The sequence below is a fragment of the Amblyomma mixtum genome, chromosome 1 (genome assembly GCF_055824585.1).
Source record: "Amblyomma mixtum isolate Tamu chromosome 1, ASM5582458v1, whole genome shotgun sequence".
Taxonomy (NCBI): domain Eukaryota; kingdom Metazoa; phylum Arthropoda; class Arachnida; order Ixodida; family Ixodidae; genus Amblyomma; species Amblyomma mixtum.
In genome coordinates, this window is record NC_143012.1 from 152,425,864 (window position 1) to 152,570,042 (window position 144,179).

General features: G+C 46.3%; 1 protein-coding gene across 3 annotated transcripts; it reads right to left on the reverse strand.

The window, feature by feature from the left end:
- Positions 1-1,284: 1,284 nt before the first annotated feature.
- Positions 1,285-70,773, reverse strand: LOC149368001 (putative 4-coumarate--CoA ligase 1). Of its 3 annotated transcripts, XM_089558120.1 has the most exons (11): positions 70,642-70,773; positions 63,008-63,160; positions 43,240-43,441; positions 34,530-34,633; positions 33,142-33,344; positions 27,925-28,093; positions 26,934-27,215; positions 25,652-25,681; positions 15,723-15,867; positions 12,818-13,087; positions 1,285-6,793 (listed from the first exon to the last, which is right to left on the reverse strand). In XM_089558120.1, exons 2-11 carry the CDS (start codon positions 63,128-63,130, stop codon positions 6,675-6,677), a joined length of 1,647 nt encoding a protein of 548 aa, XP_089414246.1. In that variant the 5' UTR covers positions 63,131-63,160; positions 70,642-70,773; the 3' UTR covers positions 1,285-6,674. The 3 variants fall into 3 exon arrangements, with proteins under 3 accessions (XP_089414246.1, XP_089414254.1, XP_089414264.1); XM_089558128.1 differs by lacking the exon at positions 25,652-25,681; XM_089558138.1 differs by lacking the exon at positions 63,008-63,160 and having other exon boundaries at positions 70,642-70,754.
- Positions 70,774-144,179: the final 73,406 nt, after the last annotated feature.

Here is a 144,179-nt window from a genome sequence, read left to right on the forward strand (position 1 = left end):
AGTTTACATATCTGCATAAATAAACAATGTGCATAACATATACAAGTAAAAGTCAATGAGTATTATGCTACTGGTACACGCGCAATCAGGCTGCATTCAAATCCTGAGATCCCTAGGCGACGAATATCCACAGCTGATAAATGTCCTATCAAAGGGTCACGCAGGTTTAAGCTGTCTATGGCTTTCGTTCACCCCAGAAGCAGGCACCGGAGCCCTAACGCAGGTATTTCCATGATGAGGAGCCGCTCTGTTGACAGAGGTGCCGAGACTGTCGCCGTCTCCCAGCTGTTCCGGTGGTAATGGAGATTCAACACCGTGGATAGCAGGCATAGCCTAGATAGCTCGTCCACAAAAATTAACGAGAAGTACCGCCTCCATCTAGGTGACCAACTTCGGACCCCGGCTTTTTGTGGAGATGCAAGTTGCTTGCAGCCGTCGTTATTCACTTTAGAGAAGAGTGGAGCTGGGTTTCCAAATGATAACTGTCTATGGATCACTGAGTTTCATGAGAAAGCTATGGTTCATTCCTTTCTTCGCCGCTTTTCCGCGAAGGGAAGAAGGTTTTTTCCCCTAACGACGCGATTAGCCCCTAGTGGTAACGCATCCTCACGTCGGTTCAGCAAGAACTACTGGCCGGGGAACCCATTTGCCCTCAAACAAAAGGAAGACCCTTCCGCGGTCGGTGCTGCCACCATTGCTGCACTCAGTGTGTTGACACCACGCTGACATTTCTTTTAAGACACGCCTATTAAGAGCTCACTGGAGTGCCGCGTGAAAATTCTTCTCTGGTTGTAGGTAATCGGTCTTAAAATAGGACACCGAGAGAAGGGAACGTTGTTTCCAATACTACAGACGTCAGATCCAAATGTTTTTTTTTTCTTTCTTGCGATTAGATGGCTGTAAATGCCAACTTTCGTCTAGGTGACTGTCAATGCCGCGAGAGAGCAAAGCGGAGATTGGAGGATGATTTGGCGGCCTTTGGTGCTTAGTCGACTTTATCGATTTGACGATGATCTACGAGCAAGATTATGCAGGAATTCATTTCGCTCTTGCAGTAGGAGAAATTAAAAACTGGTACCAAATTTGTTGGATGGCTGAGTTGCTGAGCATTCGGAGTAGACAAGAACATTGCACGAGTAAACTAGTATACGATTATACGAGTGAACTGTAGAACAAGTCAGGGTGAACTAAAAAAAATAATATATCTGTAGGAGAGAAGAACCGCAGACAGAAGTCGTTGTCGGGTCTCTGTTGTAATCATACGCCGAGTAACCAGTCGCCGGCCAGAGAACGGGAAAGCTTTATTACGAGGTGCTCACTAGCAGCCTCGAACCAACAACAACCGTGCATGTCGTCCGCATGGGGTTCAATATATTTGGTGAGCTGCCGGCGCATGCGCAGCAAGGCATGGCGAACGCGACAAGCCACGAGCAGACATCGCGATATGATACGACAGTCTCCACAAACATATTTGACAGGACCGGCTCAGCCAGAGAGGAGCAGGCCAGTGCGCAGCCGGCATTCTGTTGTGCAGCCACGAAAACAAATCTCGTCGCACTTCGCAGGCGTGTTAGGGCCTGTCATCATTTCTGCGACCGAACCACTATGGCACTCTACAGGCATATCATTTACTGATAAGAACATTGATGTGCATTCTCTAAGAAATCATGCAGGAAATAGTGAACATGGAGTTGAAAAATATTTTGACAAAGTGATATCCTGTTTAGCTATCGTACCTAGATTTATATGAATGGTGAGACGCATTAACTATGTTGTATAATAGTGAAGGAAAACGCATTTTTCTGAATGGCTTTCTTGACGAAAGTACACCGCCTTAAGAATCGCCTATCTGATAATAAATAATAAATGAATAATAAAAAGTAACGCGCTTCAGAACTAAGCATAAAGGTTCCGTTTACCTTACGGAACTAGGGCAGCGAACGTAGGGAAATCAAATAGAAATTATGTTACATATGATTGAAATGTGGTGTTTTTTAGATATTTCAGCTAGGTGTATGCGCGAGAGTACGGAGTGCAAACGTACAACTATGGCGCGATAGCAGCGATCTTTTCTTTAACGCGCTGGTCCAAGAGTGTGCCGAAATTTACGCTCTGCCAAAAGAAATAGCCACGCAAGGCTGGACAGAGCATATATGTTTTCCCGGCTTGAGCCTCTGTGTAAGAACTGCGTAGTAAATCCAGTGTCACCGCTGTCTAGCAATATAGGCCGTTAGAGCCAAGGACATGAAGCCGCTTTTTAACTGGGAACTCTGAAACATCAACTACAGCAAACGGTCAAACAGTTCCTTATCTCGAATAGTTTGATTTGCCTCCACTTCTGATTTTATTATCGCTGCATTTATTCATTGCCCATCGGTATCTGTTGTCTTTTGTGTTCTCTCTCATGCCATTACGCTTTGCCGTTTTATACCTTTGTTTTTTTAGTGTCCAAATTATGCCCGCAAACTTTTGTGTAATTTATTCATTGCCGAAAATTATACTAATCAGTTTTAAATTGATTTATACCTTTTTTGCAGCTCCTCTGCCAAACTAGAGTACTGATACGTACTTTGGATGGGAGATCCCCCCAGATAGTTTTACTTTGGGACCTCCTACTGTACGAACTTTTGTTTCACACTTGTAATTGATTTGTATTTCGTTTTAATAAGCCTTTAAACCTTTTAATTGAAGAAGAGGCTAAAATACACATCATTTAAGATGCACCACACGGAAACTTCGTAAGAAAAGCTGGGTGTCAAAAGGGACCAAACGGGGAATGAAAAGACTGGATAGGTTAGAGTCATGTGATACAAAATAAACCATTGTTGCCCGAAAAAAAGTTTTACACCCTAGAAAATTGTGTAAAAGGTAAGTATAGCAGCGCCACTACTCGCAGATTCGTACAACCGTAGCTGGTGACTTAATATGCGTTTCGTTCAGGACCGCTATTTAGCCCTTAATCTGCAATCGCGATCGAAAAACGATGAAAACAGGGCGGTGAGCCAAGCCAAGCATGTCTCTGGAGGATTACTCACACTGGCCACATGCCATCACGTGGCAGAATTCCCACAAGAGACCGGCACCGGACGGTGCCGCGTAGAGCTGGGATAAGAATTGTAAGCATCATTTGTAAATTATCATCGCTTTTCAGCCCCTCTACGCGGTATGAATGCTTAATGACCTTTATTTTCGACAATGTACAAATTTCATATCGACTTTCAAAACCACTTCAATCCCCGTTTTGAGAGTAATACCTGTCCTCCGTCCAGATATTTAAGCCGTGTATTATCTTTGTTAATACTAAATCGGCAATGACGAAGCGTTCCCTCTTCACTAAGTTTTCTGTCAGCCTATTCAAAGGTAGACGTCACCATCTTATGCTCCAGAACAATACATAGCGCCTTTAAATCCTATAATGTCGAGATAGCCGCACAAATATTAGGTCTGTTTCATTTCTGGTCACGTCGTTCAGGCTTTTCTATACACATTCCACGTTTACACGTTTGCGGACGAAGATACAGATAATTCTGGGATTATTTCTTCCCACAAATTCTAGCAACAGCTTCCGGCTATTATGCTTACTACATGTCATAGCTTCTTAATGCCTGTCTGTTTGCTGCCTTTCTTTGCGCTCAACTCACCCATCATAGCAGCGTACTGCGATTTTCAGGGCAAGCTCTTGGCGGAGGCCTCCCGCGAAACAACACGTACAGCCTCGTCGCATCCGCAGCCATTAGTCACAATGCTGTACACTGGAGGCGCTGCGTGCAGGACAAGTTCGCATGGCGCTGTGGGCTGCCGAGTCGTAAATGCTAGGGCAAGATAGAGGAGGGGCGTCTGCGCAAGCTTTCGCTCACTTTGACGATTTATGGAGTCAATCGAGAGGGTGAGGAAAAGTTTCGCACAGGCGAGCAGGTTATGCGCTTGCTTGATGCCACGCTTTCAGTGCGGAGGCTCTGGTGGAGGGGAGAGAGGTGGTTTGAACAGCGTACGCGCAAAAGCTCTGTGTACCAGTGAGCGGGCGCCTAGGTATCCATTTCATAATGACGTCTTAATGCGATACGTGTAAAGAGACCGAGTTTCCATAACCGCGTCTAGAGGCGCTAGTGTACGCTACGTTAAGCAGTGGAAGCAGCGTGGATATTGCAGATAGCGACTTCGCGACACTGGTATAAAGGGTGGTGTAAAGCATGGTATGCATCACGGGGCGCTGCGCGTTAAAGTTCTCTGTACCAAGCTTTCGCTAAGTGAAAAAAAATACCCAGGGTTAGCGTTAACGCAAGCATTGCGGGATTTTCCAAAACCATTTATTCCTGGTTCCACCCCTTCATACAGCTTTTCGGCGATCTTGTAATAGTTGATTGCCAGTACATATGCATGGGCTACCTTGCAATTTTACATCCTGTTATGATTAAATATGGTAACTGCCACCCGTTTATTAAAACTGATAACTAATTTTTATGGCGCAGTGCATCCGTGGCAAAAGAGCACCATTTAACAACTTGTTTTTCGGTTACTGATTGTGGAGTCAAGACATTTCTGAAGCATTTCGCCGCAAAGATGACGAGGAGCCAACCAGGGATGAGCTTGGACTCACTGTATCAGCGATGTGTACCGATCAAAAGTGGCGACTGAACCGCGCTCCTCGGGCTTGTGAGGCGGCTCATGATAATTCTGAAAGCTCGTCGACGTTGCTTCCAATAGTTGTTTGAGTAAAATCTTAACGCTTAGTTTCCGCCTTTTCGGTAAGTCGCGGTAGCAGAACAGGTTCCCACCCTTTGTGTACTGCGCACTTGGGATATCGTTACTCGGCAAGGTTTTTCCCTTTTAGCGTTGGCGGCGGGCCGTAATGTAGAGAAGGTAGTTCGTTTTTATTAAATATCGGAATAGGAACTCACGTCCCAATTATCACCTCGTCTCAACAACCAGCATCACTGGAAAAATCCTCCATCATGTCCTGTTCATATGCAAAGTAAAGTTTTTTAAGAAAACTCATTTTCTTACATTTCCCAGTATGGCTACCGCTTATTTTATGCACTCATAACTTACACGTTTTCCTATCTTGTCGTTCTATTGAGTATTGCGCAAGGTTTTTCACAGGCTTTCGAAAATGTGTGCAACAGCCTTTGGTTACTATGACTGAGCATGAAAGAGCTTGATGTCAACATACTACGATGGTTTGAGCGTTTTTTAGGACGTCAGCAGGTTGTAACTGCTAAATGGATCAACTCTCCTTTGCACTGCTTTCTTTCTGGAGTTATGAAATGCACTGTTCTCGGGCCTTTACTTTCATAACCTGCATTATTGTCCTGTAAATTGCGTTACCTCTTTAATTAACATGTATTTGCAGATTATTGTCATCTTTTCGTGAAACAACGAGCGCGCAACTCGAACTTCCCCTCTTCCCCCAGATCAGTTCCTGTCCCATGTTTCCGAGAAACAGGCTTTGCATCAGCGAACACGCGCTCTAATTCCTCCGTGTTCGTACCCTCTCCCCCGGAGTCTCACTCGGGAGGAGGAGGTATCTGTGCGCCGGATTCGGCCAGGAGCGGCTCCGACTCCTTCTGTGCGTCATCGGTGGCGTGACAAACGTTTCGAAGTGACTGACAAGTGTCCTCATTGTGGTGCTGACCAGTGTGACAAAAAACACTTGCTGTGGACTTGCCCGGCTACAGCTTCCGTGAGACGATGCTTCCTAAAGAAGGTAGGCCTGCAATGGGGCGTTGGTGGCGACTATCCCAAGTGGACTCGTGATAGTCGCTTTATCTTGAACTTTTGCCACTTTTTAAGCGAGGCTTGTTTGCACTCCTTCTTATAACTTTCTTTCCCTTCTACATTATGCCTAATGGCAAACATCTCGAATAAAAAGAAACAAACTGATATCAACAATACTTTTTTCTGGTGCCGAACACGGCAAATGTCACTAAACGTTAAAGAAAGAACCATAGCTGAAGTGATAATTCCCTTATTTTCTCAGACGACAGTGTATTATCAGATCTGGAATCCAAGCAGAAGCTTCATGTAGACGTCCCAAATAATCTTTGTCGATCCATTCCTAGCAGGCATCGTCTGCCGGGTGTAATCTCGGTGCATTCAGGTCGCCCTCACTTTGATGGCGTCTGCGCTCACCTGTTTTCGTAACCTTCGCTCAAGAGAGGAAGACGCGATGCAAACTGCTCAAGTGGTTAGTGTCGTGATTTAGAATGCTGAGCGGCGATAGACTTCGGGGAGGCATCAAGCGTTGTCAGAAGCCAGTCATTGATTACGATTATGCTCGAGCTTTGTCTCCTCATTAAGGTTCATCTATTCAAAATTACTGAATATTTTTGGAGAATGGCGGCCAATATTAGAGTCGTGGCAGTAAATATTTTTATTTGGTAGTTATTCCTTTCCCGTTTAGGTATTTATAAAGCAGTAAAAAGAGTAGCACTGCAGATACGACTGTCGCAAGGTAGTCGGAGTTTTAAGCTTTTCCTGTCCCAGCAAAATACCTAGTCACCTCAGTCCACCATATTTTATACTAGCCAATGATTAGCCTGTAGCATCTGACCCTTTCGCTTAAAACAACACCTAGCTGTGGAAGGTGGTCACACCTTGAAGCAGTGCCAGCTCTGCGCTGCTACAAATTTATGCACTTAGCAAATGAACTGTGTCGATCAGCTCGCCACGGCCTCTTAGGCTCGAACGAGAGAGCGGACCAGTGCAGGCCGGTTAATCTTGGAGGTCTCCGTCTTTGGTAGGGATTCCACAAAGAAGACGCCACCGTAGAGGTGCTTGTGGACAGCTAGGTTACCTGCAGAAACAAACAAAAAACTTGCTTTAAAAAGAAAAACGGTGCCGGAAGTAGCTTGTGTTCTCCATTCCCTTCCAGCACCACTGTAACCAGCATCGTCATGATCAGCATTGGACAAGGGCTTCTGGCAAGGATGTACGCATATTCTTTCTTTGCTTTAGCCCCTAAAATACCCCCTCGGCTTTGTATTCCACGTGGCTCTCAGCCACCTTGACTGCATTTCCCTGCTGTTCGTACCTGTTTGTTATTCATAATGGTTGCATGTTAGCTCTGTGTATTATATACGTACTGACTGCCTCCAGTGATTCTATTCTTTATTTCCTTGTGCAAAAAATGTGTTCGTTGTTTTCATTTCCCTCACGTAGTCTACTCTATGCGAGTCATGATGTTGAACTAATCTTTGTCTTTTCTACAGATCTTTGGTAGTTCTCAGCAACACTTGTAGTTTTTAACTGTTTCCTTAGTGCGGTAAACTGGCTAATTTTGAGAGAGGCAGCGTGCATAAGTATTTTAATAGCCCTAAATAAAAAAATGCTTAATTTCAGCAACCAAAGTGTCGCTAATAGTGTTCTCTCTTTCCACACAAAGACAAAAGCTTGTACGAGGGGGTACCCAAAAGAAACCGGATTAAATTTTTTGGTCGGCAAAGCTTCTGTGGTAACGCGTTTTGCCACTAGGAGCGCATAGAACGAACATTCCAGAGTCAGTTAGCCGAGTGCCGTCGTTGGAGGAGGTCAGACTAGTTTAGGCAGAGTTTTAGAGTGACGACTGTTTTGTGTGAATGTCGTTTTTGCAACGGCTGATTTTCGTGAACAGCGTGCGCCGGTGAAATTCTGATTTTTGCTCGGAAAAAGTTGAACGGAAGCTCTTGAAATATTATGAAAGACCTACAAGGACGATGCTATGGGGACAACTCAAGTGTTCCTGAATCGAATCCTGAATCAAAGCAACAATCATGCCAATGGAAAACTTCAAATTCACCTCGCCTCAAGAAAGCTCGTCAGGTGAAACCAAACCTCAAAACAATGGTGATTTCTTTTTTCGGCCTGAGAGGGGTCGTCCATTGAGAATTTGTTCCGCAGGGTCAGACAGTTAGCCAGGCTTTCTACTTGGATGTTTTCAAAAGATTGGGCAACAGTGTGCGGTGGAAGCGGCCAGATTTGTGGCGGTCGGGTGACTGGTTTTTCCATCATGGCAATGCCCCTGCTCACACAGCCCTGTCTCTACGACAATTTTGGACCAAAAATGGCATGACCCCTATTCCTCAACCCTCATACTCTCCCGACCTTGCCCCGTGCTACTTTCTTTGTTTCCTAGAATGAAAAAATAGGTGAATGGAAAGCGTTTCGCCGATGTTGCTGAGGTGAAGAAAAAAACGACGGAGGCACTGTCAAGCATAACAAAAGATGAATTTAAACAATGTTTTGAAAAAAGAAATGAAAGATTCGACAAGCGTATCATTGCAAGTGGGGAATACTTCGAAGGCGATTGAAGGTCTGTGCTTAAAATGTGAACAAATAAGTTCAAACAAAAATAAGTCCGGTTTCTTTTGGGTACCCCCTCGTATGTTTTGCTCAACAAGAAAAAAAAACTTCGATTGACAAACTTTTAGAGGCTCACATAAAAAGTGATGTAGTGCTCGTAATAAATATATACATTTCTGCGCTACTCTGCTTGAAACCAGTATTCACAATTAAATAACTCGTCATGCTAAACTTTTCCATTAGACAGGAAAAAAATTTCGGCATAGTCAGGTAACACTGCTTACGTGTAGGAAAGCGAAAGCATCACCGTCTCTAGGCGCACTGACACTCAGCCACACACACACACACACCATCCCGACACACGCAGGTGCGCATAACACTACCTTCAACGCAGCACGACGAACGGATGCATCACAGTTCTGATACGAAAGTCTGGGAAGGCATACAATTGGAGGTGCACTTCCCGTCGGCTCGAATCCTAGTCGCAAGCTAGCCTCCAATTTGATTAGCACTTGCAAGCTATATGTAACGCGGAATCGTACGTGTAACACCACCCGGAACCCTGTACGAGAAACGGTTGCATCACAGCATCGATACGAAAGTCCGAGAAGGCATGGATTCAAAGGTGCATGTGTCGTGGGTTCAAATCCTGTCGCAAGCTAGCCTCCAACTTGACTAGGGCATGTAATCTATATGCAACGATAAATCGTATGACACCACTCCCAGGGCTGCACTGCAGATGTTGCGTCAGAATTTTGGTATGAATATCGGGAAAACTGGCGCCACATGGAGGTTGGGCAGGGGCTAGTAAATATTCGCGAATCCTTGTAGTCTTTGTTTGTCCCTTCTTGAAAGCTGCCGGCACACCGCTTTATCTCTTTGCGATGCATGTTTGTTTGTGACGCATGCTTTGGTTGTGAGTCTACGTTGTTCCAAAATGTTCCAGTAAACTTTGCACGCTTTGTCTCGAAAGTTCGCTATCCGCTTGATATGAGCACAGCCGAAAGTGGCGGGCATTCTGTTCGACGACCGCCGAGCGCGCTTGTTGCTACGCCGTCGCCGACTTATTCAGTTCTTCGCGGGCGCAAGTCAGCCCAAATAAAGAGTTTTGCTTAGAGGCCATTTCTCTGTCCTCCTCCTCTGCGGGCTGCAGTCACCACTACGTGACAATATACAGAGGAACGACATGTATATGACAGTCTGAATTAGCGGGGCTCGGCCTGCTGTGTGCGCCCTACGGCAGCTTTATGACGTCAGCCTTTTTACTTGTCACACGCCTCCGGCTTTTCTTGTAATAGGACTAGTATTGCTATCCCATTAAAACGACTAATAATCGCGCGAAGCGCTTTGGGCTACTCATCAGTGCAGTGCCAAGGTTGACCCTGAGCTGCCGTAGACGAAACTCAATCTGCTGCGCAGATTCCGGCTGGGAATTGACCAGAACTTGACAGGCACCAACAGAGAGGCTCGAAAATCAGCGTATCCGTTCGGAAGCGGCTAAAAACGAAAGTTACTGACTTGCGCTTGTAGACAGCCGGGACAAAGAAAGAGCCGTCATCTCGGTACGAACTTAAGTCAGACGAATAGACCTCATTTTTCACACAATGCTGCCGCTTGCATTTACCTTGGTGTCTTCCAACTACCTTGGAGGCCATGCTCAACGCGATCGCTTTGTATTTGTAGGTTTCTCAGGAGGTTTAAATATCATCACTAGTGCTGGTGAAGAAAACAAGCGAAGTGAAAGTGAAGTAGAATAGGAATATAGTGAATCGCATTATTTTCCTAGAGCTCTGCCGCGGTTTCTTAGTGGGTACGGCGCTCGGCTGCTGACTCGAAAGACGCGGGTTCGATCCCGGCCGTGGCGGCCGAATTTCGATGGAGGCAAAATTCTAGAGGCCCGTGTACTGTGCGATGTCAGTGCAGGTTAGAGAACGCCAAGTGGTCGAAATTTCCGGAGCCCTTCACTACGGCGTCCTTCATAGCCTGGAGTCGCTTTGGGATGTTAAAACCCGATAAACCAATCAACCAACCTACTCTTCGAGAAGCGGCACGGATTAGACAGAATGGTTCATTCATGATCATCTGACTACACCCACTGCAGGGCAAAGGCCACTCCCATGTCTCATGTACTTCGTGTACTGGGTTTGAATCAGTGGTCCATTTCGTGCCAGTGTTGAGAATGAACAATTACAATAGGAGTTGTAAGGGAAGAATTAAGCCTACAAGTTTCGGCCCCGTTGGGCATTACAGAAAAGATGAGTTGGCCAGCTACCCTGCTCTTCAGGGAGGCATACTATCATTTGCTCAGTTTTTTTTTTAGTAAGCACTAAATGTGTTCCAACTACATCATCAACATCATCAGCCTGACTAAGCCCACTGCAGCAAAAAGGCCTCTCCCATAAGTCTCTAATCTTGTTCTTTTCCGGCTACGCCCCCCCCCCCCCCCCCCCCCTATCGCCGAAAGCTTCTTATTCTCATCGGTCCACTTCACTCTTTGCCGCCCCTGCTGAGCTTCCCTTCCCTAGGAATCCACTCCGTTACCCTTGAGGACCATCGGCTATCTTGCCTTCGCATTACATTCCCTGCCCAAGCCCATTTATTCATTTCATTTCGACTAGGATGTTATCATCCCGTTTGTTCCCTTACCCAATCTGCCCTTTTCCTGTCTCTTAACGTTACAGCTTTTTCATTTTCCTATGCCTGATTCCTATTCCCTTCTTTAATCTCTTCCAAGGTCTGCGTTTGAATGACCAACCATAACATCATTGTCGTTCTCTAACCACAGCGGTCTGCATTCGAGAACGAATAGAGAAAACTGCTTGCGCAGGCGCTCCTTTTTATCAGTGTTCTTTAAGTCCGCCAATCAGAACAAGCCAATTGTCACTCAATAGGCAAAGTAGAAGCATCCCAAAATCTTTCCGTTAGATCAAGATGTTGTGTAGCAAATGGTGCTTTCTTTTAGCTTATAATACACTTCCGTGACACAAGGGGCTAGGTAACAATATATAAGTAACACGGTAATTTTGTCAGATGACCTGACTGCAGCAACTTCGTGGAGCAATGCGCCTCATGAGGTGGCAAACAGATTGTCAGCTTCCTCGAGAAGATGCGCAAAAGTAGTCCACGCTTTTGCTTCACCGGTGGTGATGTGTAAGCTTCGATGGCCTATTCGGGTTTAATCTGGCACGAAAACATTTGTGTCCAGTCCAGAAAAGGTGCTTTTGTAAGCTCTCGGCTTTCATGCTTCACTTTTTTTCGTACTGAGTGCCTGCGCTTTTCCATCTCTTTGTGGCTTTTTGTCTCTACACAACCACGAATTAGCGCAACGCGTTTCATCAGTGTTATAGCGCTAGAATCTAAGAAAATATTCGCCAAAAATGGTTGCCAGGTTATTTTATTCAAGGCGATAAAGTCAGTTAGAACAAACAACGAAGGGCCTTCATTCATTGTTGGAGAAAATTCACAGGGGCGTGCAACAAACGCTAACTAGCCTTGGGCCCACACAACTGTTTATAGCGCTCACGATGTACGGCCCTACTGCCACGAAAACTCTAAAGTAATGAATATACAAAATGAGGGGCGGTCATTCCAGGCTTTCTTGATGTACCCTAACGACACCTTCTGCGCTGCGGAACGTAGTTGATGCGATAAAAAAAGTCATATATGCGTGCGAAGCCCTGACGGTCCAGTCGAAACCAACAAATAATCCATAGCGATAGTTTAAAATTTTTTGCCTGAGAACAAATACTCTCCAGGATGTGCGAATGGCATGTAGAGGCGGAATGTGCCAATGAATTTCTCATTTAGCATGAGCATGTTAGACAGGTCGAATTCGAATTTCGGGTCCAAAAACGCAGTGCTAAACCCCTGGTTTATAACAAAACTATGCGCTTCGGTTGTTCTACCCTCATGCTGGATGCTTCTTCCTTTGTAGTACAGGTCGCCTATTTGCATTCATAAGGAAAAAAGGCCATTGCAAGCTGCCTACTGCACGATGCTGCACTGGATGCAGCAGAGCGTCATAAGAAAACGTCGTAAGGTCGTGTGCTTCAAGCAATAAAATATTTCTGGTTTCATGCTACAAACAGCAGTGTGTTGAAATGGATTGAGATGAATAGAGGGTGGCAGTGGGTCAGTGGGCAGTCTTATCTAAGGGAGTTCGATCGGAAGGCGGCTGATGGATGGTATTTCTGGTGGGTTGCGGCTTCATTCTCCTAGGCCACAGACGCCCGCTTTTTGTTATCGTGACCCTACGGTTGCTTTCACAGTAAAATATTCGACACGAAAAAAAGCACGTTCGGAAATGAGTGGGATAATAACATATCGTGTAAGGTGGTGTTCCTATGAGCCTATCATTCTTCAAAAGTATAAAGGGTCAGTGGCTCGGATTTGTGCGTATAAACATGTCCACCCTACAAAAGGCTGCTTTGTGTGTAGGACAAGCACAAGTAGCAAGTAGCCTCGCCCTTGTAAGCGCTGCTTCGTGGCTGACTGTCGTGTCATACGTGGTGGGGGTCGGACTGGCGCATGGAGCACTCACGTTCCACAGTGCCCCTGATGCTCTCGGCGAGCTGGTGGCGGTCGCGCTGGCTGCCTTTTTCCGTGAGCACGACGGCCGCAGCGGGCGCCTCGCCCAACTCATTGTGCGGTAGGCCCACCACGGACACCTCGGCGATTTCGCTGGCGTGTTCGCGAAGCAGCAGCTCTTCTATCTCGGCCGGAACCACCTGGTTTGCCATGCACTTTATCATCTGCTTGAGTCGGTCGACGATGTAGAACCGCCCGTCTTCGTCGTAGTATCCGGCATCACCTGCAAGGAGCGAGTAGGGTGAACACAGAGAAGTGGGAGAGGGGGGCGCGTGGAGGCAGCAATTTAGAATAACTTCCTATAGGTCTATTTCGGCTAGCCACTAAGAAATCTACGCTAAGGATACACGATCAGCCGCAAATAACGAGAGTTATTCGCGCGTGCTTTCGTGTCTAACTTCCATGCGTCGCTGCACTGATGTGCCCACCATCCCACAGCGAATCCCGCATGAAGGTGACCAGCCTTTTAAGGCCTCGCTTAAAAGAGGCAGTCAGTTCAGCCGCGAACCGTAACGTAGCCCACCTTTGTGCCCTCGATCTCAGCGCCTCCATGCAGCGTTCTTTACATGCTATGATGCGTACACGCGGCGGTTTGCTCTGATTCTGAATAACCCTGCAAGTTTTATCCTTGAATAAAGCATCGTGCTATACGCATTCAGCATTTGCAGTTATGTTTCAAGCCTTTCAGTGCGATAGCACTGATCCAGTGGTTCTTACCTGAGCAAAATCGCATAAATTCCCCCCGTGGCAGCTCCTGCCATCTTACGCCGTGCTTTCGCATTCTACAGGAATGTTATAAACATTCTCTCATTTTCTATTTATCCAAAGGTAAAGAGAATTAAGCCACTTTGAGTTGAATACTTTGGCATTCTTTTTTATTTAAGATCAGCGACAATACAAACAGTTGTCTACAGTTTCGGGTGCGTTTTAAATCAAATAAGACTTAAAAAGTGCAGCCTAGCACAACCTGTTAAAGGCAGGTGCATATAAATTCATAAATATGGGAGGCACTTGATAACCGCTGGGAGAAAATCCCTTCTTTAACCATGCTTGTCTCGCATAGCCCCTGTCCACCTTAAGGGAAGAAGGACTTTTTTATAGCCCAAGTGACATGCGGTTTGCGAAAATAAAAACGGCCATATCGTTCGCGCTGCTGCATCACATCGCCTACATTGTGTTGTTATGACTGCCACCTCTCTCACTGCGTCCCTTTTTTAATGAGATGCTCTGAATGAAAAATCTCTATGACGGGATAAAGCTGACTGTTTGGTTACTCGTACACTTCAAACCAGCATCGTTTTAGCCTCTGATATAAATGGTATCTACAGACACCGAGCGCCCATGATCACTAGCAGAGGACGAGGCGTTCAAGAACACCACTAAGATCTGTTCATCCTTCTGTCTGGTTGAAAACGTTCTCAACTTGCAAGCAGTTGCTCAGAAGAAATATTGTTTCGCATGTGAGCATCCACGAGCCACTGCACTGTCTGTGAGTAGCACACAGGCAGAGCGTCCTTATGGGCACAGGTGTAGAACAGTCATCCTGTTCATGTACGTTTTCTTTTTGCAAAACTGCCGCTTAGAGTACGCTGTCAGCATGGAAAAACTCGTTGTTTCACGAAGAAAGCTTTTTCTCAGTGCACTGCATGCTCGCTGCTCTAATAACCGTGCATCAAGTAGTCTGCGTTTGTACTCTCGACTTTTCTAAAAATTTTTAATAGTTTAGTTTTTAGGATATGGTTGATACCGATTGTATTTGAAAATGCTGCAGTACCGAATGTCAGGGCCATTTTCCTGTCCAGAAAAATATTAGATTTTTCATGAAGCAAGAAATGAAAAGGTGCGCCAATAAAAAAAAAAAAAAAGAAAGTGGAGCTCGGTGCTGTCGCTTCTTGATTCTCCCTCGCGGTAAAAAGTTCTTTAAATAACATAGTACCTGATTTTTCTTTGCGGAAACAGATTCGGGTGATTAAGAAATTATTTATTGGGCATATATTCACTTGATAGAAGAATAAGGCTGCACTTCCGCGAACGTGAAAATACGCGGGATGCGTGAACTCCTAAAGTGTTTGAGCCTACATTGCTGCTTTCATGAAAGGGAAGAGGGGGGGGGGGGGGGGAGGTCCTAAAAACACACCAAACCAGATTTTTCTCAACAGTAGAATACAATGCGTGTCTAAAAGGGTTAAAATCGAATTACCCTTCCTGACAGGGGGAGTTCAGTTCTGCTTGGATAATTTTGCTAACGTTTCTAACGGGAAACACAAGCGAAACCAAGACATATCAAGCCGACTGATCTGATAGAAGGCTGCAGCTGTATGCTTTCCTGATGGCGCGTTGGAAAATATAAATCAATTTACTTGACAGGACATTTCATGCTTCGTGAAAGTTGCTTTTTTCGCAACCTGGGTGGCAGAGGAGTAAATAAACACCCGGACAATGTGTTATCACAATCTCAAATTTAAGCTTGAGCGGCTATGACATATATGATATTTTTATTCTTTTTGTGTTCACACTATTTCATAATTAGTACATAGCATTGGTAAGAGCTTAAACTTGTACACCAGGTTTTGTAAACACTTCGCCAAATCTTTCTACTTCATTGCCAAAGTTGTTTACTTTTATTCTCTTGAGTGATTTCTTTTGTTCATGCAAGTATTCTGGACGCTAGAACAACGCATTTTTATATTGTTTTGTTTGTGTAACCAAAGCTCATTATACCCTTTCTCTAAGCGTAAGAATAAAAACTGTGAGTAATGCACCTGTACCAGCATCGACAATTAGATCATCTGTTTTTGCAGCCACAGGTGCATTCAGTTCAAGAAAAAATTGAAATGAACATGCCAACAACTGCGTACCTGACTTAAACCACCCTTCCTTGTCGTAGAGCTCGGCAGATTCTTTGGGCCTCTTGTAGTAAGTCTTGACAGCAGATACATTCCGGTAGCAGATCTCTCCTGTTTGATATGGTCCAAGTTTCCGACCAGTGGCAACATCTACCACCTAGAATATAACGAAAAATGGCGTTAAATGCCGTGAAACCAAAAAGAAGAGCTTGATACGCGAAAATCAATGCGCAAGGACCAAGAAACACCTTTCAGCAAAGATTTGAAATGTGTTTATAAAGCTTTTTCTCGTTTATATACATATATACATACATAGCGAAGTATACGCTTCGTTAAAGGAAACATATTTATTCGACTCAACGTTTCGATCGGAAGACCGATCTTCTTCAGTAGTGATTTTACTTTGTTAATGCATCCCCTTTTATAGGGGTGAGCACAGAACAGGTAAGTCAGAAACACAAATCACTTAGCGGAAAATACACATAAAAAAAGAAATCAGAGGCAGTGCGACCCACACGAAAAAAAAATAAAAATAAAAGAATAGAGAGTGCGATCAATTTAATTTAATAACGACCACTCATACCCTCAATACCTCCCCAACCTCCCTCTTTCGAAACACATCCGCGAGAAAGGCCACGAGTTTGACAAACTTAAAGTAACAATACTACAGAGCTGCTTCAAAAACACTCGTGTGCGCGAGCAACGAGAATCATATTTTATTTTCGTTATTTTCATAATTACGTTTTCTTCTTTTATTTTTTTCTCTTCCCTGCTCTCTCTGTTGCGTAAAACCTCTATGTTCACGCCAGGAAAGACACAGACATAACCATTCACTTACGCCAATATTTTCTAAAGCAAAATCTCCTATGAATAGTTTTTTTTTTCGCATACTATACACGAATGGAATTCTATACCTGTCGCGGTATTGCAATCACAAAAATTTGCAGAAGAGCTGAAAAAACATCTTTCTTCTATAAACTAACTGAAACAAAAGCAGTGTTCGCAATCTACTATGTTTTCCTAACTTCTTCACTCTGTGATGCCTTGTTTTTTCCCCAAAACAGTCCTGTTGTTTCGAGTAAAAATTGCCCGCCTGCTTGTTATTTCACATGTGCGGCTCTTCATATTTTGTTGATTATTGTGCTGGTGCCAGAATGTACTTGATTGAGTAACACTGCTGCACCCAGCAATATTTTTAGCTTGTGTTTATTGTTGTTTTGCATTGTCACACCTTTTACTGTATTGCCCCTCCTGCTAGGACCGGTTTTATGGCCTACAGTACCAGTAAATAAATAAATAAATAAATTTTAAATTTAACACAGTGCAAAACGACTTTAATGAAACTTACGGCACTCTGACCTCTCTCCCGAGGTCAGAGGCCTACGAAATTAAACAATGCACCACTGACTCTTTCGCCTGAGGTCATACCCCTTTCTGCATGCCACATTTGTGCGGTTCTTTCTCCCCCTCCCCCCCCCCCCTCCTCCTTGGTCTACTCAGCTTGCGGTCCCGCGAACGCCACATAATTCTCCTTTTTTTTCTTTTTCCCTTTTTAGTTTTACTATGTAAGCTTATATTTTTTATATTCCTTCCGATACTTCCGCTCAACAGGGTGTGGGTGCGTTATTGCGGAGCACGAAGAAAAAGTACTGCTTTAAAGTTTTTTTTATTCTTTTCTTTCCTTTTTCACTTTTTTTCCTTTCTTCCGAGGTTCTTTCCCTGCTCTTTTCGTTTTCTCGTTTGTTTTTTTTTTCCCTGCTCTGTGTTGTGGGCTCAGTTATTCTTTTTTTTTCCTGCCCTCGCGGCCAGGAGAAGGGACAAGTTTTCGCATTTTTCCACGAAAGTTGCGGCACGGCCACGCACCCTGTCCAGCATCTCGGAGCTGGACACGCCCATCAATAAGAAAGCCTGTGGTACTTAACAAATCATAGGCCGCATCTGGACGTTGTATTTTCTTACTGAGTGCCTGTTCCTCGCACTCTCCCTTTTTTTTTCGTGTGGGTCGCACTCCTAATAATTTTTATGTGTATTTTTCTGCTATGTGCTTTGTATTTCTCACTTACCTGTTCTGTGCCCACCCCTATAAAATTGGATGCATCAATAACACACACACATATATATATATATATATATATATATATATATATATATATATATATATATATATATATATATATATATATATATATATATATATATATATATATATATATATATATATATATATATATATATTGGCGCGTGCTCATGGGAGCGCGCCGACGATGAAGACGAAGTGTGTGTGTGGTTCGGACAGCCATCTTGTGAGTTCTCTGCTGTGCGCTGAACTTCGCTTAAACTGTGATCTGTGCCGGTCCTGCCCTCGTTACATTTTTGGTGGAGGTGCGGGGTACTTTCCAACATCTACGTGTCCCGAAGGCTGTATATGAACACGGATTTGACTCCTATTCATCGCAGTTCGAGCCGCCGACTCCAAGGTCAGTCACCAGAGTTCGGCCCTTATCCGCTAAGACCAGGGCTCCAGCCGCGACGCGCAGGACTGACGCGGCACCTATGGCTAACAACGGAGACGCGGCAGCTATGGCTGACGACGGAAACTCAGCTGCTCATTTCCTGGTCCTCCAGCCGCGAACGCCGCCGACCTTCCATGGCGAAGTGTTTGAGGACGCGGAGGACTGGCTTGACCAGTTCGAGCGCGTGGCCAGGTACAACGGCTGGGATGCGGAGCGGCAGCTTCACAATGTTTAATTCGCTCTTGACGACTCGGCGCGGACGTGGTACGAGAACCACGAGACAACGTTTCCTTCTTAGGAACGGTTCCGTAGCCAGTTGCTGGCGACCTACGTCAACACCGACCGTCGGGAACGAGCTGAGTCGGCACTGCAGTCAAGGAACCAGCGACCCAATGAGAGCGTCGCAATGAATTATGAGGACATGACACGACTGTTCTGAAGGGCGGATCCAAACATGGCCGAGGACAAGAAAGTGCGCCACCTGATGCACGGGATAAACGAAGAACTGTTCGTTGGGCTTGTGCGAAACCCACCGAACACCACTTCGGAGTTTCTATCGGAGGCCACTACCGTCGAAAAGACCCTGCAACAACGCGCGGGAACTGTGCCACAACGGCAGTCTTCTCCGGGTCAGGACGAACTCCGTCAGCGCTTATCACGTGACCAAGAAAACTGAGTTCTTCGAAACCGAAGTGACATTTTTGTGGCTTTATCGTCGACTGTGCCGAACGGAGCGCCTGTAATACCATTCGCAGCCGGTTGAGGTGTTCCTCGAGGCTAGGAGCAAAAATGACAATATCATCAAGGTACACTAGGCATGTCTGCCATTTCAGCCCAGAAAGAACGGTGTCCATCATGCGTTGGAAGGTTGCTGGCGCAGAACAGAATCCAAAGGGTAGCACTTTGAATTCATAAAGGCCGTCAGGTGTCACGAACGCTGTCTTCTATCTGTCTCTTTCGTCCACTTCGATCGGCCAGTAGTCATTCCTAAGGTCGAGTGAAGAAAAATATTTAGCGTCACGCAGTCGATCCAAGGCGTCGTCGATACGTGGAAGGGGGTAAACGTCACGTTTCGTGACACGATTCAACTTACGATAATCGACGCAGAATCGCAAGGTGTTATTTTTTTTCTTCACCAATACCACAGGCGAAGCCCAGGGGCTCGTGGACGGCTGGACTACGTCGTCTGCAAGCATTTCTTGCACTTTGGATCGTATAGCCTCCCGTTCCATCGGCGACACTCTGTACGGGTGTTGGGATATGGGGCTAGTCTCCTCGTTCACGATGATGCGGTGTTTGGCTACCGGGGTGCGCCTATACCTTTGATGTCGTGGCGAAGCACTCTGCGAAATCGTGAAGGAGCTCTAACAAGCGCTGCTTCTGACCCACCGACAAGCCGGGATTAATGTCCATGGTAGGCAGAACGGCTGCTGCATCGCGTCCGCCCGGCGACGGTAACTCCAGAGCACATATTTCTGCGGGCTCAACGAAGTCGGTAACGTATGCGACGGCCGTTCCTTTCGCAATGGGCTGAAACTCGGTTCCGAAGTTGGTGATCAAGACTGTCGCAGAGCGATCGTAAGCGAACAAGCCCTCTTGCAGCGCAGATTCCTTTCTCGAGTAGAAGGCTGTCGTTTCTCTCTGTCATGACGTCTTGATTACCGGGCGAGTCACTTTGCACGGGGACCATCACGCTGCACCGCGGAGGCACCGTCACGTCATCAGCAGCAATACGCAGGGTGGGCACCCTGGAGTCGTCTGGGTCGGCTCTTTCAATTGCTTGCGTCGGCGAAAACGTCACGCGCGGCTCTTTTAAATTGATAACGGCGCCGTTAGCCTCTAAAAAGTCCAGACCGAGAATGACATCGCGCGAACAGTGAGGTAGAACAACAAAGTCACAAACGTAAACAAATCCGTCGATTGTGACTCTCCCCGTACACCAGCCAACAGGGGTGATTAGGTGCCCACCAGCTGTGCGAATCTGAGGCCCAGTCCACGCGGTTAAAACTTTCCTCAGTTCCTTTGCTAGCTCGTTGCTCATAACCGAATAGTCCGCTCCCGTATCAACCAATGCGGTAACTGCTAAATTGTAGATATCGACCGGTAAGTCCGAAGCTGCACATCCTTTGTGATCGTCACGTGTCCTCGTTTGATAGCCGTCGTCTGGTCGGGAACGCGATGGAGGATGTTCGGCTGTTCGCTTGTCAGCGGCCTTACCTCTGTAGGCCGCTGGGTCTAGTTTCCCCGGCAAGGACTCGGTGAGCGGCTGAAACGGCTTGTCGAAGGACGGGGACTCGGCGAACGATAGCGGGTAGAGGTTGGTGGGCGGCAGTCAGGGCGAGGAAAATCAGTGTGATCCCGGCGCGTTGACAGGTGCTCCTCAATTTCGCGGGGTCGTTCGCCATTGAGCGGACAGGGGACTCGCGGATGAAATCCACGAATTCCAGCTCGGCGATGACGGCACCACCGCAAGATATGGCCAGCCTCACCGCAGTGGTAACAAAGGGGCCGCTGGTCAGGTGCCCGCCACACGTCCGTCTTCCGCAGCCTCGCTTCGGCCAACACAGGGACAGGCCGGGGGCCGCGGCTGGAAAGCAGATGGGCTTGCGCTCCAAGGGGTGAGGTCGCAGTTCTGCCGGAGTACCGACGCGGGGGCGTCGGTGTAAGCGCAGCAGGGGCAACAGGTTCAGGGACCGCCTGCTGCACTTCCTCTCGGAAGTGCAGTTCGTGATTGGTTGGTATAGTGCTTGATATAATTAGATCCTTAGGGACCGCCTGCCTGCTGCACTTCCTCTCGGAAGTGCAGTGCGTGATTGGTTGGTATAGTGCCTGATATAATGCGCCTTGCATTTGTGTTGGACATAGTGTTTCCAGATTGTTTTCTGTTTCGTTGCAGCGATATTTTTGCGCATTTTTATTTGTTGCTTAGAGGTCAATTCCATTTTTTGATATGTTAAACCTTGGCACCGACTGGATGGTGCTGGTGTTTTGTTTGTCGTGTTCTGCCTTTCTAATCTGTACCTTGTATCACTCCTATCTTGGTCCTGACCGGACCGATAGTATCTCTAATAAATAAATAAATAAATAAATAAATAAATAAATAAATAAATTGTGCTAACGACGGACACTGCGGCTGCGACTGGGCAGAGAGGTGCATTTTGTGCAGCTCTTCTTTGACGATAGATCGAACCAGCTCCCGCAGGGTGTCAGCGGAGTCGCTGGAAGCTGGCGCGAAGTCGGCAGGAGATACGGTGTTCACGGCCCGATTGTAATAGCGGGCGCGTTGTTGCAATATAAATATATTGTATGCATGTATTGTATTGTGTGCACCAACGTGCGGGAAAACCCGAAGTGGTCCGAAGGAAGGTCGTCGTGGCACGCACGCAGAACGTCGTCACGAAGCGCCGCAGGTACTGAGAGCAGATAGACAGTGTCCGTTGGGCCGTAATTCTTTTTGTAGCGAACACCATCTCGCAAGCAATACGATGACAGTTCACGCCTGAAGAGTCGAGGAGGAGATAGAGCAGTTCCTTTGAAGTACTCGATGAGGGGAAGCAGTTCCGAGTCGGCCCTCTCAAACCCATACGCCGGTACGGGCAATTCCGTAGAATATGGCCGGGCTCCCCGCAGTGGTAGCAGAGCGAGTGATAGTTGGACCTACGCCACACGTGTTCTTCGCTGACAGGAGGGCACAGGTCGTGCTGCTGCTCGACGGGGCGCAGGTAACGGTTGGGTGGTCGTGGTCCGGCAACGGGGCGAAACGCTTGCGGCACGGGGGCAGGTCAGCGCAGGGCATCGCTGTAAGACATGACTTGCGGCTCCGGTAGTGGTGCTGGTGGTGGCTGCATCGCTCGCTGAATTTCGTCGCGGATGACGTTCCCTGTAGAAAGTATGCTTGGCGACGAAGCGTCCAAGCGGAGGTGTCGCAGTTCTTCGCGGACAATGCTCCGTACAAGCTCTCGCAGCGCCTCATCTCCTGGGCCTGGCAAGGGCGCCAAGTTGGGAGTGGCCGCTACATTTGCCTGACGGCCGTATTGGGCACTCCGCTCCTGCAATGAACGTTCCATGCTCATAGCTTCCTTGGCGGAGGCGGCGACGATTCGCGGAGGGTCGCGCATGAGGCCAGCAAACAGCTGCTCCTTCACCCTGCGCATAAGGTGCCGTATCTTTGTAGCTTCGGGCATGGCAGGGTCGCCCCGATTGAAGAGGCGTGCCATGTCTTCTATAAACACGGCCACGCTCTCATGGACTGCTCTGATATCGAGCTAAGGGCAATTTCAGCATTTGCCTATCGTTCGCTCGAGCTTAATGTGACGAGCAACTCACGGCGAAAAGCTACCAAGTTGGAGAAGGACGCCTCGTGGTTCTCAAACCAAGTTTTCGCCGAGTCGTTCAGTGCGAAATACACATTCATCAGCTTCCGCTCGCCGTCCCACTAGTTACACATGGTCAAAACTGGCCAACCAATCTTCTACATCCTCGAACCGGTCGCCGTGGAAGGATGATGGCGACCGAGGTGCGAGAAGGACGAACGGCTGGGCACTGCCTGAGTACTGACTTCTCTGGCCGCCAGTGGTGGACGTCATAGCTCTCACAGGCCTGGTCAGTGGTTCAAACTGGGGTTGCAAGCGTCGCAGGCAACGGATCGCTTTGTGGACGGGTGTGGCGCCCGCGCGTCGGGAAGAAGCGTCACGGCTGTAGTCTGGGTCAGTGTACATGGGATGGTACCACCACCACCACCACCTCCACCAAATGTCACCGACAAACGCAGCAGGAAGCGGGGAGCACAGTCGTTTTCTAGGGCAAGGCTCTCCGCACCACGGAACTCATCTGAGGCAAAAAAGACGTTCGGCCACGCGCTGGGAGACAAGGTTGGGCCACCAGGTGGCGCCGGCAGTGTGTCAGCAGTGTGGAAATATCGTGACCACACGCAGACGCAAAAGTACCCTTCTTAATGCCTGCCCGTAGAGTCTGTACCAAATACAACCAGGTCATCGTGTTCACGACAGTGAGCGGTGCTGTGGCGGGGCATTGACGCCGGGGTAGCCAGCCCTCCTCAAAGTGCAAGATAACCTGCGTCTCATGAATACTGCAGCATCGCCATCCTCTTCCGGATAACAAAGATGTCCCGATAGCATGAGAAGCGAGGAAGGAAGACTACAGGTTACTTCTGACAAAGGTGTTACGTATGAGGACTTGCTAAGCACAGTTTGAAAGTTCTGCAGTGAAATATCAGTATGACCAGCAACTAGCCGAGCGGCGAGGGTGACGAGTTTGCTGGGTGGTACTGACAGCGGCTTGTGCAAGACTGGAGCACGCAAGCATCACTGCGGAAACCGCTACCCTGTAATAAACACCATCTGAAAACGATGACTGTGGCTACTGGGTGTTGGTGAGTACCACATTTTGAGAATAATCTTGCGCCACTGAATGCGGCAATGACTGCGATGAGGAACATTTAGTCATCCCTTTCTCCCGGCCTCACAGCCCTGTCTATCTGCTTCCCAGGCTTATGTACCTTAGTAAAATTGAAGCAAACGCACTCAATCACTTACAAGACTTTTTTTCTTTTATACCGCTACCACTGTGCCCCCTCCTGCCCCATCTACCCTGAACACTACGACAAGCTTGCACTCTGCCTCTTGTACAGTCCTGTCTCTCTTCAGTCTTCATTCCTACCCCTAATTTATCATCAGCCCGCTCCTAGCCTACATGGCTGGTTTCTGGTTTCTCGTGGAGAATCAACTTGGCATGGTGTGGCAGCAGAAGCGCGTTTCGAGTGCTTGATTTTGTGTTCTAAAGTAGTGCTTCACTAATAGTTGTAGTGCATTGTTCGCTTTGCGTCGAGAAGAAAATTCTCATCTATGAAGGTTTGGGCATCTGCATACATTCGGTACTAGAAGCTACAAATGTAACCGAGCGGTAAAAAGGAGCTTGTAACATCCGGCAGTAGGACCGCCTTTTGTCACTTTATTCAAGAGCTCTTGAGAAACTGAAAGACCGGAGACACTACAGACCTCTTATATCACTGTCCTTGATTGGGCGCGAAAACGGACATAAGAATTATTAGGCCAACGCAGGACGCGAGACAACCCAGGCGAGGAGGGTATTTTAGTGCGAAAGCACTTACATGCTCACCAACATCGACCAAGAATCTTGTCGTCACCGCACGTACTACAGGGGACAAAAGTCTCCAGAACGCGGAACTGCTGATTTTGGAGCATAGGTGCAAATTTCCGCTGATTTTACTACCCCACATTAGAGAACCCAATAGAATCTTTCTCCGCCTCAAGTATGGTCTGCAACCACTAGTTGCTCATGTAGCTATATGTGTTGGTTGCCGCCCGCGTGTCTTGGGAACTTTTATCCCCGATAGTACGTTCGTTCTTGTGCCGCTTCTGAGCAACAGCAAACGCCACGGTAAGTGAAATTAAGCATAAAAAGCATAGATACCTCCAATTTGGTCCGGCCAACGCAGAATTTGACTCTGCCCTCCATAATGGCGAACAAAAATATCGCCCAGGCCGTTACTAAAATTAGTCACAGGCCACCTCCCAAAGTTTACCCTGGCAAATTTCTGCCAAAATTGATGTCCAACCATAACTGAGCTTGCCTGACACAATGGCGACCTTAAGATTTGGATCCGGTAATCTCGAAAATTCACCCCGGGCCAACCCCGAAATTTGACCTTGGTCAAATCGGACTAAATCAGGTAATGCCAAAAGGTAGTGCTTTCTCACTATAGTAGGTTTAACAAAGTGAAAACCATGACATTTTTTTCGAGTATAAACTTGCAAAAAAAAAAAACAGGGTGGAGCCCACCTAAGCTGCTCCTTTGGGCTTTGACGGGGTAGCGTTAATGTGCTTATGCCCATATATATGCGGAATTTGTCATTTCTACGTTGCATTCATAGAACGCCGATAGTCCTCATGCCACTCTGGAAAAGCGGTGCAGCTTTTAAGCCATGCGCACGGCCCCCGCCGGTGGCTGCTGCAAACACAGCACCGATGAGGCTTGTGAGACCCCGGTTTCTCTTCCCGAGCAACCTTTCGCGAACAATCATGAATTTAACTGCCACCTTTCACGGTGGGCAATTTCCTCAAAACCTGGGGGTTAGTTGCGTGAGGACGTGACAAAGTCAAGTGGACAAGGTGGCCCACCTGCCACCTAGGTTGCTTTTCTGGAAAATTTCGCTTACGCCATCGCCGCCAGCGATGACGACGAAGCCGGGTTTTTCGCGGAACGGGCCCTTTAACGCTGTAGCGTTAAAGCGTATTCACGTTACCAGCCACATTGTAGGTAAACGCAGAGAATACAATCTGTGTATTTCATATACATTTACATAGCTCTGTTGAAACAGCAGCCGTCTGTCACACTTTGCACAAATAAGTTGCATATAACTCGCACCTATAATCGTTAACATGTACCTGCGCTTCATGCTCAGTCCCTCCAATGATCTGCATGAAGAGAGAGCAAATATTTGTAAAAGACGTGTCAGGCCAGTAATATAATCTTTTAATTGTTATTCAGTGATTGCAGCAAGAAGTGTTTAGTGTCAAGTACAAGGAATTTCGGGTGTGGCAACTCAACAGGAATGACTCAGCATCCTCATGTTTTGCCACAATGTCGTCGTGAGATACTGCTCAGAATAATTACGTTAATGTCTCAGGATGTGAGCTTGGAAAGAGCAATCACAAATTATATTGGCAAAACAAAATAAACCGAAAACCTCTGTAATTGTTGGCAGTCCTTTAAAGAAAAACAATTCGATCTTGTTCGAAAGACACTGGAACTAATAGAAGCAAAAATTACCGAGCCTTAGTGATAATGCACTAAAGTTAAATGAGTATTGGGGGTAGAGTGAAAACGTTATGATGTTCACAGCGAAAGTGCGCATGAAATATTTACCACAGATGTCTCCTGTAAATATCACGTTTATTTATCATTAGTAATCTGTTCCGAATAACCAATGTAATGATGTCTTAGATTCTAATGCTAGCACAAAAGATTTCGATTTATTTATCTCCAAGTTTTGCACAGTCGGCCCCTTAGCCCTTTTCAAATTCTAAACTCTTTGCAGTTGCCTTTTAATAGCAAAACTGTTGGTAGATAGCGTATTAGACCATTGTCTTTTTGAGCATCCATCAACAGGTTAAATGCATGAATCTGTTCAAGGATTTCTCAAAATATTTGCTATGGAAGGATTGGCATCTTCAATATCTATAATAAAATAATATAAATATTATACAGTTAGAATAAAATAATAAAACTGTTATACGAAGATATTTTGTGGCTGTTTCTTTCTGTTTTTGAATTAACTCTACCACTGCACTCATGGAGAGCAACTGTGTTGTGGGCGTCTTTCTCTGTCCCTTGTCCCGTTTTGCGCTACCTCACATACCATGGATCACAGTTACCGGCTCGCCCAAGTTTCTAACCTTGTGGCTTTGAAGCTGCACTGACGTAGCTTTTTGTCCTGCGTCCATTCTGTTATGTTGTTAATGTAACCTTGACAAAGTTTATAAAAGACTTCATTTAAAATCTATGAGCAACCATTCATCTATGCTTTTTTCATCCGTCGGACAGACTCGTCAGAGAGGAAAGGATGCCCACAGAGGAATGTTAGTTAAGCTTCTAAACCAAGGTATGCTTCTTTTGTCGCAAAAAAGGCGCTTTATACCACGGTGTCGTTAAGTCATACGAACATACCTTGACCTCGACCATCGTTCCGGGCACACCAACATCAGTGCCGGTGTGCGGTTTCCCGGTTTTCGGCTGACCAGTAATGATTCCACAAGATTCCGTCATGGCGTACATGTTCAATAAATTCTCTATGCCGACGAAGGCCTTGCGAGCAGCCTCCGCCACGGACGCTGGGAGGATACTTCCTCCCACGGCAATGCCCCTCAGGCTGGGTAGACCCCGGCCTGTGCGCTGCATCTCGAGTAGCAGACCTTGCATCTGGGACGGAAACAGTAATGCCGCTGTGACCTGCGTAAGTGCAGAGATTCATAAAATATGCTTGGTGGTAAAGAAGCTCGCCTCGGGAAAAATTCACCTGAAAGTGCATGCAGTAGTTCGTGGACACAATGAGGATAAAAAAATTAGCAAATATACTTTTTGAAACTTTCGCCACGGCCGCAGTGCAGGATTGATATTTGAACACTCAGAAATTCAAATATAATCGCCATGAAGAACAGGCTAAGCGAAAATTCAAAATTTTCAAAAAATGAGTCGAATATTTTCATCTTTGTATCCTTCAACGAATAAAATAGGAGCGTTTTAAGTTATTCCAAAGCGGTTCAGTAAGGTTTCAAAGTATTCGAAAAAAATGGAATGACGGGACTAAAAAAATTAGCAGTTTAACCCGGGCTACACCTCGACCACCCCACTCTAGAAATGTATACATGCGGTTCAAAGTTTTCATCAATGCCATACACTAAGAACGACACAGGAAAAACTGTCACTAAAGAAAACTTCTTCATTCACTGGTTCCGTTAAGTAGTTTTTAAGCGCGCAGCGATAACTTAGCGTATATTATAATCTGCTTAGAATTCCGTTTTTGATTGAAAGTTTTAATGTGCAATGCCAAATGAGAGCGGTGTTACCAGTTATTTGCAAGCAAAATCGGCGCGTCAGCTTGGATAATGTGGCTCACAGCAGTTACGCGTTCAGAAAGTGGCAAGCTTCTCTTTGGTACCTTGTACTTATCTACAGCATCCATTATCTCCCGGGGGCTCGTCATGACGGGCGTCACAACACACGTGGCGCCGTCCAGGAGGGCAATCATTGTGTACAGCATCCCCGACATGTGCGTGATGGGGCACATTTCCAGTTTTACATCGTTTTCTCCCCAGGGAACATGTAGCCTGCATGGAAGTATGGCACGACATGGTGGAAAAATATAGTCAAGTAAAACTCTAGTTTGGGCGAGTTGGTTCATGTTGAACGAAAAAACTGGTAATGGCGCAAGAAACGGGGACACAGAAGGCACACAGAAATTTGCAAAGGGTGAAAAGAGAGGATTTCTTGAAGTGTTCTTCACTGCAAATACCCACAAGCCTGGATTCCCGCTGCGCAGCATCGTGTCAGAAAAAGGAACTTGGCAACGTCTCGTTAGCCGCTACCTCCAGACAAACCTTGGCACCCTGGTAACCGATGACCTTTTCCTTGTGCGCAGTTCAGCGGACGTTATTAAGCATTTGGAGGCTTTGCCCGCCCACAAGTGCACCGCGTTCTCTATTATCATAGAGGAATTGTACTATTCGGTTCCTCACCAAGGACTCCTTAGAGCGGTCAGGGATAAAACCCTGTCTACAGGAGAAGTTCGCTTCCAAAATGCCGCTGGAATAAGCACTGATAATTTCATTACGCTATTAGAATTCTACTTGAAATCCACCGCAATTTCCTACGAGGGAAAGTTCTACGTCCAGAAAAAAGGACTCTGCATCAGCTCTTCTGTTGCACCCGTCCTTTGCGACATCTTCCTTTCAGTGGTAGGAGCGGACATCAGCAGAAATATCAGTGACCCTCATGTAGTTTCCATACACAGGTATGTCGACGATTTCTTGGCCATTCTGAAGGACATTCCGGAACAGGATGTAGACGCTGCCGTCGCGAGGACTATGTCCGTTTTCTCAAGCCACGGCCAGGGTCTCACGTTTAACAAGAAGGTCCCTATGGACGGCCAACTCCAGTTTTTAGATATCAAGTTAATGTTTCCGGAAAAAGGTCTTTGCTGGCTGTACAACCCGCGTTCTAAGAAAGGCTTGATACCATTTGACAGCGCTCATTCAAAGCTTGTAAAACGCGCGATTGTTTCTAACTCCCTGCAATCGACCTTAAACAAATCTTGCCTCCACATGTTGTCAACAAGCTTTCGCACTCAAGTTGCAAGGCTCAAACAGGCAGGTTATCCGCCTTGTCTGATTTCGGCGGTTTGCGAAATGCTTTTTCAGAAACTCAAGCAACTCACTCGCATCACGGAGCCGGTATCGCATTCATCAGTAATAGTAATACCGTATATTCACAAGGTGTCGCATAACATTAAGAAAATAGCGAGCAGACATAATGTTCAAGTTGTATTGTCCGCGCCTTGTAAGTTTTCAAGACTTTGTGCCATGACCAACAGAGAAAAGCGGCCGGCTTGCACCATAAAACACCAAAAAACGTTCACGCAATGCAGGACACAAGTGATTTACGAGATACCGCTTAGCTGTGGCCTCGTTTACATCGGGCAAACAGGTCGTTGTTTTAATGAGCGTGCAAGTGAACATTCCCGAAACTTGCGCAACAACGAAAGGAGCTTCCTGGTTGACCACTGCAAAAGCTGTTCTAATTGCCGTCCCGAATTCGAGAAAACTAGATTTTTTAAGAGTGGAAAAGATAAAACTGAGAGAGAGATTGTTGAGGCATATTTCATCGAAAAAGCTGGAAACAAATGCATTAGCAGGCCTTCCATTATTCTTAGCAGCGCCGAGACGTCTTTTATAGAAGGTTTTTTGTAGTTCGCAGATTTCCCTTGGTTCTGTGCTCTTATTTCGTCCTTTCTTTCGGTGTTTTACAATATTTAGATTCTTAGACGCTAAGACGACTGTTCTTCAGGAATGATCTTCAGTTTTTATCACTTGACGCTAGGCGCTGTATCTTCAGACTTCATCCCTCCTTATTCTTATGGTTGGTCATGTTTTTTCCGGGTTATTGTTGGTCATCTTTTTTCACGTGGTTTTATCTATTAGTCGTTCGATTTTTGCTCTTTTTTGCCTTCATCACGCGTTTCATAATTCGTTAGTGTGGACTTGTCATGCCCCAGTGCCTTGTTTCTTTTTTCCTTTTGCCTTGGTTGATGTTGTTATTCTCTCTGCTGACCAGAAAATAAGTTGGCTTCCCAAGCTCTGTTTAGATTAGATTCTATAGTGATCAGCGTTACTTTATTGCCAGTGTTCGCATGAATTGCCGTTTGATATGTACAACGTTTCCGCATTTGTTGATATGGCTTGGTTGTCGTATAAAAAGCAGGCTTGGTGCAATAAACCGCAGTTGCAAGTTGGCGTCAGTCCTGTCTTTTGTGTGCCTTCTGTGCCCCCATTTCTTGCGCCATTACCAGTTTTTTCGTTCATCATGGTGGAAAAGCACCCCAACCTAGATGTACAAGGTAATGGCGACTACATCGCTCACACCCAAGTAACCAACCCATCTTTTCCTGACAAATAATTAACGTAGTCAGAAAGAGTGACAGGCAACATTTTTTACAAGAAACAAAAAATGGAAACAGAGTGAGAGAGAGAGAAACCCTGCAATGAAAAACAGAGAATTTACCTGGCATTTGGCCTGAGCGGCCCTTAAAAATAAGTAAGCTGTTTCTTTTGATACTTAAATTAATATTGTTGAAAGCCCTGAAGTGGGCGCCTGAGTTCAGGCTCAACAACTGTAAGACATACGACCGGAAAGGTCGTTGATTTGCCGAAAGTTTTGAATAACTTAAGAAAACTTTACTGCACGCTGGTACTCGCAGTATCTGCAATGAAGCCCAGCAAAATTGCTCATTCTACAGGAAAACTGAATGGACAATGGGCTCTTTAATCTAATATCGGATGATGAGGAACAGTCGTTTATGCAATAATCATGTGCAGTAAAGTAAGCGCACATCTTTCACAACATCCTATAGAGTAGAACTTCTCGGATATGCGAATGCAAGCGAGGAAAGTTCACGTTCCTAGGTAAGTGACGAAGAATGTGCGACATAACTTACTAAAAATTGACTGATGGAAAATGGTGCGCCTATGTGAATACCCAATCCTATTTTTAAAACTTTTTCAACAAAATCCCGAAGAGATTTCCTTTCGAGCAGTAAATAAATGTGTATATATCGCATGACAGCATCATGAAGAAGACCCGTAATGATTTCTGGAAATAACCCATTTTTGTTTTCATGATGCAGGGCTTTATTTTTTTACTTCAAGTAACCTGCCAAAGAGTCTCAAAAATTTACGCCACTCTTTTCGCATGCTTATGAACTAGCGAGCGTATATTCCAGTGCCGCGCACATAACCTTTCGTAATATAGTCCTGGACTATTCACCTACTACTCTAAAGTCGCTGACAGCGCGTTGCTGTTCAAAGCCGCTGCGTTTTGGCCGAAACCGAGCCGTGTGGAACTACTGCAGTTGATACCGAAGTCACTGCAGAAAGTTGTGACTTGTCCCTTCTTTTTGAAGAGGTCGGGAGGAAATATTATCAGATAACGTCGATACGAAGGCAAGCACTATGCCCCACCGCGCCGACAGCACGCTTCAGGGGTCTCGTAGTAAAGAGAAAGTTCTTCAATTGCTTAGCCTTTCAGGGAGTCATGCCTCCCTTACGCATGCAACTGTTCTCGGGCATCGTTTATGTAAGTGATCATGCTACGTTCTAGGCATCGAAAAATTCGGCGACACATTCGACTGTGATGCAGGTGAGCAGAGTGCCACATACTGCAAAAAAAAATGCAAGAGCGCCTTTTCGCTCTCAGAAGCAACGCCAAGTTTCCTGTGCGCCCGTTGAAGAGTACTGCCGTTTACGTATTGCATCGTGGATGTTGGTGTAGTTGACAGCGTCTGCTGAAGTTTAAAATGACCGTGAGGACAACTCCATCCAATTATTGTTCTCAAGAAACATTGCTTGTCTTACTCTACCTGGGAATGTTAACATTTCTCGGGCAGCAAAAAGCAAGCAAGCAAACAAACTTGTATTTTCGCTGTATTAGGGCTTGTATGTGTGGTTCTACAAATGTCACTTGCCTATATAAACGAATCTAGTATAACACCTTATGTGCTATAGCGTTCTTCGTTAATAAATGCATATATTGTAGTAGCTTGCAAGCAGCCAAAAAGTGGGGATGGTCGTCGATTGAAATGCGTCAGGCCAGCAGATCGCTTTGAGCCGCATGGGCGGTGGTTCGGACTAACCTCGGTGCGCTCGCATATAGTTTTTGTGTACGTGGCTTCTTTTCTTACAGAATTTTCTGTCTCTTCTGTCGCCAACTTAAAGTAGTTCATCAGGATGCGTTGTTGGGCAAGTTGGTTTATATTACATTAGCAATATGGGATGCGCACATGGAACAACCGCCCCGCCCCGGTGGCTGAGTGGTTACGGCACTCGACTGCTGGCCCGAAAGACACGGGTTCGATCCCAGCCGCAGCGGCCGAATTTCGATAGAGGCGAAATTCTAGAGGCCCGTGTACTGTGCGATGTCAGTGCACGTTAAAGAACCCCAGGTGGTCGAAATTTGCGGAGACCTTCACTACGGCATCCCTCATAGCCTAAGTTGCTTTGGGGCGTTAAACCCCAATAAATCAACCAAACATGGAACAACCACAAGAGAGAAGGATGCGCCCGTCCCGTCTTCTTCTCTCTTGTGATTGTTCCATGTGCGCATCCAATATTTCAAATGCAGCTTAAAGTAGTTTCGGGAGGATGTTCACCTCGATGCCCGCGAATGAGACGACAGAAGTTGATACTTAAAGCTGGATACAGGTTTCCTAACAAGCCGTCATGTGAGCCTTCACGGCGGAATTCCGTTGTTAAGGGTGTTTTCCATTCTTTATTTTAAGCAATCAATAAATCTACCTTAGACGTTACAACAAATTTGAATAGAAATCTACAGAGCAATTAATCAGCCATGCAACTATTACTAACTTTGACAATTTTCACGCAGCGCTTAGCTTCTTTGTCAGGTAACTTTGTAACTTCCGGTCTTCACTAGTGGTGCCCTAGGCGCATAAATGAAATAAAGACTGCTTAATAAGGAATCTATGAAAACATCAGAAAATTGCATGCTAATAAACATAATTTTGATGTTAGTTTGCGCGCAAGTAAGAGTCATTTCTGTTCCAGTGATTTTCTAGATGCAAGTGAGTGCCTACTCTGCGAGTTTTTACCTGGTAGTGTAAAAGCAGCAGACGTAGTTGTAGTGCGTGAACTCAGCGCCCTTGGGTAAGCCCGTGCTCCCCGACGTGTAGCACACAGCAAGGACAGTGTTCCGAGGATCGGTGACGGGGCTCTCCTGGAACTCTCGTTCGTCCAGCTCCGAAAACGTTGACGCTGAGACGAAGCCATCAGAGCGTCCCATGCAGAAGAGGCCCTGAGTAAGGAGACGGGAAAGACCTCGATTTCATTAAAGCGCGATGCGATGAAAACTCCGCAGCGGATCGGGTTACAGCGCCTATTCTAATGCTTGGAGCGCATTAAGCAAAGTGCTAAGAGCTAACAGCTGGCGATTAAGATATCGGGACCGAATTTTGTCCCTTGCGCAAAGCTGACCGTGGGGCTAGTTGTCTTCTTGGGCAATGTTCTCTCCCACTGCTGGCACCACGAACCCTCAAACACGTGCTGACTCCAAGACCCACCGCGCTTGACGATTAGTATCAGGTTCGAGTTTCTTTCTCATGCGCCCTTTCCCCCTGTGTATGTGAAGCGCGATCACATGGCTCGAAAGGACCGGATACAGCACTCGCCTTCTTCTCGGCGTCCGCTGCTTCACCTTTGCTTACCCTTGCTTAGTAGTGTGACTTTGTCCGAGCGCAGATTTTCAATGAAAAGTTCTGTTTTGTTCTAAGAACAAACAATTTCGTGCCAAGTTTTTCTTATTCTTGAAACCAAAGTGCACATGGCATGAGGCGTTTACAACAGGTGGTGCCACATGTCCACTTCGCGAGTATTTTGTTGGCAATTTTTAGCGATAGCCCCATGATGGAGCCGGCACATTGCTGCAAGGCTGTCTGTTAAGCACAAAGCGATTCCGTGATTAGAGGTGGCATAAGAGTAGAAGTGCAGGATTGGAAAGGTATTGGGGGAAAAAGGTGTAATTATAGACCAATGCATAGGACCGTTAAATAAGTACAACGAAAAGCCGAGCATGCTGGCCACTACCACCATCCCGTTTAAAAGGGGACACTCCTATCTTCCAACCATCCATCTATCCTGCGTGCGATCTGCTGTGTCGGCACCAATAAGCGCGTGCGAACTGGCGGTAGACGGGCCGTGCTACTCCGGTAACGGTAACCCTGTAGAAAGGTAGACGGTATGCTAAAGGTGTCTGTTATTTGCTCTTGTGTTGTGCACTTCGATCGTCGGTTGTATCCAGGTTCTCAAAGCTACCGACATAAAAGACGTCGCGCTTAGTACTAGAAAGGCGAACACTCCAAAAGCCTCATGTTTTACTCAAAACAATAGTCCGATCGACATAGCTACCTAGACCTATAATATCTCCTAATATATTTTACCTTTTCTCGCAACATCCAGTGGATTCTGTAGCGCTGCCACTTACCTTCATGGCCAGGTTGGAAACTGCTTTTCTGGCCTTCTCGGTGTACTGTTCGTCCGTAAGGATATACGTGCTATCACTGTCTTGTGCTTGGTAGCGGAGTTCGCCTGCACACGAACATGGCGTCACTTTTATGGAAGAGTTAAGGCAACGATCAATAAATGAGAATAATTCTTATCAAAAACATCGTAAAATGTATGGTAACAAGACCTGGGGAGGTGTGGCTACGAACACACAGCCCGCTGGTACAGCGAGAAAAAAAAAATTAAATTTTCGAAACTGCCAAGCTAACGACCGACCGCTGTCCTCTAATTGCGGCTACGCAGGCCACATCTTTCGTCATCTTATATATACAGGCGAATTGGACTTCGTGGTGCTTTCTATGACGTCCTAACAGACGATGTCCGGCGAACGGCCACGATAGACTACCAGCGTCGGAAGGACTGCGTGCCTAGTGGTCAGCCCCGGTCAACATCGCCATCAATCGCACGCTTCGCTTCGTCATGCCTCAGCTAAGCAGCAGCCGTCTGCAGAAGGTCTCTAAGCCACTGTAGGGAAAACTCAAGAAGGGACATTTGAAGGTGAGGTTGCTTTACGATGAAACGAAGAAGATCCTCCAACGCCGCCGATGAAACGCCACACCGCATGCACTGCGGTGACGCTGCGGACGAGTTTTAGCCCGACAGTGAGGGGGTGCAACTTACATGTGACAGCTCTGCTACTCCAAACGACAACCACTCGACCCAGCCGCTGTTACGACACCCGAGGAAGGCATGAATCAACACAGAGAGCCCGGTTCAGTTCGAGAGCAAAAACCTCGAACTTCGAAGTGGGTATCGACCGTCGTAAAATCACTGCTCTAGTTAAGTCTGGACAGGACTATTCCATGATCCGCAAAGCATGATCAATGAGTTAGGCAGCCAGAGCAGAACGGTGGGGCTAAAAATTAACATGCAGAAAAGCAAAGTAATGTTCAACAGCCTAGCAAGGGGACAGCAGTTCGCAATTGGTAGCCAGGTGCTGGAAGTAGTAAGAGAGTATGTCTACTTAGGGCAGGTAGTGACTGCTGATCCGGATCATGAGGGGGAAATAACTAGAAGAATAAGAATGGGGTGGAGCGCATATGGCATGGTCTCTAAGATCATGAATGATAGTTTACCAATATCCCTCAAGAGAAAAGCATACAAAAGCTGTATCTTACCGGTATTCACCTATGGGGCAGAAACGGGGGGGCTAACAAAGGGGGTTGGTCTTAAGTTAATAAGTGGGTGAGGGAACAAACGTGGGTTAATGACATCCTAGTTGAAATCAAGAGCATTTCTTCAATGAGCGGGAAAGGGCATGTAATGCGAAGGTAAGATGACCGCTGGTCCTTGAGGGTAACGGAGTGGATTCCAAGCGAAGGCAAGCGTAGCAGGGGGCGGCAGAAAGTTAGGTGGGCGGATGAAATTAAGAAGTTTGCGGGGATACAGTGGCCGCAACTGGCCAAGGACAGGGTTAATTGGAGAGACATGGGAGAAGTCTGCCCTGCAGTGGGTGTGGTCAGGCTGATGATGATGATGATGATGATGATTCCATTACAAGTGGACCCTTCGCAGCGCAGCTCAAGAAAGTTGCAGCCGCATAGGACGGCCGAAAATGCACGCCGTGGTAGAGTACACCTGACAACGCCATCGGGACGACACACCGAGAGTGGCTGCCAGCGGACCCACTCATCCAGCTTCGTAGATTTGCGCTATTCTTTCCGCAGCCTAATCTTAGACATCGATTTTTTTCACTGCACATTAAGTTGTCACCAGCCTATGTAACTTCATCCAACTATAGTCGGATGAAGCAATGCCTTCGAAGACATCCATGGTGCATCACGCGGCTCTGGTCGTCTTTGATGAAGGAGTAAGCGTCCTACCGCAGGGAAGCGCCCCGGTGTGTATCAGTAATGCCGAGAAACTTGAAGAGATCATCGATGGAAGCACGCTGTCGCTTTTAAAGCGAGGACTCGCAGTCGGAAGGACAATCTCATGTACTCGTGTCAAACCTTAGCGACGAATATCTACAACTGAGCAGAGGAACGACGATTGGTTTTCTGGGCGAACTGACCGACATTGAAGGTACTTTAGCTTTCCTCGACTAGCCAGCAGAAGTCTCGCCGCACTATTCCGAGACGCTGAGCTTCGACACTAATCTCAATTTCTCAGATTCAGTCCGCCTTCTCAGATTTCCGTCTCCGACCCATTTGTTGTAGTAGCACGATCACTTATCAACCCGGATTTCTTAATATGTGAGGGTATTTTTTCAATGCTCCTCAATCTGAAACCAAAATCATCGTGTGACGCTGATAGTATCCCCAAGTCTTTTCTACATCGTCATGCCGATTCACTTGCGCGGTTTCTTGTTCTTATATTTCATTTATCTTTTTCTAGTAGCGTCGTACTGCCTTACTGGAGGCTCGCGTGTGTTCTGCCTGTATTTAAGAAAGGGAGCCGCAATCAGTTAACCAACTTTAGTCCGATAACACTCTCCTGTACATCCTGCAAACTCAAGGACCACATGATTTCAACCTACATAGCCGATTTTCTAGACACAAAGAAGATTCTCTCTCTCTTCAAGCATGGGTTTCGCAAAGTCTTCTCGATAACCACATAACTAGTTTCAACAATTCATTCACTTTCGTCTGTTCTTGACGTTCCGGTCAAATTGACGTTATATTCCCCAATTTGAGCAGCGCTTTCGACAGGATCACATATTAAGGTCTATTATACTACTGTTTTCATGCAGACATTGCGGAATCAGGGTGTGGGAGAGTGCTATGTGAAAGTATTGGAAGATATTTATAACTATTGCACAGCTACTATAGTTCTCCATAAAGTCAGCAATAAAATTCCAATACGGAAAGGTGTCAGGCAGGGAGACACGATCTCGCCAATGCTCTTCACTGCCTGCTTACAGGAGGTATTCCGGGGACTGGAATGGGAACAGTTGGGGATAATAGTTAATGGAGAATACCTAAGTAATTTGCGATTCGCTGATGACATTGCCTTGCTAAGCCACTCAGGACAAGAACTGCAAAGCTTGATCAATCAGTTAGACAGGCAGAGTAGAACGGTGGCGCTAAGAACTAACATGCAGAAAACCAAAGTAATGTTGAATAGCCTAGCAAGGGAACAGTAGTTCGCAATTGGTAGCGAGGTGCTGGAAGTACTAAGAGATTATGTCTACTTAGGGCAGGTAGTGACCGCAGATCCGGATCATGAGAGGGAAATAACTAGAAGAATAAGAATGGGGTGGGGCGCATATGGCAGGTTCTCTCAGATTATGAATGGTAGCTTACCAATATCCCTGAAGAGAAAAGTATAGAACAGCTGTATCCTACCGCTACTCACCTATGGGGCAGAAACGTGGAGGCTAACAAAGAGGATTCAGCTTAAGTTAAGAACAACGCAGCGAGTTATGGAAAGGAAAATGATAGGTGTAGCGTTAATAGATCGGAAGAGGACGGAGTGGGTGAGGAAACAAACGCGGGTCAATGACATCTTAGTTGAAATCAAGAGGAAGAAATGGGCTTGGGCAGGGCACGTAATGCGAAGGCAAGATAACCGCTGGTCCTTAAGGGTAACGGAGTGGATTCCATCAGAAAGCAAACGTAGCAGGGGACAGCAGAAAGTTAGGCGGGCGGATGCGATTAGGAAGTTTGCTGCGATACATTGGCGGCAACTGACAAAGGACAGGGTTAATTGGAGAGGCCTCTGCCATGCAGTGGGCTGTCAGGCTCACTATCTAGCGGAGGCTCACAGGCCTCCGCTAGTCAGGCTGATGATGATGATGATGATACTAGCTTGGCGGGCTGGGCTTCCCTGTTACTGCAGTCAAGTGGATATCGTCAAATCTAGATATGCGCCAACAATTCGTTCATTGCGAAGGCCAGTTTTAGGCGTTTTCTTTGTAAACTCCGGTGTTCACCGCGGCAGTGTCCGAGGTCTTCCAGTTTTCTTAATTTACGTGAACGACTTGTCCACCTGCATTAATAAAAGTGTTGGTATTCGATTATTCGCAGATGACTGCTTGCTGCTGATGCTTGTGAATAACATAAATGATAAACTTGAGCTGCATGAAAGTCTTAAGGCTGTTTCTAATTGGTGTGATCTCCTGAATGTTAAACTTAATCTTGATAAAATTATTTAAACTTGATTAAACTTAAATCTTTATTAAACTTAATCTTGATAAATTAACAATGCGCGATAAAGCAGGCCCCGATATCTGAAACTGCCTGTTTCAAATATCTGGGCATAACAATTACGAACCACTTCAGATTGTCAAATAAAATTGCTAATATCTGTTATTCTGCACGCCGCAAGCTCGGTCAAGTCAGACACAGGCTCAAATACTGCCCCTCCGAAGTAAAGCTTCTGACCTATGACGTGTCAACCAGATCTCGGTTGCAATACGCCTGCGAAGTTTTGTATCGTTTAACTAAGAAAGACAATCGGAAGCTTGAACGAATACAAAAAACAGTAGTTTGCTTGATATGCAATCACTACTATTTCCAGGGTTTCACTTCTGGGTCAATAACAATCAATAACATCAAGTCCTTAGAATGCTCGACAAACCTAGCATGGTTAAAAGTTTTATTGACTCTCTATTATGGCCAGTTCCGCCTTAACCCTTCCACGTGCATGGACCCTTTATCATCTAAAGTCACAAGACATTACCGTACTCATAAGCTGACTCCGTTTTTCGCCCGCAGAAACATCTTTAAATATGCTTTCTTCTCTAGGACTATACCCAATTGGAATAATCTACCATCTCTTGTGTTTGCATCCGAAATGTGCTCTCTGCGATTGAACGAGCTTTTGAGTATTAACCTTTGCTGCTGATCAGGCTTAGTTTGTTTTCTGTATTTGCTCCGGTTCGTGCTTTTTAAATGCTGTGTACACATACCTACATTTAGCATTGTGTAATGATGGTCCACTGTAGTATTTTCCATTCTTGCTTGGGTCATTCTGGCATGCAGTACTCTACAGATATATATAAGCGAGCGCTGCAGCACCACTGACACGAACATCTCAGGGATCTCGTTCGAACTTAGAGCGGTGGTTTGTCTTCCTCTTCATAGACTCAAGGAACTTCTCTTTCCAGGCATCGAAGACATCCTCCCTCTCCGCAAACCCAGTACCGTGTGTCGATGCGCGCACGCTAAGCCATCCGGAACAAAGTGGAGGTACTGCTCCGCGACAGTGCCGTCAAGCTATCGAAGATCCCTTGGCTGCGCTTGTAATGCTCGTGAGAAAGAAGGACGGCATTCTCCGGTTCTGCGTCTACTACAACCGGCTAAACAGCGTCAGCAAGGAAGATGTCCGCCCCCTACAGCAGATCGAGGATACTCTATACCGCCTTTGCAATGCCAGGCATTTTACTTGCAGTGATCTAAAGAGGGGGCATTGGCAAATCGATATGGATGAGAGGGTTAGGCAGCTGATCTGCTCATGTTTATAGTAACGCCATTTGGACTATGTTCTGTGTCAGACACGTTACAGCGTGTAATGGACACACTACTGGCAGGACACAAGTGGCAGAGTTGTCTCCTGTACTTAATGACGTCGTTGTTTTCCCCACAAATTTTCACAAGCACCTTCAGCTTCAGAGATGGTTAAATGCAATCAAGTCATCAGGGCTCTGAAGCCAGAGAAGTGCTACCTCGCATAATAAGAGGTGCTCTTTCTTGACAACTTCGTAAGCAAAGATAGAGGACGATCGAACCATCATAAAACTGCTGCTGGAGCAAAATTTCTAAAGCCGTGGTTAAGAAAGCGCGCGCATATTTTTTGGACTGTGCACATATGATGGAATCTTAATACCTTTTCGCGAAGCGCCGAATCCTAGACCCAGCTAATGAAGTCGGATAAGCCATTTAAGGGCAAGCTGTACAACGGGAAGCGTTCTGATATCTTAAGCGCTGCTTACATTCGCCGCCGGTGCTTGGCCACTTTGTTTGACTCAAACGTAAAAACCGAGATTTATGCAGAAACAAGGAGCATGTGGCTATTTGATCCTTTTTTTGGCGGGATCAAATTTCCTTCCTTTGCTCAGGTGAACGCAGAAGTGTGGTGCTGGTGAACTCATCCATGCGGCCAGGGCTGACTCAACCATAACCTTTGCACAAAGTGCGTACAACAATGCCTTTTCGAAGGATCAGGTGAGCACAAAGGGAAAGTGGATGCGGGGACATCCAGAATCCGTTAGCCCGGCTGAATAAAATTCGTGCATGCATGAGAAGTTGCAGTTCTGCGGGCACGCATTCAGTGACCCAAAATCATACTGCAGGTTTACTCAGGATTTGGGAAGCGTGGAAAGACTACTGGGCAGGACACTATACTGAATAGAAAAAAAAATAAGCGGCAGACACGATTACACGCCGTGACCGTACAAATACGGGAAATTTAAAACACATGGGTGAAATTAATTCAGTGAATACAAAGGCGAATATGTCAGTTCTTCCACAGACGTTGATATTTATTTATTTATTTACGGGTTTATTTATTATGTATTTCATCATACTGCGGGACAAATGAAAGGCCGGAAGAGGAGTGCATAAATGGCGTCTCTCACTTGTTTTTTTCTTAAGACATGCATTACCTTCTCCTTTCGCGACAAATTTGAACATATCTATTAGCACATTTGCAAAAATCTATTTCCCAAAAATAATATAAATTGCTCATAAACTTTAATAATGCGAGCACGGCGCACACATCCACGCTCACGGAATTTCATGCCTATTAATTAAGAAGCAGACTTATGCCGAATAAATTATATTCTTTGTCACCCCAAGCAGCTTCCGCAGTTAAAGTGAGCCACAGTGTCCCTCAGTAAAATCCTTCATCGTGTGAGAGAATAAGAAAGTTATAGCTTCCGGTAGCCCTTCCTTGGCGCACGAAAGCACGCACACGTTCACCGTATCTTGTCCGTACTGTGGGCAAATTAACACAATCGCGTGGACGTAATGCTCGAGCGGGAACACACGGGAGGCAGAATTCCTTACCCCACAGCAATTTGAGAAAAACAGATGCTTTAAATAACAGCATGAATGAATAACGCATACGCAAGCACGATAAAGGACTGGAGTTGTTGGCGATTTGCACACCATAGAACACAGCAAGGATTATAGCTTTCAGTTAGCAGCCAACCTTGTTGCGCAAAAACACTGAGAAGAAGTAAAAAGAACAAATTTCATATAGCTGCACAGTGTACGCCAATGCATGTGCTATTACTTTCCTTATGTAAATTGGCCATAGTGCTTTAATAGAGCAGAGCAGGCAAGCTATTTTGCGCAGCCTTCCACAAGCACTAGCCAGATGACTATTCCAGGACATGTGGAATCAGATAAACACCAAGATAACTGATACTTGAAAGGTTTTGAATAGGAGAGCAGGCACAATTGTTACGTCGACGAGAATGAAGAAGCACTGGAATAGAGACAGGAACAACTTTCAGGGGTTGTCAAAAAAGGTCTAGTTTAGTTTTATCTTGGTTAATCGAAACTAAGTTATTAGTGTGCCAACTGAAGATATACACAGTGTCAATTAGTAATTCAGCCATGGATGATCATGATTACTTTGACGGGATACTAAAAGCGCGTCATCTGTGTCCTCATAGACCCGGCTATGAAGAATGGCCTGACTTAGGTTGTTAACTTACAAGCTGAACAAAGGGGGGCTCAGATCAGTCCCTGAGGAACTCCAGGGTCCAACTGACCAAGCTTGCTTTCAATATTTCTGATAACTACTACCTGGATTCGACCATGGAAATAATTCTCAGGGAGAGTTCAGAACGTCCTTCGGAAACCATAGCTATGGAGCTTACGAAGTAATATGACGGCTCACGGAGTGGAAAAATTTGGATATGTCTAAAAATAACCCACAAGCAAATTCACTGTTTTCGATAGTATTGTTAAGAAATTCATTTAATTAATCTTATAGTAACCTAGTGCAGAGTCTCCAATCAGCTGTAAATACAGCTCAAAAGCCTGCACCGACTTCATCTCTCGCAGTTTAAAATATAAAGATAGCAAAAAGTCATCCTCCGCACAGAATATTCAATGTTAATAGGCATCACCCCTTTTCCTACACTATTCAGCTATTCTATTCAAGTCATCCCGCAGTGCAACACAGTCATTTACATCGCCAATTACCCTTAATACAAAGTCATCCGCCAACGTGCGTACATTAGAGGTGATACCAGAGCAAAGGTCATTCGCAAAAAAAACACAAATGGGTCAAGCACTGATCCTTGAGGTACACCAGAAGAGTCAAAACATTCCCTTTATAACTTAGCAATGATTTTAATCGATTCGTTTCATACCTAAAATATTTAATTCCTGATCACAGCGGACACTCCGGTAGTAGAAAGCTGCAATTAGAGGTTACCTAAAGCAGCTACTGCGGACGCTTGAGTTTCTCGCACTCTCACAGTAATGTCCCCAGCCTCCTCGGGCTAATAGAGCGAAACATGACAAACTCCTTTGATACGAAATTACTTAAAATTGTACTTGGATATTCTTCGTCGATTAATACATCTTTCCAGATCGCCGCCTCCACGCTCACCGTACCACCACAACTGTGCACTGCACGATTGTTCCACGACCGACATCTTCCGCCCCTCTTCGTGGCAGTCTTTCCCTCTGAACGAGGTCTCACGGTTCCTGGCAATGGTGCGGTCTTACCTTCGGTGAGCGACGTTTTGGCGAGGATGATAGTCGCTCCCGCCAGAATACAGCCGTACATGGCGATAAGGTTCTCTGCAGTGTTCTTCAGGTGCACACAAACCCGGTCACCCGGGAGCACGCCATGTTGCTGGAACCCAATGGCGTACCGCTGCATGCGCGCTAGGACCTCCGCACGAGTGAGGCTGTTCACATCGTCTACCTGCAATCGGCGACAGAGGTGGTTTAAATTCGGAGGAAATACGAGGTTTTCGCTTGGTTCCTTTGAGATATAGAATAATCGGCCTTAAAAATAGTCGGCCTGAAAAAGCGTTCAACCGGTATTCAGCATCTCTCTCTTAGCGCTGCAGAAAAGGAAATGGGCAACGAATGTGAGTGCAGCAATTATTGCATGCGGCGGTAAAGGACATCATCTCAATCTAAGTTGCATCGAGAGTTGTCGATTATAAAGAATAAATTTTCAGGGCAACGAGAAAGCGCTTGTCTCCGTTTAACCGACAGTGCCAAGGGATGAAGATGAGTGCAATATTATCCCTGGGAACGAAACTAAAGACGTTGAGTTACCAACCATTCTTTATCCACGGCACCAGTAAGAGACGTCCACAAATTTTGGCATGAAACTGACATTAAAGCGAGCAATGGAAAAGGAATTTCGAGACGCAGTTATAAAAGAACTTTAGCAGACAAACGCTAATGCAGCCACGACTGGTACATACGAATGAGTTATCTCAGTGAAGACTTTTTCAAGGGAAGTGAACGGTGGTGTGCAAGCGATAAGTATGTGGGAAAATTTAAAGCTACTCACTTACGGCTTCCTTTCCTCCTCCACAAAGTGGGGGAGTTAAATCTACTTCGATGCTGTAGAAACTGCCACTGTACTAATTAATCAGCCTCCACAGTTGCAGATACGAAAAGCGGGCGTGACTGCTGACAATGCGGCCACAGTAACGTAGACGAAAACCGGTTAGCACAACCAATCCCGCATTTTCGCACAGATCTGGAACTGAGCCGACCCCCACATTGTTAAAAATCTTGGAAGTGTATCTAAATTCGGCCATGCTGAACTGCTTCTGGACAGGTTTCAGCCCCACTTTAATTACAACTAGCCATGTATTACTTTTTCATAAAGATAAGCAGCTATTCTGCCGTGCATATTAAGCCGTCTATTCCCCTACTTGAAAATAGAAGAATAGCAGCCAATAGGACCGTTAAAATCAATCATATTAGAGTGGCGTCAAGAAAACAAACTTCGCGCTTTCGAAAGGTGGTTGAAAAGTGGTTGAAAGAACGGGCCATTTAAGCCTATTTTGCCCAAGACATTTCAACGATTGGTGGGAGAGCTCGAATTGTAAAACCTCTAAGTTAGGAGTTTATTTCCTAATAAAAGTAGCCGCCACTCACAGAAACCAAACAGAGCCCACAGTGATGTATATTTTTAGATTTGTAGCGTTAGGAAAGTGGTGGGTTCTAAAGATGGTTGAGAGCGATGGGCCAGCATTTCGTACTCTTTTTTGCCAAGGCTTTGAGCAATATGTTATGCGGCATAGAATATTCTATTAATTTTATTTAGGGCAACTAGAACATCAACAGATGCCTTAGCACTACTACTTGTAGAAGTATGTTTTTCTGCTATGGTTTTCTTCAATAATGTGTGTACTTTCGAAAACTGGAAACGGCATGTTCTTAGCATATGCTATATTGTCCGCCTTTTTATCTCTATTAGTTGGCATACGATAGGCTATCAGGAGATCGACTGTGAAGGGGGAGTACCTCCCAATAAGTTAACGAACCTGCTCCTACGCTTTTTAGATCCCATTTAGCTGTTTCTGGATGACGCGCTACTTTGCCATAATTTTTTTCGCTTTCATCAGAATATAAGGCACATTCCTTCTCGCATTTTATTATTTTAAGATGTTCTCGTTTGTTCAGTATCTAAGAAATATATGGTTGGTATTATTTTGTAGTTATTTTGCTTCGATACACGTCAACAATATTTTGTGGTTCTGTCGCACGACCCTCGACACGCCGGGAATAGCTAGGCGCGTGGCAGCAGGGATACAAGTCGTGAATACTTTACTGACTTCGTCTATTGTTATACCTTCGGAAAATATTTCGCTAAAACTGGCTTCTCCTCTTAGCAGTGTCTGGTCAGCTATGTGAAGCGTCTAGCGTCTCGGATAGATGGACATGAGTGCGGGTGAGGATAAGCGGTATACGATTGACAGGTGATCGCTTCGATATGCATCGTCTAATCCGTTCCATTTGAAATCGGCAAACGCTGCCTGTGAACTAAAATATAAATTTTTGCATCTTTTTTCCTGAGCTCTGAGGGCTGCATGTTTGTTTGCCTGCATTCAACAGGCAGGCTTTGTTGCACACACTAAAATAGTCTCAAGTATGACCTCTAGCATCACTTTTTTATTATTTCCCCGGAAACAGTAGTGCATGTAAAAAACTACAACTACCACTTACGCCTTCGGTAGCGGCTATAAGACGTACTTTAGCCCATGCAGGTTCACTTTGAGCTGTGGCTCAAAATATGCAGAGCACGCTGTACTATTTTTTTATTCTATGTAGGGTCGCTGCTACAACTTCCAATCAGTGTGATTTTTCGAGCTGCGTTGCCACTTTGTACTATATGGTAACGCCATCCGACACCCAGCCTGCCGCTCTCAGCCGTGGCGGAAGACTATTTCTTGAGTACATTCGTGATCTGGGGACCCATATTTATTTCCGGCAAACACAAAACAACAAAGAAGAGCGATACTAAGTTGTTATTGATATCGGTGAACCTACTTGAAAGGACTCTAAAATTCCAATTGACTATGCATGCTATCTTATTCATCATCATCGACTACACCCACTGCTGGCCAAAGGCCTCTCCCATGTCTCTCCAAATGACATTTACGTTGGTCTTTGTAGGCCTGCTATTCGAGGCTGGTATTTTCTTTGACTATCCATGTAGTTCCTCCGTTCGTCAGTCGTAGACGGCGCAAATCTGTCTTGGTTATGTCCACTGCGTCTTCGGGTTGCTGGAGGATCCTGAAGAACTAACATCTACATTTAAATTTTACAACTTCTGGTTGGGTGAGGCTTTGAGATCCGCCGATCTCCGGGTTCACTTTAGAGGTTGTGGAGGCCGCCCAGGAGGCGACCGCGGCCACGTTTATTTCAGGGTTGCCGGAGAGGAGATAGCGGCAGAGCAGCGGCGGCAGCGTCCGGCCAAGGCCAAGGTCCCGAGAGTTCTCTGGAGCACGCACCCACAGCTTCGCCCTCTTCGACACGTTGCCGCTGTTGGCCGCACGGGTCGCTACAGCCCCCCCCCCCCCCCCCCTAGACGATTAGTCGGTACATGGAAGATGTATGTGCAGCAGTGATGCACAAAGGGATTTGAAGAAATTGCTTGCCAAGTCGTCAAAAGAGCCGGGTAGGGCGTCCGGGGTGCGAAGATTAGGCTCAGGCGGGCTACCCTAGCTGTGGCGTTGCGGCCGAGCTTTCGGAGGGTACCGAAAAACGCGTAGCGGCAGGTGAGGTATGCAGGAAGGCGTGGAGTGTGGACCAAGCGCCGGCGGTCGTAGTGCAGCAATGAACGGCTGGCGCATTATGGACGGCGCAGCAGAGGGGACGAGGCGTGCTGTGGGTCGTGAGATTCGCGCAACTGCTACCGGGCGGAGCTGCCCGGTACACAGGCGGGCCAGGATGAGAGGTGCAGCGAGGTGCGAGGCGGGGAAACATGACTGTGCTGGACTGCAGGTGGCGCCAGGGACAGGCGCACAGCAAGCCGTGAACTGATTGACGTAAACGGGATGTGCGGCTGCACGAGGGACGTCCTACGGAAGCCGCAAACGCAAGTAGCCTCGGCACCGTTGCAGCAACCGGGAGCACGTCCGTGGTCCTGGGAAGCCGAGGCGTCTTGCTAGACGGCGGCTGATGAAGCTGCGGCGTGCGTATAACTGGTATGTGCTGTGGACGACAGGTTATGTGCAGTGAGCGTCCGGTGAACTTGACGGAGGGCGGCGGCCGAGCAAGTGTTGTAAGGCGTCATTGATGATTCGAATACCGGTGTGGAGAAAGATGGGTCTGTAGCAGTGGCCTGGAATGGCCGTAGGGCAGGATGCCCTGGCTACAACGTCAGTGGAGCGCAAGGAGGCAGAGCCAAATGAGCGGTTAGGACAGGAGTGGGAGCACGACGTGAGGAAAAGCGCGTGCTGATCCCATTTGCTATATTGTCGAAAGGAATGGCTCAGCCGGAGACGCTGGGCAGGAGTGGCGGCGTGGCGGCGAGGGGCTGCTGAGGCGAGCCGGTTTTTAATGAAGGCTGCGCGAGCGCGAGCGATGCCTGTACAGGGCCAGAGGCTGGCGGCGGCGAAAGCGGGCCCGCCGCGCCGTACAGCGGCAGCGGAACATTGTAGGCGCCGAAGTCCACCAAGAAGGCCGCACGCAGCTCATCAAATGGCAGACAGCCCAAGGCAGAGCAGGAGGGTCGGCGCAGAAGGCCGGGCGGGAGGATATCGCAGAGGACTGCGTGTTTGAACGGCTGAATAGTGATGCCGCTCATTTACAGCGCAACCTCGAAGTGAGCGAACCACCCGCCAACACCTTGGCGCCGGAACGCTGGAAGCGGCGGGTCGAAACTTCGGTCCTGCCAGTACACCATCCTGGAAACGCCGCTGATAAAGAAGGGGTGGTTCGCCGGGTCACCACGATGTAGAGGTCGGTGTGGAGGTCGCCCAGGAGGCGACCGCAGCCACGTTTATTTGATGGCTGCCTAAGAGGAGCGGTAGAGCAGCGGGGCAGCGTCCGGCAGAGGCCGAGGTCCACTAAAAGCGTTCTCTTCTCCGCGTGCCCACCGCTTCGTCTCCTTTCGCGTGCCGAAACAGTAGCGCTACAAATGTAATTATTCTGAGTAGTACCTCACGACCGCATCGTGGGCAAACATGAGCATGCTGAGTCATTTCTGTTTAGTTGTGACAACCGAAATTCCCTGTACTTGCCACTGCAATTACTTCTTGTTGTCAAAAGGTCTGTCAAAAGAACTGGGTTGCAGGCTGATGTAGGTAAAGAATCACCTGGCGAGGATAGGTCACACACGGAAAAGAGGGATTTAATTAAGTGAATAGAAGTTCTTGTCGTGCGGGATTGATGTTAATCCTTTGTACGCGGAGCCCCAAACGCAATTTATATGAATGTAGTTGTCAGCTTACCACTTTACACCACAAAGGTGGGAATGTAGTGCCAGACAGCAGATTCTCAGCTCGTGGAGTTCGTCTCCTTGAGCCTATACAGGGTACCATGAGCGAAGGGATTGATCAGCATATTCATGAAAAGGATATGCTGCAAGACTCTGTATTTTAAATATGTGTTTCAAAGAAATCATGCCCTGAAGCACTTTTCTACGCTTGTGAAAGGGTAGATGAAGAAAAACGCGGTGGACCTGATGGAGTGGTGAAGCTATGCTACCGGCATTATTCGAATTGAATATATTTGGATAAGCGGCGTCCGTCTTCTGAACGACAAAAGGCAGAAGCGCGTAGCACTGAGTCCACAAGCTGCTGCAGAAGTGGCGACTGTGAAACAGACGTTTGCTGACATGTTCTTGGACTGCATGCTTTGGCTCGATCAAGCATTGATCGCCAGAAAAGGTTTGCATGTGAAGTGTGGATGCATACGGTTATTTGAGAAGGCAGACGATGTTTTGCCACGTTTTGTAATAAAAAACACATAATCGACTCCACTTGCACACAACGCAGAAAGCAACTCTCAATGTACTTGCTGTGGAAACAAATTGTCCCTTAATTCCCTTAATATGACGTTAAACAATGTTTGCTATTCTGTAACAAGCTCGTACTGCCAGCCCACCAACCTCGTTAGCAAATGTCAGTGCGCTAAAAAAGTTAAATTCAAAAACCTGAAATTTAAGATCTTTTTTTTCAATACTGCATGTGGAATTGGTCATTCTCTACATTCATAGATACCTGGGAGCCTTCATACCACCGCTGGCGCAGGGGTGCAGGGTAAAGTATTGAGCAACTGCCCTGCGATATCAGTTATTTCCATCAGTGGAGGTTGTGAGACCAGCGTTGCTCTTGCAGAGCAATCTCTCGAGGCCAATAACTAATTTACCTACCACCTTCAACGGTAGGCGGTTTTCTCAAAATCCAGTCGGTAGTTAGTAATGATGCAAGTTTACGTTCCACATTATGATGTGACCGCACGTGACTGGCCGAATTTAAAGCAATAGCGTTAAGGAGTTCGTACCGCAGAAAATCCGGCGTCATCGACGTCGTTGAGCGTGAGCGAAAACTCGACCGAAAATTCCTAAAGAAGCAACTTAGGAGGCAGGCGGGCCACTTAAGTCACGTCACCTGCTGGCACCATCACAACCTGCACCTCGGAAGTTTAGCAAACTGCACACCATTGCGCGTGCAAGTTAAATTAATGACTCATCGCTCGGGAAGAGCAACCTGGGTCGCACTATGCCCACCGGTGGGAGCAGCTGCCATCTCAGGGCAGTGACGCCTCGCTGAACCACTGCGCCAGGAGTAGTACGAAGACCAATTCTGCATATAAGGAAATTAACCCATTACGCTGTCCCCTCATACCCTCAAAGCAGAGCATAACTGTTCCCTGCAATTTTTTTTTCTTTTTTTACCATGGCGGGTTGCGCGAGACCGAGAATTTTTGCCCTAAGTTGGCCATAAGGTGGCGACCCTGGGTGGAGGGGCTGGCCGCCTGAGCGTCCGACCCCGGGCCACATTCGCCCCGAGCCCAGACGACGACTCAGTATTTTCTGCAGAAAGAGAGCCTGAACGCTGTCCTTTTTAAACGCAAGTGAGAGTACAGGAGAGTCGCGGAAAAGAAGGTAGGATTATGAAATTGGAGACACCGACAGGAAAAGGCAGCTGTAGCACCCACCTACGCTGCACCGCAGAGGCGCTGTGACCAGTGCTCACAGCCGGAGGCAAGGCACTGGCTATGAAGAATGAAATTTAAAGATCAGCACCGCGTACTGCGTACGCAAGCATGGCACGTGTTCCGTCTTGACAGCTCTCGAAAAATCGAGGGATACTCCTAAGAGCCATTCCCTTCAATTTTTTATTCCACCACATATTACAGGAGTACCATTTTACTGGGTCCCTGGGCATTGTGGCACTGCTTCTAATAAGTGGGCTTCATTTTTAGCCAAGTCCGCCCTTGGTGGACCTGTTGTGCCATTCGTCCCAAGTACTGTCTACTTGACTATAGCACGCTTTCAACGCCTGAAGCGTCTCCACTACGTGAGCCATGAGCCTCTCCTTGCTGCCGCGGATTTTCAACACCTGGCATTTCCTTGCAGAGTGCGGTTGTGCATTTGAAGGCAATGTGAGGTGCGCATGACCCTCCTGCGCTGCAGAATACCGCGGCTAAATCTTTACGTCGCTCGCGGCTACCTAAGACGAACCTATCTGAGTTTTGCCGCGAAATTGACTCCATAGGTCACTTTTTCCTCTTCTGCCGGCAGTTCGCTTTTCTCCGTAGATTTTGCTTCTAGGTCCACTTTGCTCGACTCGGGCTTCCTTTATCAATTCTGAATCTCCTCTCCTTCAGGGCAAGCGCCAAGGGATATGCCCTGAAACCTGTGTGCGATTACATTCATGACTATATAATTACATCAGGTAGATTCCCCTGCTAGACTTACAATTCGACCCTTTATTTCCTTTTTCATTTTTTTCCATCTTTTTGTACAAAATCTAGTCTAACACACAAAATTATCCAATTACTTTAATCCTTGTACTCGAGTTCATTTGAATCTGCTATGTGCCTTGGCCAGTACCCCGCCGTGGGTATGCGCCGTTAAACCTAAGGACATGACCCTTACTGCACGGGCAGTTCAGTTCGAAACGCCTGCGGCGCTGGTTCTCTTCTCTTGGCGCTCCACTGGATGATTTCTGGGGCAGTAAAATTCCAATGCCTTCTACATAGTTGCAAAGTAAAATTAAATACAAACTTCTCTTTTTTTAGAGGGAAAAGTTTCCACCGAAACGCTGGAGTGACATGATATGATGAAGACATTGAAAGGAGTTCACTCGAAAGTACCTCTATTCGGGATGGCTCGAGAACCGGCAGACAGCTCTTCAAGCAATTTGTGAGTACCTTGGTGCTCTGCTTCTGCGGTTTCGTATGTGAGGAGTTTTTGTTTTTCACCTAATAAGAATGCGTATCTTAGAAAATATCAGCAAAAACTGAGAAGCATTTCGATATTCTTGCATGAGATCCCACTGTGAGAACTTCAAAATAAAGATAAATCGCATGTGCACTTCACTACTGAATACAGTAAGCATTGTTTGATAGCTGAATGACGTATGAGAAAATAGCCAGGTTGCTGCACAACGTTCGGATCATCCCTGTGTAGCACGTTCAATTTTCGGGAAGTGGAGAATGAATCTAATGATTACATTAAAAATTTCTACAAAATGGCACAAACCGCAAGACTAGGAAGAAATAGCTGACGCAACGCACTGACTCGATTGACACCATGTGCATGAAGGACCTTAAGAGTTGCCTTTTATGTTGGACGAGAAGAAGGTTGCTCAGGATGGGGGCCAAAGACGAGCTAATCCAGATGCCTTCTTTTGCCTAGTACTCACTGCAGAACTCAATTTACAAGCAGCAAAGATGACAGCAGAGCATGGCCAGACTCTTGCGCTTCCCTCCGCAAGCAAGCTGGAAGCGCAGCTTTGCGAAATTTTTTATGCTTTCGCTCACAACATACATTGTTGCAGCACGTGGCGAGGAAAGGTACACATTCTTGATTTCATTGACAGTGCACTCACAGGCCCCTGTAACAGATCATGATACATCTACAGGGCATCTCATGAGGAAGGAATTCTCAAGCTTCAGAACTGATTGTGCTCTGTGCAGAAACTGTCCCAGGGTTTGTTGCCACTTGAACCTTTTCGAAATAATGGGCCCCAAAGGGGAGCATTCCTTATGTATTTTGTGAAAAAAGGCCTAAGACGTGAGTCGTTCTGCATTTCCATGTGTGCTGAAATGTTTGTCAGGGAGATGTTTTGCTGATATGGAACGGTTTTGCAAAAACGTAAGTAAGAGACTGTGAGGCTGTGCGAGGCAGCAGGGATGAAGAACGTTTCACAGCTGATGAAGAAGCATCTTAGGCCTTTTTTCGCACCAGACATATGAGGACACTTCATCTTTTAGGTCATTTCGAAAAGGTTTACATGGCAACGGCCTTCGGTTAAATTTCTGCAAAGATCCCTTTTCTGAAAACTAGAGAATACGTTCTCTGTAAGGCGCACTTATCGGAATACCTCAGTGAGCAGTGACCAGTATATATGACTGCGTTTTCATTTGACCTCAAGGTTCGGTACACTTTCTTTCACATGCTGAGATAATGGAAGCTTTGAACGAAAGCATAAGACTTGGGGGAAGTGCGATTCCACATTGCTTCTGGGCAAGTTTTCGGCCATAGTAAGATGTTGGCATTGTCCCTTGCTCACTAAGATTTGCAGTGAGTACTATGGAGAGCAAGAAGGCATCTGCATTGAATAGTTTTTGGCACCCATCCTAAGCTGTCTTCTTTTCAGCAGCTCAGGGCGTTCATGCACACAGTGTTGTCCGGCTAAGCGCATTCTGTCTGCTCCCTCCTGGTCCTGTGGTTTTTACTCTTTCTTGTAATAATAATACTCTCTTTCCTTTTCGTCATAATATGCTGTGCTACTCACGCTCCTTCCGTACCCATAATTTCTTCATTGTGTACATTGTCGACTTGGCCTATCACTGCATTTTGTGTTTGCTCCTAACCGAAATTTGTTTTTCTTTTGCGCAGATACTTGAATCTATTGCACATTTGTAACTATTGTCTTCATTATTCCTTGTTACTAGTTTCTGATCGGTGTTCGGTCTGTGTTCACTGCTGTTTTGCCTTTGAGGGGATAAGGCCTTAGTCAAGCTGCGTACGCAGATTTTTGCCTTATCTCCTCCATTATATTGACACGTATCATTGTAGTGTTTGTTCGTTCACGCTCAAGGCTGCAGGAAAGGGTTGTTATCACTTTGTTCGTGACGCGAGATGCGACCAGACTAATCTCGATTGATCGCAGCCAAGAAAGGCTGCATCTAGGTTTTTCTAGATTACTGTAGATGATCTTGTCATGTTATCTGGAAGTTTCCTTGCCGCCTTTAAATTGAGCGATGCCGCGAGCGGCGGCCATTAGTAGTTCGACGACCGACGAGCACGTTTGTTGCTTACGCCGCCGCCGAGTGATTCAGTTATTTTGCGGGCGCAAGTCAGCCCAAATAAAGAGCTTCGTTTGCAAGACTGGCTGGTGTTTTCCTGACCACCGGACTGCCGTGACTGCAACGTGACATCTGGTGGAGGTGCTCAGTAGCCTCCCATGTTCCGGACACCCCCTACAAGTCGTGACGCCAGTCCTTTGAGTTATCTACCGCAGGACCTGAGTCCAGTACATCGCGCAAGCCGACGCCTGCAAGGGGACGAACCTGAGTTCGGGATTCTGCCGGACCCTACCCGGAAGCGAAAGCCAGCAGCAACGTCTACCATGAGCTTGCCCCAGACGATGACTCCAATCATTCTCCAGAAGCCCCGGGTGCCATCAACCTTCGACGCTTCACCTGGCGCCGACCCCGAAGAATGGCTGGAGCAGTTCGCCCGTGTGGCTATCTTCAACAACTGGGACGATGCCACGAAACTTAGTTACGTGTTCTTCGCCTTGGAAGGACCAGCAAAAGTCTGGTTTGAGAATGAGGAAGCTAACCTCACGAACTGGGAAACCTTCAAGGAGCAGCTTCTAAAGACCTTCACGAACGTCGTGCGAAAGGAGAGAGCCCAGCAGCTGCTACAGTCTCGCATACAACACCCAAACGAGACCGTTGCTGTGTACACTGAGGAAATGAAGCGTCTCTTCCGGCGCACCGACGCAAACATGAAGGAAGAATTGAAAAAGTAAAGCTGCTCATGCGAGGAGTTAAAGAGCAGCTCTTTGCCGGCCTCGTCCGCAACCCACCGAAAACTGTCGCGGAATTTGTAGAAGAGGCATCCACGATAGAAAAAACTCTTGATGCCCGAGCCCGACAGTATGACCGCCAGCAGCGCGTTTTCTCAGCAAGCTGCCTGGACACCGCTAACAACAATGACCTGCGGGAGGTTATACGTCAAGTTGTGCGAGAGGAGCTCCGACGATTGCTGCCAACGGGAACGCAGCCGCAACCTTCATCGCTCACTGACGTCATCCGGGACGAGGTTCAACAGGCCTTGGGTGTGACGCCGACACCCATGCAGCCTCAGCAGCCTCTGCAGCCCCCAGCCATGACTTACGCCGCAGCTGTGCGCCGTCCTGCACCTCGACGACGGGACCCAAGCCCCTATCGCCCTCAGCCAGCTGCGTTGGACCGCCGCCCACTCGCCCCAACCCGCCCGTCCTACGAGCGACGCGCGCAGCCGAGGAAATGCGACGAGTGGAGAACTCCCGACCAGCGCCGCCCACTATGCTTCCACTGTGGCGAAGCCGGTCACGTCCTCCGGCACTGCCCATACAGAAGGATGGGCATCCGAGGGTTCTCTTACGACGCTCCACGATCCCAACCCGGCCAGCGACCAGCCGAAATCGAGGAGTTTTTGCGTCGGGAAGAATGCTCACCGCCCAGCCGCCTATCACGTTCCCCGTCCCCTTCGTCTCCGCGCTTTGTATCTCCTAGCCGAGGCTGCGCAGTGCGCGGACGCTCCCCCAGCCCCCGAAGGTTAAACTGAATAAAGCAGCCTCTGGAGGTGAGGTTGCTTCCGAGCGCAAGTACAAAGATTCTCCATCGACGAAAACCCAAGTCCATGCCTCAACTACGACGAAAACACCGACGACAACGCCGCTGACAACACCGACGACAGCACCGACAACTACGACGACAGCACCGACAACGACGACGACGACGCGGCCAGACTTGAAACTTTTACCGCTGCCCAGTGAAGTAACGTTGGAGTACGCACACCGCAGCCTCACTACTCGACGAAGCCGAGATCGGACACCGAAGACAACGTACAATACGAGAACGCGAACAAGTGACCTTGAAGTTACGTTCGACGGTCACGCGGTTACTGCCTTTATCGACACTAGAGCTGACTCCTCTGCCATGAGTGGCCCACTCGCTGTCCGGCTCAGGAAGGTAACAACAACTTGGGATGGCCCGCTGATCCGCACCGCCGGTGGTAACCTGATTACGCCGTCAGGACGCTGCACCGCGAGAGTTACTGTAAATGGAAGAACCTATGCGACAACCTTCCTGATCCTACAGCAATGCTCGCGAGACGTGATTTTGGGAATGGACTTCCCGAATGAACATCGAGCGATCATCGACCTTCGATCTACGTCGATCAAGCTTTCCACGGACAAAGTCATACCTGTTGCGACGAGCGCGACTCATAACGTTGCCTTAAACGTCCTCGACGAAGCATTGAGCGTGCCGCCCCGATCAAGTGTCCTCGCCTGCATAGGTACTGGAGACATCGAAAATGCCGAAGGCGTCATCGAGGGGAACACCCAGTTACTCCTGGATCGAGGATTGGGCGTCGCAAGGGGAGTCGATGAAATCCGAAATGACCAAGCCCAGGTGCTGCTAGCCAACTTCACCGAAGAATACCGGCATCTGAACAAAGGTGCGACGATTGCCTTTCTCGACGAGCTGCCAGACATCAGAGACATATTTGCCCTCCCCAACCAACCCGCAGAACCATCTGACCAAGGCCATCAACCCACGTTCAACATCAACCCGGCATTACCCCGGAGCAGACAAGACCAAATACGCAGTCTTCTTCAAAGGTACAGCGATTGCTTTTCATCAGCATCGAATGTGCGACAAATCCGGCTTGCCAAGCCCCGCATTGTAACAGACGAACACGCCCGACCACTGCGGCAAAGCCCCTACCGCGTGTCGCCGATAGAACGCCAAGCTATCCGCAAGCAAGTCGAGGAAATGCTACGTGACGACGTCATCCAGCCATCAAGAAGCCTCTGGGCAGCACCAGTTGTCCTTGTGAAAAAGAAAGACGGCACCCTTCGTTTCTGCGTCGATTACCGCCGCCTGAACAGCATTACGAAGAAGGATGTCTACCCCTTCCCCCGCATCGACGACACATTGGATCGGCTATGCAACGCTAAATACTTCTCATCGATGGACCTGAAGAGCGGCTGCTGGCAAATTGAAGTCGACGAAAGAGATCGCGAGAAGACTGCGTTCATCACACCAGACGGACTGTTCGAGTTCAAGGTAATGCCATTCGGCCTCTGCTCTGCCCCAGCGACGTTCCAGCGAGTAACGGATACGGTTCTCGCAGGCTTGAAGTGGCAAATTTGTCTAGTCTACTTAGATGACGTTGTTGTCTTCTCCTCAAGCTTTGAAGACCATCTGAGAAGGCTTCAGATAGTGCTGCAAACAATCAAGTCTTCAGGACTAACACTGAAACCAGAGAAGTGCCACTTTTCCTACGAGGAGCTCCTGTTCTTTGGTCACGTCGTAAGCAAGGATTGAGTTCGCCCAGACCCTCAGAAGACGGCTGCGATCGCAGAGTTTCCACAGCCTAATGACAAGAAAGCTATACGCAGATTCCTTGGATTGTGCGCTTATTACCGGCGATTCGTCAAGGACTTTTCGCGCATCGCTGAACCTTTGACCCAACTCACCAAGGCTGACGTGCCTTTTAAATGGGAAAGGCCGCAAGAGGAAGCTTTCAAAGAGCTGAAGCGCCGCTTACAGTCCCCTCCTGTGCTCGGGCACTTTGATGAAAACGCCGAAACTGAAATCCATACCGATGCAAGCAGAGTGGGCTTAGGAGCGATCCTCGTTCAGAAAAATGGAGGACAGGAGAAAGTTATCGCGTACGCTTGCCGTTCACTGTCGAAAGCCGAGGCCAACTATTCGACTACCGAGAAAGAATGTCTCGCCATTATTTGGGCCACGTCGAAATTTCGCCCCTACCTGTACGGACGACCATTCAAGGTTGTGAGCGATCACCATGCTCTGTGCTGGCTAGCCAATTTGAAAGATCCCTCCGGCCGCCTTGCTCGTTGGAGCCTGCGCCTTCAAGAATTCGACATAACTGTAGTCTACAAATCTGGCCGCAAGCATTCCGACGCAGTCTGCTTGTCGCGAGCCCCCGTCGACGCAGCACCGGAAGAGGAAGACGGCGACGCTTTCTTAGGACCGGTAAGCGCCAGCAGTTTCGCGCAGCAGCAGCGCTCGGATCCTGAGTTGCAAAGCGTAGTTGATTACCTGCAAGGCAAGACCGCATCGCCTCCCCGAGGGTTCAAGCGCCAACTTTCGTCCTTCGTCTTTCACAATAATGTCCTCCTGAAGAAGAACTTCGCGCCCAACAGGACAGTGCATCTTCTTGTCGTGCCCAAAAATCTCAGGCAAGAAATTATGCAGGCATGTCATGATGAACCGACTGCGGGCCATCTCGGGATTGCTCGCACGTTGTACCGCATCCAGGAGAAGTACTATTGGCCGCGGCTAGCTACCGACGTTTCCCATTAAGTGAAAACGTGCCGTGAGTGTCAGCGACGCAAAACGCCTCCGACTAGACCAGCCGGATTCCTGAACCCCATACCACCGCCAACTAAGCCCTTTCAGCAAATGGGGATGGGCCTCCTCGGCCCCTTTCCGACTTCGTCATCAGGTAACAAGTGGATCATTGTGGCCACCGACTACATGACCCGCTACGCCGAAGCAAAAGCGTTGCCTAGTGGTACCGCAACAGAAGTCGCAAAATTTTTTGTCGAACAAATTCTCCGGCGACACGGCGCCCCCGAAGTGCTCATTACAGACAGAGGAACGGCATTTACAGCGCAGCTGACGCAAGCCATTTTAAACTACAGCCAGACAAGCCATCGGAGGACAACTGCCTATCATCCACAAACCAACGGACTCACAGAGCGTCTGGACAAGACCATCGCAGACATGCTGTCCATGCACATCGACGCCGAACGCATTCTGCCCTACGTGATCTTCGCCTATAATACTGCCGTCCAGGAGACAACCAGGTTTACCCCATTCCAGCTGGTATACGGCAGGAAGCCCACGACAACACTCGACGCAGTGCTCCCGCACGTTTCCGACGAAGACAACCTCGATGTCGCCGCCTACCTTCATCGCGCCGAGGAAGCACGAAGACTTGCGCGGCTTCGCATTCAAGACCAGCAGCACACAGACGCCCGACGCTACAATCTGCGCCGACGAGACACGCATTACAAGCCAGGTGATCGTGTTTGGATATGGACGCCAGTTTGCCGCCGTGGATTGAGTGAAAAGTTGCTACGACGCTACTTTGGCCCGTACAGGGTTGTCCGTCGCATCGGTGACCTCGACTATGTAGTCATCCCCGACGGCACGACCGCATCTCAGCGACGCCGCACACGCCCGGAAGTCGTACATGTCGTACGCCTGAAGCCACATTATGAACGCTAAAGGACTCGAAGTTTTCATTCTCCGTGTTTATTTTCATTTTTAAGCATCGAGATGATGCTTCTTTGGAAGGGGGGTAATGCCACGTATCATTGTAGTGTTTGTTCGTTCACGCTCAAGGCTGCAGGAAAGGGTTGTTATCACTTTTGTTCGTCACGCGAGAAGCGACCAGACTAATCTTGATTGATCGCAGCCATGAAAGGCTGCATCTAGGTTTTTCTAGATTACTGTAGATGATCTTGTCCTGTTATCTGGAAGTTTCCTTGCCGCCTTTAAATTGAGCGATGCCGCGAGCGGCGGACATTCGTAGTTCGACGACCGACGAGCACGTTTGTTGCTTACGCTGCCGCCGAGTGATTCAGTTATTTTGCGGGCGCAAGTCAGCCCAAATAAAGAGCTTCGTTTGCAAGACTCGCTGGTGTTTTCCAGACCACTGGACTGCCGTCACTACAACGTGACAATATGTAATGAAAGACCAATAATGAAAACTGAATTTTTGTCAATGAAGCAGAATGGTTTGGTTCTCAGTAAATTGTTTTTGCAAGCTTCTACAAAATCCAGTTGGTCAATAGCGGATAGTTTAATGTGTTTGGGAAATTTATTTGCTAAGTGATGTCTTTTTTATGCTGTTTAGATGAATCTGACAGCAATGTGCAGAGGTACAATGTATGCAATTTGTCATGAAAATAAATCGTATGTGCCTGTAGTCCCTCAAACACTCTTTCATTCTAAGCCACAGGCTTTGTATGTATGCAATACACAACGTGCATAAAGAAAGAACCTGTATGTAATAAATAGTACTTCATTTCTTCAGCACCTGGACTGCTATTGTGCATCCTTGAGCGTGATTCTAGGCACACTGATCAGCCACACAAATTAAAAAGCTGGAAGTGGTTGGCAGCTTATATTCAACATACCACTCCACGTTATTATTCTGGCCACACCATGCATCAGCAGTTTCAGTATGACTGCAGAGGGCTTGCCAGTATGGTCGTCTGAGACCACGCACTGCTCCTTCGACGTTTTGTCCAAGCCATTGGCTACAAGCCGCATCACTTGAGCACACGGAGAAGGGTCCTAGAGAGTTTAAACGTAAAACTAGGGAAACCTATTTTTACGGTTGGCTTAGGTACGAGTACACGGAGAAGGGTCCGAGAGAGGTTAAACGTAAGAATACGTAATAAAACCTTTTTTTACGGTTGGCTTACGTACTAAGCTGTACGTAATTTCCGCACTGACTCCGTCTTAAGGACTTGCCGTGCTTCTCAAAGTTTCCATTTTATGAATTACGGGAAGTGCTCGGCAACGCATTGCCTCCAGGTTTCTACGTAAACTTGAGCAAATTTTTTTACAGTGTACATTGCGGCTACTGAATATTATTACAAGCCATATGACATGGTTTCCCTCATTGGACTTCATAGCCTGCGGAAAGCGCGCATCCAGGACCGCAACGCTGAACGTCTCGTTTCAGCCAGAAGCGATTTCAATCGAATGACGCTCCAACACGGGGACATTTATGATGAAAGAGAATTTCTACTGGATTGGTTTGCGCTGTTGACGCGGTATTTTTGCCGCCCTTTTTTGGTGTATTGTTTTCTGTCAAGCAAGTGCAACGCAGTCACTGTGTAAAAAGTCACTCTGTAAATAATTTGTATATTGCCCCTTTCTGTACATGCATACCCCCGTTTAGTAATGCAATATTGGAAAAAAATCTTTTTGGCCTATGCGTTCCGTGCCCGCCTGGCACGCAGATGGCCGCAGTTCGCACCTAATGCCGACTAACTTCTTTAATTAATTACTTCTGTATTCTGGAATAACCACATTACATGACCCTCCTCGCACTTCTGACTTCATATGGACCCTCTCCTGGTTCGTTAGTTTTGTTTGAAACTGCTGGGATTTTTTCCGACTTACGCAGGACGACGGACGATGGTGAACATGCTCCTTAAAAGCTATCGCCTAATAATTCGTCGTTGCTGCAGTGAACGCAGTCCATGCTCCGGTCTTACATCTCTACCATGCTTTACGCGTCGCGTTTCTTTCAATAAACGCATCGAGGGTTGCACTCGCACGCAAGCCACTGAGAAAAAAAATTCATCATGCAACCGCTTCCTCTGCGCTTCGCGGACTGGGCGCGCAAAATGGCCGCTAGCGACCTGCGTTTCGTTAAAACTTCCAAAGATCCGGCGCGTGGGAGCCTTTCACTACAACATATGCATTGGTGACGGCGTCATCTGTTATTAGCTGCAAACCTAACAAATATATTTAGAAACATTATGGGAGGCTGCAGCTCCAATTGGCCGTGGCAGCTGGACAAAGTCTGGAAAAGGTATCTTCTGAGAGCAAAGAAAACTATACGACGAGCAACGACTGGCGGCCCGCAGCCAATGCCAAAACCTTGTGTCGAGGAGAAACAGGAGCTGGTATGATGTACGTTTTCGTCCCTGTTTTGGTTGATTAGTGTGAATACGGGGCCAGAAATGTATTGCGTCTAACAATTCTATACCTACAAAAAGAAAATGGTGTGATTTCTCTGCATTTGAAAAGGCATATGTAGCCCTTCAGAAGTACATTAGCCTTAACATTGGTATTCTCCAATAAGCCACTCATCCAATCACTGACCTGTGCTCAGTAAGAAACTTGAGCCGTTTTGGCAGAAAAAGCAAATTTTAGATATGCACGGAAGACCAACCTATCGCATCTGGGATCAAACTGCATTCCAGCCGCACATGTGGCACCAGCTAAAAAGACGGACAGGCATGCAGAAATGCGAGCGGCAGAACGCTGTAGAAACAGCGGAGAGATTGATTTATGATTACAGATGCTTAGGATCTTTGCAGTAGTAATGGGGGAAGCTGATGTGCAAAGCTTACTGAACAGTCATCACCATCATCAGCAGCAGCAGCCTGACTATGCCCACTGCAGGGCAAAGGCCTGCCCCATGTCTCTGCAATTAACCAGGTCATTTGGCGGTTGCGGCCACCGTATCTTCACAAACTTGTTAATCCCGTACGCCCACCTAACTTTCTGCCGCCCCCTGCTTCGCTTGCCTTCTCTTGGAGTCCTCTCCGTTACCCTTAACGACCAGCGGTTATCTTGCCTTCGCATTACATGCCCTGCCCAAGCCCATTTCTTCCTCTTCCTTTCGACTGGGATGTCATCAACCAGCATTTGTTCCCTCACTCACTACGCCCGCTTCCAATCTCTTAATTTTATTTACACTTATCAATTTTCTTTCCATAGCTCGCCACGTTTTATTTAACTTAAGCTGAACCCTCTTCGTTATCACCCACGTTTCTGCTCCCTAGGTGAGTATCAGCAATATAAAGCTGTTGTATATTTTTCTCTTGATGGATATCCATAAACTGCCGTTCATCATCTGAGAGAACCTTCCATATGCGCTCCACCTCATTCTTATTCTTCCAGTTATTTCCCTCTCATGATCCGGATCAGCGGTCACTACCTACCCTAGGTATACATATTTCCCTGCTGCTAACAGCGCCTCGCTACCAATTGTGAACAGATGTTTTCTTGCTAGACTGTTGAACTTTGGCTTTGGCTCTCTGCATGTTTAATATTAGACTCGCAGTTCAGTTCTGCCTGTCTAACTTTGATCGTGCTTTGCAGTTCATGTCCTCAGTGACTTTGCAAGGCAATTTCATCAGCAAATCGCGGATTACTTAGTTATTCTCTATTAACCATTATCCCCACCTGTTCCCAATTCGGGCCACGGAATACCTCCTGTAAACAGGCGGTGAATACAGCATTGGTGTGACCGTGTCTCCCTGCCTGACACCCTTCCTTATTGGAATTTTATTGTGATTTTATGGAGGACTATGGTAGCTGAGCACTCGTTATAGATATCTTTCAATATTTGCACATAACACTCTCTTACACCCTGATGCCGCAATGCCTGCATGACAGCTGAGATTTCGACTGAGTCAAATGCTTTCTCCTAATCAATAAAGGCCACACACAGGAGATGGTTATATTCTGCGCATTTTTTTATCACCTGATTCATAGCGTGAATGTGTTCTATTGTCGAGTGTCCTTTACGAAAGCATGTTTGATTATTTGTTTGATTAAAGTCAAGGGTTGTCCTGACTCTATTAGTGGTTATCTTACTGAACAGTAAGGCTCCTGAAATAGAGCTCGTCTTTCTCACTGAGCGGATCTATACATAGCTGACTCACCAGCCACCGTTATGGCAAGCGCCATCTGGCCGCATTACAACGGCTTTCTGGCCACTCGATGACGGCACAAACCGATATTCATCATATAGCGAAATAAGCGTGCTCACCAGCGCTGTTTTGTCGGGATTTGTGAGCAGCTTCTCTCTGGCCAGGGCGTAGAAGGAGCACACGGGAATCTCGATGCTCGGATATGGCGAGTAGACGACGCCGTCTTCGATGCGAGCCTTCATCTCTCCCGAATTCGGAGTTGCTGGGAAGCTCTGTAACGCAGGCGTGGCATGCTACAGGTGGTCGCCATAGACAGGCGACTAACAATGCAGGCCATCTTACACGCATGACTAATTTTAGTTTTATAATGAGGAGTTACGTGATGCGCTGCATGTGAAGCAGAGGTGTAAGCGCATTTCAGTGTACACCTCACTAATGCATCAAAAACACAACCCATTTGACCGTCTAATAGCTAATAAAGAAAAGGCGTAATAAAATCGCAGTGATGCCGGTTGTATGTCCTGAGCAGCGATTGCAGTTTTATATAGCGGGTACATTTCAATGTTAAAAATTAGTTTCGTGCTAGTGAACGTGACATTAAAAGTGCCGACTTTTGCTAATATGAGATGATAGTCAAGAGAGATACCATTTCAGTTGTGATCCCAAATTAAAAAAAAAAGCTACTCTCGGTTGTCCATGATAGGAAGTATGAGAAATCGTCTTGCACAGGAATGCACGCCAATGACGCATTTACGGAATCAGACATCTGAAGACCTCCTTACACTGCCATAAGGATACTTCGCCGTTACTGCTAGATAGTGCGAAGCGATTCATTCAATAAAACAGCACGCATGTCGAAGAAGTCTCCAGTTCGGCCTTCTCTGACAAAGTGGCTTTGAGGAAAAAAATACGCAGTAACTGTCTAACTTTTCGATAGACATCTCAACGGAGCGGTGAGCAGTGTAGGAAAGAGAGAAAAGGGTGCCGTAGTGGAGGTCCTCAGAACTATTCCGACCACCAAGCCATCTATCGCGTGCACTGACATCGCACAGCACACGGGAGCCTTTTGGAGAACGTGGCAGCGGTGGTGGCTTGGCTGTAGCCAGTAGGCAGGCCCGTGCAATTTCCTTTTCATTCTTATCTCAGTCACAACAACAACAGCAGCAGCAAAAGCTTCACTACTTTGTTTCGCCAAGGCCACCGGCTAATTGATGACCGTGATCGGTAATGTCATTGTGTACTGATAATCGGTGAATTGCGAAAGAAAGGAAATTAAAAGAGAGAAAAAGGAGAAGGCGCATAAGCTACGCTTAAGGCGTAGCTTAAGCTTCCTTCTAGGGCTTTTTTTTACGCGATTGCCGGGGTTAAAGCCTTTTTTTAGGCCGGAATCGGTTCCCCTGCCACGGTCGTGCAGTACGGGGTAACAACTGTATCACCAACTGGCTCAGAGCCCTGTTTCATCACATCAGGCTCAGTGCCAGGTGAAATTACACGTTGCAGTACTGTACAGCGTGTTCGCGAAGTAGATGCAAGCTGTAGTTTCCCCGCGTGTACCAGGCTACCGCGCTCATGTGACCACGGGGACCGCCACCCCGATCTCGTCAGCTCATTTTGCAGTGCGCCATAGTTTCCGACTGCAAGGCCACATGCGACAAATAACGGCGGCCATACTGGCAGGAGCAGTGCATAATATAAATGCTCGATGACGGGCTTGCCTTAAACTCTTATTCAATTCCTGCAGTAGCGAAATCGAAGTGATAACTGCCATGGCATCTCGTTGCATTCGCATAATGGCGAGCAACTGCGGCGTTTAGCCTATGTGGGTACGAAGACTTCTCATTCGGTCGAACCCGACCGACCGATGTCGTTCACTCTGGTATGAATGAAGTGCGGGAGATGGAAATGGCACTGTGTGTGCGCAGTTTTACCAGCAACGGTACTGAAAACTCAGGGTGTTCAAGCAAAATCACCACTAAAGGCCCCGTGGTAATAAAAAATAATTTGTCATTATTAATGCATTTCCTTTGCAAAAAAAATGACGGCCTAAAGTGCGTAGAGGCTAAAGCGTTTTCCGCACCACTTTGACTGCCTCTGTGGCACTAGTGATGTCACTACTGGATGACGGCAAACATAATGACTAATTTCTAAGTAATGACTAATTAACGGCTAATTGCGGAATAATGGCTAATAACAATTAACTGCTCAATAATGACGCTTAAGCTTCGCCTTTAGAGTGCAACGCGACAGCGTGTTGTAGCGCTGCCAGGGATTCCACGGAACCGCCACCACCCGTTCAGCGCGATGCCTTCCCCTTTGAACGCAGCACTTTTTGAGGAAAGGAAATAGCGCAGTAATTCTCTGCCTTCTCGGTGGACACCTGAACCGCAGCGTACAGGAAGAGTGGAAGTGGGAGTGAAAGAAGAAAGAGAAAGAGGGGCCGTAATGAAGAAAATGAAAATTCTATTTGAGGAAAGGAAATTACGCAGTAACTGTCTCACATTTCCCGGTGGACACCCGTCAAAAGCGTGACACCTCTGCTGACAAGCTTCTGCTGACAATCTTCTGTCGACAACGATGAGGCTTTTGCCTTAAACTGGTTCCAAACATAGTTCTCCGCTTGTCTGTTTCTGACGAATACAGTCACAGCATCACGAGCTGACTTGACTTCAGCCTGTTGCAGGGCAAAGAGCTCTCCTTATCGCATCCACTTACTTTTATCTAATGTCAACGACAGTCTAGTTATCGGGAAGAATGAGATATTCCGCAGAAACCTTTTTGTTGAGCTACCTTACTCTAAGTCCCAGGTATGAGTACTGCAACGGATCAGCGGAACGGGGTGCTCAAACAGTAGGAGAAATTTCAGTACATGTATACCTGACACTTATGGCATGTAGCAACACCCCAGGTTAATCGGCGGAAAACCTACTCAATGTACTCATAGACACACGCTGGAGCTCAACGCAGCCACTGCACAGAAGCCGGTTTATGCCTTCCTAACCAAACGCTCCGCAAGGCGACGCGAGGATTTTAAAGGCATTCAAGACAGAAGCCATGACGTCTAAAGGTCACAGAAGCCCACTTAAAGAAGGACGACAACGTGCTTCAAGCAAAACCGAGACGCACCTCATGTTTAAAACCGATATTTCGGACGCGGTCTTATGTGACCGGAGAAACGCGGCTCGAGGAGCATAATAAATTCTGATGTGAACGTCCTCATGCTCTACGAGCAAGCACTGGGGGGGTGAGGAGCCCCGGGCAGGAACCTATCGTTTAATGTCCTGCACTCTGGCGTGCTTGTTTGTACAGCTCCAGCCACTCCCAGAGTGAAGTTGAACCCCTGGGGCTCATGCCAGCCGTTTTGGACGGCATGCACTGGGGCCGGAAAATTATATGCCATGTCTGACCGCGGCCAGTATTTTTTTATACTTTGGGGACGATAACTAAACCATGAAAAATTGTGCTATACTTGTATTCGTACGCCGTTTGCCTTAAATTACTGCAGTAGTTTTAATTATTAAAAGAAAAAAGTGGGGAGGCAGACATGTATGTGCTTTCGTTCTGCATGTGTCCACGCATTGTGAACGAATCTCTGAATGCAGCACGGCCGTGTATATGGTGTTTTTACGCAGCCGCTGAACAATTATAACAGCATGAAGCACTATACACGAGGGATGGCTGCGGCCGTTCTTCCGTGCCACCCTGTCCTAGACGTAGCGGTTTTGGCCAGATCATACTCATAATATACCCGCAACAGCTACCGAGGTCGGGGAACTTTCATTTACCCTTAGTCCTCGCTCGCCTCCGCTCGAATAGCAGCTCACACCCTACAGAAAAAGCCACGTGCCGAGGCCGGACATGCCAGGAATGCGTGTGTCTAGACGGCGAGTAGCGTACTGAAAATTGGTAAATTTTCCTTGCAAATAAGAATCAGCAAGTCAGTCGAGAAAATCAATTCTTTTTATTTTGCTGCAACTAAGTTATTAAAAGTTTTTTGTCAAATTAAAGCACTTTTTATCCCGCTAAAAAAGTGCCTTTTAGGTGTTTTTTTTGTTTTGAAATAACCCAGAAAATAATTTGCGGAACAATTGCGTCAATGCGAATTTTCGTCCAAATTTTCTCACAAGAATAGCAACAGTTATTTATCCTTGAATTGTCGATAGTATAAAACGTCGACACAAGCGTCGAAATCACATCAATATAGCACGTTTCCGGTGTAATTATGACAATAAGATTTATGAGAATAACCTTTCAATTATTGTTTCACGACGGACTCAACCTTTTCAACAGTATGCGCATTGTTTCAGACTAAATTATTTCCGCATTACTAAAGACTTTCATATAGCTTTTTTACACGTACACCTTCTCAAAGAGCTTACTGACAAACCAAATCATTAAAAGGCAAGCAAACAACATATCAAGAATGCCTATCCAGCCAATAAGCGGAAGATTTAATCAGCGTTTGGCGCTCCCAGAGTGAAATGTAAAAGTGATTATCAGCAAAACAAACATTCACGGGAGCGCCGGCTTCCCTGGGTGCCCAAAATACTTTAATGTCTGAAAGGCAGGAACGAGGAGCAAAACTTGTGTGCAGAGCTGGAGTTTTTTTATTGCGAAGCAATACTACATTCCCTACCACCTCAGCCCGTGCCGTGCCGCGGCCGCATAGCCACGCTTGACCTTTTGCGTGACCTCGCTGCGTGACGTCATACCATCTGTGTAAAAACGGGGCCCCATCTCACGCCGTCGCCTTGCGCGGCGCATAGCCACGGCCTGACTCCCGCTCCTCTCACCAGGGGCGTTGCGCGCTATGTGACGTCATACCATATGTGTAAAAACGGGGCCCCATCTCACACCGTCGCCTTGCGGGGCGCATAGCCACGGCCGTGGCCTGACTCCCGCTCCTCTCACCAGGGGCGCTGCGCGCTATGTGACGTCATACCATCTGCTTAAAAACGGGGCCCCAACTCACGCCGTTGCCTTGCACGGTGCATAGCCACGGCCGCGGCCTGACTGCGCTCTTCTCGTCTAGCCCATGACATGCCGCCTCCAGCCTATACGCTTCGGCAGGTTGCAAAGAGAAAGCATCAGCGAGCTACGGAGACAGAAGAAGAACGGCAGCAGAACCACGTATTGCTTCGCAATTACCAGGCTTAACCAAGCTAAGCCACAGCCAATTTTTTTTTTATGGTCTTGAACACGAATGGAGATGTGGGTGCCTGATTATGACGCCGGCTACTGCTTGCACATAATTGAAGAAAAACACTTGAACTGGTGACCTAGCACTCAACAAAGCACAGTTACAACACACAGAATCGACAAGACAAATAATACTATCGACACGCCCGAAATGCTATCATAAAATGGAGAAATAAACTTTAAGTAATGTTATAACCTGGTGACAAAAACAGATGAAGTACTGTAAGCAATAGCATGTACTAATCTTAGTAAAGGCCCCGCCACGGTGGCTCAGGGGTTACGGCGCTCGGCTGCTGACCCGGAAGACGCGGGTTCGATCCCGGCCGCGTCGGCTGAATTTCTTGAAGGCGAAATTCTAGAGGCCCGTGTGCTGTGCGATGTCAGTGCTTGTTCACGAACCCCAGGTGGTCCAAATTTCCGGAGCCCTTCACTACGGCGTCTCTCATAGCCTCAGTCGCTTTGGGACGTTAAACCCTAATAAACCAATAAACTAAACTAATCATAGTAAACGGTCTATAAACTGTAAATTCAATAAATACGAAATGAACGATGAGCTACCACAATAACGGTATGACATAGATCAGATACATAATAGAAACAGGAATAAAATTAATGATTGCCAGGGCATTAGAGAGCAGCAACAATAAAGATATCACATACATCATATTCATAATTGAAACACAAGCTGGCGTCTTCTTGGACGATGTCGGTGCGCTAGCGATCATTACGCGCATACGTCTCCCGCGACAAAACACTGTCGAAGTCGCCACCGTCATTGAGTTGGGGGTTAAGCTTATTAAGTGTAGTGCTCACAGCATACTGCACGATAGGTGTCTCCACACAAGGCGGACGGAGATCTCCACAGGTAAATGACACAGGCACTGCTCCCAGATATTTCCCTGAAGTAAGGCTGCGCCGATACATTGTACAGGAATATTGGGCGCAAAGGAAAACTCACTTCTAGGATACTGAGGCTGCGCACGTTGGCAGCTTGAAGTGGGAGCAAATTGAGTTATGCGAGTTCACAGAGCTCACTTTTTGTTCTCTAAAGAGCGCCAACTAAATATATCCTGTGCGATCCAACGAGTGGCTCGAAAGGCCATTTGTTGAAAGTGACTCTAAATTTGCCTTCGTGGCAGGGGTATAAGTCTCAGCGGTTCTGCGTTGCTAAATCCTTCTATCTGTTCTACGATGTTGTAAATGGTGCACGCTGAAAAGTTTATTTCGTGTTCAGACTGCCCATCTTAGTGTTTTTCAAATCTTCTTGCACTTTTCGCTTCTACAAAAGGCATTCATGAGTGTATGATTACTGTCTAAACAAAGTGTCCGCCCTGTTAGCTTCAGTCGCTGGAGTCGATACAGGATTTCTGAATGTTTTTTTTTTTCATTTGTCAATTTCGCCAGTGAGCCAGCCATAAAGGTAATGCATTGCGTCATTCGTTAATTATTTGCTTTATCCACATATACTGTGATATTCGACTTACTCCTAATTTTGATTCGATCTGGGTTTAATATGCAACCATTCACACGTACCGCTCAGCTGAGTTGTCTGCGGTGTCTGCTTCCCATTCGTTAGTGACGACGCATCTACGTTTCTCACTTTTACACCATTGATCAAAAATTTTACTTTATGTGTGTCTATCTTGTAGGCATTCCATTGATGAGTCAACATTTACAGGCGGATATCTTCTGAATATTCGCTGCTGTGGTTCAATCAGTGTGCACGTAAAGTGCGGTATGGTATAATATGTGTAGTTTAACCCCCCAAACCTCTATACAGGCTAATAAAGTCGCCGTATCGGAGGGCTCGGAATTAACTTCGACCACCTAGGCCTTTTTTTAAAGTGCACTGACATCGCACAGAAGCGCAGGCATTTTGGCGTTTCGCCTCCATAGAAATGTCACCACCGAGGTCGGGATACGATCCCACGCCCTTGCCCTCTGCAGCCGAAAGGCATAAACACTACTGAACTGTGGCGCACACTCTGTCCGCAGGGCAGAAGTGTTAGGCCTGTCAGGTTCAGTTCCTTATTGTAACCGGTCCGGACTTGGTCCAATTCAGCGTGCTTGCTCTAGGAGAACGGGACTAATAAGGCCGTTAACTTCTATCCCATCAACAGCGTCATCTCACAGTTATTACTAAGCTTAGAAATTGACTTTTAAAAATCCGTTTCTGCACACGTTGGTCCGTGGTACTCTTCTTTGGTAAGGTGGCCTCTACGGACACCGAAGGCTGGCATTCGTGTACACTGCGCCGCGTCTTTCATCTTGTTTGCCTAATCGGAAAACACAGTAAGTAACTTTATGTATCCGTTGCGAAACCAGGCCTGAAAAATCGTTAAGCGCAGAAAGCTGGGCTAGTTTGTTGCTAGTACACATTATGACACATTCCAGCGGCGAAAAAAGACATGTACAAAGGTAGAGGTTGGAGTCCGGCGTTCGCCCTGTCTCCTCTACCTTCGTCCGTGTCTTTTTTTCGCCGCTGGAATGTCTCACAATTGTACTGGAAAATTGGTTTTACGTAACATGTCAGAATACAATGCTATATAATACTCACAGAGCTCGATACTGGGCTCTCCTTGGTCAGCTGTCGGCCGATGGTAACCTTTGGTGTTTGACAGCAGCAGATCCGACCTTAGGAAACCCAACATACGACTTACTATGAGCAAGACAAAGCGAGTGACTGTTCCCAGGATCCTTTTATTGCTCTAGCGACCCCAGACAAAGGGGCGTTGATAGCGCAATATGACGAAGACACCATCAAAACACTGATAACGTTCGGGGATGTAGTTGAGGTGTCGTGCAATGATATGTGGTCTCTGAGAAACTCCGGCTTTTGGTCGGCTGCTTGACGCACTGAAAAAAAAAAACCGCCACTCACATTTCTTCCCAGAACACTCTATGCAAGCGCACTAAGGCGTGCTATCACCTCGGTGCTAGCTTTGGCCAAGAGACATTCACCATATCTGCGCTTCATGATGATAATGGGGGCGCAAACAAAACGGTGGCACAAAAATAAGACAACAGCACAAGAGCCTCGGCGTATTGTCTTCTTTCTGTGTCTCCGTTTTGTTTGCATTATCATCATGAACACCTCCCACTTGCCCAACTTTTCATACCTGCGCTTGCTGCTGTTCTTAAAACAACTGTGCCAGGAGTGAATATTCGGCACTATTCCTATTGCTGATGAGAAAAATGGTGAAAATGTTTATGTAATGCATATTAACGCGATGGCGCTAGAGGGCCTGTTGTCCAGCAATTCCGGCGTCGGCGTGTGAACTAAAAATCCCCGACATGGCTCTGGCAGGTGGAGCCCTAAAATCAACAGTTGAATACCTCACACTCAAATGTGACGGTATCCCTCCGGAAGTCGATGAAGGTATAGTCACTCTTCCGGAGGCCCTAGGGCTTAAAGACAACAATGGCCATGTAGTAAATGAATCTGCAGTGGAAGTTAACAAAAAGCGATTGAATAATTAGTGCCTGAAAAGCAGAGAGGCGACATCAAGTTAGAAGTGTAGGAAACCGTACTGAAAGAAGATGGCGAATCTTATTGAGAATTAACAACACAGTTGAAGAAAGGTAAGGAAACAAAACCTCAGCATAGTGGCAATTGCCACCACCCCGCTTTAAAGGGGGCGCTCCCATCCATCCATCCAAGAGACAGGTGCGTCACCTACGTCACGTGACCTTGCTGCGTCAGCACAGCTTGCCCATCGGAGAGAGAGCTGACTGCAGACCGTGGCATGTGGAAGTGAAATTAATGAATGGCCGCTTTGGAAGAGCAGCCACGGCCGTACAAGGGTCACCGCTGGGAGCACCAACCATTGTAGGACATCAACGCATCAATCAACTGCTGCACCACTTCGCCGAAAGGAGTACGAGGACTCCCAGGGATCTACGAATGTAGAGTAGAGAATGACTTGCCGCATATACGCATATACGTGAATTAACCCATTACGCTATCGTGTCATGCAGGCGGAGCATAAGAGTCCCCTCTCCACTTTTTTTCAGTCAGCCATAATATTTCATCAAAAGTATTATATAGCCGTGTACAGGCGCAGCCATAAGTAAACGGAGCACACTATTGTGTTCGATGTGCAATCACGATTTCTCCATTGTTAATGAAGAAGCGTTGTTTGTCTACAAGAAAGCCCACCAGCCTCCGCTACCAGCATGCGCGTACCACTGCTGGAAATTTCAAGTAGGCGACGCGTGAAAAATATTCGAAAGCATTTGCGTGCTCCGCTTACTTTTGTCCGCGCCTGTACAACTGAAGAATACTGCGGCGAATTCCCCGCAAAGGAAGTCCTCCAACCAATAGCGCTCTCCTGTTCTCATGGCGTTGTGGTTGTTAATCCCGTAGTGTTGGATCGCGGGTAGCTAGCAGGTACCTCCGCGAAATGGGATTAACCGCAAGATCATCAGAACCAGTCATCGCCATGGCTGGAGAACTTTTTCTGGGGGGAATTTGCCGCTGCGTTCTTGAGTTGTACCCGACGGCAATTACCGCAGTACAGGGCTAAAAAGAGATACATTGGAGAGGCATTGGCCCTGCAGAGAGTGTAGTCAGGCTGGTGACAATAACATTTTCGCTCTCTCTGACGTCAACACTGCAGTCAGGAGGCCATCAGCAGGGGATACATAAAATAGATAACATTGCAATGCACGGTAACCTGATGGAAGTCACTGGCTGATTATAAAGCAATGTAAAGGGTCAATAACGTTCTCTCTCACTCATGATACAAAACAATCACGTTTATTTATTTATTACACAACCCTGAATGCCCCAGGGGACCTTACAGACCTTAATAAAAACTGTAAACTCGCAGTGGGGCAAAAAAAGAAAAGACATCCAATATAGCAACAAAAAAGCTTAAGTTGATACAAAACTCGAGATCAAATGAGGTACTAAGGTAATTTAGTTAAATGCATAGTTTTCAGCGGTAGTTTTAAATAAACATGTGTCAGAGATATTGCCAAACAAAGTGGGAAGGTAGTTCAAATCACTGGCGGCCTTCTCTATAGATCAGTTAAAATATGCATTGGTCCGGCCCTACGAGATGCCTACGTTACGGCGAAGATTTTTGTGAGCTAATATAAATGATGGCTCAAAATTAAGATTCAATTTTACCTGGGGGTTGTGCTAACAAATGTTGTGAAAAGTAACCTTCCGCGAGAATTTCCTACGCAAATAAAGACTAGGAAGGTTCAAGCTACTTCTCACTGCAGTTACGCTAGCAGTACTGGAAACGTTCGCCAATATACGAGGGGGTACCCAAAAGAAACCGGACTTATTTTTGTTTGAACTTATTTGTTCACATTTTCAGCACAGACCTTCAATATTCTTCAAAGTACTCTCCACTTACAATGATACGTTTGTCGAATCTTTCATTCCATTTTTCAAAACATTGTTTAAATTCATCTTTTGTGATGCTTGACAGTCCCTCCGTCGTCTTTTTCTTCACCTCAGCAACATCAGCGAAACGCTTTCCATTCACCTGTCTTTTCATTCTACGAAACAAAGAAAGTAGCACGTGGCAAGGTCGGGTGAGTATGAGGGTTGAGGAACAGAGGTCATGCCATTTTTGGTCCGAATTTGTCGTAGAGACAGGGCTGTGTGAGCAGGGGCATTGCCATGGTGGAAAAACCAGTCACCCGTCTGCCACAAATCAGGCCGCTTCCACCGAACACTGTTGCCCAATCTTTTCAAGGTATCCATGCAGAAAGCCTGGTTAACTGTCGGACCTTGCGGAACCAATTCTGAATGGACGACTCCTCTCACGTGGAAAAAACAAATCAGCATTGTTTCGAGGTTTGGTTTCACCTGACGAGCTTTCTTGAGGCGAGGTGAATTTGAAGTTTTTCATTGGCATGACTGTTGCTTTGATTCAGGATTTAATCCAGGAACACTTGAGTTGTCCCCATAGCGTCGTCCTTGAACGCCTTTGTTAATATTTCAAGAGTCCTCGTTCCACTTTTTCCGAGAAAAAATCAGAATTTCACCGGCGCACGCTGTTCACGAAAATCAGCCATTGCAAAAACGACACTCACACAAAACAGTCGTCCCTCTAAAACTCTGCCTAGTCTGACCTCCTTCAACGACGGCACTCGGCTTACTGACTCTGAAATGTTCGTTCTATGCGCTCCTAGCAGCAAAACGCGGTAACACAGAAGCTGTGCCGATTCAAAAAATTAGTCTGGTTTCTTTTGGGTGCCCCCTCGTAAAACGCGTGCCGTAGATTTGGTACCAATTTTAATCGATTGATTGATGACAGAATTAAGAAGTTTGCGGGGATACGGTGGCCGCATCTGGCAAAGGACCGGGTTAATTGGAGAGATATGGGATAGGCCTTTGCCCTGCGGTGGGCGTAGTCAGGCTGATGATGGTGATGAATGGAGTGTCAAAGCCGATGTCCCGTCAGAGCTCACTTATTCTACGTTCTACCACGCTAGGGTTCTCTACACCAGTAATTTCATGAAGACGCCACCGTAAAAAGGTTAGGCCGCAAATAACAGAGCCTACGGTGAGCATTGTTGATCTTATAATCGGCATGCGACTGAAATTAAAGGCTGGGTGTTATATGTGCTTTTACATATTTAGACCTTGTTATATTCGAGTACAGATACTGAGATTTGCTACGAACAAATATTTCTATTAGCAGAGTGATGTGAAACACGCATAACCTTACATTTCTTAGTAATCAGTCTCATGAGCCAGGTGTTGCGAAAAGTAGAGACTTCGTTTAAGTAATATTCACTATGGATGGGTCTGAAATAGATGTTATTACTCAGTAAATAACGTAATCATCTGAGATAAGCCTAATTGTGAGTTGATATATTTTGGTACGTCATTAAATATATAATACGAACAATCATAACCTATTTCAAGAAATGCTTCGGCGCGGCAAACAAGGACAAAACGTACAATAACACCGCAGAGCGCCAACTAACAACTGATTTTATTGGAACCCGCGTCAACGTATATATGCTTTGCGCTCATCAATGACAACAGAAAAAAGATAACGTGCAGTGAAAACAGCATTAGGCAAAAAATGATCAGCACCCATGGCACGTGTGGCACACGCGTACATCGTCATGCCCCAAATCTAATCATTCTGATAGGAATTCTAATTCTCTCTTGAGAAGCGTCAGTGATGGATTGCTTACGGATGTGTTTGTCCCCGAACGAAGGATGACTGCTGCTTCAAAAATTTCTCTTTCAAGCTTGTCTTTTCTGCGGCCTAAAATAACTGTACCGCTGAAGAGCGGGAAACAGCCACATTCTTTGCAGTGCGCCGGCAGGTGCTCCTCAGTGCGGTTCTTCAGAGAGTTTGAGTGTTCTCTTAGTCTGTCATTTATGCACCTGCCGGTTTGTCCAACATAAAACTGACCACAGGTGAGCTTGATTTTGTAGATCACGCCTACTGCACATGGAATGAAAGGATTTTGGTGTTTTATGCCGCAGACTATTCTTTTTGATTGCACCCCGCCAACCATCGGGCATAGTGTTGACAGTTTACAAGGTGCCGTAAAAACCATGCTGACACCATGCTTCGTAGACACCTTTTTAAGGTTGTGTGAAACTTTGTGTATATATGGAACAACCTCAAATTTCTTTTCTCTTGAAGGTTCCTGTGATGTGGCCGCTCTGCCTGGGTTCTTCAACTTTTTGAATAATGATTCCGCGGCTCCCACCATCAGGGATGACTTGTAGCCGGCCATGCGAAGACGCTCTGTTTGAGTCTCTGTTTGAACTTTTTGAATAATGATAGTGGGAGCCGCGGAATCATTATTCAAAAAGTTGAAGAACCCAGGCAGAGCGGCCACATCACAGGAACCTTCAAGAGAAAAGAAATTTGAGGTTGTTCCATACATACACAAAGTTTCACACAACCTTAAAAAGGTGTCTACGAAGCATGGTGTCAGCATGGTTTTTACGGCACCTTGTAAACTGTCAACACTATGCCCGATGGTTGGCAGGGTGCAATCAAAAAGAATAGTCTGCGGCATAAAACATCAAAATCCTTTCATTCCATGTGCAGTAGGCGTGATCTCCAAAATCAAGTTCACCTGTGGTCAGTTTTATGTTGGACAAACCGGCAGGTGCATAAATGACAGACTAAGAGAACACTCAAACTCTTTCAAGAACCACACTGGGGAGCACCTGCCGGCGCACTGCAAAGAATGTGGCTGTTTCCCGCTCTTCAGCGGTAGAGTTATTTTAGGCCGCAGAAAAGACAAGCTTCAAAGAGAAATTTTTGAAGCAGCAGTCATCCTTCGTTCGGGGACAAACACATGCGTGAGCAATCCATCAGTGACGCTTCTCAAGAGAGAATTAGAATTCCTATCAGAATGATTAGATTTGGGGCATGACGATGTACGCGTGTGCCACACGTGCCATGGGTGCTGATCATTTTTTGCATAATGCTGTCTTCACTGCATGTTATCTTTTTTCTGTTGTCATTGATGAGCGCAAAGCATATATTCGTTGACGCGGGTTCCAATAAAATCATTTGTTAGTTGGCGCTCTGTGGTGTTATTCTACGTTTTGTCCTTGTCTGCCACGCCGAAGCTTTGCTTGAAATATGTATGACCAACTGGCCTACAAAACAACCCTTCTCAATCATAACCTAACCGCCGAACCTTGAGTAACGTCTGAGGTAACAGAAGATGGCTAACAATCAGCGTTATTAGCAGTAACGAATTGCGCCATATAGCGCAAAAAGCTCGATCTCTCGATCCATGAAAGATTATTAGTGTCAATGTTCAGTGTACGCACACTTAAACAAAATGGTTAGCGATTACGGCGGCCAAGCGCTACCTTAAAAGCAAACAATAAGCAGTCAAATGATCAGGCGCACCGTCGTAAGTGATACTACCAATCAGGTGATAGAGAAATGCGCAGAATATAACATACCCCTATACATAGGCTTTACAGATTACGAGAAGGAATTTCACTCAGTCGAAACATCAGCACTCATGCAGGCATTACGAAATCAGGGTGTAGACGAGCATTATGTAAAAATGCTAAAATATATCTATAGCTGCTGAACAGCTACCATAATCCTCCATAAAATCAGCAATAAAACTTCAGTTACAAATAGTATCAGGCAGGGAGACATGATCTCGCCAGTGCTATTCACCACCTGTTTACAGGAGCTATTGCGAGGCCTGTATTGGGAACAGTAAGGGTTTTTTATTTTTTTATTTATTCATACCGTTAACCCTCTGTATAAGGGTCATTACAGGGAGGGAAACATATACAGATACAAGCGCAATTCTCTTCGCTAAGAAACATTCAAATACACAGAATTACAGATTTGCACAGCAATCTTCCAGGAACGTGTTCACACCTATCACAAATTTGTCTACATCTGTTTGGTCCTCAACGTCACTTGATAGTTGATTCCAAATTTCTACAGCATCGGGAAAAAAGGAGTAGCGATAGACATTAGTACGTGTAATAATAGGTTGTAATACCTTACTGTGATTTTTCCGTGGGCAACACTTAAAGTTAATAGAGAAAAAGAGTTAACAGAGAATAACTTGGTAATCTGTGATTCGCGGATCACATTGCCTTGCTAAGTAACTCAGGAGAAGAACTACAAAGCATGATGAATGAAGCTGCATGTGGTAAGGGAACACGACTACTTGAATCAGGTAGTCACCGCAGATACGGATCACGAGAGTGAAATAACTACAAGAATAAGACTAGGATGGTGCAAACACGGTATGATCTCCCAGATCATGAACGAATAACCCTCAAAAGTAAAGTATATAACAGCTGTATCTAAGCGGTACTTGCCTATGGCGCGGAAATATTAAAGCTAATCAAAAGGGTTCACCTTAAGGACAGCGAAGCAAGCTATGGAAAGTAAAATGACAGGCGTAACATTAAGAGACAGGAAAAGGGCAGAGTGAGCCAGGGGTCAAAAACTAATCAAACACTAAGTGAAAGGGGGTTTCTGCACAAATGGTACAAGGCGTGGTGTTCACAGCGGGCGACACAAAGCGGCGAGCAGAACGGCGGGCCGCGCAGAAGACGGCCAGTCCAACCCAAGAGATCTCGTGCAGCGCGGCGGCACTTCGTCTTTCAGCGACGCTTCGTCGTCGTCGGCGCTCCGGCAGCGATCGGCCTAGGCGGTATCAGGCGCGGCCGTCGCGGTTCGCTACAATGGATATTTCTAGTCAAAGTCAAGAGAGAAAAATGGAATTCGGGCAGGGCATGTAATGCGAAGGCAAGATAACCATTGGTCTTAAAGGTAACAGAGTGGATTCCAAGAGAAGGCAAGCGTAGCAGGGGACGGCAGAATGTTAGGTGTGCTGATGAGATTAAGAAGTTTGCGGGGTTAGAGTGTCCGCATCTGGTACAGGAGAGGGCTAATTGGAGAGCTATTGAAGAGATATGGGAAGGTCTTTGTCCTACAGTGGGTGTAGTCAGTCTAATGTGCCACATAAGTCATGAATGAAAAAATGAAGGGCGCCTCGACGAAAAGATTTACGAACCCATGATGAAAGAGAAAACGAATTATTTTCAAGGAATTTAGCCAAATTATATTTAACATGCTCAAACATTTTACTTGGGACACTCGTAAATGATACGGGTGTGTAATTAATAGACGAATGAGCATGATTAGGAAATTGGTAGCACCTGCCCACCTTCTGGTTTCCAGATAACGGTCCTGGTATCTAGCGATTTCGAAAAGAGTGCACATAAGCAAATGGAAAAGAGAAAAGTACACAACCTTATATTTGATGTCGTTTATTCCTAAAGACGAAGAAAGCTTTCCATTACTAAATTTGCACATCAAGACAATCAGCCACAACTGGCTCCATTAATAGATTCCACTCCGAGTCGCAAAAGGGGAATAACAGAGATTATTCGTGAAGAAAAGCTTTAGAGAAGGCGTCATTGAGAACTTGAGGACTTTGCAATGAACGAACAGCTGCTCCACTGCTATCGTTTAGAGATATTGTTTTCTGCCATGGAGCAGCAGTGATGTCAGTTGTTGATACGCGGGTTCTCAGTTGCCGTCGGGACGCGGGTCCGCTGTCACCGACCGGCCGGAGCAATCAAGAGACGGGGGTTTGATAAAGAGCAGCGTGAAAAAAAGGTATATGTATTCACATATTTACAGGCAGCGAGAAGCACGATACACGGCACGATGTAACACAACAGGAAATGACACAGACAAAGGAGACGGGAGCCCTTAAATAGAGTCGGCACAGACTCCCACCCCTTCTCGTCCAATCAGGAGCGACCTGGTGGCTGATTGGCCTGGCGCCTTGAACGCCAACCCAGGTAGCGTTCCGGTAGCTGTCCGGCCCGAACGCACAACGCGCTCCACGATGACGACGCGCGGGCTCGGAGAGACGCAGGCTTGGACGCCGTCCTTGGGGAGCGTCTCTGTAGCTGACCGGCCGAACGCGCAACACTCTATACGAAGACGACGCGCAGGCTCGTTGAGACGCAGGCCTGGACGCCATCCTTGGTAGCGTTTCGGTTTGGAAATTCACGTTCACAACACACTGAACTTTTTATCTTTATCACAATAACAGTGGCTACAGCCTGCTGTGAAAAAATAAAAAATGTTTGGCCTGCTTTTCTATAACCTGAAAGCGATGTGAACAAAACAATAACTCATTTTGGCACTGCGAAACCACCTGGACCCCTTACTTTTTTAGTTACTAGACGCTTTAATTAGGTGGTGAACCTATGTAGAATGATTCTTGGATGTTATGATCCATAAGGCTACAACACGTAAAATAAAACGAATAAGGAGGGAGGAAGCTAGAAAAGCCCTACTGGAGTAGTGAGAAACTGTGGTATAAATTTCATAATTTAAACTTATACCATTAGCACTGACATTTCACAACGCGCGATTGTTTTTGCTGATCGCGTTCATTAAAAGACGGCTGCCGCGTCCGTGCTTCAGTCCAGAGATCTCATTCTGAACGCACTGTAACGCAGATGTCAGGCGTGGTTCTTAGCAACATCTGCTGCTTTTCTTACGGCAAGTCTTTTATACTGCACATTCATCGGTAGGGGGGATTCAACATACCGAACCGACGGAGGGCCTATGAGCGACACGGTAGCAAAGGGCTCCGCATTAATTACACACCACCTTCAGTTCTATAACATGCGCTGGCATCGCACAACACATGAGTGTTTTTGCATTTGTCTTCGGCCTAAATGCGACCGCTGCCCCTGTATTCGAACCCGCGACCCTCGGAAAAGCAGCCACACCACAAAGACAATTAACCGCCACGGCGTATTATTGCACCTGAAATAGCATTTTATGTAGATTACTGAAAATAAATCTCTAGAGATCAAAGGCTTCTGCTTAAAGCTCCGAGCCCTAATACATTTCTCGATGTTCGCCTATTCGATAAGGCAACTGTCACCGCGTATGATACGGAGGTGTTTGAACTTGGTCACCTGCGACTACCGCTTAGTACACAAGCTAGGACAACTTCAACAGTCTGCCGATCAACAGATGCGGTTGCCGCTTCTTTTCTCTTCCATCATGTAACAATAGCGCAAAAGAAGCGGGAGGAACGGAAAGAAACCGACGCAGACCAGCGCTTTTCTGTTCCAGTATGAAATTAGTGTGTTTTTCGCAATGGGTTTTACTGCGGACACTGTGCACTTGATGAATTTATTACATCTGCGCTGGAAGGTACTAGTCATCTATAGTTATTTAAAAATCAGCGTTACTAGGCGCTGGAAAAAAGAAGAAAATGGGTGTGTTGCTCGTGCCTATATCTTCGTCCTTTGCGCAGTTTTAACCATTCTGGGATAATGAACCAACTTGCCTGCAAGAATGTCCTGCAAAAGAAAATGACACACATGGTGCTGAGCTTACAACTGCATCATTAGAAAAATAAGGGTTCATTTTATAGTCCAACTTCTACCGTGAGTGTATGCGCTTTGTTGTAACGGCGCACTTGTCACACCTGAAATTCTCTCGTGGTCGCACGTGGTATTGCATGCGATCGCTCTTCTCTATTTGGCAAGCCCATTTCCTTTCATGAAAAGGCTATGGAATGCCGAGTAACACAGCTATTTGCTTTACTTGGAATGTAAAAAGCCTTGATGAAATTTGTGGGCGCGAACAAACAAAACACAGAGAAGAAACCACGGGACAAGCGCCTTTCCTGAGACAAGGCGCTTGTCCTGTGGTTTCTTCCCTCTGTTTTGTTTGTGCGCCCCCACAAATTTCATTATGAACAACCTACAACTAGCCCAGCTTTCAATTCTGTAAAAGGCTTCTGCAATTTCTAAACGGGGGAGAGCGATCGGCAATAGCCATACGTGTCGCCACGTGGAAATTCTAGGAATGAGAACCGCATCGTTATGACAGTGCACATGCGCGCAGGCTTTAGAATTGACTATTACATTGATGAGCATTTTTCCGATAATTCAAATTGTAAGTTTAGCGCCATGAGAACTTCTGCCGGCAGTGCTGATTTTTAAATTACTATAAAAAAACTGTCAACTCGCCCAATCTGCAGTTCTTATTCCGCGCTGGAGCAATGGTGGAATTTCTTGAACCACGTTGGATGAGCCACTGATATCACTAGAAAGTATAAGAACAAACGCAGGACACACTTGTAAAAGTTCGAATGCCAGAAAAGGGGAGCTGTGCAATCAAAAAATATTTTTTGTGTGTGTGTGAAAAAAAAAAACGCTTCATTCTTGAGACTTGCTTCACAGTGGAATAGCACACAAAAAAAAATTTCTTGTCGATCCTAGCTTTGAGGTCAAACGATATGAGTCGATCGTTCTTGAATGCGACCGCCGAAGTAGTAGTCGTCGTACAGGGGTTAACAAATAGCTTGCAACTAAAAAAGTAAAAGGAATACCGTTGTCATTTGTCAGCAACGTGTAGGTTATGTTTTATTATACCGAAACAGGCGAATGACAACCGAAATATGCACGCCTGGCTTTATCGCAGCCTACATAGTGTGCGAACTGGACAGCATACGCCCGTTTCCGCGCCGACGAAGCGGAAACAGCAGTGTAAAAAGAATGAAACATGCAAAATAAGCGACTAAAAACTGCTGAACCAGTGCGAGAAAAGAAAAGAGTACCCAGCGCCTGCGTCAGAAAAACTTCTTTGGTTCCTCTCTTTAGCAACTTTTCTTGCGCTGCAATCTAAAATTTTGAATAGCAGAGCTGTTGGTTCCCCAGGGCTAGTAACTGCGTTGACATTGTAGTATAAATATTTACTTTGGAGTGAATATGCGCGTTGGCCGCTCGGGAAGCTCCATGACTAAATATGGTGAGGGGTTTTTGTGGAAGAGCTCTGTATGGTGCAAGTCCAAATGGTCAATGAAAGCACAAGTAGAAGTACGCTCAGGACAACTTGGGCCACATTCGTAGCTCGCGAAATTACTTGGCGATGAGAGAACGACGACACGTGAAAGCGCTGAACTTCAACGTGGTTTCAGAAACTGCCGAACCGCTGCGTAAAAGCCCCTCGAGGAGCGCCCAGCAGGGTGGAGAGTCTGGCTCTACAGGCGGCCGAAGTGGGCCGACATACGTGAGAACTCGAAGCAAGAGAAATAGAACATTTGTGTGAGTCCTCAACGGCATGGTGAACAGGAAAACCAAAGCCCGCCTATCACGAAGAAAATGCAATGAAGGCGACCCATTGGCGTATTGCTGGCGATAAACGAAGCTCTGAAGCCGTGTCCCCGAAAGAGCGAGCAGGCAAATAAGCTAGACAGAGTTTCAGCAAGATCTTTTCATTTCTTCGCAATGAGAATGGTCCGAACAGGATGTTTACGCTTTGTGTCAACTTCGCGCAAACATTTGTGAGCCGGTATTACTTATTAGGTTCTTTTCTGACATAGCTCCTGCTGTGTTTATCACCACAAAATTTTTTCAAAAGCGCCAGATGGTGGGAATGCCTTATTTTGTATGTTTTTTTCTGTCTTTTCTGGCGTATAACAGCTCCGTTTCTGTTTAAACCAGTCTTTCTGTGATTAGAGCACTGTGATCTTTCACTAAAGACCAATATCAACTTGTACACTTTATTCCTTTAAAATCTGTGCCCCACTTTGTCTGTAGGAAGAGTGAGGAGAATGGACATAGCTTTCGTCTCATCCCACTTGCAGTTTTAGGTGGTTTATCTCACCCTAGGAAACTTCCGAACTTGTTCCGAAAAAGAATGTTCTACATGAAGCCGTCAACACTAGAAATCAGAGATTTCGTTTGTGCCGCACAAACATGTTTGTTCCAAAACATCGACAATTCACTTTCCAGGAATTATCAGGCAAATCTTGAAATATCTGTCATGTGAACTGCATTGAATTTAATAAAGCTTGACCATGACTCTTTCGTGGTAATCTGCTTGTCAGGCGAACTCACTGCCAGCAAGTTGGTAACCGCATTACCTTGACCGTGATCCACCGCTGCTAATCACGTCTCGCAAAGTTAGCTGACCGCGACAGCTCACATTTCCAGTTCGCGTAATCGGGGCAGGAAAGGCTCAATTGTTGTTTGTCGAAGTCTCGATCAGCCACTGGAGGACACAAAAGAACCGAGATGCTGAAAGGCTCAATTGTTTGTCGAAGGCTCGTTATCAGCCACTGGAGGACAGAAAAGAACCCAGATGCGGAAAGGTTCAATTGTTTGTTGAAGTCTCGTTATCAGCCACTGGAGGACACAAAAGAACCTGACGCGGAGATTGTACACGGAGCTTCCGAATGCGACTATACACGCTGTGCAAAGAGATGTCTATCCTAGGCTATTAAACGTGCCGGAGGGCTGAACATTGCCCAGAGCATGAGCTATGACGCCAAAACAATAGTTTTTTTGCTGTGAGTAGTAATTCATACTGCTGTGGCACCACAGGGACAGGGACAGAGACAGTCGTATGAATTCGTACCAACTCGCCCAATTCCCAACCCTTGTGACTAGTAAAGCAGAAAAATTAAAGCACCACCTCCTTTCGAAAATTCAAGCTCAATAGTCGACTAGACGTTATTCTCAGAGCCATTAACTTCGGCAGCTGCTTAGGTGGTACGCATGCTTTTTCCGATTATTTAATAATTTCTGTCAAAAGTCGGTAATATCTCTGATTTATTTATTACTTATTCAATAAACCCCTAAAGGCCCTCAATCGAGGGTATTACATAGGGGGGTGCACTGACACACAAGAACCCAAAGCAAGAATGAGCAAGCGCAAAGGTGCAATGCATAACTGCAGGAACAAAACAAAATAACGAAAAAGCTGAACGTAGCTTGTGCTACAACGAATTAGTAAAGCTAACAAGACATTTGGGTTAGAAGGTCCTGAAACTTGTTAACGTTTCTTTCTGAAGCGATGTGTGATGGTAGATTATTCATGTCGACTATAGTACGAGGTATGAAAGAGTTCGCAAAAGAGTGGCATGATATGCGTTTAACTTTCAGCGGGTGGTCGCGACGTGGAACAAAAGATTCAGGTGATTGAAAAAAATCGCCATGGAGCAGAACATGACGGTAAAGTTTATGGAAAAGAGTCAACCGTGATAGTGTGTAACGATGTGATAACGTATCAAGTTCGGCGCGAGCCTTTAGGGCGGTGACGCTAGTATGACGAGAATAACCCGAAAAGATGAATCTAACGGCAGTGTTTTGCAAATATTCGAAGTCATCTACAAGGTATGCTTGATCCGGGTCCCAGATGGCCGACGCATATTTGATTTTAGGCCGCATTAAGGTAACGTATGCTAGTTTTTTTAAGTGAAAGGCGCAATTGTTTAAGGTTACGTTTTAGAAGACCAAGACAGCGGTTAGCAGCTGCCAGAATTTGGCTAAGATGGTAATTCCATGTTTAATTAGACTGAAGGTGTAGTCCCAAATATTTGTAGGAAGTGGAAAGTTAAACCGGGTTACTAAGGAGAGTGTAAGAAGTCGGGATGCGGCAAGACTTGCGAGTGAGAGAGACAAGTTTAGTTTTAGAGAAATTAAGGGACATTAACCAAGAAGAGCACCAGTTGCAAATGGAATCTAAATCAGTTTGCAAAGATTGGCGGTCAGAGTCGTTAGAGATGTTACGGTATATAACACAGTCATCAGCGAATAATCTGATTTTGGATGATACGCAGGCAGGTAAGTCATTTATGAAGATTAGAAAAAGTAAAGGTATCAAAACGCTTCCCTGGGGAACACCGGACGAAACAGGTGAGGAGGACGAAAGATGATTATTGACAGAAATTAACTGAGATCGACATGCAAGAAAAGCAATAACATCGGAATGAATGTTCAAGTGGGTTAGCTTGAGCAAACGTCTGTGATGGGCGACCCGGTCTAATGCTTTAGAGAAGTCAAGGAATAGCGCATCAACTTGCTTGCCTGCGTCCGCTGATGAAAAAAAGGTCGTGAGTGAATCCGGAAAGTTGAGTGTCACATGAGAAACACTTTCGAAATCCATGCTGGTATTTGAACACGATGTTGTGGTGCTCAAGATAGCTGATAATATTAGTGTAAACAACATGTTCCATGAGCTTAGATATGGAGCTAGTTAAGGATATTGAACGATAGTTTAGAGAATTAGAGTGGTCACCAGATTTGAATACGGGTATTACTTCAGCTACGCGCCAGACATCGCTCGACGGACCAGCATAATCAGCACGTATGCGATATAAGACAAAGATCTCTTGTGGCCTCGGACAAAAAGACACTCATGGCAGCCCTTAGCTCACGAGCTTGGCAGCAAATCAAATAACTACGAAGGGGGAAGCAGGGAAAAGAAAATATGCGTCGACACCTGTCCAAGTGATTTTCGGTCATCTGTACTCGTGCAAATACATAACAGGTCTTTCTGACAGCTTTAATCATTGCAGAAGCCAGCCGCCTCTAGAAGGTGACTCACTGCTAATGCGAACGTAACTATTTTCTGCGCGAAAGGCATTAAATGTTTTCTGACATTTGCGCATTGCGCTTGAGCGGGTGGGAATAGAAATCAAGTAGAATCACTGCAAAAAAACTGTCGACCGTCTACTCGTCATGAAGGAAAATAGGACCGAGGAGGATTCCTTTTTCAGCAGGACAAAGATGAACAACTGCAGCATTTTGAGAAAGTTATCTCCAAAGACATCCTTGAAAATGCACTGGAGATATCTGACGGGCCTAAACGGATTATTTCTCCGAAGATATTCTGCAATTTTTAAATATAGGCTTTCTTTAGTTACAAGAGTGTTTTGGGGGGCAAAGCATTTTATCATCGGTGAAATACATCAGAGTCAAGTAATATTCATCAGTTTTTAGAATTTCGAAAGCGCGGTTACTCTTGGCGCTGTGGCCCGACAAATTTTAGCTACGTACATCGCGCCAAAATACATGCGCTTTTGAGAACCGTGGAGGCAAAGCAACGTTTCCAGTGCATGTAACTCGTCGAAGTAGCCAAAATGTGTTGGGCCACAGCGCCCACGGTAACCAGGTTTTCGAAATACCAATAACAGATATGGCTGTTACTTACGCTAACGAAAACCGATTGAACAGCGTTAACAGAGCGTCGGAGAAGTGCACCGCACAACAATCCGTCACCCTGCCCTACTAAGCCCTTTTCTAGCATAGGGTGGGCTACACTCCTCTCAGTGAACAAATAGTCTAATAGTAATATTGAAAAAGCTAGCTATTCAATATTAGTTAACCAGTTAGCTAGTTAGGACGTCTTAGCTGCATTCTGATGTAATACACCGCTGACAACGCTAAGCCGAAAAGAGCGCTCTTCTAAATCAAAAAGCCTGTTTTTAAAGGGACACTGAGGAGAAATTGAAGCTGGCTTGTATCGACAGAATACCAGCTCCTGATTACAAAAACGCCACTCATACTGACAACAAAGCTCTTGTAACGTAGAAAAGAGCAAGAACCAAAATACAGGTATCGCCGCCACAGGCCAAACTCGCAAGTACAAGCGTGGTGACGTCATAGGACAAAGCAGTGTTGCTAGAACCAATGGTTCTAGCAACTCTAGGACCCGAGAACCCACAAATCCCTGAGGCGCAGCCATTGCATGCGCAAATGTCCTTGACGTCGCCAGATGGCGCCATGTGCCCGGCAGCTACGTGCGCTCCTGAAGCATTGGGACCAATCAGCACCTGTTTTCCGGCGGTAGGCGGGCTCCCGGTATTCCGCTAGCGGTAACAAGGTACACGGTATGCTAAAGGTGTCTATTTGCGAGAACTTCGTTGACGACTTTGAGAACGAGATCCATCGTAACGCTGGCAAAACGCCAGTGCAAACGTAATCGAAGCGACTGTAGCGACGGCCGCATAGCCGATAGATGCCTTCAGCGTGCGGCCGGCGGTAGCTTTATTTTCGGCTGCTGCTAGGCCGCACTGCTGGCCGCCAGAAATCACGGAGTCTGCGGTACGTCATGCGCACGTCATGTATCACGTCACTTAGTCCTGTGTCGTCATAGGAGAATCCCAAGTTTGAATCAGAGCGGCGGGAAAAGCTTTTTCAACTTCGAATCCAAATTTCTTAGAAATAAATGCATCTTTCGCTGCCGGCCAAGTGGCAACAAAGCCATGACATGCCGAACTATCGGATTTTATTCAAAAAAAAATATTAATAGTGTTCTCCTCAGTGTCCCTTTAAAAGTCTCTGAAGTCGTCGGGGAGACACACCGTATTTAGAGTAGAGAAGCCAGTTAAGAGCAAGGTCAAGCCATTTAACAGCAGACCTTTTGAGGGGTGGAGAGAAGAATGTGCCAGAAAAAGTAGCCACAACGTATGCGTTATGCCTTTGTCCTCGAGCCTACCGCAAGCTTCGAAGAACGCTAACATTATCTTAATTTATCAGAAAGAATACCTCAAGGACTTGAGAAATTACAGACCGATCAGCTTACTGTCCGTTGTGTACAAAATATTCAATAAGCTAATCGCCAAGTCAGGACAACCTTATGCTTCAATCAACCAAATGATCAGGAGGATTTTGTAAAGGGTACTTCACAATACACCATATTCACACTACCAGCCAGGTGATAGGGAAATGTGCAGGATATAACCAGCCCCTATAGCCTTAGTTCATTACTATAAAGCATTTTATTCAGTCAAAATTTCAGCAGTCATGAAGGCAATGCTGAATATGGGTGTAGAAGAGCCTTACGTAAAAATACTTGAAGATATCTAGAGCGGGTGCAGTGATTCCATAGTCCGACAATAAAGACAGCAATAACAGTCCAATAAACAAAGGTGTCAGGCGAGAAGTGAAGATCTCGCCAATGCTTTTCTCTGTATGTTTAGAGGAGGTATTATGGGGCCTGGATTGGGAGTAGTTGGGCATAAGAGCTACGGGAGAGTACCCAAGTAATCTGCGATTAACTGATGACATTTCCATGCTACGTCACTCAGTAAATGAACTGAGAATCAGGGTCGATGAGTCAGGCAGGCAGAACATAACGGTCGGTCTAAAATTAGCATGCAGAGAACCAAAGTAGTATTGTGTATGTTATTTTTTCCTATCTTTTCCGGCGTATAGCAGATCCGCTTCTGTTTAAAGCAGTCTTTCTGTGATTAGAGCACTGTGATCTTTGACTAGAGACCAACATCAACTTGCACGCTTTATTCCTTGAAAATCTGTGCCCCACTTTGTCCGTAGGAAGAGGGAGGAAAATGGACATAACTTTACTCTCATCCCACTCCCAGTTTTAGGTGGTTTATCTCACCCTAGGGAACATCCGAACTCGTTCCGAAAAAGAATGTTCTACATGAAGTAGTCAACACCAGAAATCAGATTTTGTTTGTGCCGCAGAAACATGTTTGTTCCAAAACTTCGACAATTCACTTTCCAGGCAATATCAGGCAAATCTTGAAATATCTGTCATGTGAACTGCATTGAATTTAATAAAGCTTGACCATGACTCTTTCGTAGTCAGGCGAATCTGCTTGTCAGGCGAACTCACTGCCAGCAATTCGGTAACCGCGTTGCCTTGACCGTGATCCGCCGCCGCTAATCAAGTTTCGCAAAGTTAGCTGACCGCGATAGCTGACATTTCCAGTTCGCCATAATCGGGGCCGGAAAGGCTCAATTGTTGTTTGTCGAAGTCTCGATCAGCCACTGGGAGACACAAAAGAACCCAGATGAGGAGAGGCTCAACTGTTTGTCGAAGTCTCGTTATCAGCCACTGGAGGACACGAAAGAACCCAGATGCAAAAAGGCTCAATTGCTCAATCAAATGTGCGGAAACGGGCGTATGCTGTCCACTTCGCACACTATGTAGTCTGCGATAAAGCCAGGCGCGCATATTTCGGTTGCCATTCGCCTGTTTCGGTATAATAAAACATAACTTACACGTTGCTGACAAATGACAACGGTGTTTCTTTTACTTTTTTAGTTGCAAGCTGTTTGTTAACCCCTGTACGACGACTACTACTTCGGCGGTCGCAGTCAAGAACGATCGAGTCATATTGTTTGACCTTAAAGCTAGGATCGACAAGAAAATTTTTTTGTGTGCTATTCCACTGCGAAGCAAGTCTGAAGAATGAAGCGTTTTTTTTTCACACACACACAGAATTGGTAGCCAGGTGTTGGAAATGTTGAAGGAAGTATGCCTGCTTAGGGCAGGTAGTGGCCGCTGATCCGGATCATGAGAGGTAAATAACTAAAAGAATAAGAATGGGGTGAAGTGCATATGGCAGGTTCTCTCAGATCATGAATGACAGTTTACCAATATCCCTCAAGAGAAAAGTACACAACAGCAGTATCTTACCAGTATTCTCCTATGGCACAGAAACGAGGAGGCTAACAAAAAGGGATCCGCTTAAGTGAACGACAACGCGGCGAGCTATGAAAAGAAAAATGATAGGTGTAACGCTAAGAGACCCGAAGCAGGCAGAGTGGGTCACGGAATAAAAGCGGGTTTATGACTTCCTAGTCGAAATCAAGAGGAAGGAATGGGCTTTGGCAGGGTATGTAATGCGAAGGCAAGATAACCGTTGGTCCTTAAGGGAAACGATGTGAATTCCAAGAGGAGGCAAGCGCAGAAGAGGGTGGCAGAAAGTTAGGTTCGCAGATGAGATTATGAAGTCTGCGGGGAAACGGGGGCCAGAGTTAGCAAAGCACAGGGTTAACTAGAGAAACATGGGAGAGGCCTTTGCCCTGCCGTGGGCGTAGTTAGGCTGATGATGATGATGTGAATGTAAACGACCAGGCAAATATTCTTATGAAAGAGGCAGTATTGTGAAAGAGGCGGAACAAAGTATGACGCACGATTTCTCCCCTTGTTATCCGTGGTCGCAATAGAAGCTATGCACAAGTAAGGAGGAACGCAGGTCGAATGTTGATAAAAATGCGCTCTACGGACTGGGAGGAAACCTCCGATATAAGGGTGCATTGTGCTACATAGCGAGGACTCAATTCATAGAAGAGCAGGCAGAAAGTGTCGCGCAGGTCTACGAAATACTGATCTCACACCCAGCTCTGAACTCACTTTTTGTGCTCAGCTCCAGAAGCCCTGAAAACAAGTGCATAAAACTCGAAAGTACCCTTTCTACAGAACATTCTTGCGCGACAGATTTTGCAGGATTATGGCTTCGCGAATCTCGATGCTATACTAAGCGCAGATATCGCACCTATTCCATACGAAATCGTTCCTGCGGACCGTAGTTCACGAGCGAGCTGCATTTGCGATGAAGACCGACTGCGCACTCAAATACTTAAACGGTCTGAGTACTTGTTCGGTTTCGCTAGCTAAATTGCCATAACAATGCTATCTATATGCCAGAAATTCCTGACACTCCGGTAGAGGAAGACCATTATTATTTTTGAAGCGGGCATGAAAAGGCGAACAGTCAAGTTTTTTGTATGCGACAATTTCCATTCCTCGGAGATGAGCCGGGCCTGGCTTTGCGCTCCTTCTTGCGATAGGGAAAGTGGCCGCTTTCGGCCGCCTCAATGGGGCGCTCGAGCCGGTATAGGCAGGTTGGACTTTTCGTGTGCGTGCGCAGCGCTCGCGCGGAAAATTTGGCGCGTCCCGATGTACCGTTTGCGATGCGGCTTTAAGAAGGTCTGTCAGCTTTACAGCTGTTTTTTTTTTTCTGTTAGCTTCCGTAAAGAAAGAAAAGTATTAAATCACGTACATTTTTTCGAGAAGGCGAATAACAATGATGAAGCCGAATTGAACGCGAAAATTTCTGGGGGGCACTTAAGGTCGACCTGCAGAGTATGGCTGTGTCCAGTGCAAGCCAAAGGCCTCTCAGGTATTCCTCAAGGCTCGGTTCTTGACTCTCTCGTGTTTTCACTTCAGATTTATGAAAATCGCCCCCTGCAGTGACACTGCACACAAAATCCGGCCATAGGAGATGATCACTGCAGCACCTGTCCCAAGGGCCCTATCTCAGTTCCATGCTGTGGTTTATGTATTCCTAAACATTCATGTTTCTTATCTCCTCGCGTACCTTCTATACAGTTCATTCGTATGCTTTTACTCTCTGATGGGTACTAGTACTTTGGTGTTGCTATTGATACAATTGCGTGATCTCCAACACCCACAGGTTGTTGTTTTGGAGCACTTGGTGAGCATCAGTTGACTGACAATTCTTATTGTGCCCACTGCAATAATTATTATCAGCTGAAAGCGCCTGCTGCGTCTGTGTAGAGTATTTGAACAAAAAATATAATGCGTCTTAAGAAATTTGCGCTGCAAATGTAGGCTTGCATTCGTGGATTTCGTCGATGTGCGGCAAGCTTACATGTAAAGAGGAGCGCGGCGTAACGAGGGTATATTTAAATGTAATAGACAGCAGAAACCGTAGACTCTATGATGATGATTAATTTTTACGGCGAAAGGGCACCTGTGGCCAAAAGCGGCACGGCACCAGGTTTTTCTTGCCGAGCACCAGGCAGGGGATAGCTTGTACCTTTTGTATCACCGGTGATTAACCGGCGGTGCTGGTGATCGAACCCCGCAGCTCCCACATGCGTGTAGGGTACTCTGCTTGTGATGACCGATTGCACTGTTTTTCGAAGCTGGCAAACATGCTGTGCGGACATGATTTTTTGAGTGCATTAGTCATACCACTGGTAGTGTAATGCGCCCAAAAATCATGTCCACACCGCATGTTTTCCAGCATTGAAATACCATGCAATCGGTCATCAGAAGCAGGCTACCCTGCACACCTTTCAATTTCTGTCTCCCAGAAGGTTCAAAAGCAGATGAAAAAACAAGGCAGGCGAATTGAAGAAGTTCGTGACAATAAAGAGAGAAATAAACAGAACGTCGCCGTCATTTCATACTGTCATACTCTGTTCCATAATATCAAAAAGATTATGAATCGGGCAAAATTAAAGATGGGGATTTTAGCGCCTGAAAAATTGGCAAACATCTATAACAGTGTTGACCATTCTCCCAAGACAGCAAGAACATGCACGACCAAACATCAAAATCAATTCATCCCTTGTGAACAGAAAGTGATATATTCAATCCCCTTAACATGTGGTAACAAATAGATAGGAGAGACGGGCAATTGCATTAATGACCGGTGGCGTGAACATAACAAAAATGTGCGAAAAGTGGAAGAAGGACATTCAGCAGCCCATATACAAAACTGCAGCGCCAGTCAGCCAGATTTCGAACACTGCAGAGTAATACGACGCCCCGCTAATCAACTAACTGGGGAAGTGATTGAAGCCTATAACATGAAATCTAATAAATGCACTTGTGTCAGTGCTCCGTCTGTGTTTTTATCAGAAAAAAATGACGTTCCTTTCGGGAAAAGAGAAGAAAGATAACTTCGTGAGTATTCGCGCTCTTTGATTGCCTCTTCCCTTTATGTAAGTGTGTCAGTGTGTTCGTAACAAGACAAAACCGTTGGATGTGACTTGTTTTGCTTTGCTAGAAAAATTCATAAATTTATTTTTGGTCCATGTCAAATTCAATCATGTCATCGGTTCATTGATTTTAATCTTACAGTATTGCAGTTGTCAGAAAAAACTGTCACCTACATATGCCCTGCATATAAAGATCAGTTGTAAGTCAGCGCTCGTGTTGTACGTTTCCTTCCGTCGTCCTTGTCTTATGTGCGCTGTTTTAGAATGAGCACCCACCAACTCGCCCAGGCTTATACTTGGTCGTAGTAGACCATCAGTGTTTGTTGCGTGCCGTGTATTGTTTCCGCCAGAGGAAGGTCAGTGGCCTCGTTACATGGAGTGTGCCCTTATCCGCACTTATATGCACTAATTTAGTCCTCAGTGCACTATCTCAGTGTTAACTCAAGGAAGTTTTGTTTTTGCCGTTTCTGTACCGCAGCGCGTTAGATCGGGCTGTACACTTTATGATTTGTCCTCTTTGGTGTAAACAACTGTTCTAAACATGAGACAAGTTGAATTCCTGTCCTAGAAACATACAGCACGGTTTCATTGCACTTGGTTCTTTTGTTCTATGGCTCCTGTGGTAGTATTTCTGTTGCATCTACTCCGGACCTTCACGTGTGCCCCGCCTCAAGGGCTGCTTTCGCCCAGTATCATATTTCCGCGGCCGATAAGGAAGCCCTTTGCTTCAAATTTACGGCACAGTTCCAGTTTTCTAATCTGGGGGCCTTGTGGGGCTGCGCATCTAGACCTAGGCGCCCGAAGCACGATGCAGATGGCGTGCTGTACGTTAGACCGCCGCTTCAGCCAGAAAGATCATGGTTTATCTGGTGGGTTCGACAAATCTCAGAATTGGAACCAGTCTGTACAGCGGCAAGGATGGGTACCTTTAGCTTGAATTTGAAGCATGTCGCGCAATTATCAACAATCCCACGAATGTGCTCGAACGTTATCAAGTGCGCCTATCAAGCATTTTGTCTTAAATAACCGGCAAGCAGCACGACTTGAGATTACGATCCTATGCTGCAAAGAATGAACATTATGTTTTGAACGGTGCTCAAAGAAAAGCAACGTGATAAACACGCTCCGCTTGGTTCCAAACACTGGAGGCACGCGCATCAGCACAGATGACCTCGAAGCTTCTTTACTGTTCATAATACAGTGGCTATGAGCAAAATACTAATACGAGTTTATGAGCCTCCCATGTCGCAGCTACTGTTGGAAGGGCTCGGAAAAAGAAAAAAAGGATTGCGAAAAACATTTGTTTTTTCCTGAAGGGTGCAAAAGAGTCAAAAAAACATGGGGCATGCTCTACACGAATCGTAAATGATGTATTGAACGATTACTCCGCTCAGCATTCAAACTGTGACGGACTGATGCATAAAAGAAATAAAAATACGAAAATTTCGTTCATTAAGTGTCGATTGTGTTAAAGTTCTAAAATCGAGATTGAGCCATGCAAACAGCCTGAAACCAGGACAGGACAAGAAAAGGTACACAAAATATCAGCGCTGATTTCCGACGTTTTTTTCTTGCTGACACATGATTTATGCACACTTCGCAAACATGTGTCTGTACGTAATTCGTGCCTCAGGAAGAAATAAACAGTATGACGTCAGCGCTTGTGTTCCTGTGCGCCTTTTGTTGACCTGTTCTGTTTTAGCTCTGTTTCTGGGGTTTATATGACAACCAACTTTTTCAACAGGCTTCGATCTTGGAGTTCTGCCATTATAACAACCTAACCTGTTAGTTGGTAAGGAAGGACTAAATGACGAATTCTGCGCTGTTCTCTTCACATGACAATGTACTTGCATGTAGTAAGCACTCTAAAAGTGGATTTCGTAATCGCCTCTTATTTCCTCGGTTCTTATACGTATGCCTGAACATTTTGCTTCCGCAAAAAAAATAGCCAGTATTAGTTTCCAGTCTAAGCAGCGTTACACCGCTTGATATTTTTCATTCCTGGAAAAACATTCATAGTGGCTAAGTGCCAATCGTGATGATGAAACAAAAAACAAATGACGATTACATATCAATACCATCTTCAATTGCAACGAGTTCAGACACCACGTCAGGGTGCTCTATATATTTATAGATTTTTTTTTCAAGTTTCCCTTACTCCCTCTTTTACTAAGCCGCCGGAAGACATCCTCTCAGCAAGCGACTATCTACAGCTCGAATGCGGGCCTTCAAAGCTCCAAGGCATCAAGCCAGTATCGGTTCTTGCCAACAAACATGTCCCTAAGCTGGATATCTTTTGTGTCAACGCCTCATATAGTGTCCTCTAGCACTCTGGTGCAGTCGGCTTAATAGATCTTCCTAAAGAGTTCCTAAAAATGTTTCATTACTTGCCTTAATGGAATCAGCTTTACACAACACACACTCAAATCTCACAACTTCAGTGCGTTGGCTTCTATACAGACATAACTTCTTGAATAAACAGCGCGAACGACGACAAGGACAGGAGACCAGGAAACGAACGACACAGCGCTGACTAACAACTGAGGGATTATTTATTGCTGATCACACAAGTATAAATACGTAGATACCGACAGTGTGGAAAGATATACAAAGTGCAAAAAAACATAAAAGTGACAAAAGCAACTGAAGCACGCTAGAATTCAACAGAGATTATCAGCCCCCAGGAGTGACAGCTCTTTTTGCAGTAGTGTTAGCGAAGGAGAGCTGATACATGCCTCCTTCAATATGTTGTAGGCCTCGATCATTTCCCTTGCAGTTTTCCCCGGTTTTTGGCAATTACTGTAGTTTCACGATATAGCGGTACGCACTGTTTTTTTTTTCTCTTTCTGTGCCCATTCACAATCCCGGCAATGAATGCCGAGGTTTCCGGAAATTACTTTAGAGACTTTATAGCTGTGATCGCTCAGCCTTTTATTAATACATCATCCCGTCTGTCAAACGTACTGCCCACCACAGAGCAGAGGAATATTATAAACAACCCCCTTATAGATATAACAAAAGGGAACCTTTGAAGCACCCTCGCGCAGAGACTGAACAGATCGCCATCTGGTTGCCACTCCTCGAACCTTTCTGTGTTGCTCCACACGCGTATGCGCGAGTGCATGCAAAAGTAATCACAATCAGCGACACACGCAAGCAAGTCAAACGACCTTTGACGTCGAACCTTTGACGTCAAGTCAAACGAGTCTTTGCGAAGTCAAACGACCAAGCGTATTGCATATGTGTGAAGACAAACACATGAAAAAGACTATTGAGTGCCAAACTTCGAGCGTACCTGGAATTCTGGCTGCATATTCTGGCTGTGAATGTCTTACTAATCTTTCCACTATTTCAGGAAAAAAAAATTGTTTTGTCGCCACTTTATTCAGAATTCCGAAATTCCGTAAACTCTACATCTCTAGTATATAAACGCCCACGTGCGTCTTGCCATGAGCACCCGATTTCGGGGTCACGCGATACTGCCGAGGTCACCCTAAGCTACTGGGAAGATTCGTCGTCCGTCGTAGCATACGACGGAGTGTGCGAGTTGCCATGCGGAAAGCCTTTCGTTACCTCATGGTCGTCCAAACCAGTCGAGGTTTTAACGGCAATCAAGAATTACTTCGACCAGTTTATCGAACTTGACATCTTACAAGACTGTGGTCGTCAGCGTTTTTCGCTGTCATTTCCACACAAATAAAAAGAGAGAATTTCGTTTCTCGAGCTGCACGTGGCTGACGCGGTGCTAACACCTGATCTCATCAGCGATGGTAACACCTTGATCGAAACTAGCCCGCGCTTCCTGGCGGCTAAACTTTATCGTCGCATGGCAACATCTCTCTTCAAAACGTTCAGTTTTCCTCGGCGCCCAAACGACACAGCCCGTACTTCTCCACAGCCCATGTTTCTACTGATAGGATCCTCTACCGGATCGATGGTCCGGTGCTCAGCCTGGGAGGATTCTGTCCGTGCGCAAAGCCACATTATCCTCGCCCTCACGCGCTTTCTACCCTTTGACTCTTTCAGCTGCAATCAGCGCCAACCACACACCGGGCAAGACCACGTCCGCCTTGATAGGTCGATTTGGGGGCGTTTCACTGGCCGTCTGCTTTGGCACGCATTCGCTGCTATCAAGTAAGTTATTTCATGAGTGCAACTGTGCGTACCTACCGCAAGACCTTCAGGCTTATGCTCCAGTTGTTTCCTTTGTTCTAGTAGGCGCGCAGCTACCTTGCACTGTTCGTATGGGGCTGAAATGTTCGAATGTCACTTCAAAATACTGCGGCTGAAGATTATTTTGGAGGGTTTCCTAATCATCGAAGAAAAATATCAATGAGAAAGCCAGCATTCATTGAAAGGAATGTAGGCATAAAACACTGTTTTATATAAGCTGTTGCTTGGAATCATAACTGAATGGCGGTACAATTTATCATTTGAATTAGCCCCCTTTTAAATAATTCCCACACTACAAAAGAACCTGTCTCTAGAATGTCCCGCAAAGCATTCGTTGCAAACGCAGTTTTTGCGAGCATTCCTTTGCGGTTGGCTTCGGTTTATAGGCCGCGCGAAAGGCAAGACATTCTAGGCGGCAGGATGTTCTTTCTATAGACTCTGGTGGAACAGGCCTTGTTTACTTATTCGGCATCAGATTGTTTCGCTTTTTTTTTCTTTTTCTCAAACTGGCAGACCATCCCTTTTTAATAGCTGTATTTATTAGGTGCCAGTCTCATTTGGCTTTCCTACTCGCACCGACTGGGCAGGCTTGTCAAGTGCCTTTATGGGGATCCCGTAGAGACGTTCCTGCCACCCTCAATATCATCACTTTGCGCTTTTCTTTAGATTAGTTGTATAGCCTTTCCAGAAGGCAGATGACTCGGGTACTCACTATCTGTTTCCTATACCGCTGTATCGGCAACCTTTTCTGCAGTTTCTTGATGCCAGTGTTGTAACAAGTATTAAGGAAATGTGAATTTCAAGTGCTGTAAAAACGTTCTTCTTTAAACTGCACACATCGAAGCTGCATATCAAGGTATGGCTTCATGCTAAGATATGCTTTTGCCATGGACGGTGAATGGCCGCCAGTGCAATACACCAGAGACCACTGAACCTTGTTTTGTTCTGTATAGTGCTGCTATGCTCTTCTGGGACATATTACAGCGATCGCTTAGAAATGACATTGAAATCACACCCTGCAGTATATGTTTTTTTGCCTGTTCAGAAAAACTGTGTTCTGCCATGTGATCTCGTTATGTTGATAGGACTATTTAGCCTCTAGAAGAGCTCTATGAAGGACCGCCATGCCAAATCACACCGGTCATCGAAATCTCTGTTCCGCGAGCAGTGCGCTTTGGTGCGGAAGTGTATGCTGCCCTGGAAGAGTTGCCTAGCTCGCTGCCCTATCTACACGCATGTGTGTGCTTCCCTGAATTTTGATGTTTGGTAAGTTGGAGACGTGCGAGGGTATAGTGGGCTCGTATATTACGCAGCCTATGGTTTTATTATATAAGCATATTCTGATTTTTCTTTATTGGTTTCGCGCAGCGGCCTTTGAAGCTTATCTATTCGCACCGCCATGGGCTCGACCTGCCAGTCTCAGATAGCGATCTGATTTTTTTTTTCCTCGGCCTTAAACCTCCCCACATTCATCGTCAATTAGAGACTATTTTGCTAAGCTCTGAGCCTCGAGTTTCGTGCGTTCAAACTTAAAATTTTATGAGACGCTGAATTTGCTTTTTAATCGCTATTTCCGTTAGTTCTTTATTTACGGTGACAGACTATATTTTCTGAATATATTCCGCTCAGAGGAAATATCAACGTGTTTCGATCTTTCTTTTCAAGTCCGTTCTTAGCGCTTGCGAGCTCAGTAAATGGAACTGCGACCCACTTTAAAGTTTCTTCATGCAGTTCTCCACTGGAATAACCAAAGAAGCCAAAAAAGTTCGCCTTTGATCGAAATGCAGCAGTCTGTAAAAAAAAAAGAAGAATCAATAATTAAAAAAGACTGAGAGCCGGCAAATGAGGTTTTAATGTTGCGCTACATTTGTAAGGTTATGCTATGCTTCCAAAGTTTTCATAACACGCACAACGTATCGGATGCACATGTCTTATGAAAGGACGTCAAAAATCAGAGGTTAAATTAAGTTTTCGTGCGGTTATAGCCGGACAATGGAAATGGGAGAAATAGTTTCCATGGCAAGTGCATACGTAGAAAATTAGTTTTCAGAAAAGGAAATGACGCAGTAACTGTCTCACATATCTCGATGGAGTCTGTGTTGCTTTTAGCAAGGAACGCTGCACTGATGAACGCAACAATCTTTGGCACATAAGCCATTCCGGCGCTCAAGCTGCACTGGTATTGCTGCAGAACCACTGAGGCATCTATTAGTTATCGTCATGTTTGATCGGAAAGGGCAAATCTTTTGCATCCCGATATAGCAGGCCCTTGCAAAAATGTGCAGAAAATGTGCTCCGAAAGATATGCGTCTATTCCGCCTTAGGCGCTCTAGTTTTCGCCCGACTAAGCATTTGAAATGGGGATTTCTCTACTTAATATTTTACTTCATGATGAAGAAATATGTGGATTTCCTGCAGTTACGATGCGTTTTCAAGCTTACTCAGCAGGCGCTGAAGTGATGTACATATATTCAGTATGAGTTTATTTCAAACAAGCATGTTTACATACATGTTTGGGGTGTATGGTCTTCATACCCTATTTTCCGCTAAAGCACGCGGCAGTATTACACGTAAGTCTGTTTCCAAGATTTGTGAATAACTCTGCAGAAGGGTCTTTTTTTCAATTTTCACAGAGCAGTTGAGCTTTCGTAAGACGCCCAAACTAAACTCAGAATCGAAGGATTGCGTGGCGCGCGAAGTAATTTACATTCATCAAATACTTAAAACAGTTGTGCTCTCAGCAACGACACCATTTTACGAAAAATTATGAGCCAAATTAAACCCTTGCTGCGTGCAGAAATTCGAGGTAGTAACGCCTCTGATTACATAGAAAAATGGTACACTGGAGCAGCACTAGGGATCTTACCCGCGTTATGTTGAGGCCTCCATGCGAGGAGGTGTTTCGACCCCACTTGACCACCTTTGTAAACTCAGTTTCGTTGTTTATGTTGAACGTTACCTCCTTCTTTGCTAGCCCTTTTACCATCTGGGGTACAAGTTCATAGGCCGTGAGATTTATTGGGGCTTCAATGCTGTGCGTAAACTTCCACTGGAAAGTTCCGGTGCAATCTTTTTCCCGTAAATCCAAATACTTTCCTTTTCCTTTGTCGTAAAACATCTGGTCAACGATTGACACAATTGGGTACCTGCAAAAAACGAGGAACCTGTTTAGCCATGGAGATGTGTGCCACTCAGCTCATAAAATTGAAATCGAAAATTGGTTTTTGAGGCAAGGAAACGGCGCAGTATCTGTCTCACATATCGGTGGACAGCTGAACTGCACCGTAAGGAAACGGGAAAAGGAGGAAGTGAGAGAGGAAAAGAAGAAAGAGCTGCCGTAGTGGAGGGCTCCGGAAAAAATATTGGCGCACTGCCGTCTGCCGCAATGGAAAAAATGCGAAAGCATTTGTGTTTGAACGTCAGCGTCTCCTCTTGGCTAACCGCTCTTCGAGCGTCTCGGCTGCTCGCTTGGCTTTCCCCAGCTCGTTCTCCCTCTGCTTGTCCGCCCAGTACCGAGCGACGACTTCGCAATCCGGCGAGTTGATCTTCTGCGCCTATACCGCCGTTGAGCGGCTTCCCAAGACTCCTGGAATCCCGGTGCTGCGCATTTCTCAACAGGGTTCTGAAAAAAAATCCACGTGTCGATGCAACTGCGTAACCAGGCCAGAGGTGCAGCCCCTTGGTGATCAGAACCGAGAACGCAGTCCTGAATGCAAGCAGGATTTCCCCACCTTGGTGTACTACTTGGCCACAACTTTCAATGAACAAATCAATTAACCCTCGGCCCTCAATTCCTAGCGACTGCGGCGCAACTGACCAAGGTAGGGGTCACACCTGTGGCGCAGCGGAGGGTGCGAAGAATCTCTGGCTCCGGAAGGGTCGCCATTGCAAACGGACCCTGTCAACGTTTAACGCTAGAACTTTATCCAGTGAGACGATACGAGGCATACGAGTAGTGTTCGAGGAACTAGCGGGTATTAAATGGGATGTCATGCGGCTTATTCACGTTAGGAGGACAGGTGAGCCGTGTACAGTACCTAGGAGCAGGAACTTGCATTGCTATGGTGGATTAGCGTACAGTCGAGGACTCTGAGTGGAGCCCCTCATCATTCAGGATGTAGCTGGCAACATAGAGGAATTCTATCACAATTAGGCTTAATAAGAGGTACAAACTGAAGGCGGTACATCTAGCTATGGTGAACAGATCGTATAAAGCTGCTATGAGGGCGTGGAATCGGTCATGGGCGAAGAGAAAAACAGTACACTCTACAAATGAGCGAATTCAATGCCAAGGTAGTGAAGAAGCGGGCTAGAAACCAAGCAGTAGGCGAGTGGGGCATAGGCTCTTGGAATAGCAGGGGAAGTTACTAGAATAGCTAGAGAGTGGAATAACTTACGGATCATGAATACCTTCATCTGCAAACCAGAAAACAGGAAATTCATATCGATAACTCAATGGTAAGACTAAAAATGAAATATACTTCATATTGTACGCTCGCCCTGGTATCGTACAGAATGCAGAGGTCCTCAAAAAGGTCCTCAGACACAAAGAAGTTTAATATGGAGAGAATCGAGCATGTTGTGAAGTATGGAGATAGCCTAAAAGCGATGACGAGCAAAACAAGGCATAGACTATAAAGACATATATATATTCGTTATAATGAAAAGAGCGGACGGTCATCAACAATATGGATAAAACAGCTATTGTAGCCAAAGAGTGTTACACAAATCTATACAGCCGTCACTGTAAACCGGACGTTACTGTGGGAGCCAGCAGCGCACTGCAATGGGACATCCCGCCTGTAAAAAAAGACGAAGTAAACAAATCTTTAGGAGCAATGCAAAAGGGGTGCGCAGCTGGTGACGACCAGGCAACAGCAGATCTGTTGCAGGACGGAGGGGAGATTGTGCTGCAAAAAATAGCCACCCCGCATACGCAATGCCTGGATTTCTTAATCCAGCGTACCAGAAGCTCGGAAGAACGCTAAAATTATCTTAATTCATAAGAAAGCAGACGTCAAAGACTTGTAAAATTTCAAACCGATCAGCTTACTGTCCGTTGTCTCTTAGGTATTCGTTAAGGTAATCGCAAATAGAGTGAGGACAACCATAGACTTCAATCAACCAAATGATCAGGCTGGCTTTCGTAAAGGCTATTCGGTAGTAGACCATATTCACACTATTAATGAGGTGATGGAGAAATCAGCTGTGTGTAATATATATAGGGTGTCCCAGCTAACTTGGACCAAGATATAAAAAAAAAATTCTAAGCGTTTTTCAGAACTGAAATCGCGTGGATGTTGTTGGGGTTTTATCTAAAGTTACAGCACCATTTTTCTTCTCGTCCTACTTCAATAAGTAGTCAAGAAAAATAAATGAACTTTTTAAATATAGCTTGAAACGTTCAGGCGCCTGTAGAAAAGTTGTGGAGCTCCCGGGCACTACCAACGCGATAGACTTAGCGTGGCCGTTTTTATTCGGGAAAAACGAAAGCCCGCGGAGTTCAAAAATACCACGTGACAGCACGCTCCGTGCGCCAGAATGCGCAGCTATTGCAGCGCTCTCATCCGTGCTTCGTAAGTTCCGCCGCGGTGGCTGAGTGGTTACGGCGCTCGCCTGCTCGCCCGAAAGACGCGGGCTCGATCCCCGTCGCAGAGGCTGAATTTCGATGACGGCGAAATTCTAGAATTTTACAGAGCACGAATGAGAGCGCTGTAATCGCGGCGCATTCGGACGCACGGAGCGCGCTGTCACGCGGTACTCTTTTAAACTTCGCGGGCTGTCGTTTTTGCCCAGTAGAAACGGCCACGCTAAGTCTATCTCGCTGGAGGTGCCTGGGTTGGACAATATTTGTGGAGCTCCACAACTTTCCTATTGACGCCTCTACGTTTCCAGCTATATTTTTAAAAAATTAATTTATTTATTACGACTAATTATTGAAGTAGGACGACAAAAACGGTAGTGTAACTTTAGATACACCCTAACAACACCCTCGCGATTTCAGTTCAAAAGAACGCTTAGGTTTTTTTTCAAAATCTTGGTCCAAGTTAGCTGGGACACCATGTATATAGCATTCATAGATTACTAGAAGGCATTTGACCCTGCCGAAACTTCAGCAGTCATGCAGGCATTACGGGATCAGGGTATACAAAAGTGTTATGTAAAAATACTGGAAGATATTTGTAGGGGGTGCACCTCTACCATAGTTCTCCATAAATTCAGCACTAAAATTCCAATAAGGAAGGGTGTCAGGTAGGGAGACGCAATCTGGCCAATGTCATTTGCCGCCTTTTTACAAGAGGTATTCAGAGGTCTGGAATGTGTACAGTTGGGGAATAGAAATTAATGGAGAATGCCTTAGAAATACCTTAGTAACAGGAGATGAACTGAAAAGCATGATCAATGAAATAGGCAGGCAGAGCAGAACGGTGGCTCTTAAAATTAACATGCAGAGACCAAAGTAATGTTCAACAGTCTCATAAGGAAACCGCAGTTCAAAAATAGTACCTAGCTTCTGAAAGTGGTAAAGGAATGTGTCTACTTATGGCAGGTAGCGGCCGCTGGTCTTCATCTTGAGAAGGAAATAACAAAGAATAACAGTGGAGTCGAGCGCATATGCCAGGTTTTCTCACATCGTGAATGGCAGTTTACCAGTATCCCTCAATAGAAAATAATATAACAGCTGTATCTTACAGGTAGTGAGCTATGGGGTTGAAACATGAATGCTAACCAAAATGTTTCAATCTAAGTTCAGGCCAGCGCAGCGGCCTATACAGCCCCAAATGATAGGTGTAATGTTAAGAAACAGGAAGAGGGTAGAGCTGGTCAGGGATCAAACACTGGTTAATCGCATCCAGTCGAATCAAGACGAAAAAATGTACGTGGGGAGGGCATGTAATGCGATGTTAAGATAACCGGTTGACCTTAAGGGTAACAGACCGGCTGCCAAGGGAACGGAAGCACAGCAGGGGGCGGCACTAAGATAGGTGCGTGGATGAGATTAAGACGTTTGAGGGGATAGGTTGGCCGCAGCTGGAATAGGACAGGGTTGATCGGAAGATATGAAAGAGGCCCTTGTCCGGCAGTGTGGGTAGTCAGACTGATGATGAGGACCAGAAAACCAGTTTATACTCGGTGTCCGTCTAAAAATTAGAGGAGTTCTTAAGCGGTCCTGAATACCTGAATAAGAGCGTTAGTAATTTCTTCACTGGCCCGCCCCCAGTTGCAAACAAAAAAAGTAGGGTGCATTGCGAGAAAGGCTCAGCGCATGTAAATCTATTGGCCACTCAGTGTCAAAAGACTAACTCAACTATTGTCAAAACGGTCGCGCCCAGTGGCGCGATATTTGAAAGTCCCGTCCGGTCTCTCTACAGGCCTTAGCCATTTCTCACTGTCACTCGTTGCGTTGAGCTAAAGTTTGAAACGTCAAAAAACGGCTTCTTGGCAGAGTTCGATGCAGGGAGAAGCCGAGAGTCTACCTTCTGTGCACGCAGCACCCTTAAACCTTTTAACATCGGTGCTGCGGCGGACCGTCAGTGTTGATGCGTGCGGGCGTCCTGTGCTAGCGAGTAGTATTTTTCGTATGCGCGTACGGCACAAATTTCTGTCCTTTGTTTCGTGGTTTCAGTGCGCCTCTATTTACTTGAGTGCTTTTTACGAAATAAATGTGAAACCGCTTTCATCCTAGGCTGTAATGAAGCAATAATTGTCCATATCGAGTATTTCATGCTGGAACGACATCCTCCATTGTAATGCAGAACTTCGTGATATTTGCTGCGCGGCGTCTCAAACATACCGACGATGGCGTTGAGTGCCGTGTCAAACCAAAAACAACAGAGCGCTGCCATCCCTGCAGCTGAACACAGGCGCCCAGGGATTATATACTCTCACCTGTAATGTTGGGGATCCGGTAGGTACTGATAGAGACTTCGTCTTGAAGACTGCTCACAAACAGAATGCAATTTCAATGGGCCATTTAGTGGCCTGTATGCACGGCAAGTTGTCTGAATGTTTACTTCTCACTACGTTAATTCATTTATAAGTGTACTGTGTGGGGACGCGCTTTATTCGTCCCCTGTTGTTCGCTTCCTCGCAATCCACCCTCCTGAGCCGTAAGTTATTTCAACTAACAAGGGAGGGCGCCGGCGTCACAACGACATGAGCGCCACGGATGGCTTGTTTGCTGCGCGCGCGCGCGGGGGAGACGCCCCTCTATGGCTCAGGAATGGGGACGCGCGCTGACGTTCGGCGCTAGGCACCGCTCTTCGCTGGCTGGCGCGAAGCCTCGTGGGGAGGAACGTTCCCCCACATCTCGTCCTGTCCGGCCGCGGAGTATCCCTTGTCCTGGCGTGGGCGAACGTTCTCTTGTAACCGTGCTGATGAGTCGGACGTCCTCGATTCCTCAGCGCATTTAGTTTCTAGCTGGCGTTATTGTTGAGCAATAAACGCCTGTTTTTGTCAGCCAGTGAGTCGTTCCTTTCTTCCCACAGAGCAAGGCCCGCCGCGGTACGCGTGTGCTGGGTAGAGTACGCTGTCACGGGGTGGGGTCCGGCGGGGTTTAACTGTGTAAGCCGCGGTTGAGCGGAGGAGAGCGTATTTATCTCCCCAATTAAAAACCCCACATCTGGCCCCCCACGTAGGGCGTACGTCAGGGCAACAGGGTCAAGAGGGCAGAGACCTCTGCATTACGAAATGCCCTCTCGTTACACCGAGCGAGACAAACCGCCCATCACCAACATCATCAGCAGCAGCACAACATAGACGCCGGCCTAATGCGAGCAAGCGGAGCAATGAGTGGGTCGCGCCGGTTGGGAGCCTGCACACATAAGAGATATTATACTGACTCCTGCACATGTGTGTGCCGATTTTGAGCTTTCGCCTGGCTTGGATAGGCGGCGCTGACTCAGTACGCGCCTGTACATAGTACGTTGCCAGAAAAGTGCATTCCGAATTTCACTTTTCTTCCCAGTGTAGCACCGTGTCGCCACAGTGAAACTTCACGAGGCAAATACAATAGTTGGATGATGGCGGTAAATTGGTCCGACTTGCGTATAACTATATAACTCGTCCCGAGACTGGTAGTGACTCGCACGCTGGTGAAAAGGCGAACAAAAACACAAATACTATTAGGCAAGCGTGACGTAATAAAGATATCAAGCCCATGAATGCAGTACAAGGCCAACGCATGCGCAACCATTTGAGAAAATCAGAAAACAAGGGTTGCGCCAGTACCCGGGCCAGTCCGCGCTTCTTTCGCGTACTTTTTACTGATTATTAAAGCTTTTTTGTGCAAAGTCTGAATATTTAAGAAGTATTTCACTCATCCATTACAGACAGCGTATTTCTTTGGGCAAGAACCCCTCCGTAAAACTGGAAGCGAACTGCCGCTGCATAAGTACGTTTCTGCGAGCGCCGCCGACGCCACAGTAAACACATTAAAGCCTTTGCATGATGCTCAAGCTCTTCGCTTTTTTTTTTTTTAGTACCGCGAATATTTGAACCACGCCGCAGCATTTTTCCCCGTTTCCGCAAATGACTTTTGCGGCTCTATTTTTCTGTTTTTTGCCGGAAGTCGCCGTCCATTTTGTTTCTCCGTGTATTCGTTCACCTTTGCCTCGGCTCCCTCCTGCGTAGTATTCTTCAGCAGCCGAGCTGCTACGGTGTTTCTCGGCCTCTAAACGCTTTGGTCCGCGTTTTCTTTCGGGCAAAGCGGTGAACTACTTTGCGCCAGCAGAAACGCTATGGGGAGGTCTTAATCCACATTAGCAGAAAGATGATGCCGCCATGTATAAGTCGATCTCGCGGCGAACACTTGGCAACAGGGGCGCTATGCCGGAAGGCCCGAGTTTGGCGCTCGCCCGAGTTTCATCCGAGTTTGCGATGACGGCAGTCAGTGAACGAAGATAGCGCGGAACGTGCGCAGGCAACGGACAATAAAATGTAGAGATAAAGCCACGTAAAGGCGATACAAGCGCACCCTGTGCGCCTGTTTCACACTTGAAAGCCAATACACTGCGCAATACCAGGCCGCAGCGCTACCTGAAGTTATCAGCGCCATGTCAGCAATCGCGAAATCGCGACTTCTCTGCTATCTATCTGCACACTCGCCGCTAGCTGTTTGACACGCCTTTTCGGGCGCGTCAAGGGCGTGTCTTCTCTTTCAGGCTCTATCTGTCTCTCCATTTCCGAAGACGAACAGTGCGCACTAGGTGCACACTTTTATCAACCCTTTCTCTTCTCTCGAATACGTTAAAAGACAACAGATAATATTATGAACATTTTGTTCATTTCCAAATTTATTTTAAAATCTGAATCCAATAAAGCGTTGTTGAAAAGCATAGCTTTAGGAAATTAACAAAAGATCTTACACTTTCTGCCGCTAGTGGCGATAGTGAGGCCATTGTGGCTTGCATACGAACTAGAGCGGCAGCCCACATTGCCGAAAACGAGAGAGCTCCTGCGCTGACACGCCGCTGGTAGCGCTGCCTTCGACTGGAAAGACTCGGCAACTATTACACGCTGAATCTGTCTAATTTTTCGGCCATTGCTATAATACATTTTATTGTGTCGTATATCAAAATATAAGTCATGCATCTTCTGGCTTGCATAATACACTGCGTCACTGCTGCTCTCTGCAGTGACCTCAGGTGGAGTTCTCCGCTGCTACGGCCGCTGCCGCACCCCGCTATGGCCAACCATTGCTTTTAGTACGCTCTTGGCGAATCTCGGCAGTAGAAATTGGCCGTTCGAGCGGCTGTGATGCGCTGTGAGAAAAAAATTGCTGTTTGGCTGTATTCAATGATTCATTACGTATGCCTGTTGTGTGTGACGCCTCTTTAGTGCACTGCGGATGCGAAGAGCGTGCTACCCAGCGACACAACTCATCCTATGTCATCAAACGCTGACTAAAAGCTGTGAAGGTGGTGGCGCGCGTATCTGCGTAGTATTTGTTTACGTCGCGCACTTCAAGGTTTTGCGGTCTGGTTTTGTCACTAACGTCGATCGCCGTTGTATACCGCAGTGACATCGCAATAATATCGTTCGGGCAGATGAGGGATCCTGTTTGTAATAATGGAATCGGACTTATAACAGAGAAAGGTGTTACGGTTGTGAAGTACGCAGTGCTTGCGTGTTGGAAATTACAAGCTCTTTATTGCACTGGGTCTAGAGCAGCGACCTTTTGTCGATCCCGGATGTGTTTGACACATTGATGCTGAGCTTTATCACCGATGAAAGCACGGCCAAGCCAAACACCTGTGATGCCATGTTGTTGGAGTATGACGTGCTCGAAGCACCGTTTCGTCGTCGTGGTTAGTGTTTGACGCCTTGCAAGCAGGTGTGACGCGCCGTCAGCGTTGTGCTGTGTCTTACGTAGTTGCAACAGGCTATCGTGTTGTGCAATCTTGGTATGCGAGCGAAGAAATCGGCGGCTGTCGCCACGTTGCGTGTCCTTCGCAGAGGTGCTTAGATTAATCAGCGATGACGTCCGTTTTGCCTGTTACATTTCGATGGTCAACATCGTCGATGTCTGTCAGCAGTCAGCACAGCCGCGCAGCATACCTGTAGCTGGCAGGGATGTTGGGAGTGGCCCACCCATAGCGCGTACGCCTATAATTTATGTACGGCACGCCGGGGGCGTGAACAATGGTTTTGATTGACAGGTGAACTCGGAGCTAAGCTCGTGAACGGTGAAGTGCCCCGAATTCATCTCGGGACTGTCATGGCGGCGGCAGCAGCAGCCTGGGTCATCCTTCCTCTGACGGCAAATGTCAGTACGGCCGGCTGAACCCGTTTACTGCCATGGCCGACGAAGAATTCCAGCGACATTTTCGCCTCTCCAAAACATCGGTACGATGGTTGTTTAAAGAGTAAGGCGACGACCCACGCCTGCGGAGAGTGCGTACCGGGCCTCATTCGCTTTCGGTCGAAGAGCAAGTACTCTGCGCCCTCCGGTTGTTCGCGACCGGCAGCTTCCAGGGGAGCGTCGGCACAGACCGCTTTATTGGACGCCACCAAAGCACTGTGAGCCGCTGTGTGAGAGACGTCTCCGACGCGCTTATCGACGCGGCTGTGCAGAAGCGGCGGCTCGCTTTCCCCACGACTGCGGCCGAGCGTGCGTATGTGCGGCATCACAGACGTCGTGCGATGCGTCGACGGGACCTACATTGGCGTAAAGGCTCCTTCAAAGTCCAGCCCTGACGTGGCGAAGGCCAACTATTTCACGAGGTAGGCACATTATGTATTGAACACAATGGTTGCAAGAATGCTCTGTTTTTGCTTTCATGCATGTCACGGTTAATGAAATTTTCTCCCATTTATTAGTGATAGTGGTCCGTGAACTGTGCAGTGCCAGTGGATGTTAAGGAACCTCATATAGTTGAAGTTATTGGCAGCCCTTCACCATGGCATGCCTCATCGCTTGAGTTACTTTGGGGCATTAAACCTGAAAAACCGCTTCCGTTTATCAGTAACTGAGCAGTTTTACACACAGTGTAGATAATTTTTTTGTTTTACCTCATGTTTGCGCACGTAATAGGTGCATGGATTTTTCCAGCTATTTCATGCATGCATTTTAATGGGTTTTTAAACGGTAGCATTTGTGTCACTTAGCAGATTGCATTCTTATGCAATATTCATAATCGCAAGTCACAATAAATGTTTCACTTTGGCTGAAGTGGAAAAGCTCCTGCCGGAAGCACTGGCGTCTGTAAGCCAGGAAAACTGGCAAAACTTGTGTTCATGTGGAGCAAGTTGAGGCTGAAGCATGGCAACGCGATATGATTGTTGACGCTGAAATTGAACCGCTTGTCTTCAGCATTTCTGACTCGTGCAACTCTTCCTTTCATGAGTCGAGCACCGATTCCAGTGATGAAGACTTGAGTGGCATCGAGGAACTTGTCTGACTTCGAATTGATGTGTAATACACATGCTACCGAGGAAAGAGAGAGGACTCATCGGCTTGCTGTGATCACCTTTGTGCGTGTGTGGGCGGAAATGTGAAATATGTGTGCATGTGGGTGTGTGTGTTGATTAATCTACCGAGGAAATTGTAACATTTCCATCAAATCATTGCATCATTGCAATTCGTTGCATCAAATTGTATCGGGCAGTAACTTGTAGTGTAGGTGGTGAGGTGGTCGTGTTAACAGTGTCTGTATAGAAGTAGAATTTGTAAGGGAGTGCAAATAGTACTTTTTCCAATTAGAATACCTATACTGGTATGTGTGCAGTTTTTGGAAGATTCATTGCAGAAAAATACGGTGGAGCTTAATGAAGCGTTGTGTCAATTATTTGGTAAGTATCTGAAAATTTGAGAGCGAATTGGATTAATTTAAAACAATTTTGAACATATACTGTTTGATTCGTTCGACTAACTGAACAGAAATTTATTCAATTATGCTGTCCAAAAAGTTCAAACATTCACAAACCCCTAGGCATTGGCCTCATTTTGTGTGTGAGGGTTGGGAATGTTATGTATGGGTGTCTGATCTTCATGTCCTAAAAAGGGATTCCTGGTTTGGTGTTGTCTTGAATTACTGTCAATATCTGGTCGTTTTGACATGTTATGCAGTGCCAGTGTTGAGGTAGCCAGTACTGTATGTTTTGTCCATAATTTTTCGGAGGTGTGAATGATTTCTAGCTGGCTCTTGCTCAGTTGAGTGTGAATTTGTTTCGAGTCAGGTCTTTGTTAGTACATTAGTCAGGTTTTCGTTTTATCAAATAGTGTTGTTCTATGGCTCCACATTTTTTTTCTCAGTTTTGGAGCATTTGACTGATTGTGTGTTGGTGTACATCCACTGCACGTGTCCTTTAATTTGTATGCACTGTGATCCATGCCACTGGCTGTTTCCGGAATAAACCATTTCTCGCAAACACTGCGGGGTCAGCATTCTTTATTGTCGTGTCTGATTTATTGTTTGCTCTTTTTAAATATTTTTTCGTAGCGTGGTACAACTTTTTCTGTATTCTTACTTGACGCTCCCACAGCTTGGAACTCTTTTTACCTGGCTGCATGAAAATCCTGCCTGAGCAGCTTCTGCTCTTCTAGGAGAGCAGGGAAATCCAGCCAAGCTGACTCTTGAGGCAGTACTATTTTCTGTCACTGTCGGAATCAACACTATGTTCCAAATTTAACACTTAACACGGGAAAACAGGCCATATCGAGGTGGTGTATGCATGGTGTATAGTTTATGCGGTATGCATCAAATGAACAGATGCATGCTGTTCATTTCAGAACACGGCATAATATCCAAGCGATTCTGAACAAAACGAGTTTTCTCATTCAAGTCCCGCGAAATTCAACTTGCGATGAAAAAAAAATGTGCGAAAAAAAATTTAACCATGCGGGCTTTGAACCCACGTACTCCCATTGCCTGTCGACTCTCCGGAGCGACGCGTTAGACCACACGGCCACGAAACAACGCGGAGTGGTACACCTGTATTTTTTTTTGCGGACTGCTTCCGTAGCCTTCATAGCGTTGCACATGGTGTAGCGTTGGTAGCGTTCCCTCGCGGTACAAAGCAAAATTTAATAATGCATGAATTGCTCTAAAGCGCTTTAAATCCAAATCTTGCACACTATAAAATGCTTATAAAGGTGTACTAAGTGCATTATAAAATTCAACAAACCTCGTTTTTCGAATTGCACAGGCAATGCACTTGGTGGAGCGACAGACAAATGAAAAGTGCACCGGCGGTTGGCTCACGTGACCCGTTCTTTGTAGACCGCCCAAGAAGCCCATGAGGTGGCGCCGATGGGATGATAAAGCATGGAATATATCCAGATAACCCAATGAAGCTGGAGGCGTGACGAGGGTGGGATTTTGTCTTGCTACCATTAGTTCACTCATCTGAGGGCGTCGCCAGAACTCGGGAAGATTCCGAGTTTCAGCAAACTCGGGCCTTCCAGCATAGCGCCCCAGGTCTGTAACTGTGTCACTTCTACAGCTCGGCAGCAGGACGGCTTTTCCTTCCGTTGCTGGAGCATCTCGCGTCATCTATGTCAGCTTCTCAGACCCGGCAATGCTTTGCGATCAAAGAAGATATTTTTTTCCGAACCCTGCTTACGTTGACGATGTGTATATGTATATTAAAATGCCTTAAATAATCAGTGTGACGAGGACAATATCTTTTATGAGGAAAGTATTAACTGGAACCAGTGTACTAAAGAAGAAAGACGTAGCAAACCCAGTGCATATTGCAATGAATGAAATTGTAGCTTATTATTTTCATTTCTGAATTAAATAAACAGCAGAGTCGTGTGTGCCAAAATACTTGAACATTTATTTTCAAATATGCCATAAGCACGAAAAAAGTGCGCAGCAAAAAAACAAAAATTACCAGCTACACTAAGCCAGGGCTTTATTAGAGGGAAACTAGAATATACAAACTGTTGCACATGTTTAGCGCTGTCATTCTTCCCAGTTTCAGCTCTGAGGAAAAGTTCTTGCAGTTTGCATGGCCGGTCAAGTCACGGGTCATCAATATGGTTCCAATTTGAAAAGCAATGATGGGAAGAAGAGGTAGACAGGTGCTGCTCAGAACGTTTTACCTTTGTTCTCGTCTGTCCTCTGATATCCTGGATCGAACCCGCATCTTTCGGGTCAGCAGCCGAGCACCATAACCTTTCGGGTCAGGCCGCCGCGGTGGCTCAGTGGTTATGGTGCTCGGCTGCTGGCCCGAAAGACGCGGGTTCGAACCCGGCCGCGGCGGTCACATTTCAATGGAGGCGAGGTCCGTGTACTGTGCGATGTCAGTGCACGTTAAAGAACCCCAGGTGGTCGAAATTTCCGAAGCCCTCCACTACTCCGTCTCTCATAGCCTTAGTCGCTTTGGGACGTTAAACCCAATATCCCAAACCATCTTTCGGGTCAGCAGCCGTGCGCCATAACCGCTGTGCAACCCCGGCGGAATCAATTTGCTCTCGCTGAAGTCTTGAAAAAATCGGTGGACCAAACCTGAACTGTGTTTAACCATGCTCAACAAAGCTTGCACTCTGTATATCCTGGCTCAGCTGAGTTCAGCCGCAGCCACTTTTTCTTTCTTCAGAGCAAGCGGTTGTGGGTTCGAAATGTACCGGTACCGTAGTGACGTCTTCAGCGCCCTTCAGTTTGCTCTACTCTCTGTAGGTTTTCATCATTTCAATCGGCGATGAAGTCACCACTTCCAATGCTAACCTCAAAGGACTTCATCAGTTTCAGCAGCAAGCTTTACCCATACTACCCCTTTAAAACCATTTCGCTACCCCGTAAAAATGGACAATTTGGAGTGTACTAAAGAACAATTTTTTTCACAAGAAGTAAGCAATCCAGTGCATATTGCAATGCATGGAATTGTAGCTTATTTGTTTCATTTCTCAATAGATCGAACACCAGAGTCGTGCGTGCAAAAATGCTTGAACATTCATTTGTCAAATATGCCAAAAACACAAAAAAAGTGTACAGCAATAAACAAAAATTACCAGCTACACTAAGCCAAAACTTCATTAGAGGAAAACTGGAATGTACAAACTGTTGCACATGTTTAGCCCTGTCATTCTTCCCAGTTTCAGCTATGAGGAAAAGTTATTGCAGTTGGCATGGCTGGTCAAGTCACGGATCCTAAATATGGTGCCACATTGAAAAGCAATCAGGGGAAGATGTGAAGAGGAGGTAGACTTGTCAGGTGAAGCACAAAAAGTTTGATCTTTGTTCACGTTTGTCCTCTGATAGCAGAGGTTGGCAGTTTCTTCCTTTTTTTTCATTTTTTTTCTGTTGGTAACGAATGGATTTTATGAGAGGATTGGGGGCGTGGATTTCTTTTACCTCATCATACTCGAAGATTTGTTGAATGAACTGCTCCCTGAAAGCCAGCTGAACAAATAGGGCATTTTGGGCAAGCTTTAGAACCTGGGGGTGGATGAAGTCATATCTATGCGGTTCAAAGGCCGGGACACTTTCCAAGTCTTGCCAATAGATGCTGCGGCTGCTGAATGCTCCAGGTCTGCTACATTCAAAAAAAGCAAGCAAAGCGAAAAACCGATTTCGGGGAATGATTTTTGATCGCAGAAGGCCAAAATAGGATATTTATAAATTCCAGTAGAGATATAGTCGCGGCAGGTCAAAAATTCCAATGTACATGATGATTCCAATGAGCTTCAGCATCTCCAACGGGTTCACCTCTTCCAATGAGCCGTCACGTGGAGCGCATGTTTGCCTGTCCAAAATCTTAATCCATGCATATTTATTAGTGTTTTCACACATGGTCTTCATCACCACCGCCGTGAAGAACATCAAGAAAAAGTGGAGAGGTCGAGCGAATCTCCGAGCGCCGCTCCGCAGCGATGCGCCGATGTGGACACCTGGCTGTCGTCTCAGTTGAAAAACCAGACGACACCTTGATCAAATCAAATCAGTCTTTAACATCGTGATGTTGGGTGGGCACATACAAAAAGCCAAAAAGAGGCTTGACGGGGAATGTGCCCCTCTGTACAGGGCAGAGGTGGTTACATCAGTGGGGTGAGTTACAAATAAACAGTAGAAAACATCATGTGGTATCTGCGTGCAGCAAAGGTTAATAATTGCATTGGACCACTATACAGGCTTGTTAATGAACAGAACAAAAACAGAAAAAAACAGCAAATGCATCCATTCAAATTCTTTAAGACGGTCATTTAAGCACCACAGGAGTTATAAGTACTATTAAGCATTTGGGAAACCAGAACTCGAACCATTTAGCGACCATAATTAGTGCGGGAGCGAGGCATGTATCAATCATCATTAGCTCGCGTAGTGTGCGGTTTGTCTTTGGGGGTAAAGAGAGCTGGAATGTCGAAAAATGGGTTCTTGTTTTTTCGGTTGGTTCTATAACGACGAATTGTTGTAAAGTTCATTGACAGGTGTTATTCTTAATGAGGAAAAAAGTGGAGACGTGTGGGCATCGTAAGCTACGTTGGCAGTAATGCGGAGAACTTTCTTTTGCAGATTTTTCAATTTTATTATTTGTGAGAACGTTGTCGTGCCCCATACCAAATGACAGTATAATAGATTGGAATAAAACAATGAATTATATAATAACACCTTAAGCTTCTCAGGCAATAAGAAGCGCACCCTGGAGATGATCCCTACTACTCAAGAAAGTTTACCAATGAGATGACTGATATGATTATTCCAAAGCATGTTCTCATGAAATATAACACCCCGATTTTTATGGAAGAGACAATTTCTAATGTGTTGGAACCGAGTGTTAGAACAGGACTAAAATCAAGAGGTTTGTTTTTAGAGCGGAATATAATAGCCTTCGTTTTTGTCGCATTAATTTTCAAAGATGAAGATGTGCTCCAAGTGAGTTGTTTATCAAGCATCTTGTTAGCCCTTTCTTGTAGTTCAGGTACTGTGGATCCAGTAAAAAAAATGCTCGCGTCGTCCGAATAAATAATATATGTGACAGTTTTGTCAATGTTAATTATATCATTGATGTACAGGTTAAATGTAAAGGTCCTAGTATGCTGCCTTGCGGGACGCCTGCGCAAACAGGTTTTAGGTTTGAAGTATAGCCATTCATGGTTACCTGTTGCTGGCGGTGGTTAAGATAAGTTGGAAGTAGTTGCAAGAAAACGCCGCGGAATCCGTAATTTTCAAGTTTTGAAAGTAGCGTAGCGTGATTTAATTGGTCAAAGGCTTTTGAAAAGTCAATAAAGATGCCTAAAGTTTATAATTGTTTTTCAAATGAATCCAAAATTATTTCTTTTTGAGCTAGGAGGGCTGATTCGGTAGATTTCCCTTTCGTAAAACCAAACTGAGAGGCTCTTATGAGGTCATGTTTGTTAATAAAACCGGCCATCTGATCATGTATTAATTGCTCTATACATTTCGAAAAGACTGGAAGTATAGATATCGGCCTGTAATTTACTAAATTATTTTTGTCTCCACCCTTAAATATTGCAGTTACTTTAGCGGTTTGCAGCCCTTTTGGGAAGATACCTGACGAGAAAATTAGATTGATAATGCATTCCAAGTGTGACGCAATTATCTCTAATACATACTTCACTGGCTGAATCTGAAGACCATCTACGTCACAGCTGCTACTATTTTTTACTGACTGGACCGTCTCAATAACTTCTTCTCGGGTGACGGGAGTTAAGAATGCACTGTCACAGATCTAGGGCCCCATATGTTCTAAGTAGCTAAAGAAGGACTTGTATAAGCCACAGATAAAAAAATCGTGAAAAGCATTTGCCATCTCAAATTCGGAGAGTATTTTACCATTGGAAATTATCTACGTAATAGTCGGCTTTCTGTTCTTATTTATTAAATTATTCAAACGTGTCCAAACAACGTCCGTATTTCTTAATATTTCCGTATTAAATAGGTTGTTTATGTAGTTTCTCCTGGCCTTTCTTAGTATGGTGTTCATCTTATTTCGGTAGCTTTTAACCTTTTTAAGGTCCTCCGTGGCTTTAGTATTCAAGATCATTTGGCAAACTGTCGTGGCCATATTTGTGAAGACCGTGAAGCCCAAAAATAAACCTCTGCCATAAATTACCGCAAAAAACACGCACCGCAGAAAACACAGAGCGAAAGCACCGCAGAAAATACAGAGCGAACGAAAACAAAACTTAAGTGCAAGTGCGCGCTCACGTTCCAGGCCCCTGAGATGAACTCTCGGTGTCGGAACTGAAATCCGACGTTTGTACGTCGTTGCCTGTCTTATCGCTGCTGCTTTCGCAGCAAAAAATGGCCTGGCTTAGCTTATGGTTAAGCCTAGGATGCGAAGCATACCGCCGGCGGAGGCTGCGCGTCCGCAAGCGAGCGCACGAGTTGAGCCCCAGCTTTCACAGCTGTTGTGACGTCATATCACGTGGTGCGCCGATGTAGGTCAAGTGGTAGCTACGCGGCCGCGCGCGGCGCAGCAAGGATGAGCTCGGTTGTGCGGCTAGTATGCTTCGCATAAAAATGGAACCCAAACCGCCCGAAGTGCTCGCTGTTGGCTTTCGCTTTCGAGGAGCGCGCGGCGATGCGGACGCCATGTTTGCCGGCTGACGCTGCTGCGCCCGTTCAATGTTTCAAGTTTCACGTCGCCCCCTCATGTCGAATCACTAAAAGCGAAAGTGCAATTAATAAGTTAGTTGTTGACTACTCAAACTAGATGGCGCAGCTCGTCCACGACTCTCCAGATGGCAGCTGGTTGAGTGTGACATCGACAGCCGTGGTGTGCGGACGTAGGCTTAGGTGCTCTTCGGATCACGCGTGGAGACCGGGACCGGACCAACTGCGAGAGCGGCTGCGTAAAATGGATGAGTACTTTCCTTTAAAAGTTTTAAAAGTGTGTTTAGTTTTTTTTTTGGCTATTAGGGGAAGTGCAGGTTAAGGAATAGAATTTAGGCCAGTCACCTATATTCGGCCGGGACTATTCGGCCGGCAGTTTTTTTTCCAGTGTTTTTTTGTGCGTTATCCTTTAGAGAGATAGCTATTTTTTCTAAGTGATTGATCGGCATTTGTGGTAGGCAGAATTTTATTTTATTTGTGCACGTGTTTTCAAGTGCGTTTGTCTTGAGCCTGTAGTTATCTTAGCATTTGGTGGAAGCAATAATCGAGTGTTGCTAAGATGGTTAAGCTACTGAAGGTTAGTTGTACAGAGTGTGAGGCGTCGGTGAATTTAAAAGAAGCGCGGTTCGATTCGGGGGAGGAGGCCGAAGGTGCAGATTTTATGTGAAAATTCTGCGTATTAGGTGCACGCCTGGACAGGGCTGAAAAGGCGAACAGCGAACTAGTGCTAATGATGGATGCTCTAGAAACAGACTTACAGATAGAGAGGGCAGAGAAGCGCAAGCTTCAAGAACAGCTTTGTCAGTTGGAGTCAAAAACGGCTAACACCGCCATTGGAAGCCACAATGGCGGGCATTCCAGCGCCAGCCACGTGGATGGGGCTTGCACTGGCATGGACAGCGAGAAGCCAGTACGTCAGATATGTTCAGGCAGGAACAGCTACGCACAGGTGGCAGCTGGGAAGTCGAGAGGTGATGCTGAGAAGGGGAAATAGCTAATTCCAGGAAATGAGGTCACAGTCGCTGATAAGAGGCAGCAAGATCCGGAAGTTAGGAGTGAGGGGTAGAGTGCCCTAGTGCTTATCGCTGGTGACTCAAACATGGGGCGCTGCAAAAGAGCTATTCTGGACCGGGTGAAGGGTGATAGGCGGGTAGCAGTCGGGGTGTTTCCAGGAAAGACAATGGACGATGTTCTGAGAGCGACTAAAAGTGAACTTTCCGAGAAGGCTGCAAGGCGTAACTTGGTAGTGGTAGCGGCGGGGCTAAATGATGTCCTGAATGGTAACGCCGCGCAAGTAGGGAAAAGATTAGCTGAGGTAGTTGGCGGTATAAGGGCCATAGCACAGCAAGCGCAAATCGTGGTGTCTACAGTGCCGGAGGTACAAGGAAGGAATGTAGAGGTTGCTAAAGACGTTGTGAATCTTAATCGAGAGATAAGGCAGTTTGGCCTCGAGAAAGACTTTGAGGTGATAGACATAAACAAGGAAGTGCACAGAGCAGGTTCGGGCAGAGACTTTGGACGAGATGGGATCCATTTCAGTGGAAGGGTAGGAGTCGGGCGCATGGGAGGCCGAGCGGTAGCTTTTTTAGGGGGTCCACGGTGGCTCAGGGCGTAGGGGTAGGTAGAAGCGATGTAGTAAATGTAACAATGGCGGCTGAGCCCAACAAAATAGCCACCAGGAGGCCCATAAAGAAAACTACGAAAAAGAAATTGAACGCCAGGATCAGTACATAAACATGCAACGGGGTAGAAAGAGAGCGAAATGGCTAGAAATAGAACAGCAGTTAAAGGACGAAGCAGTAGGTGTGTACGCTCTATGCGAGACACATCTGAGGGATCTAGAAAATCCACCTTTAATCGATGGCTATATCTGGAAAGGGTGCAACAGAACAACAACGGAGAACAAGGGAGGAGGAGTAGGTATGCAGATACATCCTGGAACAAATTGGCAAAGGATAAAATCAACTTGGAAAGAACATGTCTGGGTATCAGGTACAATTGCTGGCAAAAGGACATGGCTAGGGGTAGTTTATTTAGGGACCGGGGACAAATGCAGGCAAGAAAATAAGGATCTAGTTAAGTGCCTCAATGACGATATAAAGCAGATTGGAGACGGTGTCAATATTATTTTGCTTGAAGACATGAACGGCCACATCGAGGATCTAGATGGATACACAGATTGTAACGGGAAGTTAATGCTAGACTTGTGTGAGCGGCACAACCTAGATTTTGTCAATATAGAAACTAAATATGGGGGACAAATCACGTGGGAATTCCGTAACAGGCAAACAACCATTGACTACTGTCTAATGTCGCAAGGCCTCTATAGCAAGCTCGCAATAATGGAAATAGACGAAGAGGGAAAGTACAGCCTAGGAAGTGATCATAAACGTGTTAGTTTACAGTTGGGAGCCCCAGTCAAAAGAGAAATGCAGCGAAGTCAAAAAGACAACGCAAAATTAAACTATGAACAAATAGCGCTAATATCAGCCGAAATAGAAGACGTAATCGAGAAACGCCCCATGGAAAAGTGGGATTATAATCAGTTAGAACTGCTCATCGCTACAAAAATGAAGCAAGTGAAAGGAGTAAACCGCTGGAGAGGAAAGAGGAAGCCACGAAGCTGGTGGAATATGGAAATTAATTAGGCCATCGAACAACGACGGGTGGCTTCAAGGGAACACAGAGAAGCAAAGAAGGCGCAGTTATCTGAAGAGGAAATAGGCGAAAATGGGAATCTTATCGACAAAAGAAACAGCAAGTTCAGGTCCTAGTCCAGGCTAAAATGAAGCAGTCCTCTGAAGCAGTCCTCTGGCTGGCTGAAGTTCGCGAGGCAAATAAAGGGGGGCCAAGAAAATTCTGGAATCATATAAGCTGGTTGGGAAAAACAAATAAAAGAACGCAGGAACAGATTATAGATGCTGAGGGAAAATGTTTAGAGGGAGACGAGGCTGTGAACTACATTACATCATTTATAGCTGCGTATTTTAGCAACGACAATGGGGTAATCTCCCCAAATGAGGCGCCAACTCAGGACAGCACAAAAGAGAACAGCTTACAACTGACTAGTCTTAACTGGGAAAAGGCGGAAGCGAATATTCCTAGAACCACATCCGCAGGGATAGAAGAAATTCCAATTAAGCTGATTAATGAACTTGGCCCAAGAAGCAAGGAAGCGCTGATAAAAGCTTTGGAAACAGTCATAACAAATCAGCAAATTCCGCACAGCTGGAGACATAGTAAAAGGAAATTGATTTATGAAGGGAGAGGAGATAAGATGAACATAAAATCCTTCCGTCCTATTACGATAACATCTGTTATGTACAGGCTGGCAATGCAGGCGGTGAAATTAAAAATGCAGTCATGGGTGGAAGGTACTCGGATACTCGGAGAACTTCAGAATGGGTTCAGAAGGGGTAGTCGTTTAGATGATAGCCTGTTCGTGCTTACCCAATGCATAGAAATAGCTAAGGCGGAAAACAGACCTCTGTTTTCAGCCTTTCTGGACATAAGCGGTGCATACGATAACGTGAACAGGGAACTCCTGTGGAGCATATTGAAAGATTTAGGTATCGGTCATGAGCTAATTGATTTTCTACAGGAAATCTACCGAGATAATGAAGTTGAAATTACATCGGAAGGAAAAAAAAGTACCACAACTGTGGGGGTGCACAAAGGATTACGGCAAGGTTGTCCTCTATCACCGCTGCTGTTCATGCTTTACGTGATAAATATGGAAAGAAGGCTAGAAGAAAGTAATCTAGGTTATAATCTGTCGTACAGATTGGGCGGAAATGTAGTTGAGCAGCGACTCCCGGGTTTAATGTATGCGGACGATATTATACTGTTAGCAGGTAGCCAGGAAGATTTACAAACTTTGGTTAATTGCTGTGGAGACGAAGGAGACGCTCTAGGATTCAGTTTTAGCGCAACTAAATCAGGTGTGATGATTTTTAATGATACAACTGACCAGGTGCTTACAATACAAGGCCACGAAATACCCAAAGTGGCCGAATACAAATACTTCGGGATATGGCTAAACGAAGGGCAGATATACACGGAAAAGCACGAACAGGCTCTTAGGGCAAAAGGACGAAGAGACGCCGGGATAATGAAACATAGGGCATTATGGGGATACAACAAATATGAAGTACTGAGAGGTATTTGGAAAGGAATAATGGTGCCGGGACTTACTTTCGGCAATGCGGTTCTGTGCTTAAGGGCAGAAGTTCAGTCGAGATTAGACGTAAATCAGAGACCTGTTGGAAGATTAGCACTAGGTACCCACGGCAAAACCACAAACGAGGCAGTACAAGGGAATATGGGCTGGGCATCGTTCGAAGCACGGGAAGCTAAGAGTAAAATACTATATGAAGAACGCCTGAGGAAATTGTACGATAACAGGTGGGCAGCTAAGGTATTTAAATATTTATACAGCAAGAGCGTTGACTCACAGTGGCGGAAAAGAACTAGAAAACTAACCAGTAAGTATGCAGGTCATGAGGACGGAGAAAGAAAGAGCATTAAACGACAGGTTAAAAACGCGGAAGTTAAAAATTGGATGAATTCAATGGAAAAGAAACATAGCGTAGAACTAAATCGATACTGGAAAAGGCAGATCAGGAAAGAATTTTTCTATGATAACTCAAGAGGCTGTGCCCTACTTTTTGAAGCTAGGTCAGGGTGTCTTAGAATGCGCAGCTACAAAAAGAAATTTAACGAAGAAGATGACACATGTGCAGTGTGTGGTAGATCTTTGGAAACAATTGAACACCTCATAATCAAATGTGATGGTATCCATCCGGATGTCGATGCAGGCGCAGTCACTCTTCCTGAGGCCCTAGGGTTTAAAGATAACAATGGTCACGTAAATAAATCTGCAGTGAAAGTTAGCAAAAAGCGATTGGAGGATTGGTGGCTGAAAAGCAGAGATGTGGCATAAGGTTAGAATTGTAGGAAACCGTAGGTAAAGATGATGGCGATTCTTAATGAGAATTGCCAACACAGTAAACAAAAAAAAATAATAATAAAAAAAGAAAAGCTGAGCATGGTGGCAATTGCCACCACACCGTATCAAAGGGGGCGCTCCTATCCATCCATCCATTCATCCATCTCCGGAGCGAGCTTTCGCACGGGCGCTTTGAATCGTTCAAGTACGATTGATGGCCTATGGCGTGGTAGCGATGGATTGAAAACTTAGTTGTGCAAAGGAGTTCGGACCCTTCAAGGGCTGAGGGCCACCGCATAGACCTCACAGTAAGCGCATATGTCCTGGCCACGCAGGGCCATGGCAGTGGCACCCCGGTTCACACAGCGAAGTTGCCTGTCCGGGTCTTGCGACGCAAGGAGGGCCTCCCATTCCTCCCATGTACCGATGACGGGTTGTCACTGCGGGGGAGGATCGGCGGGGCAGCCGAAGAGGATGTGGTCCAGGGTGGCGTGCAGTTCTCCGCAGGGACTGCACTCTGGGGAAACGGGAGGAAGTAGGGTAGAAGCTGCGGGGTGGGAGGCGTTTGGGTCTGAAGTATTCTCCAGAGGATTTGCTGGTAGTGGGATAGGTTTGGTTTTTGGTTTATGCGGTTTAACGTCCCAAAGCGACTAAGGCTATGAGAAACGCCGTAGTGGAGGGCTCCGGAAATTTCGACCACCTGGGGTTCTTTAACGTGCACTGACATCGCACAGTACACGGGCCTCTAGAATTTCTCCTCCAAAGAAATTCAACCGCCGCGGTCGGGATCGAACCCGCGTCTTTCGGGTCAGCGGTAGTGGGATAGGTGGGGGTGGGGAGGGGGGTAGGGTCAACGGGCAAGGCGTGCTTGTTGTGTGAATTCTCAGAAAGCGTGTGCCCCCTCGCTCGAAAAATCCCGGCTGGGGCCGCCATTTGCCCAGCAAGTGAGTCATCGGCCTATGTTATCGGCGGCCTCATTTCCGGGACAGCCGGAGTGAGCCGGCACCCACACGAGCTCAATACGCCTATCGAAATTTAGGGTCACATTCTCAATATCTGCCACTCGGGCGGATGGAGGCATCCGTGGGTGAAGTTAAGAATGGCTGATTTGGAATCGCTAACTATATAAGCGGCATTGCTTTGGGCGATGGCTAATGCTATTGCTGCTTCCTCTACTTCTTCCAGAGTACAGGGAAGGAGGGGGGAGCTATAAAGTGGTTGAGTGCTGGGGCTGCTGGATGGTAAGCCACAGCTACTGAACAGTCTGTAGCACGCACGGCGTCCGCCCAGCGCACATCCTCTGAAGTGCCGTATTCTTTGTGGAGAGATTTGGCTTGGGCGAGTCGGCGGTATTGATGATACTCAAGGTGTACATCCTTAGGAAAGGGTTTGAGGGTATGCGCGGCATGCATGGCACGAGAGAGATTAAGTCTGATTAAGACTTTCTTCACATTCATCCCGTTGAAAGCGTAAGATCGTACCGGTATCTTGGCATACATATAACTAACACCCTGTCTTAGAAACTTCATATAGAACTTATAGCATCTAAAGCAAACAAAACGCTACGTTGTCTTCGAAGAAATTTTACACTTGCTCCATCTTCGTTAAAATCATTATTATACACGACCTACGTACGACCGCAAATGGAATACGCTTCATCCATATGGGACCCTGGACAGGTCTCACTGGCACAGGTTCTGGAAACTGTCCAGAATCGTGCAACTAGATTCATTTTAGGCAATTATCGTACATCTAGCGATGAAAAGGTCTTTAAACCTCCTGCCCCTAGCTACCCGCTGTAAGCACTTCCGCATCTGCCTATTCCATAAGATTTTCTACTCCAATTTTCAACTTCGCTCTCGATGGATTCAACTGGCACCGTTCATTTCTCACCGTCGTGATCATCAACACAAGGTCACAGTGCCTCACTGTAACACAGTGACATGTGCGCAACACTATTTTCCGCTAACCTCTAAAGAATGGAATTCCCTACCCGCATCATTAACTAGCATCACTGATTCAACTCAATTTAGAAGAATACTTACCGCCCTGATTACATAATGATCGCTTTTCTATTTTATTGTAGTGTTGTGTTCTCCACCTACTAGTATTGCTCTTAAACTATTTTATTAATCTGCTCCGAGTTAATTTTGCTCACTTCTTTTTATCTTGCCTCAGTTGTTCTATAGTTTTGTATGAATTGTGCTTTGTTTATTTTTCTTGTTATCAACTGCCCTTCCCCTCTGAAATGTACTTTGTACCCTGAGGGTATCACAAATAAATAAATAAAATGTGTGCGGGTATGCGAATTCCGAGAGAGTCCAGTATATGCCGTCCTGTTTCTGTGGCAGCCAGACGAAGGTACTGTGTGTGGCAATGTGCATCTACCTATAAGTTCTTGTGTAGTGTTGTGGATTCCTAATTACAATAGCTTGTCCGTGCTAGTGCTGTTTGGTAGCTTGAGCGCTGCTTTAGTAACCATGCGGATTAGAGCATTAATTTTATCTTTATCCGCACAGGAGAGGTTCAGTTAAGGAGAGGCGTAAGGAATGCGATAATCACAAAGACGTGCAGCAACCTTGAGACTGCCTGCTTCGTCTAGACCGGCTCGTGAATGTGAAACCCTTCTAAGAAGATGGATGACGGTGTAAGTGGACTGTTGCTTCATAGTGATAAAATGTAGGGACTTATTGCAGGTGGTTTTGGTGTGGCCCCCAGGTGAGGCGACTTCCTGACCCTAAGAAACAACTGCCAGTTCGATGGTCTTGTCTCGCCTTCTGAGGAGTTTGTTCCATCTCTCCTCGGAGGAAGCTTGTAATAAGGTTCATGGGGGCGGGTTTCCCGCGCAACCCCAGAGGATGTGCGCCTGCCTGGCGATTACTCTCTGGTTGCAATTTTCTCCGGCTGTGATGAGTGGTAGTCTAGAATGGCTAAGAATTGAGTTTGTCTGCGGCCTGCGGAGCATATTGGCTCAAGCTCGATTTAAGTCAGGGTAGGGAGGCGTGAATTGGCATCTCTTCTCTCTGTGGAGGTTGATGATTTCTACAAAGATCTGAGGAGCCTCGGCAAGAGCGTTTGGGTTCGTAGGGCTGGCCGCATAATTGGTTGGTCCTCGTGCTAGTCGGTCGACCCCTTCGCTTCCAGAGCTTCCAGCGTGGGCGTGTACCAACACCAGGTCGATCGTATGGTCGGGAGTGCAGCCGCGAACGATGCGTGCAGCGGGTGGCAGATAAAACCTGCCCAGTAATTTTGGATCGGTCTTTTATAGTTGCTTATGACTATGCGCGTACGTTAGTCCGCGATGGCCAGCGCAATAGCGGTTTCTTCCGCCGCAGTAGGAGAAGGGGCGCGCATTGTGGCGGTGGCGACGAGAGCGGACTATGGCGTGGTTGCACAAGTCACGTATGTGTTTGCACTTTGCCTTTCAGCGTCCGCGTATACTGCGTGCTCGTCAGCAAGGTATGTGGTATCCTGTGCTTGGGCTTTGAGTAGGCGGTTCGTATCATGGCAGCCAGGTAGAATGTTTTGGGGTATTGGTTTGACAAGGCGACTGTGAACCGCTATCGGAAGTGCAGCCGTGGGGAGGCGTCGCCTATGGGGTTCATGTTGAGACGGTCAAGTGTGTGCTGGCCATGTTTGGTGCGGGAAAGGCGATGGAATTGGGCGGTCTTGTGTGCCTCAACGAGTTCTGTGAGCGAGTTGGAGATGCCAGGTTGGAGGAGATAACGTGTACTGGCGTACTGGGGCAGCCCCAATGCCGATTTGTACGCTGAACGTGTAATGCTGTTCACAGCTTCCTCGTCCTTCCGGCAAAAGTGATAGCATGGTAGGAGTAGACTATCCTGCCAATGAGGAAAACTTGCATGAGCCGACAGAGGTCGTCCTCTTTCAAACCTCTGCGGTGGACGAGGCCGTTGATCTGATTGCATGTGGTTCAGAGTCGCTGCATGTAGATAATAAACCACGTTCTCAGTTTTCGTTACTGTGAGCATGGATTCAAAGACCGCCTCCTAGAGTAAAATAAGTTGTTTTGTTCGTTTTCTTTTATGCCTGTTTGACGTCCAAAAGTGACCCAGGCTATGAGAGATGGCGTAGTGAAGGGCTCCGGAAATTTCGACCAACTGGAGTTCTTCAACGTGCACTGACATGGCACAGTACATGGGCCTCTAGCATTTCACCTTTATCAAAATGCGACTGCCGACGCCGGGATCGAACCCGCGTATTTCGGGTTAGCGGCCGAGCACCATAACCACTGTGCCACCGCGGCAGCTTAATAAAATAAGTTACTTGTCTAGTTGGTTCATATGTGTCCAAGGTGACTCAACGCAAAAAAAAAGAGGAGACATAAAGGGAGTCAGAACACGGAACTTGCTCTATCCAGAGAGGACCACATCTGAGCTGTCTGCAGCGTCTTTTCATGTATCGTCTTTCATTCGGGCTGTCAGGTCACCTTTGAACGCCACTCGCAATGCCGGTACCACACTACTCTCGCTGTAGCATCTCAGCTGGGTGATCAAGAAGGCCGCGGTTGGCACAGGATAGGGTTAATTGGAGAGAGATGGGAGAGATCTTTGTCGTGCACTAGACGTAGTCAGGCTCATGATGATCGTCAAGTTACGAGGTGAGCAGCATGATTTGTAGTTAACATTTTATTTTGTATTTAATAATCAACAAGAACAACAGCGTTCGTTCAACTACCAGAAACGTATTTTTTTCTTTAAGAAAGACCATTGAACATTTATTTAAAGCGCGAAAGAGCACAGAAAGGTAGTTTTCTGCCATAGATACAAAAACATACACTTACTCTCCGCTCCTTCTGAAACCCTTGGTCCAGTAGTCGTAGTCTTTATCGAGACCCCAGCTCCTTATGGTGCCGCCATTTGTGGAATTTAGTTCAGTTATGTACCGCTGGGCTTCTTTCCTGAGATTTACATGCATATCTGACAATGCTGGAAAAATAATAAAGGACAGAATGAAGTTAGGAAAAATAATATATGCATATTGTTAACAGCAACTTTGTATATTCCTACCTGTTTATGCAGGTAGCCTGTAATACAACTGCGGCTCAAGAAAAATTATGAAGATCTGCTTGGCACTTTTGAACATGAAGTTCGAGCAGAGGAAGTCAACCTATCGTGGCTTGGTTTTCTCCCCCTACAGTTACGGATGCATAACACATAATATCGGACGGTTTGCTTTTCTTGTAATAGCATTAGGATTCCTTTCGCAATAAAAGACCAGGTGTAGATGTCTCTGGCAAATCAAACTCTATTACTATACAGGGCTAATCGCGTTCTAGATTTGAACAGAAACAACAACACTTAAAAGCATGCCCTGTGAGGCAGCCAAAGTTGATCTGGTGATGTCAATTGCGGTCGAACACTCTATATTGGCACGCAACCATAACGAAAGACTCCTCGTCGTCAATGAACATAAGATAATCCGCCAAATTAATGCCAGAGCTGTTTGCTCCTCCTGCGGGGGCTTTTGGAAGCCGGAATTTGTATAAAACGTGTAGTGCGGAGAAGATATTCTGTGCTTACGAATTCTTTAGCGTTGTCTTAAGCGTTGCCTCCAAAAACTTTGATCAGACATCGGCTATAAGAGAGGGACACAAAACATCACCAGAATTCGTGGCTCTTTCAAAGTACATCCAGTAGTCCCTTTCTCGATTCCATGACAGACGGGGCAGAAACGCACGCCCACCGACGTGACCATGCGCACGGATCACTCACACTACAATACGATAAGTTACAGCGATGGCGACTGGGGACAACCTGTCGATATTCATTGCTTTCAGCTGTAGTCTTTACATGCTCTCTGCTGCTACCAAGAATAAGAATGGCTGTAATACTTTGCGCAGCGATAGGATAAAAAGTGGCATCAGTGCTGCGCTTCTCTGTGTAATCACGTTTCTGGTCCGCGAAAATGCGCAAGTCTACAAGAACACGAGCAAGCTGAAAGAGCTTTCTGATTATCTGCTTTCTTCCATTTCTTGCACCTTGATCTCAGGCTGACAGGCTGAAATCAGTTTCATTCTCCGACGCAAACACCTCGTTAAGGATTAACATACAATATATACCGACTAACGACAAATTTATTATACCAGCCGTTTAACCATATCCGAAGCTGCTGAAATGAGTGAGAGAAACTTGCAGAAAGTTTAACATTATATTGTAACTTAATTTCTAAACGCCATCTGTATTGGTTGAAACTTTGCTTCACTCTCCTTCTCATTGATCCAGTGTTCTTACACAAGTCTGCCAGCATAGTGGCACAAAATACGACGCCCAATGGAACCAGTCCACCGAAATGTCAGAACTTGGAAGCAGAGAAGCGCATTTGTACTTTAAAAGAACTGCTGAATAGCCCGCCCTCCCCTTTTGTTTGTGAAACATTGCGTCGCTATCACTGAATGTCGAGACCTAAACCTACATTGTATAAGGGTAATGGCCAATCAGTCTAGAAAGCGGATGCCTCAGAACGGGAACTGCGATTGCACGTGCTTCAGAAGGAACTGATATATGCGCACCTCGCAATGCAACTGTCATAGAGAACGACGGGAGGGTCGGAGGGCCATAGTGTAAACGATTTGCAGACACAACTTCTCAGTGTGAACGTCTGGTGCCGCCACTTCAACAGCCACTGTTTCGGTGCCTTCTGAGCTGCCGTTTATAGAGCATGGAGGGTAATGGGAAATGCTATTCTTAAACCTTTAACCTCTACTGTCGCATATATAGGTAGGTCTGCCAAGTGTATTCTCAAACTATGCTCGGATGGTTGGTCGGGGGCAATGTAATTGGTAGCGGGGTTCTTAGACATGAATCAGAATGCTCAAAATAAAGAATACTGTTGCATGACGGATGTCGTGCGTGAGCACGCAGCTGTAAGTTGCACTGAAGAAAGTTACCGAGCCACGAAGCACGGAGTTTACCTAGCGCTTGCAGTTTCATCGACAAGTAGGTGGGAGTCATCCGATCACGGATTAATGGTACCGAATATTAATATTACTGTCTGTTTGTTTTTGAAGATGCTTGTTGTGCCAAGTAATCCGAACACTTTTATGAGTATTGAAGCCGTTCCATGAAGAGGACTCCAGCTGTAGTCACTTTCATCGGTCGATCTTGTACCTCAAACAGTGATCTTAAAACGAGGGGTACGTATCGGAACGTTATACAGGGTGTTTCACCTAAGACTTTCTGCAATTTTTAAAAATAAACTATTTGAATTAGATGCGCGCTTTTTCTCTCATAGCATTGTCAGTGGTGTAGTACATCATAATGCAGCTAAGACGTGCTAATTAGCAGGCTTGTTAACCAATATTTAATAGTTAACTTTTAAACTATTACCGTAGGGCTCCTTAATTATTGAGAGGCATGTAGCCCACCGTAATTGATGTCCATATCCGTTTTTACAATTTCGAGAACGCGATTATCCTCGGCGCTGTAGCCCAACAAATTTTGGCTATTTCGACGAGTTACCTGCACTGAAGAGGTTGCTTTGCCTGCAAGCTTCTCAAACCGCATGTATTTTGGCGCGATGTAGGCGAAATTTGTTGGGCCACAGCGCCGAGGATAATCGCGTTCTCGAAATTCCAAAAACGGATATGAACATTACTTCCGGTGGGCTGCATGCCTCTCAATAATTAAGGAGCCCAACGGTAATAGTTTAAAAGTTAACTATTAAATATTGGTTAACAAGCCTGCTAGTTAGCACTTCTAAGCGTCATTATGATGTACTACACCACTGGCAATGCTATGCCAGAAAAAGCGCGCATCTAATTCAAATAGCTTATTTTTAAAAATTGCAGAAAGTCTTAGGTGAAACACCCTGTATATTTATAACTTTGGTATATTTTGGCTGAGTCCCACATAAACTACATCTGAGAACCTATGCAGTTTATCTTTCTTTTCTCCGCCATTTGCGTGTGGCCCTCGGTACTCAGACATGCACGTTCGAACTGCAGCATTGGAATGAATACGTTTAAAGCCTCCTATCACTGAGATAAATGTGAAATTAGAAGGAAAATGAGCGCCTGCGCTGCACTAGCATGCCGTTTAATAAGGTCTGTTCAGTACTTCCGCACTGGCGCAAAACACACCAGGAACGTTTGTTAAATGAGGGGCTGGAAGGCTGTGCAAAATCGGTTGCAGACTTACCATTGTCTCCCATGCGGAGAGTACTCTGAAACGGTAGTAACACTTTAAAGAACGGTATGTGCAAAGGTCGCCGACCTAAAATTTACCATTTTGCCATGAGATGGCGCTAGCAAGAAAAAGAAAAGGGGGAGGGAGGGCGAGAGAGAGAGAGAGAAAAGAGCGCACCGGTGGTAAACGTGAACAAAATGCTTAGTAACAAAGACGAAGAGGGAAGAGAGGAAAGTTAACCAGGAGGGTGTTCTAGTTGGCTACCATGCACTGAAGGATTAAGAGGAGGTGATGCAACACCGCGCTGTAGACGGCACAGCACTGTTATTTCAGGTAGCGGTAAGCAAGTTTGAAGACGACGGCGTAGTTAAGGCTGCAGTGTATCGAAGCGACGGTTAAAGAACTGGAACGAGTTACATGCGGCGCGTGTAAGCTCCAGCGCCCGCGGGCGAGGCCTACACGCTGCGCCATCCCTTGAGACAGGGAAAAAAAAAGCACGGTTTTATTTAGGTGTACACCGTCAGCACGTACCTCAAAACCGCGATTGAGGTGTCCGCTCAACCAGAGAGCCAGTTAAGCGCCTTTCCTTTGCTCATAATTGGCGGAGTCTACAATATTCTGTTCGCCCGATGTGGTGGCACAGTGGCTAGAGCGCTCGGCTATGAGCCGGCGTCTCCGGGATCGTACCCGGCCGCGGCGGCCGCGTCCCGATGGAGGCGAAACGCAAAGGAGGCGCCCGTGTGCTCTGCGATGTCAGTGCACGTTAAAGATCCCCATTTGGTCGAAACTATTCCGGAAACCTCCACATTGGCATTTTTTTCTCTGTTCTAACATTCCTGCTCTTCCCATAAGGTGCCGTTTGGGTTCCTACCGATATCTGAGACAACTGCTGCGCCATTTTCTTTCCTCAACAGCCACCTTTTTTCTATCACATTGTTGTATTCCACCCAAGTTTGTTTCTTTTTCACTATGGGCTGTGCCATCACCAGCACTTTTCTCTTTTCTCTGGAAACCACACTCTCTGCTGGAAATAAACAGTCTACCCTGAGCAGCCGTCTGTGCCTGTTCGTTCTCTCCCTCCGGATACGAGACATCACAGAATGACGACGAGGACTCGGTCGTAGTTCGCGTTCCGAGAACCGTGCTTTTGGGACCATGTCTGTTCGAGCATTTCTCCCGTCCCCGCCGTTCCTGCCTATGCAAGGTAAAGCTGCAGTACCTTGGCAGCAATGAAAGGCGTCTTCCTGAACTTTCCCGAAGCTGTTGGAGACAACGAGGTACACCTCAAGCGTCTCAAAGCAATGCTTCTCAGCTGCAGTGATGTCTAAGGCCATCGTGTGTACCATAGTCTCGCTACATCGTGGAGCACCATCGACCCTTGGGAAGGCGTCACGTCAAGTGCTGACGAAGACCCCTAAATGCTGCTGTCGCCACAATGAATGCTGACTTCTCAACAGCAACAAATGACCGGATGGAACGTCACTGGCTCCTCCAGCGCAGGCAACTACCCGGTGAGACTCTTCAAGCTTTCGTAAAGGGTGTTCAAGAACTTTCCGCTACCTGCAATTCTGCCTCTGCAACTGACAGCATGATCCGTGACCTCCTACTTGAAGGAATAACTTCCCAAAAGATACTAGAGCGCCTATACTCTACGAGGGATCTTCTACCACTCTTCAGCGCGCTGTAGACATTAGAAAGAAGATCGATCCAGCACAAAAGCAATTAGAAAAATTCACAGTCGGCTGCCTGAACATTGCTTTACACGCACATATATTTGCGACGTGTGAAACCGAGCCACAGGCGCAGCAGGTATCGCACGAGCGGCTGTACGTCGTTAAGAGCTTGGTTGGTTTATTGGTTTATTGGTTTATTGGGGTTTAACGTCCCAAAGCAACTCAGGCTATGAGGGACGCCGTAGTGAAGGGCTCCGACAATTTCGGCCACCTGGGGTTCCTTAACGTGCACTAACATCGCACAGTACACGGGCCTCTGGAATTTCGCCATCATAGAAATTCAGCCGCCGCGGACGGGATCATAAACTTCTATCCATCCGTAATGGATCCAGAACGCATCGCTATCTCACTGCCCTCATAAGTTAGTTAATGCGGGCCCATAAATTTTGTACACTATCCCAGTGCCTTGGCTCTCCTCTCCTGAGCGCCGCGGCTTTGGCATCCGTCGCTGACGTGAGGTAAGTCGCGTACGGAATGATGGCGGCAACTCGTATCCGAGCGTGAGGCCGGTTGCGTAGTAACGAGCGGCAGCCGCGCCGCGGGCGATCTGCCAAGCACCTGGTAACATATATGATCACTAGATCTTATTTCACCATAACTGACACACATATACAACCTTTCCCTCTCAACGGGTACTTTTCCTAAGAAAATGGAAATCGTTAACGTCGTCAATTTATTTCCATGAGCAGATAAAAATAATTCATCAAACTATTGGCAAATTTCCTTCTTACCGATATTCCCTAAAGGATTGAAAAAACTCATTCTCACGCATTGTCAAGTTTGCGATTGTTTGGTATCCGAAAAAGAGCTCCGCAGAATTTCCTCTCTTGTCTCCGAAAGAAATAACGCTAAAAGCAATTGAAGAAAATATATAATAGCAGGTGTCTTTGTAGGTTGCTCAAAAGTATTTGACCCCATAAATCATATTTTCTTGTTGAAGAAACGAGCTATATGGGCTACGTGCAACGGATTTAGATCTCATAAAATCTTGCTCCCAAAATCAAATGCTGTGTGTTTCAGACCGCGAAAGTTTGTCTACCTAGCAGCCATTAACAGCGGACCTGCTGTGTCTCTCAAGGGAGCACACCAGGCCCTTGTTATTTAATTTTTACATAAATGATATTGCGAACATTAGTTGTAATTTCGAATACGTAACATATGGAGACGATACAAAACTATTTTTTTCGCAGCCGTTCCTACCTGCCCCTTAAAGCTACCATAAATACCACGCTCGAAGAACTGGCCTCTTGGAGCTCAATTAAATCTTTACAAATCAATGTCAATAAATCAAAGGATAACTCAAGACAAGCACTCGTAGCACCTGACATGAAATTTACCTTAGGCGATGCAAATATAGACACTGCATATTCTGTCAAATCCTTTGGTGTCTTCTTTGACAAATATATGTCTTGGGACAGGCATGCTAACCACGTGATCGCGCAGATAACAAAAGCTGCCGGGTTTTTAACTAAATTTAGATCATATTTAACGCTGGCACTTCAATTACACATTTACAACGCATCCGCGGCGGCCCAGCCGCGGCGGCCGAATTTCGATGAAGGCGAAATTCTAGCGGCCCGTGTGCTGTGCGATGTCAGTGCACGTTTAAGAACCCCAGGTGTTAGAAATCTCTGGAGCCCTTCACTACGGCGTCGCTCATAGCCTGAGTTGCTTTGGGACTTTAACCACCACAAAACAAACCAAATCAAACAATGTGAGTGATGCAAAATAATCTCCCCTTTATGCGCGCTACCCGGATTCCGTAGATCATCCATTACACTCTGTACGTACCCGTCTAGACCCGATTTCGTGTCTGTGAATGCAGTTTTATGCCACTGTCTCGAATTTGTTGCGGAGAATTCGGCCCCTACAGACTTCAGCCTGGAAGCAGACTTACTTTCTCGTCAATCAAAGCAACTTCAGGACCTTCTTTTGTCGCGGTTCCGTGAGAAGGATGGCGTAGATTGTGCAAAAATGTTATTTTTAGGCGCAGGAATTATACAAGAGGAAAGATATTGCAGGTGTTTTATGGGCATATTTATAATTTAAAGTTTAGATTTCATTACGTTTAATGACAATTATTGCTGCGGTGCCCATTCGTACGAAAAGTAATGCAGTCATAGCGTGTGCTTACAAATAACATAGTAGAAATGGAGTGCCCAAAGGTACAGCAGTTCTTGCGAGTTTTTCATCGAAAAGTAATTCCACCCAATTACACAACTGTGGCTTCAAGTAGCAACGGTTTTGTTTTTTATCGGCGTTAATTACTTTCTGAGCTATTCATGACCGCCTCAAGAGCGACCTTTTGAAATATGCAAGTAAATGTGATGCAATTCCAAAAACCTGTGCATTTCGTAGGGAAGCGCACATTTGAGGTGGCTGGTATCACTAAATAGCAGGATTGTAAAGCATGGCATGTTCTTATACATGATGGGAGGTATTGAGAGACTCTTAGGAGAATTGAGTTCTTACGAGAGATGCCAGACACCAGAAGGCGAACTTTAGCTTCATCTTGTAATTAGTGGAAATATCTGAAAAGAAGGCTGAAAATATAGCGAAAGAACGTTTTCCTCTTTTGCAATAAGTACCTGTGTATTCCACAACAAATAGTTGGGAATAACAATCCTAAAATAGTATCATTATAGTCTCAAAGCTTCAATATTTACCGTGATTACTTCATCATTTATTTAGTGACGTGCATCAGCTGGAAAATGTGTTCACGTTTATCGCTGCTCCCATACCACCTCACAGCTCCTTTTCAAAGCGGAAGAATGGCTGACAGGTAGAATTAGTGAACATTACTCCAACAATTATTCACCCGGAAAGAGCGTCGAGATGCAATGCAACTTCTTTTCAGGGGGCCGGCGAGCGCTTTCTTTTTTTACTTGGTTCAGTTTTGGTGCTTGGTTGTGTACGCATTGCCAAAACTTTTTTATTATATGTTTGCAGCGTACACACTAATCACTATGGCTTACTAGACGTTTTTTCATTTGTGTCAAGCAAAACAATGTTGCGACCTGTACGCTTTAACGTAGGCTCGGCAGCTCACTTGCACATCAGTCGTTTAGCTACATGTATGCGTTCAAAGCCTGCATAGACACTTCTTGTTGCACACATCCATGCTCAAGTTTCTTCCTGCAGTAGGGGCGCTCAAGGGGCGGCGCGGTTAATGTCGAAGCAGCCACACACATGGTCAAGTGGTCGCTTACGCCAGCTTCTAGCGAAACAAGCGACGCCCTCCAAATGTTTTTTTTTATTTTTTTCTTACACTCGTGAATAACAAATAATAAAAAGTCTAAGAGTGAATTATTTCTGCCCCTAGACATGGACAGAACGTACTCAGACCGGTCAGGAGTCTGTCGCTATGTCGCCCTTACGCGTCAATCTTGTCAGTCGGCTGCAATTTGTCAAGGCTTTCAACCACAACGCGACTGCGATGACATCCTTGCAGAGCCACCAAAGCCGGCTTTGAACGCGTGTAATGCATCCGCGTCTTACGTCCGGTTGGTAACCTAAATTAATAAACAAGGGAACGCTGATTAAACCAAATCGAATGACAGTTGTGCACACGCTAGAAAGGCGCCTCTTTCACCCAAATATCCCTTTGTTGTTCCACCCTCAAAAATATGGCGTGCTACTGCAAACGCAGTGGGCAGATTTTTCTCCCATAAATATACTGTTCGTTTTGTTTGTTTATTGGGGTTTAACGTCCCAAAGCGACTCAGGTTATGAGGGACGCCGTAGTGCAGGGCTCCGGAAATGTCCACCACCTGGGGTTCTTTAACGTGCACGGACATCGCACAGTACAGGGGCCTCTAGAATTTCGCCACCATCAAAATTCGGCCGCCACGGCCAGGATCGAACCCAGGTCTTCCGGGCCAGCTGCCTATCGCCGTAACCACTGAGCCACTGCGGCGGCGTCCATAAAGATAGTGAATAAATGCAAAATAATAGGCATGTAAGGGCTTTGCTATGCTTGTTGCAAAAAAGTATGTGAAGTCCAATTCAAACCTGACACTGTAGGAAGCTTGCCTCATTTTGGAATGATATTTACTTCATTTACCACTTACTCCTTTCCTATGTATCCTTCATATATCTTTTATATCCTTTGCTTACATGTTAGGAATGTCCTTTACTTGCATGTTAGGTTCGTCGCCTTTGCAGGAAGAAACGAAATACAAGTATTTCGGTGTCACAATTGCTAACAATTTATCATGGAATTTACACATTGACAATATTTGTTTTTCGACCTTCCATAAATTGTATTTTTGCGACATAAACTTAAAAACTGCCCCCTAACGTAAAATTGCTTGCTTATTATTCACTAATTAGACCTAAACTTGAATATGCCTGCGTTCTGTGGGACCCGTTTATGAAACAAAATATAAAATGTCTGGAAGGGTTACTAACGAAAGCTGTGCCATTTATCTCTCAAGTTTCTCTCGCTGTAATTTTCCCTCACAAATAATCAGTTATAATGGCATTGAGCTTCTTGAGCAGCGAAGGAAAAATCTTCGATTGCGGTTCATTTCTATGCTTTTTAATGCAGATTTAACAATAAACCCTTCATGTTATCTGTCTCGTTCAACCTCCAGGCTTACGCGACAGCATCACCCGAATTCACTAACCCCTTATTTTGCAGGGACATATGAATTCAAGTTTTCATTTTTCCCCTGGACTATAACAGACTGGAATGATTCATTGTTACCTGTTTCCGTTGACTGATGCGTTATTTATTGCTTAACCAAGAGAGTTGGGGTTCGATGCCCCAGCAGCTAGCGCCGACGAAGAAGAGGAAAAAGGAAGCCGACGCAGACGAAGTTCGGGTTTTGCGCTTCCGAACGCTGGCCTGCTGAGCAGCACCGCTGGAACAAGGTCTGCGGTCGTCCATACTGACTGTGCGTGTCGCCCCATTACAATTGTATTATTCTTTTCACCGCCCTGCTTGGGACTCAACAAAGTCTGCAGTATAGAATAAATAAATAAAATAAATAAATAGCCATGTTTCATAGATGCAAAGGACGTTTTTATTCACCGAGTTCATGTAGTTTTCTAATATACCGCTTTCGCCCTTCTTGAGCATGGCAGAGCGACAGAAAACACCGGAGATTACGCTATATTTCTAAACTGTCAGTTCAGTATCGACGGTTGTAAGGCCCCTTCAGTGCTATGGCAGTGCGGCTGGTGGCGACGTTGGCAGTACAGCGCGGATACCAAGCATTGCTGCCAAGTCAATTTCGAGAGGTTTCTTCTGCTCCCACAAATAAAGTAAAAAAACAGTACAAGCGCTAGAAAAAGTCATATGATTTGCGATTGCGGTGTGAAAAATATTTATTCATTGACGCAGTGCCACAAGGCACGCCTAGATCTTGTTCGCACTTGTTTTCAACACGAACAGGGGAGGTATTATACGGATTCCGCCTTTTCAGGCATCTCTACTTTAGGCCGCGAAGATTTGCTTGAGCCCCAGAAGCCACAGGCTGGCGCCAATCGGCGTGGACCAAAGTAGACATGTCTGAAGAGGCGGCACCGGCAGAATGCCAGCCTAGATAGAACCAAGCCAAGGGATCCCCCCAAGCCACGGAGCTGCGGAGCGTTACTGCGGGTGTCGCGAGATCCTTCGGTGCCGCGGCGTCTGCGTGTGATCGCTTATGTGCGGCAAGTCACAGAAGGTGTCGACACCGGGTCATTTAATGTCACTTCGTGTTCTACTTACTGGGACTGCATCACAGGGCGAAGCAGTAGCGAGGATGCGGCTTTCTGGTCCATCATAGCTCTTACTGAAACACATTTATTGCAAGTATTTTAACGTGATAGCCTCATTGGGAAAAAACTCTGTCGCCTATCATAAATACCGCTGACTGGCTGGAGGGAGTGAAGTCATCAGAGCGCATAATTCCCATTGGATGGAGGGAGGTGACGCCTCCACAGCGGCTCATTCTCATTGGCCAGAGCAAAGTGATGTCAGCAGAAGAGAACTGACGTCAGTTCTGGTAAAGGCTTGAAGAGCTTCTGTAATATCACACTGGCACCGTGCTAATGCAATTAGGTGTCCCTGTACATTTTCTGGTGGCCTCGACACGCACGCTGCCACTTTTTCGCGAAGGAGCCTGGGCGCACATTGAAACGCTTGGGAAGAATTGCAGTGGGCCTCCTTTGTTGCCATCAGTAATGTTCTGCCACACAATGCTTCAGCAGATTCGAAGATTGCGCGAAATATGCAGCTGCATGCTTGTTCTAAGCGCTGCCGGCATATATTCATTCTGCCTTTCATACCACCGTGGCTTCTGGCACCTAGATGTGGAATGGGTACAAACTGCTCAACTCCAAGAGCTGGAGGCCAAGACATCGCCGACCGGAATGTATTGTTGCGCCACCGGGCCACCTCGGATCCGGTGTGCCTACATGCCTGCTTCTTTGAAACTCAACCTGACATAACCTTGTCCCCATACACAAAGGGAGGACCTGCCGCGGTGGCTCAGTGGTTACGGCGCTCGGCTACTGGCCCCAAAGACGCGGGTTCGATCCCGCCCGCGGCAGCTGAATTTCGATGGAGGCGAAGTTCTAGTGGCCCGTGTACTGTGCGATCTCAGTGCACGTTAAAGAACCCCAGGTGGTCGAAATTTCCGGAGCCCTTCACTACGGCGTCCCTCAGAGCTTGAGTCGCTTTGGGACGTTAAACCCCAATAAATCAATAAATCAAATCATAGACAAAGAGTCATGCAAGTAAACAACTGATGGTCCAGACCACAATTAGTACCTGCAATTAGTTTCATTCCTTTAACCTCCTGACCTGCAGGCTTTGGAACCCGGGAATACCTAATCCACTAAGGCCTGAATAGGCATGGAGTGTAAGAAAAAGCAAATTTACTACTAAATGTGGCTTTGCTCAGAGATGTTATTCCATCTGTTCTCTAGATTAAGCACAAAATACATTTAATCACCGCTTCTTGGGGTACTATCGTGTAGACAGAAGCCCGGACGACGGCAACAGATCAGAGAATATTTACACATGTCTACTTTGACGACGACTACGTAAACGTCCGTGAAATGCCCATTCACTAAATGCCGAAGTCGGCTTCAGGCGGGGCTGGACTTCGCAGGTGTTATGCAACCGCAGTCAACACATCACAGCCACCAAGCGCATAAGCCGCGTCGTCCGCCCACGAGCTAGGCGCGCGCCATCACGGGAGCTTTTGCTTCGATCACCGTCGCAAGAACCCCGAATCAAAGGCCTAATTATTGAGAGAATGTGTTCGTGCGCTGTGCTTACCACAACGGAGACGCCGAGAAGCTACTTTGTCGCGTTTTGATACAATATGGCAACTGAAGCGTAGAAAAAAAGACAGCTTGAAGCGACACGGCAAGCCGGACACGCAGCTTCGCTGCGTCCGCCGCTACGCGGCAAGGGTTCTCCGAAAATTATCTGTGCCGTTATACGCTGTAGCATGCTGTGAGTGTCAACAAGTAAATATCTTCTCACATCGCGCCGGAGACCTTACAGACCACAACCAAATATCGCGCGCCTGGTTTGGAATACATAGGCGTACCCCTTGGTAATCTCTAATTCCGCCTGAACAGATACCCCTCGTACACACCGTGAAGTACGCGTACACTACAGTGTTAAGATAATTAAAAGGAGAAAAACGTCGCAAAAATAATTTAACCATGCTTTATGGAAGTCCGTGCATAAAAAACGTATGCTGCTGATTTAACCACGCAGATATTCCACCAATGCATTACGTTAACTTGTGCAAAGACCCAGCATTCCGACAATTTTCTCGACGTTAACATCGTGAAAACTGAGCAAAGGAAAGATCCGGATCTCTCCACTGCCGTCCGGGCCCCGGGGACTGCACGTCATTTTTATGTACGCTATTACCGCCTGTGGAAAAAGAATTGCTCTAACATGGGCCCACGACTCCTGCTCGTCGTTCCAAAGGACCTGTGCGCTTCCATATTACGTGTAAGGCCCGACTACCCTGTCTTTAGGCATATCCGAGGTGCTCATTTCCCCACTGCATTTCTACCGCTTTCCTGGCGCCTGTAAATACGCACATACAACGTGATTTAGTGGTCAGTTTTCCAGGAACTGTGCGCGAGTTGGTCGAGCCCTGCGGTCTTCTCAGTATATTTCGCGCTGTGCTATTGCCGCCACAACACAGTGCACAGTGCCAATCGGCACACCTATGCGCGATGTGAAACTGTTTAGCCTCCGGGTTGCGCGTCGAGTGACCCAGCGAGGCGCAATTTGGTCCCATCGTCCCGAACTGTAAACTATTTACAACAGACTTGGTGCGGCCTGTCGCCGCCATGCAAAGCGTCTGCGAAGCAGAGCTGCGCAAACCTCTGCGCAGCACCAAATCATCTGCGTCGCCGGCACCGAGTTTGGCGTATTATGCGCTACTTCCTCTATCCTGGTGTGTCGAGGTGCCCAGTCCTGGATGCCACCACACACTGGGGCATCACCTGACTGGAGCTCGCTGAGCAATTGGCCGACCACTTCGCCACTGCCATCGTTACCGCACCTGCTGCACAGCCGCGCCCCTGGCGCGCCCTTAGGCAGTCTTCAGCTACTCTACCGCCATCGTGGATGAGGTCTTCGCTCTCTGCAGTGTGGATTTTACCGTCCACGAACTTCGTAGAGCCCTGGACTGCCGCGAACGTCACGCCTGTGGTCTGTACCTGTGTGGAGAGTACGGACCACCTGTATTCTGTAAAGCCGGCCAAATATTTAGCTGGCGTGCGTGACGACCGCGTTTTCCGTGCTCCTGCAGCTTATGAAGGAGCAAACTTGCGAAAATATCAAATCTAAGCACAGGCTCACTAAGCCCGTCCTTAATATTGTGCTTTCCATAAGTCTCCTTCATCGTAAACGCAACAGCGCTGAAAAAACAGCCGTCGCGCACGCCATCTAAACATTTGGCCGGCTGTACCTCCCAGGCATTGCCTCCAAAAAATGCAAGCCACATAGCACGCTGCGGAACGAAGCAGCCGAAAAACTTCACGAAGAATTGCAAGACCGCATTCTCGTTTCCGCCGATGGGTCAGTTTTTGGTGATTGCAGTCCCGCTGCTGCGCCTGCTAAATTCCTGCTCTGAACGTCCACTGACAATGCAAATTTCCACCCCCTCCTCCTCCACCACCGAAGAATTGACTGATTTCGTCCTTACTTCGGACCTCCTTTTCGAGCTTCCCAATCTTCGCTCTACAGCCATCCTAACTTACTATAGAGCTGCCCTGCAGTTCCTTCTTCACCTTCAGAATGGCTCCAACCTCACCCTGCGCATTTCTGCCAGGTTGGACCAGCTCCACCAGCACGGCAGTGACGTCACTTTCCACTGGTTATATGAACGTGAACTTTGTTTATCTTTCTGCGCAATAATAGACAAAAAAATATCGCGGGGGGGCTCTTGCTAAGCTCTCAAGCTACCAGGAGCGCACATCGGGCGTTTTGCGCTGTCATCTCCTTAGGAAACGCTTTCATGAGTAATAATGTTCTTATTCACATAGACTTGCCAATGCCTTCTTCAACGCGATCACGACGACTTCGCAAACAGGCCTCTTTCTCGTGTAAATTTGCTGTTTCCGTGCCCTGTGTATTTGTAAAGTTACCAGCCGGTTTTGAAGGCCTCACGCGAACACTTCATTCGTTAAAGGCAATGAAGTTTTCGGAAAAGCATTACCCTCCTCTGCTGGCAGCCTTGACCTTTGCTTGAGACTGTGTTTTTCTTAAGAACCTTATCAAGTGAGGCTAGCTTAGCAGTGCTATTGGAGGAATTAGCCGGTATTAAATTGGATGTCATAGGGCTTAGTGAGGTTAGGAGGACAGATGAGGCGTATACAGTACTAAAGGGTGGGCATGTACTGTGCTATCGTGGATTAGCAGATAGGCGAGAACTAGGTGTGGGATTCCTCATTAATCAAGATATAGCTGGCAACATCGAGGAGTTTTACAGTATTAACGAGAGAGTGGCAGCTATCGTAATTAGGCTTAATAAGAGGTACAAGCTGAAGGTGGTGCAGGCCTACGCGCCTACATCAAGCCATGATGACCAGATAGTTGAAAGCTTCTATGAGGATGTGGAATCGGCAATGACCAAAGTAAAATCACAATACACTGTACTGATGGGCGACTTTAATGCAAAGGTAGGTAAAAAGCAGGCTGGAGACAAGGCGGTAGGTGACTATGGCATAGGTTCTAGGAACAGTAGGGGAGAGTTATTAGTAGAGTTCGCAGATAGAAATAATATACGGATTATGAATACCTTCTTCCGCAAACGAGCAAACAGGAAGTGGACGTGGAAGAGCCCCAATGGTGAGACTAAAAATGAAATAGACTTCATACTGTGTGCACACCCTGGCATCGTAGGGGATGTGGAGGTCGTCGGTAAGGTCCGTTGTAGCGACCACAGAATGGTAAGGTCTCGTGTTGGCTTAGATTTGAAGAGGGAACGGAGGAAACTGGCGAAGAGAAAGGCTATTAACGAGTTGGCATTAAGAGGGAACGTAGAGGAATTCAGAATGTCGCTGCAAAACAGATTTTCCGCTTTAACTGAAGAAGACGACCGTAGTGTTGAAACAATGAATGATAATCTTACAGCTATCGTTACAGAGTGCGCCGCCGAAGTAGGAGGTAGGATTGTTCGACAGGATACCAGCAAGCTATCTCAGGAGACTAAAGATCTTATTAAGAAACGTCAAAGCATGAGGACGTCTAACTCCACAGACAGGATAGCACTAGCACAGCTATCGAAGTTAATAAATAAGCGCAAGGTAGCCGACATAAGAAAGTTTAACATGGAGAAAATCGAGCATGCTCTAAGGGACGGAGGTAGCCTAAAATCAGTGAGGAGAAAACTGGGCATAGGTAAAAACCAGATGTATGCTCTAAAAGACAAACAGGGCAATGTCATCAGCAATATGGATAAGATAGTTGAATTAGCTGAAGAGTTCTACAAAAATCTAAACTGTAGCGAATCTAATCATCACGTTACTGAGGGAGGCCGTCGAGCACAGCAATGGGACATCCTGCCAGTAACGAAGGAGGAAGTAAAGAAAGCCTTAGGAGCAATGCAAAGAGGGAAAGCAGCTGGTGAGGATCAGGTAACAACAGATTTGTTGAAGGACGGAGGAGAGATTGTGCTACAAAAACTAGCCACCCTGTATACGCAATGCCTTGTGACCTCGAGAGTACCAGAAGCTTGGAAGAACGCTAACATTATTTTAATTCATAAGAAAGGAGACGTCAAGGACTTGAAGAATTACAGACCAATCAGCTTATTGTCCGTTGCCTACAAGGTATTTACTAAGGTAATCGCTAATAGAGTCAGGACAACCTTGGACTTTAGTCAACCAAATGATCAGGCAGGCTTTCGTAAAGGATACTCGACAATAGATCACATTCACACTATCAATCAGGTGATAGACAAATGCGCAGAATATAACCAACCCCTATATATAGCCTTCATTGATTAAGAGAAAGCATTTGACTCAGTGGAAACCTCAGCTGTCATGCAGGCATTGCGGAATCAGGGTGTAGAAGAGTGCTATGTGAAAATATTGGAAGATATTTATAACGATTGCACAGCTACTATAGTTCTCCATAAAGTCAGCAATAAAATTCCAATACGGAAAGGTGTCAGGCAGGAAGACACGCTCTCGCCAATGCTCTTCACTGCCTGCTTACAGGAGGTATTCCGGGGACTGGAATGGGAACAGTTGGGGATAATAGTTAATGGAGAATACCTAAGTAATTTGCGATTCGCTGATGACATTGCCTTGCTAAGCCACTCAGGACAAGAACTGCAAAGCTTGATCAATCAGTTAGACAGGCAGAGTAGAACGGTGGCGCTAAGAACTAACATGCAGAAAACCAAAGTAATGTTGAATAGCCTAGCAAGGGAACAGCAGTTCGCAATTGGTAGCGAGGTGCTGGAAGTACTAAGAGATTATGTCTACTTAGGGCAGGTAGTGACCGCAGATCCGGATCATAAGAGGGAAATAACTAGAAGAATAAGAATGGGGTGTAGCGCATATGGCAGGTTCTCTCAGATCATGAATGGTAGCTTACCAATATCCCTGAAGAGAAAAGTATACAACAGCTGTATCCTACCGGTACTCACCTATGGGGCAGAAACGTGGAGGCTAACAAAGAGGGTTCAGCTTAAGTTAAGAACAATGCAGCGAGCTATGGAAAGGAAAATGATAGGTGTAACGTTAAGAGATCGAAAGCGGGCGGAGTGGGTGAGGGAACAAACGCGGGTTAATGACATCTTAGTTGAAATCAAGAGGCAGA

Excerpts from the sequence above, each read along its gene's own strand:
- LOC149368001 (XM_089558120.1), bottom strand. The coding sequence starts at position 63,130 with ATGAAGGCTCGCATCGAAGACGGCGTCGTCTACTCGCCATATCCGAGC. Across the intron at positions 33,345-34,529 it reads TTTCCAACCTGGCCATGAAG|GGCCTCTTCTGCATGGGACG; the intron begins GTAAGTGGCAGC and ends CTCCTTACTCAG. Across the intron at positions 27,216-27,924 it reads ATGCTGTAGATAAGTACAAG|GTCACAGCGGCATTACTGTT; the intron begins GTACCAAAGAGA and ends GCACTTACGCAG.